The following is a 144179-nucleotide window of genomic DNA, read 5'->3' as shown; positions in this document are numbered from 1 at the left end:
TGCACATGCCTAACTTCACATGCTACCAGACAGTCTCACTGGATTCAGCAGGGCCATCTACAGTAAGCTAAAAGCAAGCAAGCTTTTAAGGCTTGGTGCTGTAAAGACCTACATATTCTCTAAGATGATGCAAATGAAAAGAAAAAAACCCAACCAAACAAACAAGGTGAATAGTGTTAATTCTTTCATTAGAATATTAATTTCTCTCCTAACCTATGTCTAACCCTTTCTTCACCAAGACTATTCTGCCAAATCTGTCAAGAAACTTAGACAATGAATATTTTAAAATGAAATTATCTGAAAATCTCTGCATAATTGTTCCATACAGTGGAGGAAAAGTTTCTGATGGCAGTGCCTTACCAGAAACTAAGAACAGGCTGGGCTTGTTCAGTGACTGTGTGCTGTTTTCTGGAACAAGCACTTGGATCCTGTGTTTCACTTCTGATCCATCCCCCTGAACGGGACTCTTATTCTTGACCTTTTCACTGTAAAGTTCCCAATAAGTTATATGTGGTGGGTAGGCAGGAAAGAAGAGCCCTTAGAGTAAGATTAATTTTAAACATATTAAAAAAAAAAACAAAACAAACAACCAAAGGAGACGACAAATGCACTTTGCTGAGCACCGACCTCATGTTTTTCCTCTCACATAGTCATGTCCTGCATCATACTTTTGCATGCTGCTTCTGCTTCTGAGACACCATCATACCCAGCCCTTGGCAAAATGATGTGTTGCAGTGGTCTATATTTTTACCTCAGCAAGGTCCTCAATTATAAAATTACAGGCTAACCAAAGATAATAAAAACAAGATGTAATGTGTGTCCTGGGGTAGAGAGAAGTTGGGTAGAATACCATTGTAATATTCAATTTAAAAAAATCTACTTTTTACTAAAGTTCTTTTCAAATCTCAACTTACATATAAATGAACTTTGGTTCTGTTAGAAGTTGGTTGGCAAAATTCTCTATGTCTATACTGCTCTTGTCTGTTTCATAATTTCTACAATTCAGCCTATTCTAGATTTTTTCAATAAATTTACTCTCTGCATTGACAAACTAACTGCTGTGTACTACTCTTGGGTACCTGGAACTGTGAGTACCATTGACTTTCAGAAAATACATTGTCATTCTTCAGCCCCTGCCATAGTGACATTTTTTTTGTCTGCCTTTTTTTTACTGTAAACAGGTGTTTCACTTTCTTTTTTTTTTCAAACTGCCAAAAATAATAACGAAAATTTTATCATAAACCTCTGGTTACTAGTAAGTCTTAAAACAGAAGGGGTAAAAAGTATTTTTTGCTCTCATTATCCTTTTAAATAGCAATGTATTGGGGGGGAGGGGAGGGCCAGAAAGATAATGGGAATAACACAGGAATGCTTGGCATTCAGGTTGCTTGTTTTTCTAAAATTGTTTACTTAATGCTACTTCTTCACCCCTTGGGTATAGTTCTTGCCAAGACATATACATTTATATTCACTCTATTTTCCAGTGGAACTTTTACAAAGCTAACACATACAGTATGCACTGAGAGCCACTTCTAAGCTTCAGGCAGAATAAAACAAATCCAAAAAGTAAATGTACCTTTGCAGAAAATTGTTGAGTAGATTTAAGTTACAGCAATAAACAATAAATAATAAAGTCTTTCTGAAAGCTAGAGAAGCACATGTGTCCTCTTCATTGATTTTATCACTTCATCACACACAACAAATCTGTGTCAACATGAGTGGCAAGTCTCTGAGGTAAAAATGTACAAGTCAAGGCCATAAAAGCAGATGACATGCTTAGGAATTTGTCTATTGTAACCATAATGAGGTGGCCTGCTGTCTCTAAGGAGACAATTCATGATCCAGCATATGCCCAGAGAGAAGTGAAAGAGTATTTTATGAATCCGATACAGTCAGCTGTAAGTCAATGAAGATTCAACTTCTTAAAGAGACAGAGAGAGGAAAAAAGAATTCATATGAAAAGTTGAGTCATGAATAACCTGTTTATATGTAACTAGATATTGCCATGCAACAAGACTACAACCTACTGGAATCAGCACAGCTACTCGTGTAAGTGAAGATTAATCATGTAGTTCTTCAAGAGGAGGCCTTTGATGCACAACATGATCTACCCTATTTACATAAATAGCATTTTTCAGCACTCTATTAATCCTAGCAGTACTTCAGAGAGGTTGCCAGTATTAAAACCCATTTTCTGGAACATACTGAGGGATAAAAATGCAAAGCAATTTCTTCATGTTTATACTGTGCCTTACTATTCTCCCACAATACAAAACTCACCTTGGGTCACCAAGCTATGCTATGACCACTGTATAAGGCATGTAGCATTAAGCTACAAAACAAAGATGCAGCCTAATACCAACTGAAAATTAGGGTAACTGTGACTGTCACCAAAAGTATTATTTATAGAAGTCTGCTTAGAGAGGTGTAAACTCTCCTATTTCACCACAATAATTGCTAATAATAAAGAAAAAAAAACTTTATGTAGAATTGTCAATAATCTGAAATGACATATTGTGGGTTTAACAGAGCTGGAAGGGGACAGAGAACTGAATGTAGTGTTTTAACAGACCTTTTATTTTGGACACAAAAAAACGGGAAGGGAAGAAGAGCTGATTCAAAAGAACTGCAGGATAAAAAACAAAAAGTGTGAGGTGTTTGAATGTCTTATGGAAAGGGAACATATAGTAGAAATTAACATAGTTTGTTACTATCTACAACAGACAAAAGGGACTCTTTTTTTAAAGGAAAGACAATACTGAAAGGGGTTTTTAATCATTGTTTTCCCTACCGGAAGTTAAGCAATAATGAAGAATTTTGTACACACATTTGGAGATTTTATTTCAAATCCTGTGAATAGAGTTCATGGGCATAACAGACTCACAGAAGTTTACATGAAGTATCCAATGTTTTTAGCTAGCCCCCTACTTTCCTTTTCCTCCCTGTTAGTAGAGTGTTACATGGAACATTTTAGACTCTTCAGTAGTCATTCATACATTTAGTATAAAGGTTATTTTCAAATGCTTTCTTTCACACAGGCAGCTGAGAGAAGCAATACCAATATCAACAGAGTAGTTGATCATGAATTTATGGCCTATAAATGTGAGGACATATGGTGAGACTCTAAAATGAATATCAAATGTTCACACAGCCTCACACAGATCATGAAGTGAAGTGTAAAATAGGACACAAGTGACTTAGATATAGTCATTTAGCATCTGCTCCAGCTGCATTAATTCAGGTTGGACATTATACAGTAGCATGATACAGACACAGACAAGCAACTGCACAGATAAGACAGCTTGATTATGTCCTAGCCAAAAATGAACTCTCATGCAGCAGACCTGGGTTACCAGACAGACATTCCCTCTCCATTACGCCAGTATTAGGAGGAACAAAAAATGGGGCTTTTAGTTCTATCACTCCTGACTGTTAACCATAGTCCTCTATCTTTCCTTCCTTACAAGTAGGAGAAGAGTTGTTTTCTAGGCATCACACCTGGTGCCATGTATGTATCAACAGTAATTCAATGTACTTCCTGTTGAGAGATACAGTCGATCGCAAAATGCAAATCAAAGCAAAGCCAAGAGGAGGTACCTTAAGCCCCTGAAATTTTAGTCCCTTCACCTAGACACTAAAACTGTGTCTTTGAAAAGCGCAATCGCTTTCTTCGAAAAAGACACATTGACAGGAAATCCAATTTGAAGATCTAGAGCCTTCACATCAGAAAAAATCATCACTCAAAATATACTGAGAAGGACAGGAGATGCTATTTTCTGATGTGGTTTTACCTTAGGGCTCATTACAAAGAAACTAGAAGCAAAGGAAGAATTGATTTCATGGTGCAAAGTATCAGTACTGGTCTTGACAGAGAGTAGACAGTAATCATTAACATAATTTACATGAACTGTCTGGGGGTCTGTCTTTCCACAGCTTACAAAACTGGATGGCACACAATAATGCTAAATAGAAGTGCTGGTTCTTAAGGGGACCATTTTAGTATGCTGCATGTTTGTTCACATTAGTCTCTGTAGTCCGAGCAGATGGATGTCAGTCTGTCTCTCTCTCACACACACACCCCACCACATTAGCAAGAAAGAAAAAAAAGAATATTTTAATTTAGAGCTGAAAAATTACTCTTGCCACCATTACCAATTAAAATTGATTGTTGTCATATCACAGGTAGTTAATAAGTTTGTTGCTTTGGATCTAGTCTCTCAAATCATCTAAACTTGGGGACTGAGTAATTTGTCAAGTCAAAATGAGTATCAATAAAAAAGAATTCATGGAACTCCAAAATGCAGGACCAGTACTGCTAGGCTTGACTAAAGAAATCTTCCTTGCCTTGAGACAACCAGCTTCTTGTGTTTCTTCTCTTTTCATCTCCTGTTCTTTTGTTTCACTCTTTTCCAATTTTCTCCTTATTGGTTCTATTCTTTTAGTTTTTGAATAGTTTTGTAGTTCCCACTTCTGTTTCTTCATCCAGCACAAGTTAAATGGTTCCATTTTTCAGCACTATTTGAGCTGATACAAAGTCAGCTCAGGGTGTTGTCACAATTGAAGGGATTAGTAACAAAACAAACAAGAGGAAATCGGCCACAGGTGCTGCTGCCTAGCCCTGTGGATATATGGCAGTCCCTTGTGAAAATCACAGTCAGCTTTAAAACCCAAAGAACCACTATTAATCTGAATCACAAGAATACACTTTTACTGCTGAAAAAAGTGCTGTCTTCTTCACCTACTTTTGTCCATCTGCTCTCCGTGCTCTTATATTGGCCAGGTTGCAGATACAGAAAACACCATCTTCTGCACATTCCAGATACAATGTAACTGATCCATAATTCTTGGTTATGACAAAATATATAGAACTCAATCCTCAGCTATCTCCAGCATTTAACAAAGGCTTTCATAGAGTCAGTATAACAAGATAACTGAAATGTAGGTGTCAGGGACCAATCCAAACAGTTTCATTGAATATTAATGAAAATAGTGAAATACTTGGCAATATCAGTAAATTTTCTAGTATCTTAAAGGTTGGGTTTGAATATTTGATGGATATTAATGGAAAACTTCGAATTGGAAAAGTTTCATTATTCTTATTGTGAATTAAATTTTATTTTATTTTATTAAATAATATAATTTTTTACTTGTTAAACTGAAACATTTCAAACTAGTCCATTACAGATATCACCATGACTTCAATCAACAATCATGCAATATGAGAGCATAAGGCTCAAATGAACAATTTACAAAAAACTGAAATTTATTCAGTCATTTTTTGTTAATCTGTTTGTTAATTTATTTATTGCATACTTTTAGAATAGTTATATAAACTTAATCATCTTCTTTAATAATAACATTTAATAATAACATTTAATTATATAAAGCAATTTTTCTCTACATACAGAAATTTTATTAAAAAAGGTAGTAGAGTTGGAGTGCCATGGATTTTACATTACAAAATTATGAAGAAGTTGGAAGCTTCAATGTTGTTTGCTTAGCAGTGCATCTTCATTATAGCCAATATTGTTAAAAGCAAGTTCTGCTCTCTAATTAAGTTCCATCCTTGGCTGTCCCATTGCTTTTGCTCATGGCTACATACCAATTTGTATATTATAAAGAATCTCCTATTGATTCTACAAAGTTGACAATTTGCCTAATGGAGGGCAGGAATAATTTGCGACCGACTTCCCTTCCTTTCCAAAGTGTGCCTCTACAGAATTTGCAGATGACGTACGATCAGTGCACATTAAGTTCAGAATGAAAACATTTGTCAGCCAGATATCTAATGGCCCATTTCGTAGTGAATAGATGATGTTCAGAATATGCCAATTTTCACGGGTCTTTTAATTACAGCTTTGATGGGTATGGTTTAGTTTACCTCATATATTTACCTAACAGGTACAAAAGACCTGAAATCTTCTTTACTCTCAAATTCACCTTAAAAAGCTCAAATTTGTGGAACCTAATCAAATGTATTTCCTTTCCAATGAGACTGAGAACTAAAGTCAGAACTTCAATACCTAAAATTAGACTGAATTGAATACCTAAAAAAACAAAGGACTGGATTAAATGCAGAGAAAAGACAAATTTTCTTTCACCTGTTTAGAAAGGCAGACTCACTCCTCAGTAACATGATACAAGTGTAAGCCTGCATCCATTTAGTTTTCAGCACTACTGAGTACCATATTAAAAACCCCACACCTCTAATTCTAGTTACTTTTTTGCACACATTTTTATCCATAAAGAGGATTTTATATGAATTCAACAGTACTGTAGAATTTCCTGTTTTGGATGCTATTTATTCATTTCTGAAAACAACATGATGAAAAAAAGTTCTTTTTAGAGAGATGAGAAGGGAATTGACAGCCCTCGCCCAATCTTTTAATTGAGAACAATTAATCTGCTTGTTTCTTAAGCAAATTTAAAATCTCGGCAATTAATTTGTTCCATTATCTATGAAGTATCTTCACAAAGATTCAACCATTTGTGTTTCTCTGTCTTACAAAAAACATTTCAAAAATGGAAACACAGAGGCAGAGATTTCATGTTGTGTTAGATGCTGTCAAAGAGGTCTCTTTTTCTCTCCCTTTCTCTGTTGTTTCCAGCCATCCTTCTCTCCATTCTCCTTTGTTTGCTAAAGTAGCTTACTGACTGTAATAAAGGGAGCCCAAGTGTCACCTTGAGACTGCCATGAAAACTAACATTCACATAAACCATTTTTTCCACTTTTGTTAAGCTTCTTATCAAAAGAACTCTCCATCTCTCTCGCTCTCTTTTACTCTCTCTCGTCTTCTGTCCTTTTTAGGATATCTTTCTAATTTTATTGAGACTTCTCTGTTAAGGTACAGCACTATAGTTCAGTAACTATAGGAAAGTGAACCCAAAAGAGCCAGCTTGAGACTACCACAAACCATTTTCACTTCTTATGTTAACATTTCATCTCAAAGGACTCTTTTCTCTCTCTGTCAGTTGCAAGGCATCTCTTTGTCTCTATTGTGCTTACTGCGCTAAGGTGCCTCATTGACTGGAGTGAAGTGAACTCAAGCGTGCCAACTTGAGGCTGGCACACATTTTTTAATTTGGTTGAAGTTGACACCCTAAAGGACTCCGTTTCTGAGCAGCAATGTTCCTCTTCCCCCTACCCCAAGCCCACTCCACTGAGGTAACTCCAAGATATATTTGCTATCTTACTGTTTTCTATGTTATGTATTTAATTTGACAGAATTTAATCGATCGTAACTCTGAAGATCGTTCAAAGACACTTCTTTTTTTTTTCCTCAGACCTTGCAGAGAACCTGGGATACTGAAACAAAGTGAATACCAAATTGCCAAACACACACGGTTCCATACCTGCCAAAAAGCTTAGAAAAACTTAACCGTAAGGCCTGCTTTTGAAAGAAATACCTCTGAAAATTAGAGACTGGGAAAAAGAAAAAACCCCCAACTATCCAACCCCCCCACCTCAGCTAGCAAATTTTCCTGCCAACTGAAAAAAGTCAGTATACATTTCTAAGCTAAGTCCTAATCACTTTGGTTTGACCTTTTTATAATATTTCTCATTCCCTGGAGAATTTACTTTTGGTGACAATCTAATGATTAAATATAAAACAACTATGATTAAATGAATTATGGCAACCAAACTCTTATCCCTGAGTGGAAATATGCAAGTTGAAAGACAAGGATCAAAACTGATTAGACTGCAAATTCCCAGGACAGAGTCAGTTGCTGTTGACACTTAGAACTAGCAATCCTTCGGTACCAAAATGTTTCACTGGAATGAAAACACACAAGAAAGAATCCAATATGCAGTATTTTCCATCTTGTTTTTTGTTTGTTTTCAGTGATATCCTTCACCTACTTTCTATGTTTTTCACAATTCCCGACAATATTCAGTTAGCTCAATTCAACATTTTTCTCTCTCTTCTGTACTGCTTAAATCAGTCATACAATTCTGAACTGGAAAACAAAGAAAGATATTTTGGATAACACTGAATATATCCTTCAGTTTGTCATAGCTAGAGTCCTACACTTTGCAACAAGGAAGATCTATGTGTCTTAATTTCAAAATACAGTCAAAAGAAGCCTGTTTATTTTTGCATAAATCTGAGATTAGCTATGAAGTTTCCCTATGACAAAACTGACCTGCAAAATTAAAACTCAATAATATTACTCAAAAATATGCAGTACTCATTTTCATTTTTTCTTTTTTGAACATTTGTGGATCCCACTAGAATTTCAGGAACATGCCTAATGTTGTCAAATACCACCACAAGCAAAAAGTGATCTTAAAAACATGCCAGTTAATTGTGAACACAGCAGAAATTTTACATAGATGTTTTACAAGCTTTGATATACAGTTAGTCTCTGATAAAACAACAACAAAACAAAAAAGCCACCTCTCTAAAATACCCTTGACTCCTGGAGAAAATATGAAAATGTTGTGTTTCAGTACACACAAAATTTAATACTACATCTTGTCCATTATACCCAAATGCAGCACTGAGTTATTTCCTTTCTAACATTGCCAGTAAAAGCCTTAATCTTGGTTGCTATACTCGGGGCCCTTCCTGTTCCTGAATGTACTACTGTGCAATAGTGCCAGATTCACTGAACAACATCCCAAGAGAGCACCATTCTAAAAGGTAAGTTCTTCCATATCAAAAGGGCTTTGTTTTTCCATTTGGGATTCATTCTATTTGTCTTCTCGCTTCTGAAACTTTAGAGTTCAGTCAAGTCTACATTTTTTAGGTTTTATGTTGCCACAGCTAAGAAATGGAAAACATGTAAGTTACCCTAAAGGAAAAGAATCAGGAGAAAGGTGTAAGTTTACAGTACAGAATCTAAAAATTAATAAAGGAGAAGAGAGTAAATATGGCTTGTAAACTTTCAGAAAGCTTGATTTTCACACCATGCTCTAATTGCAAACACTCTTTGACACATCAGTGCTTATTAATGAAACCAAATATCACAATTTACTGAATAGTCAAGGTCAGGGACACACAAAAAAGCAAACAAAACCCCAGAAAACCCACACCCAGCCATGACCAAGCAATGAATAACAACAGAGGTGATGATGATTTTCTAGAAAACCAACCTAACATGATCCAGGTCCATAAAAAATATGTTTTAGTGCAGAATTTCAAGAATGTAGCTAATGTTGCCAACAACCAGTCAAAATTAGTAAATGAACTGTAATAAACCCATATCACCTGACTGTAAACAGAATAGTCATTTTGTATTGATACTTCATGAATTTTAATAATTAAGTCTTCATTTCTTATATGACTACCAAAATACCCAAAGTCACTAGTCTTCAGTCAATTCTTAAGAAGAAAAATAATAAATAAACAGCACAATTACCGTTAGGTCCATGGGCATTCTGCCATTGTGGTTGGTAGAATTACCTTCTCATTAGAGCTTTGGGAGACTCCTAGAAACAGAGACAGGTGTTTCCTGACTTTGGAGTAAAGGAATGTTTACTTCACATTGCACCAGCAGAAAAGCCAAGTTTCACAAGCTGTGACCAAGTAAATTAACTATGGACATTCCTTGTGACAAAGCAAATCAGTCTCCTGGGTGAAATGATTGGATGTGCTGTAAGCAACATCTTGTGCAGATTCATAGAACACAGGAAGTTTTCTGAGAACTTTCCAAGCCCCTTTTCTTCTTAAAATCAGTTAATAATCAATAACTACTTGCCAGCAGGAAACTAAATAAAATGTCAAAATGCTCTGAGCTTACAAACCTGTCTCTGGCAAACAGTAAAATAAATACAACTGACAAATTTCAACCAGATTTCTTTGGCACTTTGCCAAAGATGTGAAGAAGCGTGACATGAGTACTCTGCCAGGCCTCATGTGTCTGTGAATATTCTGTAAACAAAAGCACTTCAGTGCATCCCCAATCAAAGTCATACCAGCTGTTGTTCTTCCTGCACTTATTCTCCGTCGTGGAAAGGAAGAAAAAAAAAATCACACTGCCTGGACAAGAAAGAAAAAAAAAAACCAGGCAAAACAACACACACCAGGAAAAAGGGATATTAATGGCTGTTTCAAGAAGAAAAATTTTCTTTTCAGCAGGCATTTTGATACCCTCATAAAGAAGGGCCATGATGATTATGATGCCATAAAAAATAAAACTGTATCAAGGGAGGAATTTCATTTCCTTTTGACTCACACAATTTTACCAGATTTCTGTAAAGTTCACAGTGCTTCAAGAAACAACAGAAAGACACATTAACTCTGCAGTAGTTCATAGAAACTTTCTATGAGATAGAAAATGTATTCATGTTGAAAATATTGAGTCACTAAGCCCTCAGACTGCATTCCAAAAGTCTACCAGAAACATTTCAATCAAGAAGTGAGTATGTGACAGCCAGGCCATTTGGGCTAAAAAGCACTGTGCAGAATTATGTTGGGTGAATCTAGTGCCCTCTAAATGACCTCATATTATGGCCATGGTATTAAGTCATGAAGAAACCTGCAAGTAAGATGAATAATTTTTCTTCCCTTAAAAAATAAAATTAAAAAAAAAAAAAGGCAAAGGGAAAACTCTCAAGTTCCCAGCAAGAATGTTAAATTACCTCCTCTCCCAATGGAATGCTTCACTTTCATTTCCAAGTAGCAGTAAGCCTATTGACCCCCATGGTGTTATCCCTTTCACTGCTCTTACAGTACTTTCTTTAATCTCTTGGATCAAAGATTGGTCAATAAAAATCATCTCTGCTTTTGTGGGGAGCAAACAAACTGCACCGAGTCCTATGATAATTTTAAATCTTCACTAAAGTACCTGAGAAACAAAACAAAAAAAAAATAGGAAAAAAAAACCCAGCAACAACAACAACAACAAAATGCTTATATTTTGAATGATTTTATTTTGAATCAATGTAAGTAAAATGATGTTATTGTTTTATACTCTTTCACACATATTGAATTAACTAGTTTTAGGCCTTGAAAAACTAAAGCTAATCTATATTTAAACACCCTTATACAATATTTCCAATCATCTGGCTTAAGTTCTAATTGTAGAAAAATCTCTGGGTCCTCCACAAAGGTTTAAAGATTGGACAATATTTTCACAATAGAAATATTTGTTGAGACACTTTTTAACAAACAGCCTCCAGACTATAAGCATCCAAGGGCTCTGTGTTACACCTTAGGTAATAAACCTAATGAGAATTTGAGCCAGAAAAAAAAAATAGAATTTTTTGCTGGGAAATAAGAAAAAACAATATACAGAGGTATTATCTTTATGCTAATTTATCTTATAATCTAACTAATTTTTTAATTCCTTTTCAACTTTAACCTATGTCTTCTATGTACAGCATCAATATTCTGATCTCACTATTCCAGAGTATATTTCTAACATCCATCAGCTTCCCTGTCATCTAAACTAAAAGAAAGTGATTTCTACTTTGCTGAAACTCCTTAAAGTTACTCAGAATCACTGATCACTGCATCTTCATCTACTCTGAACTCTCTGATGAATGTTGAGCATTTCCCTCTTCCTGAGTCTCAGGAAAAACACAGACTGTGGATGGTCCTTGTGATCTGGCTGTGACACAGGTACCACTTTGAATGTGTCCCCCAAGACACAGTGCCTGAAGGTCTTACAGTATGCCTTGTAGACAATCTCTTGTTATCACATTTTTATTGTCACCCCCAAACTGTCCTCTTACTTCATTTATGAGCTGTTCAAACCCACATTGCTACAAAGAAGTCTCCCCATTTCACCCACTGTATTTGCCTGGCCCTCAAAACAGGTTGTCTGCAAAGCTGCTGAGATTCTTTGTCAAGCACTCTTCACACATTCACTAGTAACTCTAATTAAAAACAACACATGTATGTGCCCAGAACATTTTAGTAATAATAAACAAGAATTTCTGTCATGCTGGGCTACATCTTTTCAAAGCAGAGATCCCAGACTCGGACTATGGTTTCAGCAGACTTGAACCAAGTCTTAACGGTGCTATAAATGTCCTTGTTTAGTAACAATTTCCTACTTTATTTTAGAGCTCTATGCCATTTTTCAGGTCACATTGAAAATGGATCTGAAGATTGAAAGGTGAAGGGGAATGTGTTCTTATTTGTTCAGTGTGGTGCCTTGTATGCACTGGAGAGTGATGTAAGACAACACATCAGGTTAAACACCACCCATAATTACCGAACTATAATCATTTTCTCACACATTTGTTGCAAGGTCAAGAGTTATTCTACTAGTGCTTTAATCTGAAATAACAGAACCTCATTTCCAAATCCACATGCCTCAACTCAAGATGCCAAAGCTGAGAGAACAGTTTGTGTCCACACAACCTAACCCTGTGTTAGAGATTATGGAGTTGCACTCTGCATATCAGGTTTGGCCCTTCAAGTCCCTGGGAGAGTCAAAGATGTTCAGAAGACAGATAGAACTTAGGTGAATCCACATTAGCATAAAACATAAAGGGAAATCTTGCATTTGCTGCATGAACAAATTCCCCATGATTTTATTTAAAGCTTTGAGCATACAAGCAAAATACACTCCAAACTCTGAAGAGTTGTGTGTATGTGCCCCCACCACACCTCCCACCACCCCCCATCAGGGAACATTTTGTCATTTAGAAAATAGATGAAAAAAGTAATTTTTAAGAAACTTAGGAATTAACAGGTTGTTATCGAAGAAACAATCTTTTGTTCTATGTCGTAGAAAGGGATCCTGCTGCATACTTCCACAGAGGTATCAGTGATATTAGTGCACAGAGAGGCTAACAAAAGGAAGCCATGCTGTCTGCTGCAGCACTAAAAAATGGAGCAAAATACAGTAAGGTGAGGGAGGGGAAAAAAGCTTAACAAGCTAATTTCAAGATCAATTTTAACAGCAGATTTAGAAATACGAAAGTAGAATTTGATACTTTTATGACAGGTTAACCTCACATTGATTCAATTACTTTGTTATACTAACCCCAGAAAAACACGCCTTTGTTTAGAGGTACTTCATCATGATTCAAAAAATATAATACATATACATAATTGATAGTTTTTCCTAAATCTCAGTGCAACTGACACATACATCACATGCAGCAAAAAAGATAAAACACACATCTGTCAATACATTCTTACTGTTACACCACTTATAAGATTTCCCATACATGATAAAAGTAACTCACTTTAAATATCATGGTTTGATTTTGTTTTTTAAATAAAGCACTCTCATACTAAAAATACTTCATATAGAAAATAGGTTGCTATTCTCTAAAATTGACTCTAATGTTAGCTGAATATTAATAAAATCCATAAACCATTAGTACATTATAGCTGCTTTGTTCTGAATTACATAGACCTTTTATGTTTATTCCTCAGTGAAAATGCATAAAAAAAATTGAAATCCTTTCTAATTGTGCTCTCTGAAGATAGCTAGTAAAATCATTTCTAGCAGCAATAAATCAATTGTAGTATTAAAATGACCTGCCAGGTGCATCTTCTGGGTATCAGACTAATTAAGGGAATGTATTAATTGCAACTATTCATCAACACCACCAATGTTTGGTAACCCTTACAATGAATCTTTTTACCATATTATACAGCAATGAAACTGCAGTTTGACAAAATACAGGGGGATTGAGCAACAAAAAAAATGAAAGCTTAAAAAAATACCAAAAAACAGTGCACAGCTTTGCTTATCACTTTGTTCCCAATTCTTTGCTGGTAAATAAACCAAACAGAAGATATATGTACATATGTAATTTATACTTATACATACCTCTATCTCAGGAGAGAGTTTTATAAGGTTTCAGATACTGATGTGTGTTTTTCCCCTCCCCTAAAATCTAATTCAAATATAAAATCATATGCATTTTCTGTAGCTATGACCCAAATTTGGATCATCAGGCCTTCACTGCAAATGACCATTTACTTCTGAAAGTAGGTTTAGTAGCATCTTCATTATTTTTCCACCAGCACTTATTTATCACTTTATGCATTCTTATAAATGCAGATAACATAATTCCAGTCTATAGTTTTTATGGTTTGCTGATTCCCCAAGTGTTATTTTCCTTCTAAAAATAAAAAAGCTCTTCTTCAAAACTTCTGATGTGTTTTATCATCACCTTCTACAAACAAAAATTCTGGATTGCACAATAACTTCAGATATTTCAGGCAAAACACAAAGTTACAGGATGAAGTAAAACTACAATACCAATTTCTCTGCAAGCTTTTTAGTACAGAAGATTAGGAAAGGGTTATGATTATAAACTGACAGAGGGGGGAAAACATACACATCTAAGTTCAATTAGCAAAAGACACAAAGAATAGTAAATACACAGACTAAATCCAAAAGACATGAGGACAAAATTTGGCCCACCGTTTCAAAGTTCACCTTATTCCCCCTCAGTGTGCTGTAAACACTCCTATCTGAGAGACAGGTTCTTTTTGACTCACTATCTACATGTTGTATGTATTTCTAAGCAACCCTAAGCACTAAAAATAGTTAGATATTACTATGGCTTTTCCATTGCCACCCCTCATGACTATAACCATTATTCTCTGTCCTAGGCGAACCAGAGAGTAAGTGGCACCCGTATATCCACAGAGACATGCTCATGCCTGGACAAAATTTACCTTCTCTTCTGGTTGTTTATCCAGAGGTGGGCAGTAAGATACAAAAACAGGTCATACTTATGAACCAGTGCATGCACAGTTATATATTATAGCACGTATCTCTTGGTTTTATTCAAAAGAAGAGGAGCCGGGGGAAACTTCACAATCCTGTGGCTCCTGCTTATGCTTTTGAAAAATGACTTTAAGTCTCCTTTCTGCAGACAACACAGAGAACTATGCACTTTGTCCCAAAGGCCACAGTACTAGACACCGGCAATCAAAGCTAGCATGTGAGACTTGGACGTCAGCATTACAATGCAGATGCACTGGTAGCAGCCTCCCAGATGACTTTAACCGAAGTATCCAGTGCCAGGCAGAGAGTATTCCAGGCTCTGGGGCTCATGGCAGGCAGCCTGTTCAGCACCCATGGCCCCTCACACCACAGTCAGCTTGCTTCTCCTTCACACACAGTTCTGCAAACACACTGCAGTCCTGACCTCCAACACCGCTTATAGTGGGTTAGAATGTTTCTTGAACACCTACTGCCAGGAATTGTCAAAATGAATAAAATTGAAAAGAACAGTCCCACAGTGAAAAACACTTGATTCATTTTTATTTATGACTGACAAGAAGAATATACACCTTCCTACTTTTAAAGACTGTCAAATATAGAAATTTTATAACTATATATACAATTCAAAATTGGCAATGAATTTTAAAGCCAGTCACCTGTCTCCAGCTTGTGTCAATATGACTGAAGAAATGCTCTCGATCGCCTTTGGTATTCAAAGAGTTAGAAATAGAAGTTCACAAGTAAGATATTGTTCCTGTCTCTCCCTTCACTACCCAGACTGCTTTCTGATCTTCCTTTTGTCCTCAATCCTTTCCTTATCCCTTTCACCTCTCTTTCTCACTCTCACTCCGTCCCCTTGATCCATCAGACACAGCCAAGCTATCTGACACCAATGCCTTAAAGTAATTTTGGACAGAAGCAAAATGCCCTAGAATCCTTAGTAATCCTCCTCAGATCCATGTACTGAGCCCCGGTTCGGCTCTTTTATAGCCACAAACAGTCTTTCAGCTAGGTAGCCTGGAAACTGAAAGCTGTTTCAGTAACAGAGGAAGGACAACAAGTTCTGAAAGAAAATGAGCCTGCTCAGGAAGGAGGGGGGGAAAAATCCACGTTCTTTTTCAGTGTTAACATTAATATAAGCTAGAATGAACAAATTGATCAATAAACAAAGGAGCTCTCTAACTGTAGTAAGTAAATGGGGAGACAGTCAGTTATGGGGGAAGGATCTGTCCTTGTTGCAGTTGTGTACACTCAGCATCCTGATACAAGACAATGTTTTATAAACACCAGTGGTTTTGTGAATTATTGAAACAGCTACAGTGTTCTGTAGGCCCTGAGAAAAATGTCTTTCACCCCTTATCATTCCCTATTGAGTCAAAGTGTAGTTTTTGACATGCCAGAGTGGGATTTTTCTTTGTCCTTTTCCAGTACAACTAAATCGAAAGCCATATGGAATTCAGAGAAGTAAATAAAAAATAAAACACAAAAATCAATAGACTGCTGCCAAAACCCTGTGGATCGTACTAAAGTCAGTGTTAAGTTACCTTTCATGACTAAGCAAGAATCTAGAAAAACTGAAAAGACTGCTTGTACCACACTGAGTTATAGAGCTGCTTTCCCCCAGGCTTGGTGTGTACCAGCACTCACACTCCTTCGGTACAAAAGGTAGATAGCAGTGACAGACTGTGGGTCCTAAAGCTATCTCACCTTTGAGAGGAAAAAGTATTTGACAAAATTATACTTCTCAGTGTGGCAACGTAATAGTGCCTACTCTTTGCAGCCTAATATAAGCCCTTGTCATTCCACTATTTTCTAATCTTTTCATAGAATAATAGAATCACTTAGGTTGGAATATACAGAGCTGACATGAGTCAACACTTCCCAGAAAAAAACAAAACAAAACAAAAACAAAACCAACAAAAGCCAAAAACAGTTTAATACATCCAGGGGAAAGTAATATCTGGTCAAAAGCAATTAAGGACTACCTTTAACCTGTGAGTAGTTGTACTGAAAGAATGTAGAGATTTTTGAAAGGAAAGATGAAGGAGGAAAGAGAAGGAAGACGAAGAAACTCAGGAGTCAGAAGGTGCTTCTTTCTACCAAGGCTCATCAGATTTTGGCAAGTAGCAGGACATGGAGCCAGATACCAAGCACTTGTTAGCTCAGGGTAAGGGCTTAATTCTTCCTCAGCTCTGCCTTGTTGTTCCCATAGTAAATCCCCAGGGACAATGGATATCAGAAGACTTACATTAGACTTACTCCAGCATAATGAGGAGCAGAACCTGCAAATGCATGCAGGTGAACTTACACATCTCCCTGCCAATGATGTTAGATTAGATTTTTGCAAGTTAAGAAAACAAAAGTTCACCCACTCTCTGCAATTAAAGTTATCAGCCATTTCTAATTCTACTAATTGGTATTTCTCTGGAAAAAAAAAAAAAAGAGATACTGTATGAGACTTCTTTTTAAGAAAAGAAAAGAGACAAATCATCACTGAAGGAAGTAGAATATACCTGTTAGTAAGAGCTACAATACAGAATTGGCCAGCCCATCTCCTTCTCCCAAAGAAGCAATTTACAACAGTGAGAGAACGTAAGTCAGGGGATCAAACACAAGAGAAGTTTAAAAGCAGTTTTTGGCTGCAGTACTGATGCAACCTAATGGGGGCAAGAACAACTTAATGCCACACAAATCCATTTTTCTGGTAGGGCCATAAGGCTTTGAGACAACCTGACAGCTGATTCCACCTCTCTGGGATGTCAGTAGGCACTGCTCTTTAGAAAAGCACAGCCCAGACTTAAGAAGCTTTACTCACTCTTACTTCCTTATGATGAATTACAGTATGTGCCACATCAAGAAGCAAAGACTTTCAGCATTGCCATGTCCAGTGCTCCTAGCATTAAGCTCTTATAACAGACTGGAGTTTTTTTATAAAAATTGTGCTTCTAAACTCCATTTTTGCTTACAAAAAAAACCCCCAAAAACAGTGTAATATAAGCTTAACAAATTAAGTAAATTTAAATAAAAACACACTACCACAAAAGCCATGCGATTAGACAAGTTCATGATTTTGGAAATAGCTGATTTTTGACTGCTTTAGTCTGGTAATGACAGCTATTTGAGAACCTATCATGAGGGAGATCATTTTCTATTCATATCTGTATGCCTCCTCATAATTAATGGGAAAAACAAATCAGGAAGAAGAGTGTATGAGCTTCAATTTTGCTTTGTTTTGCCAAAACAGGCATTGTCAAGCAGAAACTTGACCCTAACTTTTGTGGATGACTGATTTCGAAAAACATTTGCTTATTCTGCTTTAACAACAGTCATTAGCTTCTTTCTCCATTACTATAGTATTGAGGCAAAATTCTAGTCCCAACCACTCCAGACATCTGCCTGTTTTAGCTCTTGACTACAGTCTATTCTACATATGAAGACATATCTATAATCTTTAGCATGCACTCAGATATTCTATACCCTGTTTTCTTATAAAGGCATTTGGCCTCATAGACTTTGTCTACAACAGCTGCAGGCCCTCTACAAAGTAATATCAAAATCCATATATCCAAATAAAAATAAAAAAACATAAATGAGTTTACTAGCTTCTTCATCTTTCTCTACCTTTGCTAGGAAAGAAAAAAACATTCCTCTAAACCCTAACTATGAATTCTAAAAATATCTGCTCCTTACCATGTTTGTTCCAATAGATTGTTGTTCTCATTACTCCACTGTTCTTCTCCAATACAGTTATTCTTTCAAGGGAGTAGTTGCTTTCCTCTCAGTTTTATATGCAGTTTTAACTTTTACTTATGGCAGTGCTTCATCCTTAATATAGCTGTAAAATCTACCACATTTTGCCCTATTTTCATTTTGCAGTTGCTCTTTTTTTCTGAAAAGTGTCAACCTTCATGGCAATTCTTTAAACAAATGCACAAAGTCTTACAAAGTTTAAATTCATTAAAAATGCAATGGTCAGATCTTATATACAAATATAAGACAACTGTCAATCTGGAAAAAAAAATTCTGTTCTTAATAATGAACCATTATTTAATGCTATTACATTGCTGAAAAATTCTAAACAAACATTTTATTTAAGCATATTTAAGATGGTTGGACCAGTTTTGCAAAACAGCTATCTGTCTTCCACTGCACTGTAGCTATGAAAAACAATTCTTCAGGACTTCAGTGGCCTTGCCTAGTGCACAAGTCAAGCTGATTTTTGCTGAATCAGGGTCTTAGTTCTAAATTATACCAATTTTTCTTTTTGCACTTCAGATTTCCTCTTAAAAAAAAAAAAGGAAGGAGGGGTGATAGTGGTGATAAGGCAGTTTGTTTATCTGTTCAGAAACACCAGAATAGTAGAACCTCTGTCATTTAATAAAAAATAACAAAATTAAAAATAAATTAAAAAATATGAGATCTACTTTTATCAGAAATTTTCAATAGAGTTGCTCTGGTTAAGAGTCATTAGTCTTAAAAATAAGATGTAAACACATAATTTCCATGATGAAGAATAATAAGTCAAGTATTAGATTAACAGTGTAGTTACTTCCATATGCTAGAAAATATTTACAGCATCATCCTGTGCTGTTAGTTTTCACTGCTACGATAACAGAACATTATCTGCCAAGGGGCACACTACAAATCCATTCCTATTGCTTTTCACTTTAATCATGCCAGACAACTAAGAGTTTCTATAATGACAAACATAACTTTGAAATATTCTGGGCCAAAGGTGCCCAGACAATTTTGAATAGTCTATATTTTCTTACTAAAACTAAAGAACTGTTGGTGTTTGTGTTTCCCAGTTCCTATAAAAATTTATGAAAATTTTATTTTGAAAATTATTATGAAAAATTAATATTTTGCTGAAGGAAATACTTATTATTATAAGAAGCTAAACTTTACCCAGTATATCCTATTAATAAAGGATTATATTGCCACTGAAGTAAAGTATTACTCTCTCAGTACTTTTTAGTTGACATGACACTGTCACTAGCAATGTAGCTTCCACATTAATGTATCACTAGAGATACAGGTATCTCTTAGTTTGTATGTACACATATATCCATACATTTCATTCAAACTACAATTAACCATCAATAGATCTGTATTCCTGCCTTTCATCCTTTTCTTCCTCATTTTCCTCAGTAGACCAAACAATTGAGAATTGCATATTTCATCTATTGCCAGTGCCTCAATAATTATGATGGACCTATAAAGGAAATTATACACTCTGCAGATGATTAAATCAGCCTAAACATTCTACTCTCATGATTCATTGTGGCATGAATGAAGAGACCATATTCTTAGCCTTATATGTCCTGCTAATTTTCCTTAGCTTCACTATTTTTTTTGCCTGATACCTTTGATCCTTCTTTTGTTCCCCCCCCCGTGCCCCCCCCATCATCTGTCTCTCTCCTTTTTTCTTCTAATTAGGCCACTTCATTTTTATTTTTTTTCTGTCCTTCTTGGCCCAGGTATACTTATCTCCCTGCTCTCACCTCTTTTCCACATTCTCTCTTTCTAAGTACAATACCAACGCCACATTTTTTTCCCTTTCTGATTTGTGAAACTCTTTCTTTCCTCTGTCCCTGCCTAGGCTTCCTACCCCCTGCCTATGCTTTTCCTTTCTCCTCTATTATGAGGTATGGTCTCTCTTGTATTTCTAGCTCTTAAGTTAACCGAGCTTTTGGGAAAAGAAAACCACAGCTGTGGTGAAACAACATAGGTTTGTCCAAAACTACTGCTGGCAACTTGATTCAGTTAGAAGCTTTGTTTGTTTTGAAGTAATAGTATAATTAGCCTAAATCCCAGGAAATTAGAAATCAAATAAAATAAAAACAGTAAAAAAAAAAAATCTCTTTGAGAAATGCACTTAGAGAAATCCATTTGCCAGGAGTTTCATAGACTGCATATGCTATAGGTGGTTGCTTTTTATAGAATTATAGCACCATACAGCTCAACAGAAATTGCTAGACTTAAGTGATGTAGACTGAAGTATCTCTACTAACAACAAAACTGCACTAACATAATTCAAGGGAAGAGCTAGTTCTTCAGGTATTTAGTTGTGTGGTTATAAGCCTCATATGTAACATCATACACCCTCTACATCTACTCAGTTCAGCTTTCTGACACCTAACGTTTCAAATCAAGGAGAATTTTATTATAATATTTGTTCATAGTACTACATAAAGTGTAGGAAGACTAAGGAAAGTGATGATCAGCTGGTTGTCATTTGTCAAGACCTTAGATAAAAGCACACTGAGGAAGAAATGCCATAACTGTATATTGAGTTTCCTACTTGGTCTGTCTTGAAATATGCTGTATCAAGGCTCTTGTAACATTATCAGTACTTATATTCTTTTGTAAACCAAAATTACACACCTGCACAATGTACCTTACTAAATACCTTCCTTTTCAAGGCAACTCTTGAAATTAAATGTAGTCACTTCTATAAATCTTTCCTGATTTGGGTTGTACATTTTAATTTTCTTGTAGCCTTCTCATTTAATCTTTATAAAGACATTCCTATTTCTATTCCCATATTAAGCATATTATCTTCTCTCCACACATCTTTTCTGCAGAACACCCATTGTTACAAAACCCTCTACTGTCTTATATCTTGCTACAAAAGACAAAAAGAAAAAAAAAAAGACAGGAAGATTTCTCTGGAAAATTAAGCAATCATAAATTATTATTAGATTAATGAATTCTTTCAAATGTTGCCTTTAGCTTTCTTTTTGTTTTGCCTAAGGGAAGAAGTCAAAAATAGGCCTTGGCAAAATAATCTGCAAAGTCAAACAGAGTTTTGTAGGATTAATAGCTCCACAATTTAATATATTTTCCTTCTTCTGACGATGAAAAATATACTAGTGAGCAATATTTCCAAAGTTAGGTATTCAAACATTCAAACAGAAGCATTGAGTTCTCAGAACAGTTAAACACCTTAAAGAAATCATAACGATCACACTGAGTACATTGAAAAGAGGCTAGCAGTTCCTAAGGCATAAAAGGTTTATTTGGGCATCTAATTTTTTGGCACCCAGTATTAGGAGTTTTGAGGTGTAGAAATTATGGTAAACTTCACAGAGAAGATATACTTGTGCAGCAGTATATTAATGACCTCACAGAAACCATTGCAGTCAATTGATGGTTTGCCATATCTCCATATTCAGTAGAAATGTACCTGAAAGCAATTCAAAACTGCAAAACGTGAAAAAGAATGAAGACTATTCTTTGCTAAAAAATAGCATAAGTCAGCACTGCATGAATCAAGAAACAACATTTCACACACAAGTTCTAGAAGGGCTTTTTTAAAGATCAAGAATCAAATACATAGAATGTTTGACTGCATCTGAATCCTATACAGCGGATGAAGTTTTGCAGTTACCTGTAAATTAGAAGCAGAATTTGAAATCTCATATCACAGTAATCTACAGTCTTCTTTAGAAAAACTCTTTAGGAAGTACAAGCTCTACAATAAAATTATATTCCATTCACTGCCCCTATATATTTTAGAGTCACTTTAAGATAAATAGTGCTTTGATAAGAGGAAACACATTAACAGTAGCATTTCAGCAAAACTATTTTATTCTGAGAAGTTCTGCAGAAATTCCACTATGCCAGTTATATTTAATTGTAACATAAAAATTAAACACCATTTACTTGATGTAAAATTGAGATAGTATGTAAATTAAGTAAGTTTCAACTCATGTCTTCTTACTCACATCTGTTGGCAGTTTAAATAGTTTTAGTGTCATTAATTGTTATAAAAGTGCAAGATTTGCTGTATGCTTGCCACTTAGGACCAAAGGCACAAAAGTCTAATTGAACTAAGTAATTAGTAATTTGTCATTTCCTATTGTCAGCAATTACTTTCCATTAGAAATCCTCACTGAAAATTCTAATTTGAAGTGAGGTTTGCATTTTATTGCTGTCCATCCAAATTAGTTTAAAATTGACAGCTACATTTTCATTTAAAAAATTAAAGATATTAAATATGCTTGAAGACACCAAGGCATATTCTATCCCATGTGTAGTTGTGATAACATATCTGGACTCATAGGAAGGAGAAGGAAAATCCAAAATACTTCTTTCTTTTCTTTAGTTATGAACTGTGTACCAGCACTACATAGCAGGCCACATCAAACTTTTGCTCATGCGGATAGGGCCCTTAATTGGCAATTTAAATGGGTAACAAAAACAGAGTATGCCACACAAAATTCTATAAGGATTCACTGGATTTCTTACTCACTTTTACAAAAGGAACCAGAAACATGTATTGAAAATCCACATATAACAGGAATGGAAGTGCGTATTGCTTTGTCCTAGGGGCTTTTCCTTGTCGTTTTACTGGAAAAGCAATTTTTCTTTCCCTACTTTTCAGACTTGTTAAAGCAATCAGCAGTGTTCAGTTGCAAATGCTCATTGTGCAGCATGAGGCAGGAATGCTGCAGGTTCCTCAGAAATGCACAGGACCGATTAGCCATGAGAAGGTAGAGAGGTGTCAAATGGATATGTACCATCATTTCAGGGCTCATAACATGGAACTGCCTAGCAAGCAGCAACTTCATGCCTGGTGAAATGCTTCTGCTGCCCAACACAACCAGTCCTGAAACTAGGGGACAACTAGATGTGCCAAGAGTCAAACTGGCTCAACTTTCTTGGCAGAAAGTCAAAAGTAATAATAGTATAAATTCATCACTGTCCTGGAGATCTTGTGTAAGCAAGTTACAGACCTGAACACAAGGAGTATGGGGGTTTATTTTTTTTAGCATAAAAAATGTTCAAACCCTGAAATAAGATCATGCTTAGTTCCAGCTGACAAGCATTTCAACATAAAGCTAACAGTGTAGCAGAGGTTCATACTAACCATGATCAAAAGATACCAGCTGGATATCAGTTGCTATCCACTTGTAAGTAAGCCTCTCATAAAGTCACATACAGAACATAAAATTATATGATAATTTTTCACCATAAAATGGAGGCAGAAATTTGATGCTGAAGAAGCTGGCCAAGTGTGTAGTGATATTTTAATGTATGAATTTACATATTTTGAAAACTATTAGGACCAGGGGACAACAGAATTGCACAATTGCGTGTCTAACGGAACAGTTATTAGAGGTAGTATCAAGCACATTTGCACTTCAAATGCAGTACTAAGGTATATTGCCATCTTTCTTTTCTTAATTTATATGATATGATAATTAACCTTTAAATGTTGCAATGGTGATGAATTTCCCTTAAATAGTTGTTCTACATTCATATTTCCTGAAAGCACACATCTTTCACTGAAACTCTCTCTGATAACTAGTTAATACACATCATGGATAACTAGCACTCTAGATTAAGTGCACATTATTACTGTTAATTTGGAACATAATTCCCTATGAAGAAATATATCCACATGCTTACAAAAAGCTCATCAAAATTAATGCTATGAGAGACAAAAGTGAATATTCTTAGTGATTCATCAGTAATAAATAACAGGCATTGTTCACAATACTTTCATAGCTGAAGTAGACTGTACCAGGGAATCTCGCAGATAGTATCGTAGGCCTCTTTTCCTACACTGATTTAAGGATTCACTAGGAATAGATTTGTTGCTATCTCTTCAGGGAAGAAAAATAAAAAAAAAAAAAAGGAGGTTACAAAAGAAAACAGAAGGGGAAAATGCCATCTGGACCCTCAACACAAGTCCACTGGACTGGCAGAAACCTTAGTCCAACCCCCACACACACCTTTCACTGCAATCAGTTTTATTTCATACTGTATTGGTAGAAGCTGAGTATAATTAGATATTTGATATGTATTAAAGAAAAACTGATCTCCAAATCTGTTTCCTAATTACGTGATTCCTAATTCCATGGGATGTTCAAAGCTAGGGTTTGGAGGTATTTTCAGAATAATAAAGATAGTGGTTATATTGCAAACCATTATTCTGCCTTTTCTACAGCTGTGTTTAATTGTCAATAAGGCACTGGACAAAACAGAGAATTAAATTAAAAGTTCAATAAACACTGATCAATATTCTTGTAAATACCAAGTCTATAAAATGATCTCTTTAAATGTAGTTATACTACAGGTACCATGTAGATAATCTGCATTTGAATTTTATGTGCTGCTTGAAAAATCTAGTTAAATTTCTTCCCAGTAAAAACATTTTTACCTAGGAATGCTGTTAAAAAAAAAAAATATTATAAACCTGCCTCTATTCTTAAACTATTGCTGTCTTCTGATTTCACATTAGCTCACAATCAGCTGAATAAAGAAGTCATCTTCTGTCTAACATGTAAATAAATCATCAGCTTCAGTTACTTTACCACTAGCTGTTTGTCATTCAGAAAAATAATGGTTAATCAATGACTAATCAATGAAGATGTGTAACGTATTAGTTTGCAGTCCTTCATCATCCTATTTTCCTCAATTGCCTGGGGGTTTGTGTTCAGTACTTACAGAATCGATTACAATTGTGAGTGATCATTCAGCTCATGTTGAGAGCTGTCAGCTGTGCTTTCTGCTAGGAGTTTTTACCATCCTGTTTAATACAAGATGCTAATATTTAGCTGCATCTGACAAGCCGGATACCGTAGTAGAAAATTTTATAAGAAGTGCTTAAGTAACTAATTGCAACACTACATGTCACTTGATGAAACTAAACTTTTCCTGACTTCACAATAATCATAAGCATTACTGACTTGCTGTGGAAAATTAAAGGAAAATAGCTGTCTGCTTGAGTCTGATCATGCCTGCAGGGAAGGCCTAAGAAAGGCAACTGACAATGATGCCTTTGTGCATAACTGCAGGGGGAAAACAGATAATTCTTCAATTTTCATATAAACTGACATTCTTCACCATATGACATTCATGTGTGCACTCAATTTCCTACCAGAGACACTAGAAAAGTTGGACCCACAGACTTTTGATACATAACAACATAAATTAATAACAAAGGTTTCTATAACAAAAGTCATGTTTCACTGCTTGACAAGACTATTTGTTTTGAAGCAGATTTAAGCTTGTCACCAACATAAGGAGAAAAGATTGGCTGTTGTTCCCACACACACACCAAATATATTATTGCCAATGTATAGGTTTATTCACGTTAATTATTGTTTTCATACTTCTCTTAGAAAATGCATGTCAGTGGTAGTCATAGGGTGTGATGGTGGAAACTAATAATTGTTAATATATTTCATTAAATATTTAGAACTGAACGGTATCAATTAAAACGGCAATGCGTAAGTGAGCATTTCTAGTGGTTTTAGCTCCAACAGCTCCCTCTTGTGATTGAAATGTTAAAGCTCCCCTGCTAAAACTACACAACGTTTGGGTGGCAGGCTAAGATTACCGGCACTCTTTCCAAAGACAATATTAAAAAAAGGAGAGAAAGAGAAGTTGCCTTAGCAGCAAGTCACGATAAGATATCTTTCTAACGTAACATATAGCAATGTAATTCAATAATCAAGTTTATTATACGAATTTAATCTAGGAAAGTAAAGAGCAATTTCTCCATTAATTTAGGGAATATAACTCACCTAAGAATTCTTTTAATATTGTAGGATTTTCATCAGTTATCTTATTTTTGGCTAATTCAATAGGCAGGGAAGATAGCAATAGCTTTCAGGAAAGAAGCACTTTCCTACCACACAGACTAAAAGCTGCACTAATACCCATAGTACCAAAAATAATCAGTGTCTGATTTTAACATAGTGCATAGAAACAGTCCAAATACATCCTCTAATTCAAAACAGTCAGTGACCCATTAAAAATAGCTGCAAAGCAACATTACCTTGCTACAGAAAAGAACATTTGCAGTATTAAATGTTATTTTATTTCTGTGTTTTGGTCCCTCATCTGTACTGGAAATAAAATTACCTTTTGTAAAATAATACATATACCATAACTTTTTTTGGTTTATACACTGACAGATTGATATAAACCACCAATTTCTAGCATGATCAAAGATATCACTGGTGTATTGCTTATTACTGCATGCAGCAAAAATAAACCGAATTAGCTATTAATTACAAGACTAATACTAAATGATTAAAAAATATAAGGCCTACAAAGTACATGAAGCAATGATATCCCTATAATTAACTAACAAGTAAATACTGTAAAGGAGTAAATTAAATAGTTGTAAAAACATGACAACAATCATTATATTTAGTTGACATTCAGAAGAAATTGTGTTTAATTTAAGATCACTTGGCTAAGCTGTCTCCCAAGTATCTGAATAAAATAAAATACTGGTAGCTTGGTTGTTTTCCCCCTGAAGTTTCCTATAAGTATACAGAAATATTTAGATATGGTCAATTCATCTTAGCAACATCTTTAACACCCACCCCAGCTCCCAGCCCTTCAGAATGACAACACAAGTAATTGCTCTAAAACCAAAAAATAAAGGAAACAACACTTTAAATCATGAATAGCGTTGTTAGTGCACACCCCTATTGTTTCACATTTCTGAAGTTCCTGCCAAAGACTTAGCAAATAGGCAAAAGAGAATAATTTTCTCTTAGCTATTTGATGTCTACAGAATTGCCACATTTGTTTCAACCATTCAAGATAAGAACAAAAATACTCATCTGCTTATATCAAGTTCATACTCTGAATTACCTTGCTTTGTGAGCTGACACTTTTTCCTTTGGTCTGGAAGCCCCCAGCTCATGCCAATACTATTGTCAATAACAGACAGAGTATGGTGGCTATGTGGGAATAAGTCTTCTTATTTATGACTTTGCAAGCCAAACCGTGTTCTGATATTTTATTAAAATGCATTTCTAACAAACTTTTCTTAAGTGACATTGCTAATCTTTGTATTTAAAATGAAACCTTTACACCAAAACATCTAAGTAATCATATTACATAAGAGGACAAACACTAATTTTATCCAAAAAATTGATAAGCCTTATGAACTATGATATGATTCCTGATGCACAGAACATTTTTCTTTTTTTTTTCTTAAGATATAATCATCAAAACAATGACAAATGAAAGACTCAGAAAAGGTTATGACTTGACAAAGTAACATTTTTAAAACTTGGACACCAATCAAATTGATACAAGCATCAGTGATGCAACACTTTCTGACACTAAAGTCTTTACCACTGTCTAAAATATATAGAATAGCCTATTGTGATTGCTTAATGTCAACTTTTGTTCATAAACTCTTTCATAAAAGTGAAACAGGGAAAAATGATTTAAAGCAGTTCAATTTGTCTATTTACCTTAATCTTTAACTATTCCCATATGTCTTAGATACATGATGTATGACTCGCCATAAACCAATTTTTCAAAGATATACAAGATAGAAAAAAGTCAGTCTTCTAACATTTTATGCACTGAACTTTCAAAGACAGCTGGCAAAACAAAACACTTTTAGGCTTCAGAAAAAGCTTCAGAAAGGTTTTATGAAACATTTGCATCTCTTGAATAAGATAAATATTTCTCCAAACAAACAACCTCAAGGGAGGAAGGTCTTCTTAAAAATTTGAATTAAACCATAAACTTGAGGACTGATATTTTAATAGAACAATTAGACTTCCATTTGGGAAGCGAGTGCTTGAGCTGTGCATTCAATTCTGAAAGCCAGCCTGTGACACTGTACATTAAAAATCACAAGTGGTGTAATCTCACTTTTATGGTCATATGCATAACTCAAGGTACTAAGTGCAATGACTTTTTCTGAGTATTTAGTAGCAATGCTCACTTTAGTATGCATCAGTCTGAAGCACAGGGTAAGGCAACACACATTTGCTTTAGTTTAGCAAGACTTTCACTGGCAATTTAGAAAACAAGAAACACACTGCACAACAAAAGTGTCTGACTTACCTCAAATGGTCAGTAGACTGGAGGAAGGTGACGTGTCAATTAGCAGGAAGTTTTTGTTCCATCCAAGAAGTTGCAGCATAGGATCCATTTGGACATAGGGTCCCAGGTCGATGCAGGTTCCCAGGTAGGATTACTAAGAAAATTATTACTCTCACTTGAAAAAAAAAAAAGTATAGAATAAAAATTTGTATAGGTGGGAACAAGTTTAGCTTTCTTTTATACAATAAAAATGATTTTTAATTCTGTACAAGAAACATAATCTTCCATTTATATTTTTAAAATTTCATTCACATTTTTTGTTTCAATTTGAAATATTTAAATAAACTTCTACATTAAAAGACAGAATTGTGATTTTGATTACCCAAGACAGTTTCTCATATCATCAGGAGCTAAAGCTTTTCAGTTAGTCTAGCAACCTACATTTTTCTGTAATTTGGTATCATTATGCATTTTGAAAACATTTGGTATCAGTTAGAGATATCTGAAAATGGAGAGGGGGGAGTGTGCATAATTTTTCCAAGACTGTAGTTTCAGAAATTTCACTGTAATAAAATGTGTTTGTGCTGAAACAAAACAAGGTCATATATGGAGGGGGGGGAACAAACACAAACACCTCAAACTTACAGCTTTAGAGAAAGAAAAATAGTTTTAATTCAGTATATATATTTATACATTCATTTTTAATCCTAGAATTAAAATGGCTGTTTTTTAGACTTCAAGTAAGATTGAGAAACTGACTGCAGATCATGTATACAATGTAGGGTCAATGCTGTATTGAATTTCTAGACCATTTTCAGACTACCTTCTGGCAATGGAAGCATTTTGACCACTGACACTCCCTATGGGTATATCTGACTATCCTGGTACAATGCACCATTCCCCATTATTGAATCTACAACAAACTGCTGTAGGTTATTCATTGATTGAGTGTTTAAGTGTATTCTTTGGGAGCAAATGGAGAACGAAATCTGTAAACAATCACACACACAAAATCAGCAGAATTCTTCACTTGGACGTGGTTTTCAGTTTCAGCACTTAATTATCTGTACTATTTGATAAAAACTCTGTCACTTTAAATAAAGATGCACGGGAATTTTGCATTTAAAAGTTATAGCAAGTTACAAAGGGGAGCTGCACATTTTATCTCAAAGAAAAATTAAGCCATCATTGGCCAATATGACTACATAGGGACATAAGGTTTAAGCACATCTGCCATACTTTATGCTAACATCTTTATCCAGATCAATTACAATATGCACTATCACTGTTAAATAACCAATATAGATGCAGACCACAGCTCTATAATATTCCTAATGGAGGTTAGAACAGATATTAAGAGCTACATTTTCATAAGCTCAGGCAATAATTTTGTGTGCTGGTACGCCTGTGCATATCTTCAATCAAGCTGTATTTTGACATCACAGGAAAATGTTCCTTTTTCTATTTTAACCTGTGCAAAACACTCTTTTTCTCATATATATATATATATAGCTCTGAGTTCATTTGTACAGTTTGTCTGCCACTATGTGTTTATAGCTATTGCCCAAATGAGCTGTTCATACAGTACTATGGAGCTAAAAACACAAGAAAGACATTTGAAGCTTACTTCATCACAATGTCCACCTTTGATTTAACAAAAAAAAAAAAAAAAAAAAAAAAAAACAAGAAAAGCAGTCATCTTGAGAATGAAATCATATGTCATATGATTTCAGCTTGAGAAACATTTGTATATGTCACTGCGGTACAAAAGTACAAAAGAAAATTTACATTTCTTACCATTAAATCTTTAATTTTACCGTAAATCTACAAAGCAGCTTTATTACTCCCTCCCATTCTCACTGAAAAACTGCAACTAAAATAATACTTTTTATTTCAAAATTACACCCAAACACCAGGAACACAGGAATCTTTCTCATGTAAGGTCCTTTCCATACGCATAGCAAAGATTTGACTGTCCAAAGAGCGCAGAGCTGAGTAGTCTGGAGGAAAACACATAGCATGTTGAAAATAACTTTTTTTGTTCTATGAACAGAACTTCAAACTGCACTATTATTTTGTTACACTGAAGTATTGAAGAAAGATGAGAACCTGCACCTCCGTGCACAAAGATATTGTAATGTGAGTATAACCATGTTTAAAAAAAAAGTCTGATCTGTCTGTAAATCACCTAGGTATGCATGTTCATAGACAAGAATATGTTGGAGTTAAACACAGCAGGACTGCACAGGTATCATAATTCAAGTGTTTTAACTGCTCACCTACTGCAAGTCACAGAATCACAGAATATTCTGAGATGGAAGGGATCCACAAGGATCATTGAGTCCAACTCTGAAGTGAATGGCCCATATAGGGATCAAACCTGTGCCCTTGGTGTTACTGGCACCATAGTGTAACCAACTGAGCTCATTTCAGTCCATCCACGCTCTCCTTTTCCTACTAGAACCCAGATGCATGTGTGTCTGTATTCAGATTGCAGGTTGGAACAAGGTCTTCAGCGGAGTTCCATTGGAGAGAACCTTAAGTTTACTGTAAATCCAGAAGGATTCCATTTAGGCAATCAGGGAGTAAAACTGCAAGTTGTACCATGGAGAGCATCTGCTCTGAAACTCAGAGACTCCCAACAGGAGCTTTTGAGTGGACATTCAAGTGTGTTATTAAATTGTGGCAAGGTATCAATTTCCTCTGCTGTCTGACAAGGTTCAAATTCATACCTCCTACCTCCCCAGGGGACACCTCAACCATCTGCCAGTAATTCCAGCCTATCCTTTCCCTTCCATTTCATTGGAATTGTGCACACATACTTGATGGGTTGGTGTGGGACAGGACAGATTCATGTTTGGAAATCCAACAGTACCAGTCTCTAGATGCTTCCTTAATTCCATAGATGTCCAAAGCTCACCCAGGAATGGGATTCCGTTGCAACCCATTACACGTATTTCTGTAGGAATCCTAGAATATTGTATCTGATCTCCAGCTGCCACTTCAGAAACATGGAGATTTCCCATAGTACATCTTTTGGCCAAATGCAGGTATGTTGAATGCTCCAAGACACTGAAACAGCACAAAGTATCTACACTTTGACACAGCCTACACTTAAGCCAGCAATAGCCCATAAGGTTCCCAGGGCATCTCAGATACTAGAAGCAATCTAACCACATTAGCTTTCTTGAGATGAGATGATTAGTACAGCCAGAGTAGCCACAGCTATTGTGGTTTCATCTTTTTAGCCTGCAGTTCGGGTATCTCCTTACAACACTCACCGGACTATGGGGATTTACACACTTGTTCTGCTTCTAAATATGCCCAGAAGCATCTTATTACTGAGCACTGGACAACCATGAATTCGTATAGCCCACTGGAAAGCTGCTGTATGAATGAGATTTCATGTACTTTGTATGAAGCAGTTAACAAGTAAAACAAGCAGTCCTTGGAACAAGAAGCAGAGCACAGATTCCCCATTCCTAGCAGAATGCCCCAGTCAGGAGTCCTGCTTTTTCCCTTCAGGCTAACACTTTTTTTTTTTTCTGCAAAGAAGGGGAGGAACAACCTAGATCTAGTATGACAGTGAGGCCTCTCACTAAACAAAAAAAAGAAGACATGGGTTTGAATCTGATATAGGTTCAAGTGTCTGCCAGTCAGACTTATGCTCCTTCTGCTGAACACCTCAAACCAGTGGACAGAAATTTCTTTCAAAGGAATATCGTGTTTTGCTTTTTTTGTAAAGAAACAGCTCCCAGTATCAAACATTCAAGAGAAAATTAAGGTTATAAATATCACACAGAGGTATATGTTCAAGGTCTGAAAAATTAATGCAGTGCTTCAATACTGCTTGTAATCATGATTTCTTATTGACTCATTTATATAGTTCCCTTATAGGTGTCTTTGCATAAAAGAAATCAGTAAATATTATGGTTTATGCTATCAGTAAATATCAGTCAGGCACGACAAAGTAGAGGTTTCATGCCACAAATGAGACACCTAAATATCAGGTATTTCTATATCCAGCATCATAACAGCCGTAGTGTGCCCTTTAAGGGCATGTATACCTGCAGGTCCAAACACACAGTTGCGTGGGCTATATAGAGGATTTGGAAGCACTTTAAACCTCACCTTGAATCCGTTGTGGTTGACTAACTTGATATTAATTCTGTTATGCTACAGGGCTTCCTTTGGAAGCCTTTGGAAATGAGAGTTCATGTCATCATGCAAATTTTAATAATATTTCAAAGTAAGGCAATCACAAAAACAGTTATAACAACAAGAAAAGTAAAAGTTGTTGGGTTTCTTTGTTCCTTTTTTTTTAATATGTAATCAATAAAGTTCTATAGCACTGGTAACTATGATTTCTTTGTAAGCTCATCTGGTAACCTAATAACAGAAGTATATTTTAAAAAATATCACTCTAGAGCTTTGTATTCTTGTATTTTAGCTGGTAGGTGAACAAAATTAGTTTCTTCCTCTGCATACTAAACACATACAACAAAGCAAACAATATTCATAAAGAATTTTTTCCTTTGGGACAGTTGTCTGCACATCCCTATCTTCCGAATTATATTAACGTGATGACCCAGGGTATTCAGCACCTTTCTTCACAAAAATCTGTTATGTTCTATTTCCCATCCTGAGGAAGACACCAAGGCAGAATGTAATCACCTTGTCACTGTTCCAGTTAAGGTGTGGTCAAAACTTGTGCTGTAAACTTTCAGAATGGGGCTTAGTCATTTAACATTTCATTCCCCAAGTCAAGTTTGTTGATGTCTTTAATGAAATTGGCTCTGCTGCAACATTAATTTCAAAGTTGCTTTGTTCTAAAAGTAGGGATTGCCTTATATGAGATAACATCAAAAGAGCCACAGGAAAGATGTCTGAGCCTATTTGGGTAAGTTGGAAACTGGAAGGGATGAGGTACTTGCCATTATGGTTGTGCTAGAAAGAGCTCACAATCAGGAAGTGGAAAGGCTTGAGACTGCACACGCTACATTAGCTCTGCTCCCTGGTGCATATGTATTACAATACAGCTTTGAAATATGGTCACTTCCTTTCCCAGTCATAATATGTACTTTCTACAGGCAAACACGTAGCATCCTATGTTACATATTTCAGCAGAGAAAGTCTTCTAGAATGTCCATTATCTACATGTACAATAAGAAATGTCATTTTAGAAAACTGATAACCAAGTGCAAACAACTGTTGTTTTGTGCTTTCATTCTACCAAATGCCTCGCTACCTGCTCTCACCTTTTTTTTGTGCCTAGGGGAGCCCTCACTGACAGCTGAAAAGAAATTTGTAGCATGGTTGCTACTTACATCCATAAGCTGGTCGGGGCAGAAAAAGACTTACATCTTCAGGGAATACCACTGCCAAAAATATGTTACTAGGATCATCCCAGGCTTTATCAAGTATGTGTTAGTAGGCACTGTGTTAGGAACTATGGGGTAAAGGAAAAGTTTAATTTTCAGAAATAGTCATAATCAAGAGAAAGACCAGTTATTTCACTTCTGTTTTTTGGGCTGAGAAGAATGCATGAAACACATGAAACTCTTCAAGGACTATTTTGGTTCAGTGCAACTCCATAGCACCTGGAAGCTATTAACCACCACTTTCTTAGCAAGGAAATCTTCTTCAGTTCCAATTATCATGGCTAGGAATTTTGTCCATCCAATAAAATTCTGTAGTAAGGAAGACTGAAGGAACAAATTTTTTTATTAACACTCTGCTACTGCTTCTACTGAGCAATTGAAGGGGGAATGGCAGAAGCTGGCAGGACTTGCTGGAATCCTGGTGAATTACAGACTCATTCAGGTGGCTAGGGATCTAGATGATTTTTAGGGTCTCTTCCAAACCAAGTCATTCTATAATTTAGTTTGGAAAAATCCCCACAGACCATAGAGTTCAACTGTTAACCTAGCACTGTCAAGTCCACCACTAAAAACGATGATATATCTATAGTCTAGTTCTCTCTGAACAACTGCTAAAATCTTTTATGTGCGAGACAAGACCTGAGAATTAAGTAAAAATAAGAATAACCTTAGAGTCCTATACCAGGAAAACTAAAGAGAAAAACCCCTCAGAAACAGCCTTTAGAAAGGACTGAGCTCTGATTCACCCCAAGCTCAATCAGAACAATCTCCTCATCCAGAAACTATTTGAAGAGAAAAACTGACAGTTAAAAGGAAAGATTTCTATATTTTTGAAACTTTATTACTTTCAATTAGTAGATTGTTCTGGGTACAAGACAGTCCCTTATTAATTTAAGAATCTTTTCCATGTTAAAGGTTTGTTGATCTTGCACTGTGACAGATTCAAAAGGCCCAAAACAGAATAAATGTAAGCATATACATCTAAGTGGCACTAACGGAGAAAAGTAATTTCAGAAGCTAGACTATGACCCTGAATGCAATTAAGTGACTTCCAAAGATGTTACATTTCTTTTGTATATAGTATAAATTAGGTGAGTGCATTTTTTTTTACATCACAGCTCAGAAAGTAACTTGATCTAGAACAGCTGGAAAAAACTAGTTATTGACACATCAGTTTAGAAAAGCCTTAATACAGAAGGACAAGGAAAAGGTTGCATGTTTAACATTAGCATAACAGAGTGACACTTATTGCAAACTTAATTACCTAATATGCATATTTGAAAGTTGTCAGAAAATTATCACTGATGACTTATGGTAGTTACTGAAAAATTAACAGCTCCAACTGCTAAGGATGCCAGAGGCTGGCAGAGACAGTGCTTCCTGCTATCAGAACAAAGGAAGAAGTTGGTAGGAACACAGGCATATTTTGGCAAACTAAGGCAGTATTTTTGTTAGGGTACCTGGGGCAAATGGTGGGTAAATAGTTCTGATGGCAGATAACAGCTACAAATAGTAGCTGGTAGACTCTGAAGAACTTTCTCTTCCTTCTTCTAATAATTCTGTAACTCCCAAGTTAGAAAGAAAAAGCCAAGTATGTCTAATGTGGTGGGCAATTCAGGAAATAAATACAAAACCACCTATTTGTTGCTTACAAAACTGACCCTTTACCAACCTATGAGAAACTAGTAAAAATAAATAGACTTTGCCTGTAGCCAGCTAAATGCATGAGATAGGCAGGGATGCCTGTGATTGATAAAAGATACAATACTTGGAAGCCTTGGAGCAAAGAGACTAATCCATGAAATACAAACCAAAAGAAGAAAAAAGGCCTCCCAGACCAGACTGCAAGCTCCTCCCAGGATAGGAGCTGTATAAACTTTATCCCATGCTTTTTTATAAGAAACAACTCTGATCATGGCACATCTATATTATTGTCACAGAGGAACCTGCCACATAAGCACCATCAGCTGGCAAATTAGCTTAGTCAAGACTAAAAGGCAACGTAAGACTCTGCAAGAGCTATTTTATTCTCCCCCCAAAATATTCAACTGCTTCTGCACTGATGTCAGCTAAAAATTACTGAAAATTAAACATAAACATAAAATTATATACATGCTACTAAGCAACAGAAGTCAAATATAATTATGCTTGGCTTCTCAGTTCAAATATTGCTTCCAGACATCAGATAAAACAATTCAGAAATTAGAAAGTTCAGACTGAATAGTTGCAAATATTTCACCAGAACTATTTACGTGGAAATGCAACTGTGGTCCCAATAATCCATTCTTACCTATTGATTTCATTATCTAGATAATCTCCAAATACCAAGGCATGACACCCAGAGTCATACAATAGAGTTGTCTTGCCCTCCATTCCATTGTCTAGGATACGAAATTATCCAAATTAGGACTACAGAAATAAACAAGGGTTCTATTACACAATCTTTCCTTGCCTTATTTATCTTCAACTGTAGCATAAACGAGGTCATCTTCTCTGTAACACAAAGACTAGACATGGAGAAGAGCCCATTTCAGAGTTTTCCTTAATTCAGGAAACTAAATTAGGGTCCTTTCTATTCCACCACTCTCCAGCAAAAGGGAGCCCCTAAGGCATAAATAATGAATTTGCAAATCAGAATAAAACAGTGTTTGATTTCTTTGGGATCTGAGCTAGCCACTTGCACTTAGAAGAAAAGAAAATTTCTTCTGAGTGATCTACTGCACAGCAGGACTTTGGTTGTGGTTACTTGCAACCTGCTCCCTGACAGCTAGTCATCCATTCTGTGCTCAGTGAGTCTCAAAGCAGAAGGAAACACTCTCCTGAGTACTTGCTGTTAAAATTAAACTGTTCTTTAACAAAACGAGGGGACATCAAGCATTCAGCCCAATTAAAACATACAGGAGAGTCACTTTAAATGCTGCTTAAAGTACACTGAATTTCTGATCAACAGAAGATCATTTTCCTTCACACAGGAGCAACTGCAAAGGGAGCATTTGAAATTGATCCCCCCCCCAGTGCAAGTCTTAATGTGTTGTTAAACTTGGCCATTTAAACCAGAACCAGTGAAATAAAACTCTGATGACTCCTAAAGATTTTAAGATTAATGCAGGAGGAAATTACCTTGCCTAGTCATGCCTACTTTTATTAGTACCCTGCAGTTGTGTTTCATTTTGGATTTGGCAAAAGTATGATTTGAAAGTCAAGAAGGCAACTCCTTGCATTTTGTATTTAATTATTGAAACACAGAACAATGCTAAAGCTGCATTTCCAAAGTTTGTGGTATTGTGATTTGCAAGTTTTCCTTAACAAAACTGCAATCTGGCATTATGTCTTATCATGATGATACTGAAAAATTACATGTGTATTTTTAATTGCATATGTCCAATAATCATTATATCAGCATTGTAGAATTTGAAAATTTACTTTCTATTATTTTTTAAATTGCATTTATTTTTAATACAGTCAAACAGATGCAGTGTTCAAACATTTCAGTAGGCTCCACTGATTACACACATGGGGTAAAAACTTTGGCATTATTCCTGATGTAATACATTCAATTTTTATTGTAGTATGTAGTTTTAAAGAGATAGCTAGTTCCAGCTTATAGTGAAGTTGGTTTTATTTATAAAGCTACAGTGTACAGGGAATTCATTAGCAAAACGGCAAAACAAACTAGACCAACTGGGTTAGAGAAATTCTAAAACATTTATCAGGTTCTTCAGATGAACTGTACTCCCCTTGGCACATCCCAGCACACCATGCAGACTTCTCCCTCACTCTCTGCTCATGAGTGCTACACAGCTACACTCTTGCACAAGTGTTCCAGTGCCCTATCATTAGCTACATAGCTCAAAAGATATTCAGCATACAAATTTAATTTTAAATTAAATATAATCTGCTGTTTATGTAGGTCTGCCTTTAAATGCAAAGCTGTATTGAAGGAAGCAATTTTATCACCTCCGTTATACTTTTATCCTTTTCCCACCCACAGAAGGAAGCCTCCAGAAAGTGTCTTATCAAAACACAGGTATACTAAATAGCAACAGGCTGGTGGAAGGCAGTACACTGGTGAGAAACACTGAGCAACAATTTTTGTTTTAGCACTGGTGAATAGAAGGATCATACAAGAATGGCATTTGGTCCTCCATGATTACATTTTAATGGTTGTTCACATGAACAAGAATTGGAGAAAACAGACAAAGAAGCAGTAGAAAATACCTAAATATTTCCTGAGCACTTTTTTCTTCCTTTTCTGGCTACAAAGAAAAAAAACTACAGAGAAGACAGTGAACATTTTTTTTAAAAGTACTTTGACCTCTTCATAAAGAAACACAAGACAATTAGCAAAAATCCTCTAAGGTATGAAATGCTTTCATCATGAAAGAAGTTAATACATACTGAGAATCAAACTTCAACTATGAATTATGGAGAACTCCTTTTAGTTATTTGTGTGTGTGCACGCACTTAGCACAAGGTGGGCAGCTCTAGAGAGAGGTAAGTAAATAGTGACTGCCTGAGTCTGTGCTTAAACCTCTCCAGCCCATGTTGAAAGTTTTAGTAGTCACCAAGCCGTAATTTTGGGAAGAATATAACGTGTAGATTTTCCATTTGTAAACAGTAAAGATATTTTTGGGAAGAGAGAATATAATTACTGAAGCTGGAATTTGGCCGGGGCATTGGCCTTAACTTTCTTCCTCTTGCAAAGAGTGTTATGCAAGTATGCATGAAAAAAGAAAGTCTTGAGCTGTCAAAGGGGTATTTCTTCTAGTTAAATTTAAATGTCAAGACAGACTTACAAAAAGTTTAACACAATCTAATCCCTGGACTCAAACTCAGTGAGCACTTTTCATTAAGTCACTAAAAAAAATAAACAAAAACCATTTCAGATGTTTTAATTTTACGTTACAGAAATTTTACACACCTTCTCTACAGATTAGACCTTCATCTGAATAAAGGAAGCAAGAATACCAGCAATGTATTAAATCCAGAATTTTGGGGTGGGGAAAGAAACACATGGAACTAGAGAGAGATACAGAACATGCCGCAACACTTGAGCGGCCACTAGGAGGGCCAAAGAAGAAGGCAGTTGATCATAATGAGAAAAATTTATTTTTATATTCAGAGCCCTTCACTTGGAGACAGGGGAGAGAAAAGCTGTGGGATTTTTCAGTTGCTTTATTCAATAAATCACATTCATTGAGCAGAACACACCAGCACAATGCCCAGTCAAGCTCTAAATGATAAACTAATTCAGCCTGCTGACCAATGGACACTTGCTCCGGGGTAAGGAAAGGGGACTCTTGTTCTAACTAAGGGAGAGGACTGAATATACACTGGAGTCTTCACTTCAAGAAGCAGCTGTCAAGCAATTCCTGATCCCAAACTCTAGCCGTGGCAGGGACAAGAGAGTTTTCTACTCACCAGCTCCCTTTGGGATCAACCCTTCCTCTCCCTGTAATAAGAAACAACACTGTGCATCTTCTAAGCAGTACAGAAAGGTGCCAGAGCTCATGTTTACGAAGATAATGTAGGAGTGGAGGTAAGCAGGTGCCTGATGCAAAATTAATACACACTCTGAGAAAATGGTGAGGGATAGATACATTTGGACATCCTGAGAAGATGTTGTTTCTGTTCCCACAACGAACAGCATCCATCTCAGAATGTCTAAATCAGCCCTTCCCCACTCTCCTATTCCTCAAATCCTGTCCCTACAATCACCAAAATTATTTAAATCCTGCTTAAACCACTAAGAAGTCTTCTGTCAGCTGAACATCTAGTAGCATCAGTCTTAAAAACTGCGTATAAATATTCATGCAACTTTGCTTATTGTGGAATGCTTTCACGAACACTTGCTGCAATTCTCCAATTTTATAATTTCAACCTTTTGCTAATATTGAAGATTCCACTTCCTTCTTGTTTTTATTCCCTTGCCATGTCTAAAATTTCATTGTGTGTGACTACAGTATGATTGTGACTACAATACAGATTATTTTTTTAACTCATCTTCAAAAGTCAGTTCCTCCCACATATATATTCCCAATGAGATTTCTTTTCTCAGATAAAGTCCTCTCTGTTACTGTAAGTAGGACTGGATGACAAGAATGGCTAGACTTCAGTAATGCTTTGGTCTGAGTTATTAGGTTCTTGAAAATAAATTTACTTCTCTTTCTAAGGGCTTCTGGTCATATGAAGCCATCAAGCTTATTACACAACACATAATCCCATCTCTTTGACCAAAACAGAAGGAAATCGGGAAAAGAAAGTTTATATCTTCATAGTGGAAGACTTCCTAGTCACACCTAAACAAATAAACCTAAAAAAAATTGTCCCTATTTAGCTGATAGAAACAGGCTATGTTGTTGGATCTGTAGGTTTGGAGTTTTCACACTACTGAATATAGCTGCAACTAAACTGAGTTTGCACTGCTTACCTATGGCACAAGAAAACCTCTTACACCACAGTTCATGTGCAGTCCTGGACAGCAACTGATTTACTTGGTCAACAGTTCCATTTCCATTCACACATTATTAAACAATTATTTAATCACTCTCTCCTGCAGCCTGGCACAAGGCATCTTGTACAACCAGTAGCTCAGGGGAGATGATGTGGTTGCACTGCCAGTGATTGGGCAACACTTACTGATGTAAAACTGTGATAAACTATTTCCAGGGTTCCTGCCATTGCAACATGCAAGCCTACACTTCAAAGTTTCTCTGTACTCCAAAAATTGTGTTCACTCTACTACAAGAAGGAAACAGACAAAAGCACTGAGAGCACAGTACAACAGGGTTGGGGTCATCAAAAGAAGAAGCAGTTGTACCACCAGCCAGGTTAGCAGAGCCAAGAGGGAAGTGGTATAGAAGATAGAGGACATTAGATGTAATGAATTTCAGATTTTGAAAAGTGCAGATAGAAAAAGGACAGATGGAGCAAAAACTAAAAAACAAAAGAAAAGAAAAAAAAATGAAAACCACTGCCAAATATGCCAGAGAGGTAAGACAAGTATTTCAGATGCAGAAAATAAGAAGCATTAAACAGTGAGGCAGCAAGGGTTGGAGGGGCAGAGGGAGGCGGAACCAAAAAAAAAAAACCAAAACAAAAACAAACAAACAACAGCAACAAAACTAAATAAAAAAATAACCAAAAAAAAAAAAAAAAACCCCAAACAAACAAAAAAACAAACAAACAAAAAAACAAAAACAAACAAACAAAAAACCAAACCAAACCAAAACAAAAAAAAACACACCAAAACAGCACCCAGCAATTCTTCAGGCACACTAACAGTATGACAGTTAAAGTCAGGATGTCCAGAAGCAAAATTTCCCTGAACTTATGCACAAGACCAAACACTCAGAAAATCAGAGTGTCCAAATATATTTGTACAACTCTGCTCACTACCAGTGATGCTTCTGTACTCATGATGTTCCACAATTGTAAGTAGAAGAGATGACCCTTCTTGAAAACTTAACTTTAATCAAACTACATGGAATTAGATTTTTAACAAAGGTTAGAAGATAGAAGTTTCCAAGCACAAAGTCCTTCTTCAGGTGTTTTACTTGTTTCTAAGTTGAGAGTTATCACTAAATTTCATTTGATTAATTTGGAAGAGATGATCTGATCCCTCTAACAGCTTCTGAAAGAATAGCATCAAAAGGTCAGTCTACCCGAGCTGCAAAAAAACGCTAAAAGAAACCCTGCAGACCTACTCCACAAAAGCCCCAGGCCTTCAAACACAACAGAAATTGCCAGAGCACAAAGAGGCTCTCACACACTGCCTCACTTACTCTCAGAACACCTTGTTGGACCCAAGGACATGTCGCAGATACTCTTTGCTCACAGACTTCTGGGACTTTCTTAACTCTTCTAGGAGATATGTGACTTCTTTAAAAATGTGCTAAGCACATACTGAAGACTAAATTGTCATCTGCCAGCTTTTCTGAAAGCTCATTAAGATATTCAGAAGAAGTTCACTCACAGTGGAAGATCCTGCTTTTAAAGCAAAACACATCACTGGAACCAAGTATCCCACAAACCATCTTTTACCTAATGGAAGCAGGTAATCCCCAAGCAGTCAAGACAGAAGATGGCCATTAATTGCCATAACTACACCATGCTAAAATTATATATGCCTCTAACAAAGCTATCTAACTCTTTCCTAACAACCACTGTGAACAGAGAATTGATAAAAGGGACAGAAACACTACTAATTACTGCAGAATATTTTTTTCACAAAAGAACCTTGCGATATGTAACTTCTAAGACATGAATTTAGGAAGAGCTGAAGAAAGAAGTAAGAGAAAAGATCAGAACTAACATTCATAGCTCTACAGTGACAACTGTAGTGACAAAAAAAAAAGTAATAATGTGTTTTGGGAATATTAGTTTATTCACTAACAGTATACCCCCAAATATTGCCTTAATGTTCCAAAAATGATAATTATCTGTCTCTTTCTCTGTGCCATGAAGGTTAGTGACCTTGTCGCTCCTCTCCTTGTTAATACTTCCCCTTTGCTCCACAGGTCCAATCACATTTTCTTTCAAATTGCCTAGTTGATGAACATAACAAAGTTAAGCTCAGAGCAATTGTTCTCCACCTATATTTAATTTTGAAGGTTTTTTGCTTCTATTTCAGACACTAAGACTGGCTTTGTCTTCAAAACCTTGTTTGTGCCTCCCCTCCAAGCCTGCCTCTGTATCGGTTGTTTTCTTAACAGCCTTATCAAAGAGAATAAAATTTGCTCAAACTAACTAAAAAGCTGAACATCATGCCATTATTATGGCATTATTATTATACTTCAGCCTTCAAATATGTGGAAGCTTTAAGTAAAGAGTCAATTTATAGCTGTAATCTGAAGTGCTGGAAGAAGAAATAGGAGACCCCAAATGCTTTTCTGTAGGTAGATCAAGCTAAGAATAATGCAATGATAACAGCCCTAAGTCTGATACAGAGTTCTACATTAAGAAAGTTCCCTCCTCCTCAATCCTTAAACCAAATTTACCGTGGCTGCAGCAGCAGGCTTTATGACAAGCAAAACAAAGTTTTTCAAGTGTTGATGGTACACAGCTGTGGGTTAAAAAAAATCCAAAACAAAACAAAACCAAAACCAACCAAACAAAAAAAAAAACCTTAAACCTTCTTCCACTTTACTTCCAAGAAAACTTGGGCTTCTAAGGTATCTTAGATCCTTTGAAAAGATTGATAAAGTTTCTGCTGATATTATCAGATTCTGATTTAAGCCAAGCCATCAGAGATTCAGACCTTGCCTTCCAAGTACAGGGTACTGACTTCAGCTAACCTTAAGAGCCTCTCAAATGCATATTGCTCCAGTGTTGGGCCATCAGGCACATTGAGGCAGGATAATTCAGTGGTGGGGTTCAAGCATTCAGGTTGAATCTTTTAAGTTCTAATACACACTAGTGTCTTCTGGAAAGATGTGTACTCTGTAATATCAGTGTCTGACTGAGTAGCTGGAGACTAAGTATAATTTTGAAGTTAATCATTGTATCAGCTTTTCATTTCATAGCTTTATTTTTCCTTCAAACTGGTACAGATGTTTCAGGTCCTTTCCCCACACAAATTAACTCAAGTTATACATTCATCATGTTTTACTATTATATACTAAATCACAGTATGTTTTAATATCTAGTCCAATATTATCAATAAACCACTCCAAATCACTTCTGCAGGTCTCAATTTTAAATACTTTGGAAAGAAAAATAGCTATTTTTCAGATAAGGCAAGACTAACCTATTGCTTTCCTCGCCCTCAATACTTTGGGCTTATTTTATTTCTGCTGGAAGCAACTATTGATTTGTGTTTGCCAACTTGCTTGCCACTGGATAGGCATCCTCACAGAAGCACGCCAAGCTGTCTGAGAGCTGTAGTATCCCTCCTTTCCAAGTCTCAACACGCTTATAATTGAAGCTGCCAATAGTACTGAATATTATGATTTTAGATAGCAGCTTTACCAGCAGCAAAAGAGAAATCACCAAACTCTGTTCAACACCTGCAATACCAATAAGATCTGAACTCAGGTCTCCTGAGGTAAAAGAAGAGTGTACCAAGCCCACCGTGCCACCCAGCCCTCAGTGTATTAAGATATTAATTAGTCACTTTACTTATTAGTCAGTCAAAATATGCTGGATTGAAACAAATTAGATTTTTAGCACATATTTCATACATTGGCTCAAGTCTTGCAAGGATTTTCTTTCATTATTTATAAGATCATGTGCTGTCTTCCTCCTGAAAATGAGATGGCCTGCATGAGGAAAAAGGTAAAAGAAAAGCAGAGAAATGAAAATCAGATATTCCCTAATGATATTTAAAAATAGAAATTTTGCTACTGTTACATACAGCATGTTCCATCTTTTGAGATTTAATGGCTCTCTTGTGGTTTAATGGAGAATTACTTTCAGTAATTGATTATTAAAATTTAAAATTGCTAACCATCTTCATTATTAGATGAGCGAACATGTTATCCTTGTAATTAAAAAAGGTTGAGATTCACTTTCATCCTGTTGACAGAATGGGCAGATAGGCTCAGCACTCCAGTGCAACAGTTTCAGGGTTCTTGTTTGACAAAAATAGCCAGCAAGCTATTTGATGATGAAAATACAGAACATCCACAAAGACTGAGCAAAATAAAAGGAACAGAGATAAAATAACAAAAAGCCCTACAAACTAAAGTTTTCAGTCTGAACTATCACAGGCAGAATGCAAAGAGTATTTTCCAAAGAATTTCAGTGGAGTTTAGGAAAAAAATATGTATATTGTTTGTCCTACAAATAGATATGATACATTAGAATTTTTTTTCCTAGGGCTATTTTCACATTTTAGAATTCAATGCTGGACTTGCTACCTGCAATAATACAGAAACATGTCTGGGGTGAGTGTGAAGACTACCATCTTCCTCCTTAAGAAAGCCTTACTGTTGAATGAAGGAAAGTAGATGGATCTGGTACCTTCAGTCTTCCCAGACTGCAAGGAAGGAGAACCAATTTTAAAATAAACTCTTAAGAACAACCCAAAGTGCTGAGAGTATGCACAAGAAAAGTAATTCTTTGGCCTTTCTGTTGAGACTAATAACATTTTAGATCATAATTTTAATGCCATAGACAGCTAACTTTAATACCATAGGCAAAACACAAGAAAAAAATAATTATATTTATCACAAAGTTTTAAAGTTAATAAGGATATTACCGTTCCGGGAGCATTTGCATATGCTGCCAGTTCCCACGCTTCGCAAAATGATACAAGACCACCCAAAGCTCAAGACTGTTGCACAGTAGCAGAACTTTAAATAACTGAAATTAATCGTTTCATCCTGTCTGTTTAATAGTAGTCTCTTTGCCAGAGATGTCACTTGCATGAATCTATTGCTGTATTTTTTCTAGTTTCTCCAGCAAGAGAAATTTACTGCCTACGTTACTTCTCCTAAAAAGCACAAAGACATTTCCAAAATATATTGTAAAGATGTTGTCCTGTTGTAATTAGGGTAGATCTTTTTATGAGCATATTCCACAAGCCAAACAGTATTTACAAAAAAAATCTCCTGGATATTCCAGCTTCCATTTTCTTCCATTCAGTTCTTCCTCAAGACTGTTCCTTTCAAATCAACATGCAGGAATGCTACTCACTGTATGCATATGTCAGCATAGGTTGCACCATCTCAGCACAAGGCAAGGGTAGAATCAGAACGATTAACAGGAGGCATTAACACATCTCCAGTAACACCTCGGGTCACAACATCAACAATACTTTCAAAATATGCCATAGAGAGAAATCTCATATCCTTAGTAGGGTATGCTCCAGTACATGATGCATAAAGTAATAGCAGTTTTCCTCCATATAGTTACCAGTAAATGAAGAACAGCAAGTATATTAACTGTAAAATATTAACTGAAAAATATGTATTTTATTTTCAGTGTTAAAAGTAAGTGCATTTCTGTATCCTGAGCAGCTCGCACAGAAGTGCTATTGCTGCCTTTTCATTAGTGCTTGAAGGTGTATTGTACCACATCCCTCATCTAATGCTATAAGAATTATGCATGAGGGGCATTGAACCATAGTTTGAATCACAGAGTAGAACCAAATAAACTCAGCTTTCTAGCTTCAGTGCATCCACAACACTCTACTAGCTAAAGTTTATTACTAAAATACAAAACGCAGAACTGTCTTCATCGGGTACTAGAGAGCTCCTTTCTGATACTATATCCATAGGACAAGAGAAGTGTTCTTTAAGGATCCATTCTTATATATATATTATTCTCATGAGACAGTAGACTTTAAAGGAATTTTCTATTAGAAAGGAAAAAATTAGTACTGTTTTCCTGTCTAGTAGGTTGCAAGCTGATCAAAAAGCCCATGGTTTGTTTTTAAACACAGACAAGCTGGAGCCTAAAGTTTTGGGTTATTATTTCATGAGGCCTGTTACATGTATAGCTCTACAAATTACCTACATTTTATATACATAGACCCAAGATTCTTTTCCTCCTCCAAACAGCAAAAAGTACTGTCACTATAAATGATAGAATCAAAGAACAAATTAGAATAGATTGCAAAGAAGGATGAGTTCACTATTTCAAATTTTCTTTTGTGAACCATTTTGCATTTTTATGCATCCCTCCTTTGAATACTAGACACCTTGAGACTTCCTGGCAGATAACAAAGTTCCAAAGTTAAATTATTTCTGAGTGAGCACTGTCAGGTTAGGACCAGGGAATTATAAATTGAAATATCAATAGGATTATTTACAGGGGTAGAACCAGAAGAACTGTGTCTTTAATTATAAAAATCAAGTTCTCCCTGTGATTTCAAAAAATTTGTAAGCTCTTTGCCTGTGATATTCCACAGCATCAACAACCCTGCTCTGCATTTTACTTCATTGTGCCTGCACTTCATACCTTAGCATTTAATACCTTAGCAGTGCAAAGATGAGGACCGGCTTTCACTCCCTTTGGTCACAGGCAAATTCATGTCAGAGAGGTATTCTAATGATAAGGACATGAATGGGGGCGGGAACACTAAACAAAAAATTCTGAATAGCTCAGTTTTCAGTTTCATCCTATTACTCATTGAACACACAGGATACTGCCAGATATCTGCAAGGTCTTAAGAGATATACCTACTTTACTGCACTCAAAACATCAGCAGATTACCTGTTAGTCTCTGATTTCAGATGAGATTGAAGTTTAAACAGAAGGATGTGAAAAATTAGATTTGTTGATTCATTTGAGCAGGCTATTATGGATAGCAGGAAGTATTTTGTAGCTGTCCAATGGATTATGCTTCCTTTTAGTCTTGTTCTCTTCAGTTATGTAGGCTGGGAGAGATGGTATTGAATGGAGTGCATTTGGTAATCTCCAAATAGTCCCACAACAAGTACTTCAGGGGGTAGGGTTGAAGGGAAGCAGGAAAGGGCCAGGTGGACACAAGCCTCAGAAGCTTTATATAAATACTGATCCCAGTGTGGGTCATAGAGCCTAAAAGCTGAGTCAGAGAAGATTGGGGGAAAGGGGAAAAGACAATTTACGTTTGCCATAATCTGTCTTTTCCTTTAAGGACATTAATTCCTGGTTAGCAAGCTCTACCACAAGCAGTGCCAGCATGAAGTATCTCCTCAGATGTATAGATGTAAATACTATAACTCTCAGGTTTGCTTGGGAGAAGATGGGCGGGGGGGGGGGGAAATAAGGTAGTGAGTGAACACTCCAAAAGGGAACAGATACATGCTGGACCAAAGAGCCTCAAAACCAAACAAACTATCCATGATTTGCATTCACACAAAGCTAGTGCAAATACCCATACAATCACATGACTGTGTAAAGCACATGTGAAAATCGAAACCTTGTGCATGCTTGTGCTTTTTTTTTTTCCTTACGTAACTCATCACATTCTCCTGTTTGAAAACACTAAGTCCCTTGAACTTCACTAAAGGATCTATTTCCATAAAACACTTATTAAAATTACAAACTGTTCTAATGCAGTATGTCATTAACTAATGTTGTTGTGGCTGGATTACAAACTCATTGTCACCTCTACATGTGATACACTGGGTATCAGTTGGATGTTTGGCTCTGTGCCTGGCTACAGCATGGGAGACCCAAACCTTCAAAGCTGGCCTTGTGTACTTCTTCCCTCCTGAGAGGGTTTCTCCTTGTCCTTACATGTCTCTGCTGTGCTCTTATTATAGGAACAGAATACCTAAAACCTTGTGCAAAGACAAATCTCTACCAGCAGAGAGAGTAGAAAGGAACTAAGCAGGCAACATATTTTTTCCAAAAATCCATTAAACTCACATTTTCCTTCACTTAAATTCTGTAATGTACATGCTTTGCTTATGCATGCAGGAAATCCTTTTTGCTCTTCTTGTTTTGCTAACTGCATGCTTAGTTTTGATTCCAACACACATCACCCTGCCCAAGCTGATTTCCATTCCACTAATATTCTAAATTACTAGCTTATAGCAAGCAACTTCTTGGATTTTATAGTTTTACATATAATGAAGCAAAGAAAAATAATTGTTTTCCTTTTCAACTGAATCAGCTGAAATTATGTGTAATTGAACATGGATGTTTCTTTAATCAAGATGCAGAGAAAAAAATTGGGTCTTAAACTTTCTCAGATGCAGTATCACCAGTCTGCTACTACTTACCACGAAAAGCTGGGTTTATAGTTAAAGAAACATGTTCAAAAATACAGAAGCATTTACAATAGAAAATTCTACATTAAGTTTCCCGGAAAAAAAAAAAATGAAAGCAAGGAAATTACTTTCAGTCACAATTACAACCTCAAAGATGAGAGAGAACACCCAAGAAAACCCCACTACTCCTAAAACTCCATTCATCCTCTTTTTTCACTTCTGAATGGGGATGAAATCTTACCCTAGTGACACTTGCACTATTATTATATATTGTTAATCATCATAATTCTTCATTCATATCTACATCAATTCAGGCAATGAAAGAATCCAACACATGGCAATTAATGCTTCATTTACGAAAGGATGCATAAGTGCTTTGGTAATGCATCTGGAAGGGGTGATTTAAGACATTGGTATGTTTTTTAATAGCTGACTACCAAGATGTACCAAATTCACACATTACAGACAAAATTCCAGCCTGAATATTGTCCCAAAATGATAAAGGGGAATGGTGAAGTACCCTGAAGACTTTTTTCCAGATAGTGCCAGTGACAGAGACAGATACAATACAACCTTATCCTACTGACACCGTTCAAATAAGCCTGAAAAATAGTACTCCACTTAAATTCAGTTTCTTTAAAAAATAACATCATCTAATAGTTATAACAGGCCACAAGAGAACATTTTTCTCCCTATCATGCTATAGTCTATATGTGCTCTAGATTTAGAGGTCTATGCCACAACTTGTGCAAATACAGTAAAGCAGAGCATCACCAACTGAAAATAAGATTTCATCAAAAGAGACTTGGTTTATTTTATAATAAACTATTAAGTGATTAAAATTTTACAGTTATCTTTATGCAGAAGGTTTCTGATAAGATTTTCCTTTCTGTTGTTGTAACCATGACAATTCATAACTATAATATAGCTATCCATTTAAAAATATCTTCATTAACATAAACAGTGTCAACTTCAGTCAGTTTTGATCTTGCTGCAGGGAGTACAACCTTCAAAAGATAGATAACTCTGTCAGCTAACTATATTTTCATACCATAGTAAACCAAACAATTGGTTTACTGATGCATTCAGCAAACACGATTTATGAAGTTCTCCCAGTCAAGTTTTTCCATTGCTTTAAATCTATATCTGCTCAACTTGCAGGATCTGCTTTAGCTTGCTAAAGTCCTGCAAATCCAGTTCTATTACAGTGCCAGAAGGATTTATACGTAGTTTTACTTTCATAAACCACAGACTGAAGACAAGCAATATTTGACACCTCTGAGAAAGAGGCCCAGCCTGGCACATCAGTGACCATGAATCAGGGCTGGGTAGGTTTACTGACAGACATGAAGAGCCTTCTCAGGGTACACGATGCTCAAGTTAGTCACCTGTCCCACCAACTCCAGGGAACTCAAAGCTCCACACATTCATATGCCTTAGGACAGGGGACAAAGACAAAAAGCAGCTCGGGAAGGTCCTGACTTCCATCAGTTCTCCAGCTTCCCACTGTCACTGCACAAAGAGCTTGACTCAACCCCACCAAGGACAACTATCAGGATATCAGGTCCCTCTCCAAATCATTACTAAACTATAAAAAGGAGTCTCTTGGGTCTTAGATTAAAATACCATGAAAATCCTCTATCCTATATGCTCCCATTCCTCTGCTTTTGTTCCCCTTTTCCAGGAAAAAAGCCAAAGGCCCCCAGGTGACAGCTCCCATTTTACTAAGTTGTTCATGAGCAAGAGACATAAGCTACTAGCAACACATGGACTTTGTGATGGTACCAAGCACCAGTGAAGTAAGACATCTCCAAACAGCCAATTTTACTTCAATTGTTTTAGCAGAAGAGGTGGAAATAAGTAAATAGAACAAATTAAATGTACACAGGTAAGTCCAAAACAAAGAACACCAAAGTACACATACCAATGCTTTGTTAATTAAGCAATAAATCCACCAACTGTACAGTGTATATATATATATGTTATAATTATAACATCTAGCCCAGAAGATTTAAACAAGTTTTCTCACCTTAAACAGAAAACGCAATGTATGCACACACAAACAATATATTCTTAGCTCTTTATAGAAATCACAGAATGTAATATCAGAAAGTGTGCAAACTGAGGACCAAGTTCTTGCCTGATAGCACCCCCAAAGCATAGCCTTTGCACCCATGGAAAGAGGTGATGGGCACACAGTTTGTGCAGAAGCTGACAAAAACGTGTTGGTATCAGATGTTATTTCACAGGAGGCACAGTGAATGCAACCATTTTTATTTGCTCTCTCTGCTGAAAATACTTTTTCCTCTCTACAATACTTTATGGACCCTGTCATTATTTCTTTCTGCAAAGAATCAACGAATGAGTTTTGTTTGCATTTATTTTGTTTTGTGTATGGGGGTTGAGAGGGGTTTGTTGGTTTGTTGTTTTCTCCACTTTAATTCAGGGGAGACACACACACAGTCACGTACACCCCTAGTCACTACCTTGGGAGCTACACACCCTTTATTATAAAATGTTCTTGCACCAACAGGAGAACTGCATGGCTGCCCTCATGTAGAGCTAGAGGAAAGAGTAGTTAAACTGCAATTAACTAACAGTTAACTACGGTTAACTGTTAATTAACAACACTTAATTAACAACACAATGCCTTGAAAATTACTCATTTTCCATTGTTCATACCTTTTTCCATTCCATACATCTTTGCATGGACTGTGACTGCAACACTGTACAATTTTGACCATTTACCACAAACAACCAAACTGTTACATACTGTTTAGCACTCAAAGCTTATAATTTAAGGAGCATGACCATTCCTAAATATACAGAGAATACTGAGAATATCAACTATCACTTCAAAAATCAGTACAATTATTATAAAAGTATTCTGACCTCTGAACTTGTGGCTAATGCTTAGTTTACAAGCATTTTGCTGTAGCTTTATAATAAACCAAATACTTTAGATTACAGATGTTTGGTTCTTCAGTCCTACCCTCTGCAAGAGTCCTGAAAGCCTGCATCCAGTCTCAGACTGCAGCAGAGTATGTTACAGTTCCCTGCTGTGCTCAACACACTGACATGAGAAGTGCAAGAGAACAAGGACAAAGCTTTGCGTCTCCAGCTCTAACAGTGCTGGAGTGCCCCATACAACAGCCAAGACATCAAGGCTTTTATTTAGCTAGACCAACCTAGAACCTAGAGTACCAACTGTCCAAGAAAAGGACAGAGTCTCACCTTAACTAAGAAAATTGAACTACCATGTTTTATCCAGAGCCAAAGCAGTGTAGAAAAGCATTTCTTCCTGGCAGTCACTGAACTAAGTACTGCTTCCAAAATTGATTAGGTGCAGAATTGCAATTTAACAGTTGTCTTGGCTTTCGGAGAGGGTTGGAGGAACAACAGACTGAAAGACAGTTTAGCACTGTAAATATGTGCCTTTTTGCACACACACACTAAAAGCTTCCAGCTCAAATGAGGTGTTTTTCCATTTTTGAAGAATTTTAAAGGAGACATCATTTTGATTAAAACCCAGAGGAATCCAGAAGTCATAAGAGCAGAGAGAACAGCTCCTACTCAGAACAGTGAAAAACAAAGATCCTGTTGTTCATAACTGCTCTGATCCCAGGTCATGTTAGCTTTTTGTGGCATTAAGCAACAGCTGTTTAAGAACTGTCTTTCTGCAGCCCAGGGGGACAAAAACACAGCAGTGTAGATCATTACTTTTCTCATAACACTAAAAAACCTAGGGTACAGTTGAGCTGCTAATAAAGCCTGCAAAAGCCATTCTCTAACACCCCACATACTCTTCCGGTGTGTCTTCAAGGCACAGTTACTCCTTTTAAATCATATATTACCTGTGAGCAGCTCTTAGTCAAAAGATTCCCAGTCTCTCTTCCTTTGCTGTATAGGAGGTAGCTAAAAGACTGGGTGATAGCTTTCTCCCTCAATTCTTGCAGAAAAATCTCAGCCTCCAATCCCCAAGTCACAAGTGTTCCTCTCTGCTCAGGGACCATCACCACCTATTTTCTCTTGTCTGGTTGCCCAGCATATTTGATTCTTTCTCTCCTGAGTTAGAGCTGAATGCAGTCTTTCACACCTGCCTCCTTAGGGCTTCAGATGCACTACTCAGCCAACCAGAAAGGTTCCCAGGCTTCTCTTCTACTTGGTGAAAAGAAAGTTGTTCCATAACACCTGCTTAAGTAAGTATTACTAAAGCTTATGATTTTTTTGGATCTGCACACCACTTTTACAGATTTTCATCAGTAAACCAAGTACAGACTCATGACCTCCTTCCAGTCTCTCCCTCACTGGAATTTCAAGTGCAATAATTGCCACATTTTGTTTCAATAGGATTTTTACTGCTATTAAATTTAAACTAAGTATGAGTTGTAAATTGCTTCTAGCCTAGGGCAGACACATCTTACTCCAGGGCTTAATACTTTATCTGACCCTAGTTTGACTTCATATCAGGATCTACAAGACTAATCAGACGGGTAGCTTCAAAGAAGCATCAGGCATTAGCTTTTTAGGCCTTTTTCTTAGAAATTTTTTTTCTAAGAACAAGCACAACCTGAACAGTACTTAGTTTAAGAACAATAAAGACTGCTTCCACAAGCTTTTCCTTTTCTTCCAAATAGGAATTTGATTCAAGAACCTGCAAGCCCTCTATATACAGCAGTGACCTTATCTAAGAAATGTTACACATAAGGCAGTAACACAGGTACTATGAGGTAGAATACCAACGTGCACAAGGAGCTTCGTATGTGCAATAGTCTATTTATCCTCTTCAGGAATTCTAACCTCCAACAAGCAAAGTCAAGAACAAACAGGAACTGCACCTATAATAAATATGCCTATAAGCAGCAATAGTCATATTTTGCATTTACAGTAAACTCACTAATGGATGTGGATGCACAGCCCTTAAAAGATCTGAAAGCTTGGGATCTTCTCATTCAGTTCACTGCTTAGCATCTGGAAGGGTTATAGGAAATCTTTCCCCTACACATTTTTGACCTTTTTTCCAAAATTCATACACTTAGTATCTTATATACTGTGACAGATGAAGCTCTTTTTCACCTCTTTTTGCCTGTCATCCCTAGAACTCATGACATTATTAACCTCTGTTTTTCAGCATCTAATAGATGTCACTAGAAAAACAGTTTTAATAAATGCATCCTGGAACATTCAGTTTGGATTTAAGGTACCATATGTGAAAAGGAAAAATAATGATAAGTGATAAATGGCATAAAGATTTTAGGGAAATTTTATTGTATTTAATTAATCTACCATTTTTACTAAGTTGCTTTCAAGTGAAATGGCTTTTTACCAACTCTGTTTGAAAAGGTTAGAAGGGTATTCCCTGAGCTACAATCATTAGCATATAGATGTCTCTAAGTGTTAATTTCTGTTTTCACTGAATGAATGTAATTTAAAATGAGGCCCTTTCAAATCAGTTAACTTTGGCCATTTGAGAAAGATAAGAAAAACGGACTCAAGCATGAACCCCAGTAAAACCTGCTTCTTAAGGATAAATATATGTGACTGTTTAAAAGTCTCCATTGCCACATGCTGCAAATGATAGATTTCAGGAAAATTACGAGAAAGGGTGGGGGATGGGATTAAAGTCCTACCACTAGGTGATAGAATCCATTAATAGGGATAACAAAAAAGAAGGGTTATTTTTATAGTTCATTTTTTAAAAGAGTTGAAAAACCAGTCTAGGAATTAGAGTGGTGGCAATTAGTTTTATACCTACAGCAAAACTCATTGAATTTCTTCTCTTTCAGTTTTATGCAACAAAGGAGGAATAATTTAGGAGCTGATCCATCTCCTAAATTAATGAATCATATACCAACTGTCATCTTCAGCTGGATCAAGCTCAGGAGTGTTTTGAAGTTTTCAAAACAGTATGATGTACCATGAACCCCTGACACAGCTGTCCAGCCGGGCATACCACCTGTCCTAAGAAAAGAGGGTTTGTCTTCAGCAGGTTTCTGGCATATACACACCATATCATATATTTAAAACAGGACACAGAATATTTGTAGTTAAACATCTCATTCTCCACAAAATCATCATCATCAGAACACAACTTTCCTGAGATTAGACTTTTCTCCAGTGATCCTTTCTCGCTTCAATGTTTTTAATTCATGGGAGAAAAATAAAGAAACAACCAATCAACCTCACTGTTGGAGAACATGTTTTCTTGCAATAAATGTGAAATTTGGGAAAGTGAGTTGTCCTTCCTACACAGAAATTCCACCTGTTCTGGTAAAGCTACAGGGCTTTTGATTATATTTAATTTACACATACTGAAATGATCATTGCCATATTTTGGCAAAGCCCTCAGAAAACATGTTTACTCTGAACATACCAGGATCTGGAAAAGTCAAACCCAAGCCATACCATTTCCTTGGCAGCAGGAAATCCCTCAGGTGTGGCAGGTACTACAAAGGAAACCAGAAAGACCATTCTTTATTTTTACCCATACAAGATATCATTATATTAGGGAAGGAAACAGTGCAATGATCAGAAAGTAAAAAACAGGAGTCAGTAAGAGGAGAGTAGTGCCTTGTGAGCCCTCTTTTCAGAAAGAGTGAGCAGCAGCAGCCAGAACACTGAGTCTGACAGATAAAATTGAAAGCCAGACCATGCATATATCAAAAATACAATTCAAAAAAAATCCCCCGAACTCTCGTTGTACATTCTTGCTCATCAACAGATATTAATGGTAATGTCCTTCTAAGTTATTTCTTTTTGCCACTGCTACAAGTTGCTCCATTAAGTCAACTGAAGATTTATATTGTAGGCTATACCTGATGGATTAGCCAAGAGAGAAGTCAATATTTTTCCTTACATACAATTTTTATCTTGTTCCCTACTTTATCATCAAACTCAACTAATTATATTGAAATAGAATTTAGGTTGCAAAGCCACAGAATATCCTGAGTTGGAAGGGACTCACAAGGACCATCAAGCCTAGCTTCCAGTTCTGCACAGGACATTGTCAAGAATCACACTATGTACCCAAGAGCATTGTCCAAACACTTGAATTCTGTCAGGCTTGGTGCCATGACCACTTCCCTAGGGAGCCTGTTGCAGTGCCTAATCACCCTCTGGGTAAAGAACCTCTTTCTAATACCTGACCTAAACCTTCATTGACACAACTTCAGGACATTCCCTTGGGTCCTGTCTCTGGTCACCAGGGAAAGATCACTCCCTGCACTTACCCTCCTGAAGAAGCTGTAGACTGCAACCAAGTCTCCCATGCCCAGGCTAAACAGACCAAGTGACCTCAGCTGCTCCTCACATGGCTTCTCCTACAGATCCTTCACCATCCTCATAGCCCTCCTTTGGACACTCTCTAATAGACTGATATCTTTCGTACATTATGGCACCCAAAACTGCACACAGGACTTGAGGTGAGGCCACACTAGCACAGAGTCACCTCCCTTGACCAGCTGCCAACACCGTGCTTGATGCACCCCAGGACATGGTTGGCCCTTTGCTAACTCATATTCCAGTTGCTGTTGACCAGGACCCCCAGAACACATTTCATGGGGCTGCTCTCCAGCCTCTCATTCCCCAGTCTGTAATGTACATCCAGGGTTGCCCCATCCCAGGTGCAGAGTTCAGCACTTGCCCTTGTTAAACTTCATACAGTTGGTGATTACCCTCTCATTTGACAAGATCTCTGACTTCAAGGGAATCAACAGTTCCTCCCAATTTAGTGTCATCAGCAAATTTAATGTACCTTTGAGTCATGCACCAAAGTCAACATTAAGCAGGGGAGGAAATACTGCATCAAACAAGCACTGACAATTACACATGGGTGTAAAGTACTGTTTTGAGTTCAAATGAGGTTTTCTTCCTAAGAAAGGTAATGTTAGCGCACATTTTCCCCTCTAAATACTCTAGACAATGTGTCGAGATCAGTCCTCTTGCCTCAGCCTTCCCTCTCCTCTACCAACAGCCAAAAGACAGGCCAGATGATGTCAGCTGTAGTATGGATACAAGACTATTTGGACTTGGATTAAGACCAGCAACATGGTATAGGAAATAAACTGAACAGATGGTAAGAACATTCAGCTTTGATATTCTTTTTTACCCCAGTCACTCTTCTGCATCAGATTTGCTTGAGATATGCTGATTATGCAAACTCTGAAAATGAGCTTTATCCTCTTCAGATAAATATACATACATTATGCAATCTAATATTGCAACAGCAAATATATAAGCAGGCCAACCCCCAGTTGGTATTACTACGAATTGTTGCTAATAAATCCAGCTTGTTTGAATAACTCATGCAGTGGCACTGCAGGTACTCCAGTCTCTGGTGCTGGATATGAATTGGCCATAGAGGAAGGATTTCCCACCCACAGTATTCTTCATAAGATTTCCCAAATTTACACTATGCATGAACACTATCTACACTGCATATTGGCTTCAACAGCCCTGCTCTACAAATAAGAAGCATTTACATGTAAAAGGCCAAGTGGAAGTTATGAAAGCACCTTTCACAGTCACAAGCCTATCTACACCATCCATTGTCCAGTGGTTTGAGTGAATTCTAAATTAAGGCTTCTATTTTTGTTTCTAATCTGAAAGATATTCAGGAAAAGCACAATATACTTTTTACTCTCATTTACATCCCTGAAATTCTATTTTGCTTCATAAGCTTTCCTACATATAGTTTCCCATACAGTTTCAAAAAGTTCAATACTTAAATTTCTTCACATCATCTCTTCCACAGCAAAAAATGTAACTGTGTTTTTAGTAGAGCTGTAAATAAAAAAATGCCATCATATTCTGTATTTTTTGCAAGGCTCTTCATGTAAGTAGAATCCTTGTGCTCTGTTCTTACTGTGTACAAAATGTGCACAGTCTTTAGAAATGCAGATAATCAAAAAAAGAGCCACTAGGGAAACAAAGTAATAACATTAGCTAATGCCACACAGTAATGTTTATTTAACAAATCTGTGTTGCATGCCTGACATTTCCCCTGGCATCAATTTATTTTGTTTTGCTTTTCTCTGATAGTAGCACAAATGCATTTAAAATGTAAACTTATTTTACACCTACCAAAGTGTATACACAATATAATAAAAACATATACATCTTTTTTAATATCTTATGGGAATACATACTGGAGATGCGCAGAAAGCCCAGCCGCCCAAGTAAACTATCTAGATTATGGAAAATGTTCATTTTTAGCTTTTCCAATAGCTACTAAAACTGCAATTGTCAGTGCACTGTACATCACTGCATTATGTTATTTATAAAGTGCCACAATGTGACAAAATGATGCTAGCCATCAGGATCCAATCTTAACTGAAAGTGGCAGGGGAAGTGGAGTGGATGGAAAGATATCTTCGCAGACCATTCAAACTGGCAGTTTGGTATAGTTACAACTGGCAATTTTTCAGAAGTTTAATTTACTGGTCATTTGTAAAAGTGTACACAAATGATTCTATGAACCAAATTAGAAACAAAAAAAGTTTCTACTTTCAAACTTCTCTGTAATCAAGCTATCTCTTGCTCCACTTTCCTTCCAGTCGAAGTTCATACTGTTTCATTCATGCCACTCCTGCTTTCTTCATTAGAGTCCTAGATTTATCAGCCCTTCTTTTCAGGATCAGTACCTTTCTTGACTTAGAAAGCCAGACCAGCTAGTTGTCTCCAATAAATCCTCTTTAATTTCCCTTTTCCTTGTTGTGCAACAGTGTCTTATCTTTGCTCTCTCACTGGACTTTTTCAGAACACTGAAATCCCCAGTTCTGTGTCTTCTAAAATATTCAAGACAACACCAAGGATAACATTGGACAACACACCAAGCAGAATGACATCATTTATCTTGTGTATACCAACATGCTACTTCTGCAGTAATTAATTTTTTTTTAAAATGGAGAAAATAAGAAGTGTCATTAAATTCAAAGTAATGGGAAAGAATAACCCTGAGGCATGCATATTCAGTGATTGGTCTGAATGTAGATACTACCACTACGAAAACATCAGTTCAATGCTCAGAGGGCAGAAAAAAATTAGCAAATTATTAAAAATTGAAGAAGAAAAGAAAAGGGGGGAAAAAACCCACAAAAAAAAATCAGAACATTACACAGCTTTGTAAATCAAAATATGCACAGACATTTCACTTTAAATGCAGCTGATAACCTCAGTAAAGAGCCAAGAGGAATATAGAAAACATTCAAAAGGGAGACAGTTCAACTCTTCAACTAGTCTCTTTCCCAGCAAAGGAGAGTTTCACCCATGTCTATAAAGTAATGATTGCTGATGTAAAGGTGATGATGCATCACCTGCTGACTACTTGTTGCCTATAAACACCTGGGAAACATATCAAGTAGCATGTTTAAAAAGCCACAAAGAACTTCATCCACACAATGAGAAGTGCTACTCTTTGCCTGAGACAAGGTGGATGTCAAGAATATAAGTGGAACCAAACAGCTACCAACAGTTCATGGTCCAGTAGTAACTAATTAAGGACAAGATGCAGCCCACTGTAAGAAGGTCTCTACTGACAGACTGGTTGCAAAAGAAGGCACAAAAAGGAAGGTTCTTCCTTACAGTTCTTATATCCTATTCCTTCTAACAGCATTTAAAATTGACCACTAGTAGGAAGAGAACATTGAGTCCATTTGACTTAATTTAATTTGGAGACATTACCAAAAATCACAATGAGCATTTCCCTATCCTACCCAGACTTTTGGGATGAGGGGAGGAGAAACCCTTACTCTCAAAGTAGACGTTCCTAGAGGCAAAGGGTACTTCTCCTTTCAAATAGTTTAATGTCATTTCTTCAGTGCTCCATTGTGTTTTCTCCATCTCTCACACCGATCCAATCAGCTTCAATTTCCACCTCTGACAAACATTAGCAGTTTTCCAGGTGCAGAAGCTTGGGGCAGAAGGTTTCACAGGAGAGCGGATACATCAAAATTATTCCTTGATCCAAAGGAAATAATAGCCTTCAACTAATTCGCATGGGCCCCTACCTCTAGTTATAAGATAAAATATTGAGGAATTGAAAAATGAAAGCAAGCTGACTGGAAAAGGAGGTTTAACAAGGAACTGTACACATCTAGGTAGTTTTGACTAGAATATGAAATTAATACTACAAGGTTTATGTTTTGTTAAACTATCCTTAAGAAAATGGGCCTAGATATAGAAGCTATTTTATAACATAGAAGTCTTACTGCTATTATTGCCTCAGCAGAATCTGGAAGGATATGCTAAGATATGCTGCCATATGGTCATATTTGCTCAGTTGCCCAGCTCCATCTACTATCTTCTCCAATACAAGAGCAGCTTGTTTTGCACAAAAAAACTCCCAAAACCTCCAAACCATTAAGTGAAAAGGTATTAGTCCAGGCATCACTTAAAATTCTGTTAGCCCATATAAAAATATCACTGCTCACTTAATTGACTGATAATTCCTGCACCTGGCACAAAAGAAGAATGTGAACTCTTACTCAAAGACATAACATGTTTTGCATTACAAAAAAAGTCTGTACACAATAATAGTCACATCTGGATGCCATTAAATGTACTAATATTTCATCAATACATTTGGTGCACTGCTATGCTCTGTTAATATGTACACAGTGCATAGGTTACACATCAGAATATTTCCTGCCAGGTACCAGTAGTCTAATTCTTGAACAAGTTCATGGAATTATTTTTGAGTCCGCCATCTTAAAAACAGCTTAATGCTAATGTTTGGTAAAAAGCAAATAACTGAAAGCACACTTCCTTCTCTGACCTCAGAGTACCACACCAGCATGATTCTTTCCCACCTATCACCAGAATCAACAGTGGGTGAATTGGCAGATATCTCAATTTTGAAGTGGAAGATACCTGCAGTGTCAGGCACCTAGTTCTTTGACACTCTTTTCCACCGTTTCATGTACTCTTGCTTTCTATTATCTCTGTAGAAAACTCTAATCTTACTCAGTCAAGAGAGGAAAACTAAAAATCTTACACAAATAAAAAATTTTAGTCGCTATATTTAGTCCACATTCATCAGCATGACATGATGAACCTTTATTCTTCTTCCTTGTAAAGATGTTTTTTCCAGCACAAACACCAGGCAACGTAGAGGTGTTTATGTCAGACTAATGTGTTACTGGCTGTAGGCTACATTGCTTTATTTCTCATCTTCAGTGACAGTGCTGTTTTTGGAAGCCCATGGTGTAGTCATTCTATGATTTTTGAAGTGCTAGCTGTAGACAATGTGCAAAAGCCAAATGAGCTTTTTGAAGCCTCACTTTTGCTTGGGTTTCTACTACACAGAACATCTCCTATGCATCTCCTAAAATCATAGAATATGCTGAATTGGAAGGGCCCATCAGGATCATTGAGTCCAACTCCTGACCCTGCACAGGAGATCCCAAGAATCACACCATGTGCCTGAGAGCACTGTCCGAATGCTTCTTGAACTCTGTCAGGCTTCGTGCTGTGACCACTGGGGAGCCTGTTCCAGTGCTCAACCACCCTCGATGAGAAAAACTTTTTTCTGATATCCAACCTAAACCTTCCCCAGCTCAGCTGCAGGCCACTTCCTGGAGTTGTATTACTGGTCACTGGAGTGAACAGATCAGTTCCTGCCCCTCCTCTTCCCCTCATGTGGAAGCTGAAGACCACTCAGTCTCCTCTTCTCCAGGCTGAACAAACCAAGTGTCCTCAGCCACTCCTCATACAGCTTCCCCTCCAGACCCTTCACCATCCTTGTGGCCCTCCTTTGGATGCATCAAGGTTTGGGTTTGGTTTTTTTATTATTGAATACCGTAAAAAAAAAATAATTCTTTATGTACACTAATACTGGGGGTTGTTTCTGTGCCCTGTTTAAATCAAAGATACCAGAATGTGTTACAAATCATAAAATTGAGGCAGAAGTCTAATTCAATACACAGGAAAGCAGTAATACCCAGAGACTGACTGAGAATTGCTGCTGACACACTTGATTTAGATAATCAATTTGCTCTTATTTCTCTTCCCACTACATATAGTATAATGAGAGATGAAAATCTGTTAGAGACTAATCAGAGAGAAAGAAGTACTTTGCACAAACAGAGTCTCTTTTACCAGATGGTTTCCACTAATATTCACTAATAAAAAGCCTGTTTGAGGAAACTTACATTTACTTAGACTGGAAGAGGCAAGAAACAGCACTATGTCAGCAATTAATTTCATTGGAAAGATTCTGTGTCAGTACTATCCAGGAACTCTGTAGTTTTTACAACTATCTTTACTCTGTGCAGATTTATTTTCTGCAGTGCAAAACACTTGCCAACCTTTCTGTAGCAAAATTGTATTTTTTAGCTGTTCAGACAAAGTCTTAAGTGGAGTCCTACCAACATATGAACATGCATGTATTAATGTGAATCCTTGAGGATTCAAGTCATAGTTCTACCTCAGTCTTTCATTTATCATCAAAGTAAACATACTATGTACCTATCAAAAGTTTCAAACCACTATACTGACAGAGATGAGTCAACATATCAAAATCTCTCATAAATACTATTTATATTGGCAAGGTACTGATTTATCTCAAGTGTCATCAAATTATTTTTGGCATCAGTTCTTTGTCTTTCCTGTTCCTTGTTACATCACTACCCCAACAAAGTCAGAGGAATATACTTTCTGTGAAAAGTATTTTAATTTGAGTAGTAGAGAAAACAACAAAGTGCAGGCCATTTGTCAGATCTAAGGTAACAGACATTTAAGCATGAACTGCACTCCCTTCCCAAGCAAACAAATTATCGTCATGTAAAACCTGGAAGCCATTTGCTAAATACAACAAAATACAAGTAATTACATTGTACACACACATTTTGGATACAGACAGTAACCATAAAAATACCTACCTACTCAAAAAAACCCAACAAACAAACAAAACAAACAACAAAAAAAACCCCAACAAAAAACAAACAAACCAACCAGGACCATCCCTCTAAAAAAAAAAAAAAAAAAAAATCACACTACGTTTCTAAATGCCCAAGATCCATTTCAACCCACAGTCTTCTTCCTCCTTTCCAGTGAGAAAACAAACCTGAGGTCAGGACTGATTATTTCTTTTGCCTCAGTCTGCATCCAGAGGCAGAATACTCAAGTCTCTCTCCGAACCAATTACACTCATCCAAGCTTCATTAATATGAACTCTGTACTTCACTGAAACCAACTTAAATATGTACCTTGAATGTTCTCTGACAGAAGGGTACTGAAAGAAGAGCCTGTTTGACATGATCTTGCGCTGTCTGTGAAGACTTTGTTATATGTCTAGGTGGAGTACAAACAGAACAAGAAAACTTCACCAAATCTAGTGCTAGAGCCAAGAGACTTAAACTTGCATCATGACTCTCAGGAACTCCTGAAATTCCTTGCAAGGATAACATACAGAGATGCAATTTATGGACAGGTGACTTTGTTTAAAATGAAAAAGAATGGAATTACTGATCTTATTTGAAACTTTGAGCCTTTATGTGTGCATTTTTAAAAATAATCATTGTCATTATGAAGTTTGTGACATCATGAAAGACTCTATACAGTACTTTTTAAACTGTCCCAGTTATATATGAAAAGAAACTATAAAAATCAGAATGAATGAACAATTCTTAAATTAGTACAAGGGCAGAGTAACAGCTTTTTTCAAAAATGGCTTTTATGCTGAACATGTTTGCAGTTTTCAAATTTATGGGTGTAGCTGTCAACATGTATATTCACTTTTAGAATATCGTCCTGGCTTAATGAGGACTCCTGGAATGATTTCCCTTAATAAAAAGTTAACATGCTTACATATGTGGTTTCCACCTTTCTGCCTTTTTTTTTTTTTATAAATATCTACACTACTTTTCAGTAGAGATATCACAGCAAAGTTTACTTTTAAACTTCACAGCACATTCAACTAATTCAACACTTCAAAGTCAGCTTCCCATGAAACTTTCAAGTAACAAGTAACAATTGCCAAAGCTAAGTCTTAAAGTGTAGATTCATGTCTTCAGCATAGGAAACCTAAATCAGAAAAGTCACAAGACACTACATTTGAATTATAACTACGTGCCATCAGCAAATGATGTCATAATACTAAATAGAAATAAGACTTCTAACCAGTCTCTCCACCTTTGCTCAAGCCTCATAATTGCAGCCCATACAATGTGTATATCTCATTTCTTTGTCTTACCATCTTTCCACCTGCCTCCAGTCTATGCTGTTTCTGTTTACGTTGTTTCTGTTAGGCAGAGCATAAAAAGTTTAGATTCAGGTAACAAACACACCTCCCTCGGAAAAAAAACTCCCCTACAACATTAGGCTGCTGAGTATTATCCAGTAAAAATACCAGTAATTCACTAGCTCAGAATTGCTCCATGACACTCCAAAGGTGATTAACAGAGTTGATGAGAATTTTCAAATTCGTGCACATCCCTGCAAAAAGGCTTCACAATTATGGGTCAGACAGACTCCTCCCCTGCCCCAAGCTGCTGAAGTAGCTGTCCTTTTCTAATGCATTCTGTTTCATCTTGTCATTTACTTTTCCACTTTTTAGGGGCTTTTCAGGGTTCAAACTGCCACAAATCACTTGGCTAAACTGCCATAGTTCTCCAGCTTTTACTTGGAGCTCATTTCCTCCAGATTCTTCATCATCACCATTCTCTTCTTCAGGAGATCTCTTTTTTTTTTTTTTTTTTCTCTCGAGCTGTCCACAACCAGTCTCATATGCTATAAAGGCAAACCACTACAAAGATGGTCAGTTACCTTGAACTTGACTTTTTTGGTCTATATAATCTAATACAGCAGAATTCCTCCAACACCACATTTATTTGTGATAAGCCTGTATAACATCAAATACATCTTTCTCCTACTGTTACAACTTTAAAAGCATCCTGAACAATACATGTGCATGAATCCAATAAGTATCATGCTTTCAGCACCAGATTCAGCAACTGTAGTTACAGAACCAATGTTGCTTCCAGATTACATTAAAAACTTGTTCAAAGAACTGCAAAACTCTGTTCTATAGAATAATTTCTAGTAAAATAAATAACTGACAAAAATACTTGAGATTAATTTCTGCAAGTAATAAAGATATAATCTAGAAAGAATTATATACAGAGGGAAACAAAAGTTGAAAGCCTAGAAGAATATCAATAGTTAACAGTCTTGCAACTCCTTGGATAAACAAGATGGTAAAAGCATATTCATTCTTCCCTGTGTTTCTAAATCCATGCTGAGTTACATGGCCTTATTTCAAGTCGAAGTAGGAGCAGAAGTGGAACACACATTCCTGCAGACAAATAAGTGTTTCACTTCATTACAGAACAACCTAGAATTCATTTGCTGCAAACTTCCATTATCTTGAGCAAAGGGGTAATACAATTCAGCTGTACTTCTTTGCCATGGGGAGGCTCTTATGAGCACCACCTGTACTGCTGGTACTCTGAATTAGCACGTCAGTTTTATTGCTAGCAAAGAAACAGAAACAGATCATTCCCTAATCTACAGTGGTGAGGAATAAGGAAAATTTTCTTCAAAAGAATCATACATCTTACACTTTCACAAGGCCAAGGCCACTTCAAATATAGATTCCTACTGCAAACCTTTCTTTAAGGAAGGCTTGGTGCTGGCGCAGGAGAGGTTTGGTTGGCATTTTTTGTGTGTTTTTTTTTTTGTTATACACACAATACAGGATAATAAGTATAAATAGCAGTATCAATGTACAAGAGAAAAACATTCTTAATTCTTAGTTCAACTTCATATACTGCTCTTCATTTACCTCAAAAATAGAGATGGATATTGTTCAGTCACAGTGAACCCAGTGACCACAGTCCATCATTAAATATAATATCAGCTACAATTTCCACTTCAGCACCAATTGAAGTATCACCTTATTACACTTTGTGAATTTCCACAAGCCCTCCAAGTTATTTTTGACATCTTTGACTCTGATTCTGCCAACACTTACACACATTATCTTAAGCATACTGAAATCCATACCATTATGTACAGCACACAAAAAAGTACATGCATAATTTCAGAAATGAGGACTTGATTAATTGTTCAGTACAGAAGCAAAGCCCTTCAGACGTGATGTGTATAGGTTGGGGGGGTGTCACTCCAATACCATAAGTATTGTTGTTCCAAGTGTTAGCCTCTTTTAAAATTTTCTCCATACCCTTCCACCCTCCTACACATATCACCTCCTTTACATTCTCCTTAAATGCCTAAAAATAACTAGCTATGCATATGGTCTGAGCACCACAGCCCTATACCATGTAACTGGGGAGAAAGTATTTTAGTTTGCATAGTTGACCTCACATCCATCATCAGAAGATATTTTTCCATGAGTTATTTTCCAGAACTTAAACATTTAGCATAGGCTGTAGATTTGGCAATTGCAGAGTTCTGCAGAATTCAGAAAAAAAAAACAACTTTTTGTTTGTTAAAAACCCCACAAACTACAAATAAACAAAACAAACAACAAACAATCCAACTTGTGAAAGCTTCATATGTTTTTTCTCCCTCCTGCACAGTAAAGGCATTTGAAATTATATATTTCAATTTCCCTCACTTGAAGGATTTTTCTTCATTTTAGAAAGTTTTCACTGACATTAAAACCCAGTCTAAACTTATGATCCCACTTAGCAGCATGTCATACTACACCATATTCAGGAATGCAAGACTAAGGACTTCTTTGTTCAGCTTCAGTCACAATGAGAAAAGCAACAAACACCTCAGTCAATGTACTCTCAGTTTTTTCCGACCAACAAGCTTACCCTAGTTAATGCTCTTTCCTCTGCTCCTTCCCGTTCCCTAAGTAGATATGTGGTATTGTAGAAGGGGAAGCTGAAATATCTTTATCAAAAGTGGTGTTTTGACTTATCTCAGAGCAAGAAAAAAAGCAAGGAAAGTTGTACATCTCAGTCAATATATGTCCAAGAGTACTAGAGAAATGCTTCCAGAGACTCTTCTTTCTGCTAAGGAAGTTCCTAGGTCACAGTCTCAAATTTTCACCATCAAAGAGGCACACCTTCTATTTTACCTAAAGAACAACCATTTTTATTTAGATTTACCCTCCCCATGACCTCCCAGCCATATAAGATCAGTGGTGATTGCAATACAAACACCATGGTTGGGTCTCACTCTTGTAAGAGCTGTGCTGTAGTTCTGTTGCCAACTACAGCCAAGGCTAGAAACACATACTGCACTTCATGGAACTGAAGCCTAAATACTGCTACTACAGAGCTTAGTGCTTTATTAAAAATAAACACACTCTAATTTATAAAGAGTTTTAAAAAAGGGCAACACAATATGTCCATGACAACCTCCACTCATTGGTTCCCCCTCCCCACCTCGAAGCCCCAGTCTCAAAAAAAATAAATAAATTTTACTCACTATTCATGCCAACCTCAAGTCACAACACACCTCCTCACAGTACACTCCTACAAGTCAAATAAGAACCACCCTCATTTATTAAGTGAAACTCATTAACTCTGGCAGTTTCCAGCTGGTGGGGCTCATCAGCCTCACCTGAGGGGCAACTCTTTCCTTTCCAGGAGGCAAAGGGCACCACAGCGTCTCCTGGGCTGCTGATGCCCCTCTTGTCCAGGGCCCCCAGGAGAAGCTGGGCTAAGTCCTCACCTTTCTTCCAGCCTCATCCACAGCAACCCACTCCCATGGGGTGCCTGGAGCCATCAGCCATGGTCTTTGGTTGCACTGCACCAGGCAGAGCTGGAAGGAGATGGGGAGAACAGTGAGCTCTGGCTCTCCCCACTGCAGTGCCTGAGGAATGCTGCCTGCCCCATCCCGCAGGGCACGGTACAGAGGGATTACAGCCACAGCTCACCCCTGCACCTCCCTCACGCATCTGGCCTGCTTCAGCTCCCAGAGTGTGGCCAGGTCACGTCACCTCCCAAGTCTTCTCACAGAGGTGATACAAACCATCTCATACACCACAGCACACACCAGCACATGCCAAGAGCTGTGCCATGCCAGCACTGTTGGCTGGCGCCAGCCACTCGCACTGCCCATGGCCACAGCTGATGCCACCACCTTGGCTCTCCACACTGCCATGAGAGCTCTCTTCTCTCAGGAACATGGAAAGCAAGAAGCCAGGCCCCAGGACCGACTTTCCACTCCACCTACTCCCTTAAGGGGCAATAAAGGAATTTGTTTTCTTTCCCCCATGGGAAGGAGGACAGGCCCATCTCCTCCTGAGCCAGTCCTGCAGGTTCAACAGCCCCAGGCTGCTCCTAATCAGTCCAGGCTCTGGAGCATCTCAGCTCCCCCACTGTGACAGTGAAGACCCTGCTCACCACCCAACACACCATCTCAAAAAAACAGTGTGGGGGACAACCCCTCTTTTACAAACTTCACCTGGCACTGGCCACATTGCCCCACAGTTCCATGTAGCATTAATGCACCTGTACCTTCCTTGCCATGGAAGCCCTGGGGCTCCTCACATGCCTAATACCCATCATGATCTCAAATGTTGTATAAACTGCATCTTGATATGGTTTTAACTGTAAAGTTTAGAGGAACCATCTGTATTATCAGCGTTAATCACATCAAGTTCTATTTTGAAAATACAACTCACTAGTTGATAAGAGTTCTCCCAAATTGCTTAGAAGATTAATAAAATAATCAACTTAGCAGAGGGGAAGAAAAACCACAAACTATTCCTGTAAGGAAATAATTTTATTGCCTATACATGTGAATGAGCTGTTTTAATGCTCAGGTTCACTGCCTCTTCTGCATTTAATCTCTCCCCTTTTATGTCCTACTCTGATTTTTTTTAAAAGACTTTCAGGCTTTTATAAAATTAATTATACAAATCATTAGTATTAAAAAGGTAATATAATGGTTTCAAGAACAAGCTTCACAGACTATCTGCATATTTAATCATCTCTGCTAATAAATTTTTAATCACTCATTGAGTTCAGGTTCTTGTCTTGAAGCTTAACTTGATAACAAACCTAGCAACTAGTAGAACTAATTGGTACAGAGTAAGTGAATAATTTATAAGAGGAAAAAGCACTGGGTGTTCTGGAGGTGTGCAGAGACCACAAGTCACAGATATTTCTGGGAGGAAGCATGAAAACAGCGGCTGATTACAGGAATTTCGTGATACACTGCTGACATCCAGAGGCCAACAGTCAATACTGTTCACATATGTGAGCCAGGCTGTAAAGCCAGATTCATTAAGTTTTAAATATTCATGCATTTCATTAAAGTTAACATTAATTGCACTACCATACACATTGATTATGCATAGACCATAAGTGTTTAACCTCTGAAAGCTTACAAGTATATTCAACTAATGGGGTATGTCCCATCTTCGATGATTTCAGGGAAAGCTGAAATTAGAAATGGAATGCATTACAGTGTGAGTATTAGAATAGTAGTTTGAAATATCAGGACAATAATAAAAATAATTATTTTTCTAACTAAACAGAAATGCTGTAAATTGCTTTATATTTTTCTAAACTAAATTAATAAAGGTAACAAAAGGTACATATCAGATTTCTTAGAGACAAGTGCTAGACTGATTTGCAAGTTACATCTAATAAACAGGTTAAAACAGCTAAAATTAATTGGTGATTGTGTGGATTCTGTTTAGATTAAGATGAGTAGCTTTTACCAATGTAACAACAAAAAAAGACCATTTTCTTGAAATAAGCTGATTCTAACTTAAAATGAGACACCTCAAGACTACTGACACTACATACTCATTCTACCCCCAAGGGAAGCACAAAATGCTATAATTCTTAAACCAGGATGTAACAGACATTTGACACTAATTCAATTATCTTTGAAAGATACCACTTGTAGTTAGTTACATACATAATCCCCTTTTATTTAATGGGTTAAAGCTCTCTTTCAAAACATTTAGTTGGATGACTTGAAGACTTACTACATTTCAAAAAATTTATTAAATGACTTAATAAGATTGTTAAGTAAAAACACTCAGAAGTTTAAAAACGTCATTTAATGCTGTCCATGTAACCTTAATTCCAGCCATGTATGTATATGCGTTATGAAAGCAGTGAATTAACTTTTAATCTCCTTTGAGCCAAGAAGATTTTAAGATTTGAAACCAAGGCACAAAGGCCATGCCAACAAATACAATGCTGAGCTTTAGCGCAATCTCTGAACTAGCTCACATCTCGCAGCGCATACCCCTGCAGGGCTAATTACCCCAGATAGCAAGCTGGACTCCAGCAGTTATGCTGCTTCTAGTACCTCTGCATGGCAAGCTCAGTTCTCTCTTCCTGGCAGTGCACTACACAGACACACTCCCAGAACGTAAAATTTGAATTCTGAAGAAAGCACGAAAACTTTTTCAAATACCGTGCTTCAAACTAGGTGTTCTGATTTTCCATCAAGTAAAGGTAAAAACATATCACTTCTGAAAGTATTAAAAAAAAAAACCTTCTGCACATAATACCAGTTTCTATGGTCTTTCTTGAAAAAATAAAATCTCTCCTTAACACTCCATGAGATAGATATAACATTGTCCATATTTTGTAGAGGAGCAGATGTTGGAGACAGATAGACTGGCTTGCCCAAAATAGTACTGATTACTCCCTGAGCTGTTAACAACTCCTGATTAGCCAATTCTCTTTGTGAAGGTGAAAACCGAAGTGTAGTATTCCTAATCAGAAGCACCAGTTAACACACTGAAATTCTGTTTAAACAGCACTGCCTACACCCTGAAAGAACTTTGTGGTCAGACATATCTCACAAAAATTCCTTGCTGTTTTTCCTGAAAAGAAAATATTCTTTGCTAGCAAGTATCTTTCAAGTCACATATCAACCACTTGTACCATTTAAGACATTTGGAAGTAGTCTGGGATATCACAATATTGGGGCTTTTGAGGGGTGGTATTTGGGTGGGTTTTTTTACACATTAAGACTACCTCCTTCATGCTTCTTTCTTCAGTAACATTTAAACAAGGAGGTAGCCTAGATTTTATTAGTTTTACTTGTTTGTTTTTTTCTGGCATAGTCACAAATAATCACAGAGTTCAGGAAAGGTATGCACATTCATATAAAAGAGATAATGTATTCTCAACAACTTTTCTGTTTAGATTTTAATTAAGAGAACTGTCAAAATGCAGGAAGAAATGCTTTGCAGTGTAAGAAATTTCAACAGTTAAAAACTTTCAAATGTCCATATCCGACACTCATTAAGTAATTACTTGGGTTTGGGGGGTTTTATTTATTTCAGTTTACTTCTGGTGTGGTTTTTTTTTCAATTTCACTTGTGAAACAAAAACTGGAAAAGCAGGCAAAGCTTCGATGGTTGATGTCTCTCCACCGTGTGACAAATGTGACATAATACTTACACTCCCTTTTCTTTTCTGATAGGTCCAAAGGTGACAGGTACTCACTCACTGAGCAGTTAGATTCTCTACCAAGTATGCATACTTAAATACAAATAGAAAGCTTTCACATGTCCAAGGAGAAATGGATTACAGTAGACAATTCATTTGGCCATGATGGTAAAAAAACCCCAGGGATGCAGAGAAAGTTTCTCCTTATTCTACATCAATACCCAAAATAAGAGTACCTGAGAAGTAATCCCATTATTGAAGTGAATCTGAAGAGGCTTTAATTAAAATGGTATTTTTCTGTTAAGTACAATCTGAAATTTTGTTTGAGGTTTAAGAGTTAAATTTATTAGACTGCAAAGAGTTTTACAAGGCATTCCTAATGTAATGAGCTTAGGCACCACATATGTTGCATCTTTGGTACACATTAGGAAAAGCAGCTTTTTTAATGAGCTTTAAAGACTGCATATGCATACCAGAGGAAAAGGTCAGTGATGTGTGGATCAAGTCAGTAAATTAAGTATCACAGTATTATGTTATTATGCCTCCCTTCCACAATAACAAAACCATAGGCTATAGTTACCATATTATTCTAATGCTTCCATCTACATGGCCCTGTCAGCTTACACACACTGGCACTGCTGTGCCTCAGGTCCAACTCACTCCATCCCTTGCCCAGAAACTCCTGCAGCAGCGCAGATGGTTCTCTGATAGTCAGAGAACCCAAGTAAGCACAGGAAGGGGGGCTGGATTCAGTGTGATGGTCCATCTTCAAATACCACCTTTTACCACACAGAGATACCCAGGACAATGTCCTGAACCCTCATAACAAGATCAAATCTCTTGGACAGCAAAGCATCAGGACATCCAGGGATGCCTCACTCAGTTCAGGCCCCATTGCACTCGAGTTTTTGTTCAAGGATGCAGCAGTTTCATCTCCCCTTCAAAACACAGATATTAAAAGTATTTCTAATGCTATGGTCCCAAATTTGACTTGGTCTACCATCTCAGTTCCAAGTATCTAACATTCCAACTAAAAGGTAATCTGCAAAGACTGGTTGACCAATAGCAATATTGACATTTTTATTTTGTGATAAATAATAAGCTAGGAACTGACTGCACATACACTTTCACAAGATTTTCAGCAGAGTCAAGCTCACTGAATTTATTTTTACTTGCAAGTATTGTAAATATTGTTAATTTGCAAATATTAAGACATTACCTTTATTTTTAAAGAGTAACTGAAGTTGATTCCCTTCTTAACTGTGCAACAATCCACAAAATTTAAGAGGTCTCTCTCTCCCTCTCTCTGTGTCAAAGACTATAGTATGCACTAAACCATGTTATGCACTACATAATAATTTATGCATGTTTATACATTCCACAGCCAAGAAACTGAAACTCCACCTCTGTACAAAGATATAGATTTAGTCACTAGAGAAAAAAAATCCTTTAAAATATTACAACAATAATAGCACAACTCAATACAACTGAGCAGTTATAAGTGGTTTTAATGATTTTTTCACTTTTTGGATATGATAATCCTCAAAGTAGCATTCAAAAATATAGTGCAAAATATTTATTCATTTTATTTACAAATAAAATGTGCAGTTCAGCTTCTTAACCTCACCACAGTAAATGTTATTCTTTCATGTGATGAACAGAAATTATGAGAAACATTTATGGAGACAAAAAGTTAATTTTAAAGCTAAGAACAAAGATCTTCCTTCAGTTATATTTTTGTAGGAGATAGACAATATTTTTCAAAACTGTTTTCAGTTGAAAAAACCCCCAAAGTACATGACAACACTAAAGAATTACATAGGAAAGAACGGTTTTTTAAAACCATAAAGTTAATTTTGCTGTGACAATCACAAAGCAAAGTTCTTATCTATATAGAATATAAATTTTTTTTGCAGCTTAAACATAGAATCTTTACAATGTAATGCTTTTTGCCCCCTTTTTGCTATACAAATTGCCTCTAGGGGAAAGGTATTCTAGTATCTTCCTTTCCCTCTGATGAAACAACAGATGCTTTGGTTAAAGAGCAATTCGTGCGCAATAGTGTTTTAACTTGCAAGGCAGAACTCCTTTATTAAGTTGGTAGAATTCCACTAGCTGGATGAGATCAGTAAATCTGGTATGACCATCATCAAGGGTATAGAATAGCTTCCCATCATCTTCCAACTGTAAAAATGGAAAAACAAGATTCAATAAAATCCTCTTTTGCTATGGTATTTCTTCCTGATTGGAATACTTGTTTGAGAAGTGTTCTTAGAGACCAATATATTCACAATATCATGGCTACTGAAAGAAGGAAAAATACAGTGATCATTCACACCAACATCAAAAATAAACAACAGAAAAATAATGCATTTTTTAACACACCTAAAAGGAAAGAACAGTTAAATAAATATAGGAATATTCTTTCTGCACTAACAATGCTACTTTATGCTTTGGAATGATAGCTGGAGTTAATATGAACTCTGAGTTTTTACACAGCGACACAAAACAACCAAGTTTCAAGTTACTCATAGATTCCAACCTTTGCTCCATTTATATTCCATGTGATTTTCTATCACTTAATTTGTAAGGTGTGATGAGGCTACACACTAGTGCACTGGGGTGTGCTGGATGGTATCAGCTGCACAAGACACTGCCCATCACAAAAGTAACATGCTTGATTTAGTAGGATGTTTTTTGTTGTAGGAGAAAAAATTGCTGCAGTTTCAAATGCGTGTATTAGCACAGATACAGGAGAGAAAGAAGAAACTGCAAAAGATTCCTTTTGACTTGTAGATGCTTAAAAATTTACAATCAGTATTTCCCTATTCTAAGTTACTGAATGTTAGCTCTTGCACAATTAGGACTGTGCTACTGACTATATAATTTCTTGATTTATTTCCTCTACTGCTAACATGTCTAATATCAAGAAGCTTTAGTGGAAAAGCGACTAATTAATATTCTTGTAAATAGAGGGTAAAAAACTTCTTAAACTATTTTTAAAAAGAAAAGGGAAAAAAGATACAAGATTGACAGAGTAGTGAACAGAAGATGTTGAAGTAGGGCTAGCATAGAGTAGCAGATGGTGTGCTAGGGAAAGATGCAACTACCCTACTTGAGTACAGGGGAAGGGAGAAGATATAATTAGCTCTGCTACCTGTAGTTATGATTTCTTATCTGCAAGCAGCTGCTGAACTGCTTATGATGCCTGGTTATTCTACTCCTTTCTACCATGTCTGGAAGTAGTTTGTAATTTCTTTATTCTCAGACTTTGGTCAGACCAGGTCAAACACTGCTAGTTAAGGAATTACCAATGTGTGTATGTGTAAATTCCTGTGCTCCAGCCAAGAACCTGAAAATGGATTATCATTCATTGGACTTTCCTTATGCATGCAATTTTCCTGCCAACTGACAGCAGACAAGGAAGAGTTAACAATTCAAATGTCTAGTTTCCTCCTCCAAGTTAGTTCCAAACCTTGAAATGAATACCAGACAGACTGCTAATTCTAAAGCTATCAATATTTTGCAAAGTAAAAACTCATATCAAAGTTATGCTGTCCAGGAACCTAACACCTTCTGCAAGCTAAGAAGGCTCTTATGAGAGAACATTTATTGGAAAAAGACAGTCCCAGAACTGTGTATCAATTCTCCTTTTTTCATATGTACTACAGAAGAGCTAATTTAGGGATAGACTACACTGAAGTTAACTTGTATAAGCTCAGAGTATAAAGGCTGAAAAACACACTAAAGGATCCCGAACATATCCCAAAGGTTTTCTTTTGAACTTTTTACAAACAGGTACCTGTTAACATGGGTGAAGCTTGAACTAGGCAGGCTGCATGCCCTACCTAAAAGGAGACATTTTTTAAATGCAGTATAATCTGAAGCAACCTAAAATACAAGAGAAAAATAATGCCATTTGTTTATTTACATTTAGTAGGAAAGTTTGTCTTCTCAATGACTGGAAACAGGCAAGATTTTAGAAGAACAGTGGAATTTGAAATTCAAAGAGGTAATCCTGATCTCCAACTAATAAGCTATGAATTTATTGCAGTAATACAAAATGCCTTGTTTCTTAGAAAATAATCACTTCATTTAGATTAGCAGCAACTGGAACCAAAACCTTTCCCTCCTCAAGGAATAATTTTCTGAACTCCTTAAAAGGCACTGTTCTAGCAAAAACAGAGCATGTGTAAGTCAGGCTATGGACAATGGCATGAGGGTACTGAATGCAACTGGAAATTAAGTGACAGAAAGGAACTGGAATATGCCTATGTTTGGGGGACAAACAGCTTCCATACTCACATACTCTCCCTGGATTAAGCTGTTCTCACTATAGATTTATTTTTTTTCTGGTTACTAGCAAAGGAGAAATTGCTTTACTTAAAAACCAATTAAAAAAAATTTCCATCAAGTAGGACAGGTTCTGCAATGAAGTGGTATAGGTCTTCTCAACCAACAGTATGGTGAAATGTGACCCAAGTGTATAGACAAAGAATATATCAAAACAAAGATTTCCTGGTTCCTCCAAAGATCCCACAACACAACAAGAGCAAGGTTTTAGCATAATTTTTTGAAGGGAAAAAGAGAATCATTCATTTCAGAGAAAACTGAAGGTAACTGCAGCTTCCTGCTACATCTAATCCTAGAAAAGAGAGGGTCTGTTTCCTGATAGGGAAAGAAAAAGTGGTCTCGAATTTGAGAGTTAAATGACATCCTAACAAAGCAGAATCATACACTATTTCTATGGAGTTCAGGACGTTTTCTAAATCTAACAACAGTTATCCCAAAGTAAATACTAGAAGTTACTACAGTCAATAGAATCATAGAGATCTTACACCTGGGATTCTTATCAAAGACCATATATTGATGCTTACATGGGATCCAAGGCATAGTCATCACTTTTGGATTAAGGACTCCTCCATTGTCTTTATCTAAACATAACAAAATCCTGGACAGCTCTTTTAACTAAACTGATTTGCTTCTTTTTGCTTCCAAATAATGCTTCAGTTTTTTATTCTACAGGAACTTTTTTTAAGGGAGGATATCAGCTACAAGCCCTAGGTAAGGCATACAGAAATGTGGTGAATGATCACAGGGGATCAACAGATCAGAAACAAAAAAAATGTGCCACTACACAAATTTCTACTGAGAAACAGCAGAATCTCATAGAAACTTCAGCAGGAAGAAACATGGACGCTAGAGTATTAAGTGGTCTGGAAGAAAGGTTCTTGTGAAGAGAGATGAAAAAGCTATGGGTCTGCTCAGTTATGTCAAGCATCTGTGGCCAAAACACGTAATGCTTAAGTGTTTCTCATCTCAACAGAAGCAGCATGTAAAGAAACCTGCACAAACCACCTCGTGAGAGAGTGGAAGCAATGGAGAAGGCTGGCTATTCTGGCAGAACTGGACAGTATGTTTGATGCAAACTGATAGAAATATGATTCCAGTTTAGGAAATTTCAGCTTACCTACAAAGTAGATGGATTAAATAAGGATATCAGTTTTTTTGGGTTTTTTTTACAAAATTGTCCCACTGAAGAAGACCTGGACATGAATACATCATAATAACATGAATCAAGAACAGAGGTCAACAAAATATGTTTGACTACAAATATTGAAACTATCCTGAACAGATGAGTCAGTGAGATATAGACACACATTGTAGACAGCGCAAAACAGATGACTAAGAAATTGTGCACATACTGAAAAATGAAAAGGTAACATGACCTCTATTAATACATGATTTTCATGACATCAGGGTTGCTTCTATTCCTGTTGAAATAGATTCGTCTGTTTTTTCAAGAAACTTTTTTGGATTTCATACTACTAGTCAAGCTTTAGAACATATCAAAAGCAAAGCTCAAAAATGTTCAAGTCTGCTAGAGAATACTAATTATATTTAGTGATACAGGTTTACATCTTCCATAGAACAGCAAAAGAAAAAAAAGAAATCCATCGATACTCTATCACAGTTATTCAATTGTTTGATTTTACAACTGCACACATAAACTGAAAAAATTTACTTACTGGTACAATTTGAAAATGTTTTATTTTTAATCCATGACTCAATGACAATACATATGTTTTGGGGTTACTTTGGCTATCACGTACCAGGAATACCCTAAAAGAGATTGAAAATTTTCACAGTAAGATCACTTGAAATCCTTTTGTAAATATCCAGTTAAAACTGTTTGAAATTCATTACAGTAAGTATTAGTGAAAAGCAAAAATAATATCAATTATGCAAGTTAGGCTTTTAATCAGTATTTCTTTGCAAAAGAAATGTGTCACAGGGAATACTTTCTCTTAAATTCTTCACCTTGTCTATTATGTGAAAAACATGCATTCTCAGAATAAATGACACTGTAGGCGTTAGTTTTTACACTGCATAGAATTACAATGCATCTCTTCAGACAGAAAAGCACCCTCAAAGTTTGTGCTTTGAACGAAAATTTTTTTTTGGACTCTGACAGTTATCAAAATTGCAAGCATTATAGGGAAAATTCAAAGGTAGTTAAACAGGAATTTTACAGAAAAGGTAATGAGAGACATACCAGAATGTTTTCCACATCTGGCCAATACTCATAAATGCACATTCACTTCTGCACAGCACCAAAATTCCCACCAAGACATAGTTACATCCTGCTTGCTTTATAGAATCATTATTCAAATCACAACACTCTCAATGGCCAACAGTACCACCGCAACTAGCTCACTGATAACTTATTCCAACCAGGACATGACAAAAACACAATTTTGCTGTAATAGTGATAGAATAATCTGGTACAGGAAAGGATGATTATCAGTATGAGACAGTTTTCATCAAATCCCCTGGTTTGGAATATCAGCAGAGAACAGTCTGGTGGACAGAGGGAAGTACCTGACAGATAGCTTTGTAATGGAGAGAGTATGAACTGCTTGCACTGTGCAGGTCTGGAACTGTTGTAGCTAACCAATGCACCAAAGAAGGGAAATAGAGAGGCAGCCACTGGCAAGCATGCTCCTCTTTCAGGACACAAAAGAAATGGGCAAGATGGACTTGCAGGTATCAATTAAGTGAGCATTAATGAACACCTACTTTTACCCCAGCACACACCAGAAATGAGAGCCCAGCTACTATATATGAAAATAAAGAATGTCAGGCAAAGAAAGCCGTCAAAGGTTTACAGTGGATTTTCACTGACTATTGGCATGGTTTTAAAGTACCAATTTCATTCTCAAAGTTTGTTAAGAGTCCTACTTTTCCAAAGTAAGAAAATAGTTGGAATTAAGAAATTTGGAGTCCATAATCATTACCATTTCTACCAAAATCCTTATCCAGACTAATTTGGAGCTCTGATAGTAATTCAGTTATTCCAGAGGGATAACTGCAAACTCAGCATACGGCAGTGCAAGCCAGACGTCTCCACAGCCGCGGGCTTTGCGAGCTGGCTCGCTCTCCCCACCTAGTGGCCTCTCAGCCTCTCCGGGACACGAAGGAAATTGTTCAGAACACAGTTACGACAGATTCTTTGCATTAAATGACACACAAAATAAACACATTGATTAGGATTTATGTTCCCAATCATCAGTTCTTTTAAAGTATATTTTCTTACTTTTTCCCCTAACAGCAAAGATAAGCAACATTTCCTTCAGATAAAAAAATCTTTACTCTTTTCTATCCTTATCACAATAGACCTTCTTTAGTTGTCAAAGAACCTTTAAAAACTTTATTATGAAGAAAGGGTTGCAGTTCACAGAATCTTAGAAATGTTGGCTGGCAGGAGGTTTTTAGACATGCTGGATGACTCCAGTCAACTGCTCCCCAATAAAGTTCTCTGAATGACCAGTTGCATTTTCTCATGGGCCTTTTGGTAATTCTCTTATCCCATTCATCAACCAGATGCTGATCAGTTCGCAATCCTGTTAATCATTTATCACTGAAAAGTCTTCAAACATCCTTTAGAGGGTAAAGTACAAAATCTACAATACTGCTATGCAAGCTTCTTTAAGAAAGTTGTTTTTACACCAGAACAGAACTTTATTCCTTCATAGGGTCGGTTGCTGTCCTTAATTCTGTTGTTGAGTTATCCAAATACTGAGACTACTGTAGATCCTTTATATAATAGTCCCCTTATCTTCTGTAAACTATCACAAACAACATATTTGTTGGTACATACGGTATTACATAGGCCCTACTACCTCTGTCATATCTGCACAAGAACACTTTGCTTGTGATCACCTTAAAAGGCTCAAGAGGGATTATTCTCCCTGACTCCCCTCCCAGAACATAAAGTCTTATTATTCCCATCAGAAATGGCTGTATTTCTGGTTATAATTCATTCTTTCAGACCATCAAAAACCACAGCATTAGTCACATGATGTCATGTATTCATTACCTCATTGTAACTCCTGAATATGCATCTGACAGCATATGAGAGCTCATACTACCAGTGTTCTAATCAATTCTAGACAGTCCTCACAAGAGTATCATCCTTCCCAAGAAGCACAGTGCATAACTATGAATAGAGCCAAGAATATCATGTAAACAACACTGTACTAAACTAATGCTAGGTATTCACTTGCTTGTTTCAAACACCATTGCTCTTTACTCGCCAAATCTCCTGGGTTTCATCTACTGTGTAAGAAATACACTGGAAGATTAGCAGGCCTGGAATGACATCCTGCTCAGAAATACATGGGGGATGCAACCCCATGTCCTGTCCCTCCCATGCAAAAAATGCAAAAATAAATGCAGAGTACAGAATCACTTTCAGGATGATTAGCCAGGCCTAAAAACAGGACCCTTGAAATTAAATAATAAACAAAAATACAAAAGCAGAATATCAATTAACAATCCTTGCACTGAGGATGACTGGGTTTTTCCCCCTTTCCTTCCCTTCACATTTTTTTCCCTGGAGCCCTTTCTGTAGATGTAGAAAATAGTATTACAACATACTTAATCTAAAACTGAAGGAATTTAACAAGCAATCTGATGTTCCAGGTACTTAACTGAAAACAGACTCAAAGAAACAGAGTTTTACGGAATTACTCACTGAATGAAGGAGGTCCAAGTTTACATTTAATACAGGAGTAAGGATAAAAATACAGGAACGAAAACCAGGAGGATTTGAACATAGAATACCTGCTTACTCTGTAATTTTTTTTTAATTAATACTTAAATGACAGAAAAATAAAAGCCTTTATCCTATTGTTTATTGTTTACTATTAAAGAAGGATACAATTTTTAGTCAATTCACAAGAAAAAGCATACTTTTTTTTCAACATCTGTCCCAGCACAGTTCACCTCAGAATAAATCTTTTCAGGCTTGCTTTCATTCTTTCATCACTAAGAGATACAAAAGACACTAGTGCCAAAGTTGACAGTTCCCAGAGAATATTGTGCAAATACAGAGCTCAAGTGCTTGGCTCTGAGCGGACATAAGTAATCGGTCAGTGACAGAATCGAAGTCTTAGATCACCACTTTACTGCTTCCAAATGATATAAAATAGAAAGCAACAGATCCCCAGACAGCCCTATATAAAAGAATTTTTATTCCTATTAGGTTAGTGCAAACTTTTCCTTCTTCCAACTCCTCTCCAATAAAAAGAAGGAATTGTTCACTAGGAACATGTCTCAAAAAAGCCATGTAAATAATTAACTTACCCATCTACAAGTCCATGCTGCAAAATAAGTCTCTGAGCCTCTTCTCTAGAGATTTTATGATGAAACCACGACTGAGATCTGTGTATAGCTATAGAAATAAAGATCTGTGAAAAACATTCTCCTTTTACTGAAAGAACCAGTTATTGCATTTCTCTAGCAATAAATTAACTCACACATACCCATGTTAGACATGGCAATAGGACTACCATGTGAGTTGAGTCGGAGACACCCTCTCCTCTGTATAAGAGAGAAGTAAAAACATGATTTCAAAGCTTTTCTGTTAAAAAAAAAAGCAAATCAGAAAATACTATTCTGATAAAGCAAAGGTGTTTATACCCGCCATGCTAATCCTTCTTCAACTGCAACTGAAAGGGCTTCCGTTGGATTTTCTATAATTCTGCTTCTGTGTCCTGAGAAATCCATTGCTACTAAAGAATTTTCTGAAATGCTTCTCTGCAACAAAGAAAAATAAATTTAGTTTGCTCATTTTTTACAAGATCCATCATTAAAAGCGAGCTTCTGAGAAAACACTATGTTTTGTAAGTGATGTTTCAAGTATCAGCAGTGTTTCCCATTAGAGCCAAACTCATTTTACCCCAGGGAGCATTTGTAATTCCAGTATGCTTGCTGCAAAGCTCAATTTTACAATGTGGTAGGACAGATCATCTTTTTGCATTACTGCAATGGATGATAAATACATCGCTTTACCATAAACTCTATTTATATTTTTAACTGTAACTAGCCCTCTGCACATCAAAGCAAGTCAGGAAACTGTAATTCAGATGTCCAAGTAACAGAAAAAGAAGAAAAAATATAAAATTCTTATACATAATTCTTATACAAATTTTAAAAGATTCAAAATATTTCATTATAAATATGTATAAAATTCTTATACATAATTCTTATACATATTTAAAAAGATTCAAAATATTTCATTATAAATGTCATAAATTTATATATTTGATATATAAACTTCCACTCAGATTTTACCAGATTTAAGCATTGAAACCAGCAATTTTTATTGAGTATAACTTCTATTTTAATACATCCCTTCTAATTCCTATCACAGACTCAATAACTGCAGCATCAGTTATGAAAAAAAACTTGTGTTTTTCTTCCTCTCAGTGACAACAGAATAAAACCACTGAAGTTTGACAAAACAGTCCTAAAAATCACCAAAATGTTTCTCAGAAACCAAAGTTTCTGAGAAAATCAAGTTTCATATGGATTGTAACAGTTCAAATGTTGGCAGGCACTGGAATATCTAATAACTAAAAGAACATTCTAGCACTCTACAAGCTAAAGTAACATCTGTACACAAGAGGCACAGATTTCTATGGGGTTAGCAAAACTTCCCAGTCCCAAACCAAAGCAGCTCTGTTTTGTTCTTGCTTGGTTACAAGCATGAATACAACTAGAAATGGAAGAGCAATTCTGTAGCTCAGGGTAATTCCTGATACTCTAACTAAGGTCTCTCTGAGTAACTGTAATCTGTAAAGAACTTTGCAAAACTTCAAAAAAACAAGGATAAAATATGAGAAAATGTTTGCCTCCAGCAAAGTGGAGGGAACCCTTCGTAGCTGATGTGGTTGAGAGTTATTGAGAAATGCAAAACATGGAAGTGGCTCCCTTCTGAAGTATGTTCATTTAGCGTGTGCACTTAATCCCCAAGTTTATTCAGTATGCTGTTTAATTTGTGAATTATACACAAGTAGAAAAGCAGTGCCATTGTTAACAGTGCTTACAGATTTTGCCTGTGTTAGAAGCTATGGGAGCTAAATGCACACAACAGTGTAAGAAGAGAGAATCAGTAATGGCTCCCAGATCCACTGTAAGAGCACAGCTGCCAACTGCAACAGCTTCACAGAACAGAAAGACACAGCATATTAAGCACAATTCTGAAGCCATGCTTATTAGCAATACTACTGAAAACTATTTTTGTGAATGTCTGTAATAGCAAATGAGGGTTTTATGCATTTTACCAGCAAGAACTATAATAAAAACTAAAAAAAAATCCACCACAATCCACCATTGTCACAGGTCCCTGCAACAAGCAATTTTTATCCAGTTTAGCCAAAAAAAAAGAACCAAAAGGGATATAAATCATCCATGAAAAAGTCTGAAATCAAATGACTCCTAAAGAACTAGGATAACATAAGATATTAAAGAAAAGGACAATTCCAACTATCTGACTGAGGAGATGGACACACGGGCTGTTTTTTCTCTATAACCCAGTCCTGCCAAATTATGATCTTACTCTGAAGTCCAATCAGTATTACACCACCTGAAATTCATCTCAAGTACTTAATATTTTATATTTTAAAAAAAATTTGAATACGAAGTATGCTGAAGAGAATTTTTTACAAGTTGTTTATTCATCATTTACAGCATGTGTAACCTTAAACTCTTTACTTCTCTTTTAATGCATTTATAGTTCTGCTGCTTTGTTTTCAAAATCCTCTTTCCATTCTTTTTGACAGCAGGAGATTTGACAAAGGGGAAAAGCCTTTTAATTGCTCTGAACTACCCAATTTCTATTAAGTAAGTAAATTAATTAATTAGCTCTCTAGTCAACCCTGACAGCCCTAAAGATTTCAGCAAGCATTCGCACATGCAAGACTTTGAAGGACCAGGTCAGTAGCATAACTGGCACAAGTTACTTAAAAACAGCATGACTGCAGAAATATGTATTTATTCATGGAGCTACTGTGGGACATACCATAGGTGTTAAATTCAAAGGGCTGCAGCCACTTCTACCTTGATATGGTTGCATGTAATTCTGATACAGCTGCATCCCATACTAAAACCAGAAAATAACATGGTTAGCATTTTAAATTATAAACTTAAGCCAATTAAGCTTTTTTTTTTCAGATGTAAAAGATAACACATTTTTTTCTTCACCGTTAGAAACCAGGGACAAATGCTGCTAGGATAAGGAAGTGTACATCCTCATTGTTGCTCCTGCCTTTATAAATGTACATTCTGCATTAAATACTACCCATTTAATATGCCGACTTACCTATTCCTATTTTGTCACAAACACAGACACATTTTTAAAACACTAAAGTTCTCTTCTTTTGTATTCTTGTCCCTTTGTTCAATATTACTCAACAATCTCACTGAATCCAACATAGTTACACAGAAGCATATGCTTAATGTTAAATATTTCCGCATCATTTCATCCCCTACAATCCCCCCAGCAATTTGGTCTCTCTGTTCCTTGGGATAAATAAAAATAAGCTTTCAGAGTACAAAACTTATATTGTTATTGCATGGAAACCTAAAATTATATTACTTTTCTACTGCACATCATCAAAATATCACACACAAAACTTCAGCAAGTTAACTCACACAGAAAAATTACCTTAAGCAACCTAATTGCTGTCATCCAGCAGGTCCTACTTTGTTCATCATCTGCACAGAGCTGTTTCAGGTCTCTGGTTCCTCCTGATTTGTTAGGCTAGAAGGCCACAGCACATTTTTTTAGCATTAATGCATATCTTGAAGATAATACCTGTTGAAATAAAAGCCACTAATTCTCCTATTTTATAAAAGACAGCTGAATATTGTTTTCAAAAACCTTAAAGAAATTTAAGCTTACCTAAAAACTGTGGCTTGCTTTAATATGTATCAGAATAATAAGTTTGTACCTTAAAGCAGAATCCATAGTTTGTTGGTGCTCCAGAAATCTTTTTGCCTGTTAAAGACATGTACATATCACTATTGCTGAATTCACAGAAAAACTGCAGATGCCTTGGCTCCTGAAAAGAAAAGCAATGTAATACAGTTAGACTACTCTTAGCCAGTCTCTCTAGACAAGAAACTCGGAAGAGTAAGTAGTTATTCTGTTCCAAAATACAGTCTTACATACTGCAGTTTTAACTGTGACATCATGAAATCTAGAAAGAGGCAACTCAATATTAATTTTATCATGCAGAGAAAAAAAAACAAACAAACTACTTAAAGAGTTTATTCTTCTAGAGAGGGAAAAAAACCGAACTACAAATTATATAATTTTGGGGAAAACTTCCACTAAATTCAAGGCATAATAATATTAGATTAGGAGTCAAATTTTGAGAGTAATATGCATTTCAAAAATCAAAATAAAATATGCTTTCGCAATCTGAAAAACAACATGCTGTAGTAACTATTGCCCAGTACTATTCCTAAACATTATCTCCACCAGCTAAGGCTAATTATCTTAAGGAAGCAAACAAAAGACATTTGCTGAAGGATACAAAAACAGCTCAATGAATACTCTGGCAGTCAATTACAGTAAATTCAGAACAAGAAAAAGCATTGCTTTAAGCAGTTCAGCTACTTAAAAAAGGTGTCTCAACTCCAGTGTTTAATATGATAAGGTTTAAAGTACCACCATCAAAAATTTGAAATAGTAGAATAAAAAACTGTCCAGTGACAAATTCTTAGCAATCCCAAAGTCATCCTATAAAATTTCTAAATTTAGGTAATGAAGTACTATATCTACTTTTCAGAGCATCTACTTGTACTTCAGAATTTTAACTGGTATTTGAAAATTAATTTTAAAAGGGTACTCAACTGATTGGAAGAATATTAACCAGAATGAAGCAAACTTGTCAGGCAAAAAGAAAGTACAGTTTCTAAGACAACACTTTCCCAATTTTATATCTCAATATCTCTCTAGATTTTATCCATAATAAACAGATTTATTTTTTTCTCTTTTTTTTAGTTACTGTAAGTTATTTGGTTATAAATTTTTTTATTCTTACAACAAATGATAAACCTCATAGTTCTCACTCTCTCTTTTTTCTTCCTCCCTTACCTTAGAAGTACCTTTAGTGGAAAAATAAAGGCCAGATCTTCTTAAAAGAAAATACAATTTTTTCCATGATTTTTTCCCCTGCTCCTTTGCATGCAAATAACCATGAATCTCAGGATATGTGCTGGAGCTTAGGAACATCTGAAAGAAAATATCAGACATCCATTTTTCTTTTCATCTGAAAACAGCTTTCTGTTTCATTAACATACTCACACAGGACTAAGGGGAATAACCCCCTAAATACACTATCACACCACAGTAATTCAGTTATGATTGCATCTAATCCCATTAGCAGTACCTCTGATTTAAAGCATGTAGAATGTTACACAACTCCAAGGTATGCTAAGCAAGTTACATATTTATATGGAACATATGGTTTGAAATGAGAGCATTACTTCTGCAATATGTTAACTTCAGCAACAAAACCAGTGTAAGAAGTACTGATCCCATGCCTCAGACCCTATTTATATAAAACTGCTAATCAATGCTACCAACAGAAGAAAAAAAATACATCCCTCCCCCAGCCCCATGTTACAAATCAGAGAAGAGAACTTATCTTGAGTTAAAATTATTCAACAAGCAAACCACAAACTCTGAATCACAAATCCATGCAGGTCAGGCAGATATTAGCATTTTCAAAAGGAGAGAGTAAAGGGCTCAATACCTGACGTGGTACTTAAGTTAGTGCTGTAGCTGAACCAAAACCGGAGAGACTGGGCCAGTCCCCAAGACAGGTCCTGCCTCTACTCAAGATACTCAGTGGCTTCTCTTCAGCCATTTCAACCAGAGTGCAACACAGCTGTTATCTTGCAACCAAGTTAACTTTATTCTAATTCCTTATAATGCATTCATTTTTATCACTCTTCTTCCAATAAAACTACTCAGAAATATGATTCTAAACATATTAACCCAGCATTCTTCAGTTTCCATATATATGCAAAGCAATCTGTGTTACTACCAAGGTCTTCAAAGAATCCTGCCCCAGGCTGGCCTGTGGTATCACAAATACTATCTAGGCTTACATAGAGGTAGGGATCAAAGGGGTTTCTGTTCGATATCTGCAGCTTTCAGGGCTGAATTTTCTTCCTATCCACTGCCATTTCCAGAAAATCTGATCTGAGGAATGAAGCAACAGATTACAAGGCAAGAGACAGACTGGCCAGTACCGGACTGCAGCAGAATGAAAAAGTGAACATGATTTTGGAAGTACATCAAGTTCTCTGGCCACTAAATAATGCAGTCCAACCAAGCTACATAAGGTTTCTTTGACGTTTATTGTTTTCCTACCTCGCAGTGAAATGCATGACTGTACCACCTGCAGACCAACCTGAGCTGGTGTCAATGCAGTACCGCGGGCAGGCTCCACCGGCCAGGGGAGTGCCCTAGTCCACAACCAGGAATGTGCTATGAGCAGCTCCACTGCTACTCACCCAAATAGTTAAATTACAGCAAAAATAGGTACATCTATCTACATGTACTGCTGGCACACAGCTGTCTGCAAATGTAGTTTAAGCTATTTTAGCCACATTGAAGCAGACGGGTAGGTCTTGGTAGGCGTTCCAGCCTGTTAATCTTCCCATTTGCCACATATTAACAGGTTCACTGGTGGGGAATATAAAGGCTGAATCGAAAAAGTATAAAATCCACAAACAAAGTCAAATGGAAGCTTTAGGATAATCTGAACGAGTCAATGTATGCAAAAAACAAAAGAGCATCTTTTTAGGCTTTAATATCTCTGCTGAAGCTGAAAGGAGTGGTTGGCTTCCTGCCTGCACAAGTGTCTTCCCCAGGATTCCTGCCATAAGAGCTTCAAATCAGAAATTCTGTCATGAAAAACACTTTTCTTACTCAGCAGACCAAAGTCGAGGAGCAATACAATGCTAAGCTTCAACAGTCACTGTTGTACCCAAGCTATCAATTAAAATAAAGTAGCAATAATGCTAGGAAAAAGGCAATCCTAAATCCATCTTTTCCTTTCCGAGACATCTGAGGACTGTGTGAGAAAATAGAATATGAACAAGATGTAGTCAAAACCATTAACTGTCAGAAAGATGAGCAGTAAAAACACTTCAGAGTGAGAACTGAATGTCTGTAATAAATGCCAAAAATGAACGATAGTAGAAAAGATACCTTCCTTGAGGTTCTTTTGTTGCAGGTTGGTTTTGGTCAGGTTTTTTGTGGCTGTTTTGGTTTGTTGTTTTGGGTTTTTAGTGAAGGTACATGCAAGTTTACAACAGAAGGGAACGGATCCCTGCTTATGCAGATAAAAGGTAATCAGAATAGGACAAAAACAAGAAAAGTCTCCAATACTTGCACTCTCTTCCTCACACACTGAAATATATAACACGATATGTAGAGTGGTGTCAAATGCCACCATATCTTTCAGATACTAATATATGACAGCATCAAGGACTTGATTACCATTTGATTAGCTGTAAAACCAACTAATTTAAAACGAATCTGAACACAAAACAAAGCAAATGTCTTTTTTTTTTTTGCAAAAAACCCCCCAAACAAATAAAATATCGAATCAATCAGAAAGTGAAAAAAACAACAGAACAGATAAAACATTGCAGTGTGTCAGACGAATATAATAATATAAACAGCAGAAATCACACATCACTGAATGCAATAAAGATTGAGAGCTGCACTCCTAACTATACAACTTATTTGTCTGCATCTTGAATGTTTTCAAGGAGAGAATGGTTGCGGCAACAGAAACAGGAACATTTGCTAAGGTGGATGCTTCTTGAGCATTTACAAAGTATTTTAAAGAGTTAAAGAAGCCATCATTATCCTAAGACTTTGTGACTCAAGCTGAATTTGATGACTGATTTCTTCACAGATGTGAGACAGCTGACCACAATCCAGACCCATGCTATTGGGAATGAGCTGGATTTTACCCTGAACCTGCTGAGAAATTTTGGGAGCACCAAGTAATTCTAGTGAAGAACTGATTCTGATTTCACTATTGTCTCCTAGAGACCTCAGTCAACCTGAGGAGTTTAAACCAGGAGAAAGGCCAACAAAACCTACAGTGGAAGATAGAGAAAGGCAACAGGCAGATTAAAACAACATCCAGGAGACTGATAAGGGACTGAAATTCAGAGCACAGCTATTTCGGCCTAAAGATTGGAATGGTGGAGTCAGGTGAGAAACTAGCCAGGGAAAGAGAGACTTTATATGGCAGAGTGATTAAAGACATTAAAGCTTGGCTCTTAATAATAATCTTAAAATCTTCATACTATATTCATTTTTTGACATATTTTAAAGCACCCAATTTGCAAAAATAACCTGAAGCAAGTTCCAAATGATCCATATTGCCTAGCACTAGACATGTGCAGAGTGTTGTGTCTCAGAGCAGCTATACTGTAATCAATACAGCGACACACTTCTTTCTTAGGCTAAAGATCTTCACAGCAGCGATTAAACCTCTCTCTTCGGGATACAGAGACATTCAGTATATCCCAGACCTAGTATTTTTACTTAGCACATGCTAAATGGATAAGAGGCAGGTGAATTTCTGTTTGGTTTTGTGGCTCTGTTCTACAAAGATGCCCTGATTTAAAGTCATCAGCCAAAATACTCACTCTTTCACTTCCAGTGAAAGTCAAGAAAAACATACTGAAAAAACATTTTACTTGCTTACTGCTCAATCCACAAAAAGCTGTAATAGTATCAGAAGTGATTTTTTAATCACTTGTAAGCATTGAGTTGTTAAAACTAATGTCTCTCTTGATACTTGACTAAGCACATCGCAAATAATAATGCAAGCCCATTAACTTGTCTTAATGAGAGTTTCCAAGGAAATAGTGACTCACTGTAAACAATTTACCCAACAGCTTCTGCTGAAACGTGCACAAAGGCTGCACAATTCACCAAGGTATTCTCTACTTTGTGCCTACTAAGTTTTATTTGATGAAATACAATTAAACATACAATACAACATCAAAGAGCAACAGAGGAGAGTTTGCAACATATTTTTCAAGCTATCAAAATGGCAAGTAACTAGATATATTTAGAATGATTCATAATCTTACCCACAAGCTCTGCACATGTTCTGTGCAAGAGTATACGGCAAACAGTTCCCTTACAAAAGTCTTTATTATTTTTTCCAAACTACCAAATTATATTTGAGAGCAAAAAATATAAAGTTCTATTAACAGAGGGGACAAGATTTTCTAAATGAAATGTTTATGCTAGACTGTAAAATCTATTTGTTGTTTAGGTAGCAAAAGTGGACCAATTTTCAGTAGATATGCAGCACTTTTGAAATTACAAAGATTTTACTTAGGTTTGCAAAAATGACTTTCAGATTCTAGTGTGTGTCAAATTTAATTTGCAACATTTTTTACTACATTTGGGATAATCTTAACCTCTTGATTAACATTCACTTTTATATGGATACAACTATTTAATACAGAGAAATTCTTTGAGAATTAGTTCTCTAAGATGTTTTTCATTTACTGGTGGATGCTAAGGTAGACTTTACTATACTGATTTTTAAAAAAATGTAATTTCTGTTTCTTTTACTTCTACCTTAAATATCCTGTGTTACTATGTTGCCTTTCCAGTCATTCTTGATCCCCAAAACTCATACATAGTGCTGTTGTCTTAAGATCAGTGGAAGTTCTTCTTCTATTATTTAATTTTTCTAGTGACAAGCAAACAAGAGTGATGTGTATGTTTCCACCTTTATTACTCATTTTCCCCCTTTGAAAGTAAAACGATGATCCCTGATATGGTCATGCTGTATTATCATTTCATTATTCTCACTGTAAATTAGAATCTTGTGTCTGCTTAAAAGATGACTAACACTGAGTGACCTACCATAATTTTTTTTGAAGGCTACAGTAGCCTTCAAGCTAACAAATCATACTAGTCAGTCTAAATTTTCTACTCATTAGGTTTAACCATTTAGCTCTTTTTTATATCCATTTGTATCACATTACCAGTTCTTCAGTATTCTACCATAGCCTTCTGCAAAGTATGTGCTGAGTACTGCAATACTTTTTAAGGAAAAAGGGTCTTTCACCTAAAATACCCAATAAAGGTATTTAACGTTTTCACTACATTTTATCTGTTTTGGTGCTTTTTGATTCTGAAAGAATGTGAAAGTTTGCAAGTGTGGACATATAATAGCTGCCTGGAAGGGACACAGCATTTCATATCTCGTAAGGAAAAAAGTTATTAACCATGTTTTGAGTTATTCAAAACACAGCAACAGATCCAACAGCAATAAAGAACTATGCTCATACAACACAGACAATGGGAAATTCTGAGCTATGCTGGCTCATCTTCATTGAAGGGTTACATACCTGTAATATCCCGGAGTGGCTTAGAGCAGCATTTGTCTCACTTGGAAAAGATATCATATGATCTGGAAAAAAGTTCTATAACAACAAAAATGTGTATGAAAGTTCTGTAAAAATAAATATAAAACTTTCTATCTCTTTCAGATGTCCAATTTAAGTTCTCAATGTGGTGCAAGGCACTGCAGATTCCCTGATCCAATAATTTAAGCTTACCTTGATGTCATCCCAAAATTTGTGACATCCTATGTATTATATGCTGAAAAACTTAGAATTTTGAGAAAATATCAGTGGTCTCTGGAAGAGAATTTCAGACAGCAGTGCAAATCATATTGCAATATTTGGGTCTCACATTGCAATATTTGGGCCTTAGTGTTGTTTTTTTGGTAGCAATTTCTTGCCTGGGGATTCAATATGCTACAAAGTAGGGAGGATATACACCAATGTGCTGAAAAGTATATCGTTTTCTATTGTTTCCATTACACTAGAAATAAAATAAACCAGTAAAATATTTTGGAATAACTTCCATTAATACAGAATAAGTCTTTGTGGTTTTTAATTTTCCACTTTGTATAATATGAATTAACATAAAAATCTGACTACATCAACATGATGGGATTAAAAAGTCCACATTTAAAATGACAATTTCATTATGAAGGAAAGCTCAAGACCTGCAGCTGAGGAGTTCAATATAGTCATGCAGATATGAACTAGACAAGGGTTTGACCATCAAAAATAATGTTTTCTCAAGGCCTGGAGAAGTTTGAAGCTAATATTCCCTTGGCCACCCAATGTCCACCAATTTCCATTTTTAATAACACTGAACTCCTGGTAGGGTAATTAATATAAATTCATTCTGATAAAGCATTCTTGCTACACCTGGGACCACAGAAGAATCACTCAGCAGGAACAGCAAGAACTCTAATGAGCTACAGCTGCTGACTCTAGTTATAGCTGCATGCCTGCCACACTCCACAGCTGGTTCCACTCACTGGTTAACCAATACATCAACTCAGTCTTTGGAGGCAACAGGCAGAAACCGATGCACAGGAAGTCCCAGCTGAATATGAGGAAGATCATCTTTATAGTGAGGGTGACCATGTACTGGAACAGACTGCCCAGAGAGGTTGTGGAGTCTCCCTACTGGAGATATGCAAGAACTGTCTGAATCCTGTGCCGTGTGCTCTAGGATGACCCTGCTTGAGCAGAGAGGTTGGACCAGATGACCCTGGTCCCTTCCAACTTTACCCACTTTGTGATTCTGTGAAAGCTTCTTTACTAACTCTAGACCATCTCAAGCTAAGAAATTTTTTACTGGTATACTGACATCTCCATATGTGGGGAGTACATGATTTGTCCAGAGACACACAGGTGAATCAAACATAAAACCTCTCAAATCTCTTATATTTTTTGGTATCCCTATATTTACCTTTTTATCCTTTTCACAGGTAGATAATTTGAGTTCCCTTCCACTTGTTACCTTTTCAGCCCTCATACATTTCTGCTGTTTCTCCCTTTGACATCTGAAATGAGCTGGCTTTATAAAAGACAGCATTAGAAGTGGTCCAAATACATCATGCACTTGAGCAACCAGATGGTTTCTCCTGCTGAGCCAGGACTGCTTCCATGGCCTTTGCCATCAGCCAAAGTCTGAATCAGCAGCATTAACCTTTGGCTACATCCCTGTGTTACAAGTCGTCTCTTCTCTCCTTCCATTCCTTATGCACACTAACTTTCACTTTCCCCTAATAGGCTATGGCTGCTCATGGTCTTTTGTGTCAGTTGTCATTTAGCTGCAGCTGGGAGAAGCTTCCACTGGGCAGCACTGGGCCATAATATTCAATCTGCATTTCAACAATAAAATCATCTTTGCTACAGGTGCCCCTCCTCACACTGCTATTTTGTGGTCACTTGACAGAAAGTTCACTCAATTGCAAAAAATTTATTTTGTCGCAGGTCCGTGTGCAATGAAGTTAAACCCACTGCTGACCCCATGACCCCCAAACAACAAAATATTGAACATGGATGTTTTACAATTGCAACAAAGGGACTGGCCAACAGTTATATGCACTACAATATATTCCCATATTTCATATATTCCCTCTCAATAATTCCTTTTGACTTGTTACGCTAACAACTTTACACTCTGCCTATCTGTGTGTAACAGAAAAGACTATTTTGTCTTTGCTCTACTTCACAGATACAATGTTAGAACTTACCAGGGGATTTTTAAAAAACTCATACTTGGCATAATTTTTTCTAAAATACAGTTTGGTTTCCTCTTCCATTACCCAATTTGATTGAACTTCCATCACTAATTCATGGTCTTCTATAGCTCTTCCTGTAATAAAACCACAAGCAAATTAACAAACAAACAAACAAACAAAACCCACAAAACAAACAAACAAACAGAAGCAAATATCGAGCTCATGAGTAGCAGAAGACCAAGAACTCTCATGATCCACAGATCAAGTGGAGCAAAGTTAAACTTCCATTGAATTTAACTAATACTTGAGTCCATAAAGACAGAGATTAAGGATGCTATATGAAAATCACATTTTGTAATCATATTAAATGAAGTAAATAAAATCATAAAGCAATTCAGAAAACAAAAGATACCCAAAAAATACCAAAAGAAATGTAAGCATTTTAAAATCTTGTGCAGGCTTCTGTACTCCAAAACACATTCTGTAGATGCAAGGGCAAAGAGACACTAAAGAACTGATTCTCTTACTTTTTTTTTTCTTCCAGTTTTATAGAGAGGAAGTGCTCCTCTAGGGTGACATTTAAAACTCTTAAATGGCATTGTGACATTTAAGAAAACACCATTTTCTCAAGACTTACTTCTTGGTAGAAAAATAAGACATTCTGCATCACTCCAATGGATGGGTAAGGATGCTGGTATTTCTTTATTTTTAAGGTGCCACATCAGAGAATATTTTACAAGTGAGTCAACTCACTTTCTTGAAGGAACTGAAACACTGAGTTAGTGCCCTCCAAAACACAGCCCTGTAACCAAATCCCTAAATGCTGACATGCAAAAGCTGTACTTCAGTTTAGGCAGATCATTTTTCTCTTCTAGACTGGAGAGTTTCTACCATCCTTTCTGTGGTCTTTATTATTACTATCTCTAACATGAGAAGCACTTGTTACAATTGAAAACAGTCTCCTTAACTATGGAAAGTAACTAATGCACATAAAAGATTTAATATTGAAGTGCATGACAGAACACCTTCTAGGTAGCCTCCTCTCTGGCCACCCAGCAAGGAAAAAAGTTTAAACTAAATAAAACCCAGAAAGCCATTGCTCAGTATTATCGCACAGGTAGTGCTTTACAAGCTTTCCCAAAGGCTACCTAAGAGAATACAGAGAGTGAAGTCAAAATGAGAGATTGAAAGACACCGATGATGTGCCTGGCCAAGGCACTATCACCTACTCAAAGAGGAGCCCTAGAACATGTGTTCAGCCGCAGAAGCAAAGAGAAAACCATTTACAGTCAGCACAAAAACTTCTGAGTAGAAAATTCAGGATGAAGACAGTACTTCTCTTGAAAAGGAGAACAGTTATAGCAAACCACTCTGTTTTCAGAGCCTGCCTCGCACAAGGGAATTGCACTCAAAGTATGGGACTCCCAGCACCAAGGTACCTGGCATCATCCAAATCTAGGCATGTTTCAGCTGCCTTCAATAATTTTAGACAAGGTGAAAAACATTCAAAAATTTATTTGAATTCAATATTTTAAGACATAGAGGACACATACCAAAAACATACAGTTCTGAAATATATTGTCATTTATAAGGTTCAGATATTTGAAATAGAGCCTAGGCTACTGCAAAACTTTGGAGGTGGGGAGGAAGTTTGAGCATCTCGGGTGACAAGGCAGTGGGCTGGGTGCAGTGTGGGTGCTCCATGGCAGGCAGATGGGGTGCACCAGCCAGTGCCCCAGGAAGCAGGACCACCTCACCTGCCCACTTGCCCTGAGCCAACTCCACCTGGTCAGCACCTGCCAGGCAATACAGCGAGGACACGACCATGCTTAATGTTCAACAATATAGCTCCACACCAAAGGGCATATATGTTTGTGAAAACTAAAATATAGAGACTATGGGTTTATGTTTTGGTTTAGGTGGCAGTTTTGTTGGGGTTTTTCCCTTTTTAAACCTTCACAGCAGATGCTTCCACACAGAAATAAAGGCACAATCCAGTGATGTAATTAATGTCTGTCTTGATTAAAAGTAGAACGCTGTGCTCAACTCACTAAGATTCATGCAATTATATCTAATTCAGGAGTATTCAGACAGCTGTTAGATGTTAAAGAAAATGTTCACTAATTGACGGATGAATTATTAATCCACATCATACTGGAATTTACACAGACACACACACTCGCTCACAGCTTTCATTAGACTCACTCCTTTCATTACCAATTCACTTAACTTGTGAGATGAAAATGACTGTCCAAATTTACGAGTAAAACATGCAATAATAAACAGCAAACAATCCAAAACTAACTCATCATTTGAAAAATGTTTGTTCAAGCCACTCATCCAGTGCTTAAGAATATACTTAATGCAATTCAGGATCAATATGTTAAACCTTTCAAACAAAATCAGATCTAACAGTATCGTAAAGATAATTCCATTATCGTTCAGTACTATTAAAAAAAATATAGAGGATATCTCAGGTTGTTCCTTTCCTTGGCTAGCAATGTTGAATTCCAACATCATCATCTAGGAAATAATTTTACTTTTAAAATGAACCTTTTTCTAGAACTATGTTGAAAGCAGCTGGAGCAGTCAGAAGACTGCATGGTGAATGTAGGTCTCCAGCAATTTTGAAAATATCAGAATCTTAGGAAAAGCAACTTCACCAACTATTTGATATTGAAATCCTCCAAGAAGACCTTCAGATTGAAGAAAACAGATTATTTGGCAAAAAGTGTACTGTGCAAATAAATAAACTTGGATAGACAGTGCCACTATTGTTCTGGCATGGTTTGTCAAAGGTGTCTTCTCCAATAGTTACTCTGCTATTTAAACACCAGCTACACTATAAAACACAGAAAACACTTTTGCTATTTATGTAGAAGTGTTTTCTAAAGCCATTTTGCTACCTCCTCTTCTATAGCAGTCCTTTACAGCCTCGACCCAGATTTAACTCTGACCTTACTCTTGAGTTGGAAGCATCTTACAGCTGATACATTCAGTGCAAAAGGTTACAAATATCTTTGAAATGTTACAAAGCAAGAAAAGAAATTTGAAAAACGTTTGTGGCTGCCTTCATAGCATAAAGGAGCATTAAAGGGCAGAAACCAGTTTTAGCTCTTGTAGTTCATCCTTAAAATACAGCTGTTGAACATAATTGAGTCAGAGATGCACAGTCAAGTTTATTTTCTACAAATGCACAAGGCCGCACTCCCTAGATACATACAGAGAAAGGGACCTTAAAAACAGCTTTTAGACATATTTAAATATCCATGGTTGGGGAGAAGTGGGGGGGGGGGGGAGCATTTGGTTTTTTGTTTGTGATGTGTACTCTTTTTTTTTTAAATCAACAGTACTGGAGTTACCAGGTATCAGTGCAGTCTCTTCTGAGAATTAAGAATTCCAAGGAGTTTCCTACATATTTTAGAATGCAGGAAGGCCTCTAGAACATCCTCTTTTTCAAGCCACACTTTGCACTAGCAGCTGGAACTGCCCTTGAATTTGCAGAAGTACTATGTTTTGTAACTCCAATCCAGTGCCAAAGTTCAAGAATAATACACAAACTTTGGGTGACGTGAAATTAAAGCCAGATTTTTTACAGCATTTGTCTCTAGTAGATTTTTTTTTAATATACTTTCCTATCAAAACCATACACAATACAGTACAGAAACATAGTGCTATAAAAGGAGTTAAGACTGTCTGACTAGAGTTTCAGTTCAATACTACATCCCAGCAGTGCACTTCTAAACTCATCTCTTGCTGAGTGAAGTCTTTCCTGACTGCTGCATTTTTTACATCTCTGAAAACATCCCATTCCTCACTATAATTAATTTGCCTTTTTGTTTTTATACTGCAAAAGTACATCTATACACTTCAAAAAGGAACAGAAAGCAGGAGTTCAACTTATAGTTATGTTCTGAAACCACAGGTTACACCATTTAAACTGTATAACAGAAAGAGTTTTACTACACTAGAGGAACACTGATGATGTGAAAGGAGTTCAGAACATTTTGTTTCCAGCAACTTAAAATACATGGAGTCACTTCAACAGAGTTCATTGGTCCATATCTGGAGGTTTAGAAGAATGGGTTTGGTCTGCTTTTTAAGTAGCCCTGTCCCAGAGTTCACCATAAATCCAGCCAAACTGATTGTATTGCAGGAAAATACTGACAGCCCACTCTGATGTTGTTTCTGAAGACTGAGTACTATTGTCCAGGTAGAATAGCACTGTGTAACTGCTTTCTGTCCCTGATGTCAGAGATTTCACTCAGGTGTCTTGGGAACAAACAAGATTTTATCGGCAATGAAAATAACCCAAGTCTTTCTAGAGATACCAGTAAGAGAGGAAGGACTGCCAAAGAAAATCAAGGAAGAGTAAGGAAGAATTTGCAGTGAGAATCTTAACTGTCAGTGTCTTCCAAATCACTCTAACAGATGCAGATCAAGCAATGTGAGGCAAATGCACCATTAAAAAATCCACTTTATAGCTCTGCTTTCAAAAAAAGAGAATCAGAAGCAACAATCCCCCAAAAGAAAAAATTCACGCAAGACTTCCCATCATTTTCCTTTCAAGTCATTCTATTGAAATTGTACTTCTATGTGAAAATGAAAACCAAACACCTTATTTACCACCATACTATTATATAGTATTGGTCTTACCTAAACCTGCGTGGGTAAGTTGTTCAAAGAGAGTCCAGCTGTGGTCATCAATATAGTGGTTCTTCAATATCAAGAGCTGACATACATCCCTGGCTGTTATATCACTGGGTACTTCCAAAGCTCTGCTAGTATCATCTTCACTATACACTTTGATTACCTGCAATAAACAAAAACTCTAAAATATCCATAAGTTTAATCTTTGCTTCAGTTACTCCAAATATGTTCCTCTCTCAGCTTCATGACTGAGACAAGAACCCATACACATTGAAACCAATATGAAAGACAGCCATTCCTCTCCAGTGCAATGGCATAATTGAGAACAAAACAGCCGAGCAAAGCACATTCCACTTCTAAATTTGGCTACTGGACATCCCTTGCCACAGGACACTGGACAGACTGATGCATTCCCTTTAAAAAAATGTTAATGAAGGGGTAAATAAATGTGGTGAAACTATACATTCTTAAGTAAGCTGAAAAAGAAACCACAGAGCATAAACAGTGAAACTCAAGAACTCTGACTGAAGAACTGTAGATATATTTGATAAAGGAGTTAGTTCAGAGAACAGCAATCAGATTCGAGATGCTCATAATTCTACAGACAATAAAAACAGGAGATGCTACCAAGTGGCTTCAAATTTTGACAAGCACCAACAACCTCAATACAAAGGGCGTTCAAGATGCTTTTAATTTGTTTCAAAAATACTCCTCTCAGTTTATTCATGAGAATGCAGGACACATCTCACCTGGACTTCATGCACAAAACCTAAATAACCATTGTAAACCCTTCATTAAACAGCTAGACAGAAGTTCTTACTTTAAAGACAAACAAGCATGTTATCGACTCAGTCGGTCTTTAATTGTTGCCTTACTGAACACATGCTCATTTCAAGCATCTAATCAACAACCAGCAATGCATTGTTGCCCTAACTTGTTACGGCAGCTGCTTCTCTAGTTTGTGCTGAAGTTGGTAGGAAGGTGAGGAAGGAACTGCAACTGTATCTCCTGCCAACCGCTTCTCTCCCACTAATGGCAAAAATCCAAAAATAATTTAAAAAAAATCAGGTCAGCTCACTCATGTTTTCCAAACTTCAGATCAAGGAAAAACAACTCCACTTGAAAACCACACAGAGATTTTAATGCACACTGATGGCCTAACTCCTCACCAAACACCTGTTTTTTTCAGTGGAACTACATATACAGCAGTTTCGTTACAAACCAAATAAGTATGAAGTCCATGAAGATTTGCTTTAATATTACAGCTATTAAATGATGGCAGCTCAAGAGTTCCACACGATATTAAGCCACCCTTGTCACAACACCAATCTTCAGGATATGGGAAACATTAAACTCAAGCTCCTAAAACATTGAAAAATCTCTTTGTATTCATGAATCAACAGCCTCAAATCTGAGTCTTCCAGGGGAAAGAGGCAGACCTTGGAAAAAGTAGATTCAAGGTTTCCATGGGCTTAAGCTGCAGCCCATTACTTACACTTAATACAAAAGGCAAAAAGACCACATCACTATTGATTTCAATACTGCCAAAACACCCATGGTTGATGCCTACAGCTGATTTTATAAGATGTCTATCCTTCGGCAGCATTCCAACTGCTAAGCAAGAGAGATCAGCAGCAATGCAGCCTGTTTGCAGCAGAGTCTGATTCCACACACACAACTTAGAAGTCCTACTCCAGTCACATAGAAACTATGTTCAGCCATTCGGGATAAACTGGCATGAAATATTTAAATCCCTGCAGTATTTACAAGGATTCAAAAATGAAATTAAAAGAGGTGTCTGGTAGGGTGCACTGTGAATGGCACAGAGGGCTGTAGAGGTGAGTAGACAAAACAGCATCCCACCATCTTAAAATAGGTACTACTCGGGCAGCATTGAAGGTCAGGGACAGTTTCATTAGTCTCTCCAGCAAGCCTGTTTCAGTCCGAACCTAAAGGATTTTACAAGCTGAAGTGCCAGAGAGAGACAGTATAGAAAGGGAAAGCAAAGGAGAGAATTAAAGCACCTTTCCAAGTATTGATGATCATTTTTTAAGTCACTTCCAACTGAAATATTCTATTCTATTTCTCAATATTCTCACAATACAGCCACGGTGGGAGTCCACGTGAGTACCCTGGCTAGGGACCCTATGGCAGGTACCAGCAACCACAGTTTTCTCCATGCACTCATCAAGTTTGGTGATATGCTTGTTTTACAGCAGGAGCACGTACAGCCCATGCTGAGGCTCTTGACGGATGATTTTAACAGAAATTCCTCTTAAAAGGGTTAAGAGTCGCAGTGCAGATGACTACACTCTTATTGCTGAAGAAATAGAAAAAGACTTTTTAAAATGCTGAAGACAGCAACACAAGTCATGATAATGAGCTGCCTGTGGCCATTCAGCTCAGGGAGCAGGAAGCCTTGGAGGTGGCCTTGGACTACAGCAGCACAGCCAAAGCAAAACAAAACAACACAACAAAAAGCAATGAGGAAAAAAAAATCAGTTTATATTCTCTGTGAGTATTCTCACTCAGCTTTCCAGTACAGGGAAATAAATCCTGTGCAAGCCTAGGACAACAGACCACCCCAGCTCACAGCTATGACATCTGCTACCTTATAAAACACAAATGCTGTGTGCTTTTTCTCTTCCTTGCAAGGGATTCAAATGCAGCAGGAGACAATAGACAGTCACCTAATAGACGATCATCAACTTCTGTCACAGTTTTTGCCTAATGAATTAAACGTGATGGTGCAAAACTCATCAGTTAGAGGGATTTTTGAGGGTTTTTTCCAATTGGAAGTTGCTCAGTCTGCACTTTCTGTTGTGTTTGAAGCAAAGCCTCTTGCAGGATTTGCCAGCAATGTAGTTTAAGGGGAGTGGATCAGATGAAAAAGGATAAATTTGAAATCCCATTTTTCCTTGGAATTACGTTCCTATACTTCTCTTCCTAGAAACAGAGGATGCTTTAAGAATTAAAGGGTGGAAGGACTATGCTAAAGATGCAGCTGTGCTGACCTCCCATAGAGATGACGAATCTTGAGTGACCACTTTATTTTTATTAGTGGTTATCATGATGCATTAGGCTGGCCAGTCATCTTCACTCTGTTCCATTTTTCTCCCTGAAAAATTTGTCTCAGAAGCAGCAGACAAGAAAAGAGGCACTAATTGAGAACAAGCTCTCATTACAGTTTTCATTACCATACACTCTCAAACTTTGTTCTAAACCAAGCTGTTTCACTTTCTTTGACTATACCTATTAGTAGACAGAAAAAATTACCTCGGTAGCACTTAAATCTTCTTCTTTCCTCTCTAGTTTATAAATACAAGGAAATTTCAGTTCTTCCCAAGGCCAGAAAAAGGAACACCTCAATAGCTTCTATTTCAGTCACTGGAAGTATGAAATAAGCAGGTCCAAGATCTTCCTATTAGAGGAAAGCACCAGGCTCAGCATGACAAGCATTAATCATTTTCATTGCCTATGGGAGCAGTCAAGGAGGTTCAGCATTCCTACATATCCCCTTTCCATTTTTCAATATACTAAAAATCAGCCAAGATCCCAGAAGTATGTGCAACACATCTTTATCCCTCAAAAAAATTATTCTTATAAAAAATGTTGCTTCAAAATAAAATATATTACTGTTTATATTTCACTAATCAAATTAACTCAGAATGTAAAATAGATGTTGACAAATATAACCTAGTATTTAATACAGAAAAAGAAAAGGTAGACCCTAGCTCTTATACTAAAAAATAACCAGAAGGAGAAAAAAAGCCAGAAAGTGTTTAAAAGAATAAGTAAAAGAGCACATAAGGTAATCAGTGTGGGAGGAGGGAGGAGCAAGAGAAGCAAGGTTGGACTCTACTCCCTCAAGTCTTCTTCCACACTCAACTGTCATCTCCACTACAATAATTAAATAATGTGTTCGTAGACTTTTAAGAGAGGGTGTCCAAGTCTGATTCTTCAGAATCTTCATGCCATCTGTTTCGGAAGTTCCAATCTGCAGAAACAGCACAAACATATGCCCTGCAGTGAGGAATTTCAAATTTCAAACTGAAGTCCTAACGTGTGAAAAAAGCCAGGTAGAACCAACAGAAAAAGAACCACTCAGCACATGGATTCCATACTTAGGTGCCTACACCAATATGACCTGACATTTATATAATTCTTAATGCTCCTGAATAGTCATTAACACAGTGCATAGTCATCACCTTTTAAAAAAAAAAACAAGCCACATTTATTTATAAAGATAAAAGTACCGAACTTGAGCTTGTGTTTCCTAAAATTATTTCCCCCATGAATAAAATACTGCACATTTCTGTAGCTATATTATAATTCCAGTCACATTTATGTTAAATGCAGAGTTACTGTGTGCAAAAGCAGGCCTTAAAAAGTCTCACACTACAGGGTGCCATACTTTCCCTAAAATGCTGCCTGATACTATGCTAACCCCTGTCTTTAGTGTTAACTATCAGGCTATTTGCCTGAAGCATTTGTTCAACTCCCAACCCTGCCCCCTGCTAGACAAAGTTTTTTGCTTATTGATATTGGCAGAGGGTAGGGGAAATTGGAGTGTTTTTTAACTACAGTGGAAGCACTCAGAAATTTCTAGCATTTTGACCTGTTTTATGACTTCTACCAATAGTCTGTCTTGATTTTAGTGAGAATCGGCAAAATTCTGCATTCATAAAAATATTTAAGAGGTTAACTCACAATTGGCTGAAAACAAATAGCATGTTAGTAAAGTTTACTGTCTTTATCAGTTGTGAATGCAAGACTTTCCCTTTAAATATCTTGGTCTACAATTAAAATGCCGGTTTCCAATATTTCCTCCAAAGGGAAGATTTCCAGGCCAAAAGGATTCACACAGTTTTTAGAAAGCTACATCTGTCATTAAAACAAAGTGCACACAATGTTTAACTGCAGCAGTCCTGACTTCTTTTTTGGAACACAGTATAGCTTCAAGAGTCAGAAGGACCACTGCTCCCATAAAGAAAAATATTCAGTACCTTAGGTGGCATGAGCATTAGACTTAACATCTCCATCATGCACAGATTCCTTGTCAAGGTATTTTTCTAGAATACCTTGCTTTCTTCTCAAGGTACAAATCAGAAAATTTATTAAAAACCAGCCCAAACAGGAAGATTAGACACCTTAGAAGTGACCTGATATGAAACAAAGCTGTCGTCTTCTTCAATAGGACCACCAAGACTATTAAGGAAAAGTTAAGCACCTCTACGATTTGTGAAGACATACATTGAAGACTCAGGAGACTAATTTAAAGAAAGCGAGGGTAAGCCAAGGCACTGAATAAAAGGACAGCAAAGAAGGAAGGAGTTGCCCAAAGGAGGAGGAGCTGATCTTCCAAGTGACCAAAAGTGAAGTTTGTATACACATATCTATTATTGATAGATTAAGACTACAAGCACTAAAAGATATAAAAACACTAATAATCAATTATGTCTGTCTTGCAACGAAACCAAAGTGCCAAAAAGGAAGAGCAAAATCTAGGAAAATTGTCCACATTTCCTACCACAACCTAGAAAAGTCTTATACTTTTTCCATAATCGAACCATTTTTAAAATGACATTTCAAAGAGCAAAAAAAAAGTTAATTTCCAGCCTTTATTTCAATATAAAACCACAGACCAGGTCAGTTTCTCCAGTGATGAATGAATTTGTTGCCTTAAAACACAATGAATCTTTTTAGACCTAAATATTCTTTTAGAAGGTATTGAAAAACTTGGTTAATTGCACAGAAACAGTATGCACATATTACCAGTTAAAACAACTTCTACTTATTTTCTATAATAGTCTTCTGATATTTTACTAAGGTACTATGGCAACTGTCCATATTATGCAGCCCATAGAGTCATTCCCCTCTCTCAGACTCCTGATAGAAATTCTATGCCCTACCTAATCCGACCATCCATGACCATCCCATGCATGAAAAAACCACACCAAAAACAGGAACTGAATAGCAATTTGGTGAAGAATTAACAAAAAATACTTTATATTACCTATAGGCAAAAACATCCAATTCTTAGTTTTAAAATATGTACTTCCCATCTGAATTTGGGCAAGTCAGTATTAGTCCCTCAGTTTCCTCTTTGCAAAATGGGGCAGGGGAGGTGAAATCTGTTTCCATACAAGAAGGTAACAATTGAACTCATTAAGATTTGTAAAGCACTTAGGCTCCCTCATATGACTACTGCTTTAGATGTGTAAATACGTTGTATTATAAAAAGGGAGGTTGAATTATGCAGATTTCCAAATTATAACAAGCTATGTGTAAAAATACACAACAAAAGTTCTTTCAAACGAAGGTTATGACAATCACATTATGCTACCGGAGCAAATGGCAGAATGAGGACAATGCTGACATGCAATCATGTCAAAGACAACATCAGTAAAACTGAAGAGAAACAAGGTTTGAAAGACAACAGGAAAGTCAAAATAGCATTATTTAATCCTGAATTTGATACATTCAGTTTTACAATAATGGTCAACAGAAACAAAATATAGCTACAAACATAGCTATATTTATAGTAATAAAATAGTTATAGAAGATTTCATTTCCCTGTATAAAACTGAACAAAAGGCAAAGTCTAGAGAAAGCAACTACCACACTTTGGACAATTACATCATAGTACATCTACTTTTAGAGCAAAAAGTGAGATTATTGTAAACTATACAATAACTATACGACACTTGGCTCAAAAATTTACTGTCATTGAAGAATTAAATAACAACAGCTACATTTTGAAGTTCAACATACTGTAAATAAGAATGGAAGTAATCAACGGATTAAAAGCGAAAGACTTATCAAAAGCCATTACCACCAAGGACCAGATAAAGGGTGAGAAATACAAAGGGATTTATAGAAGTAAAACTTACAATAAACTCCTTAAAAAGAATGTAAATTATTTACAGGAAAGGTGGAGGTGGATGGGACAATTTATTTAACTAGAGAGTCTCAAATTATTCTGCCTTACCAAAAATTTTTTCAGAGCATGGAAATTCTAAACAAAAGAAACTAAAGAGGTATTTCAAGTATAACCGTTATGATGTCCGTAAATAACTAGAAAGTTGTGAGGAAGTTTAAACATTATCAGCAAAAATTTCAAATAATACAATTCCATGGAACAGCAGAAATGAAAGAAAATTAGCAGACTTGCCAAATGATTAAGCTGTCAAAGGAGCACTTATACAAGATAAACACACCGCAGAGCAGCTAAATCATTTATTTGCATTAATTATTCACAACGGATATGGAAGAACAGGTTCCCAGATCTAGTCTTTAGAGGTGAAATAAAATTGTCAGTTTAAATACAGGGGCTCTGATAATGAAAAGGCAAGTAGTTAATAGGAGGTTATACAGTCTAACATTTAAAGAAACTTAAATGGCAAACCTCAGCGTATCCTGACACCAAGAGAAATGGAGGCTTAGGCTCCACCTATCACTTCATCTGATATGCACAGAGTATAAACTTCTATTCAGTCCTGAGAAAGAGGAAAAGCCCAAGGGCTATTGCAGCATATTAATTTTGGCGTATTGCTTTGTGAATCTGTGAGTCACCAGTGCCTATCATCTGGCAGACAGGTAAGAATCTGTTAACATTATCTGAATCTGTCTCTTCCTAGAAGAAAATCTAGTCTTAAATTTCTGAAAACTTTTCCCCATCTTGTTCATAGCAGTTCCTAGAGTGGTTTTGAGTAATCACCATAATTCTGAAAAATGTCAGTGGGGTAATGCAGTTCACACTGATTGGTATCAATAACTTTTCCCAAGTCCTTTGAACAAAGAGCTATTATGAAGATTAAACAGTTATGGAGCAAGAGACTGCAAAATAAAGATGAACTTGGAATGAACAATTCATTTTTAGAACAGCTGTCTATCGCCAAGTAATTTCAAACTCTTACTCATACTAGCCCTTAAATCAGAGTGGAGGACCCATGTCTTACAAGCAATGACAAAAATAAGTCTTACTTATTTTTCATTACATTACTGAATAATGCTACCTGTGTACATTAACATCTGACACAAGGCTATTTGCAAAGCCTCTTCGCCCTAGGAAAGGTAAAAGGTTCTCTATTCCTGTCTTCTCTGTATCACTTAGAGAGAGCTAATCCAACGTAGGTAACTGCTCAACTCCAGTGCACAGTACACATGGCTTTCCAGTTAATCTAAACCCAGTACACAGACTATTACAAAGTCAAGAGAGTTTTTTACACCTTCCCAGCCATTAAGAATAAATAAATAAATGACAACATCCCAGTGAAACTTCACTAAAATTCTTTAACCAAGGGAAAGTAATTTTAAAACTCAGTTGAGACCATGGCATAATCCAACTTCCAAATAACTGTATTTGTACACAAAGCTATTCTCCCTTTTAGCCAGGCATCACCACTTCTTAGTGTCAGAATCATCACACTCTTTCATACAGTTCAGCTCATATAGTCCAGCCAATACAGCTCAGTTGTCTAGGTTAAATGTACATGCTTTATGACCCATTATCTTCACTCAGAGCTACTTTATTATTTCTCATGAAACACACAGCAAATTGCTAAAATAACTAGCAAGGTACGAAAATCATCTTGGTAGTGGATAAGAGTTTCATATTTTGACCCCAAACCAAGCCTTTTCTGAAAAAACTTCAAAAACCTTATTGTTTGATTTCAAGAAATCAGTATTGAGATCAAACTTGATTGTTCAGGTTAAAAAAGTTTACTTTCACATGAACTTTTCTTCATGAAAACCTAATTTAGTGGAGGAGATCAGCTTATTAGCCCTATTAGTAAATTTATGGTATTTAGTATCTTCAGTCCTTCACTTCCACACTGCCAGTTAAGTCTTAACTTTAAATAGCTTTTATATATTAAATAGTAATACACAGTTTTACCTTTTACTACACACAAGAGCAATATTTAGAATGTACTTACCATATACTGATGGGAAAAGATCCACTTAGACTAACTGGACCTAAAAAGAGGGAGGGGATGGAAAAATCATAGCAGAGTCGTCAAAGAGTCTGACTTAAGAAGGAATTTCAGTATTTCATTATTTTATTTAAAAAGTTAGTGAAATAGAAAATTAATGGAAAACGAAAAAAGTTGCCAGTGTACCAGTGGTTTCAACTCCAAATCTAGAAATATGGTAGAAATTATCCACATACTACTCTACTTTCTAAAGAAGTCATGTATGAAGACAGAGGGAGAAAGAAATGTAAATACAAAGCCACTAAAATACACTTCTGTTTTTTGTTTTCTGTGTACAACAAAGTTAAGGGCAAAATGTTATCAGCTTCATGTTTGAATAGCTTGTCCCTATTTATGTCACATTATTTAAATGAGGCTTTCTGTATTTAATAGTGCAGTTTGTCCAACATATCCTTCGCTTGTCAGAGATAAATAGAATGCTGTGTTCCAGCACAAGAGAAAGCAAATCTGTTACTGCCACGTTCTGGCTGCAGTCTATGTTTCTGAAGAGATACCAGCTATAAAAAGAAGTACACCTATTGTTTCTACCAGGTTTTTCACACTATGTTGCTGGTTTCTCAGCAGAGCAGATCTCTTGCTGAAGGTGAGAAAGACCAAGTCTCTGAATAACACTGTTAAGAGACCAATTATTTTCTCATTTCCTTTGCAGCAGTCCTGAAATAGATTTTTTAAAGAAGGGGGGAAAAAAAAAGGAAAACGGATTTTTTTCTTAAAACTCTTTCACTTTGGTAATTTTATACAGAAGTTTAGGCTTGAACTGCAACACAGCTTCAAAGAGAATAACGTCTTTGTCATCAGCTATATCAGCTATGTATCGTCATGAAGGTTACAAGAGGAGAAGAGAACGTAGACTCTAAGACAAAGAAAAGTTTATACTATCAGTTAAAGAAGACATAGTTTGGAAATTTTCTCTGAATTTCTGGAGTGGTAGAAGGAATGTCCAGAGCAAATATGACAAAGGCCATGTAGGTTAACACACTATAATAAATGCTCATTTTAGAATGCTGAAATACTTTGTCATTTGGTGTAAGACAAAAACCTTGCTTTGCTGGGTCAGACTATAACCCTTCCAGTCCAGTACCGTCATGTCTGGGTATCTGTTTCTAGTCACCAGCGGAATATAACAGCAAGGTTTAACTGTTGTAGGATAACTATTCTGACAGAATACTTTATCCCTCAGCACTTCTGAACTTCTATTTTATTCACATAGCATTGTTCCCTCTGGCTAAAGCATAAACTCCAAATAAAGCGTAAATCCTGAAATAAAGCTAGTAAGTCTACTCGAACCACGTAAAACCTTCAGCTATACCCTGTTGTGTTATTACAGTTTTGTCAGCAATTTTTGCCAACAAATCCAGACTCCTAAAGAAACAGAAAAAAAGACAAGGGAAGCCTGGGAATGGAAATCAGACCCTGTAAGTGTTGGCAAAAATGTAATAATCACCTGATGCAGGACACTAAAACAAGTGAACAAAGTGAAATAGGAAGATAATGATAAGTAGTTGATGCAGTAAAAGGGGACACTACTAATTTCAAAAATTCATTCTATTTTGACAATGTTTACCTCTAATCATTTGTTCTAAAAGGAAAATAAGGTATGCAGACTGCACAGTCTTCAGTCATACAGGAAAACTGAGAAGGCAGTAGCACATTTCCCATCTCTACACATGCTGTGATACCCCACATTCAGAGGTCTTCTGGGTTGTCTGGCTGCTGCTTCTCTTTCCCACACACAAGTCATGTTCATATTACCATAAATGTATTTATGCATTTTATTTGTGTTATGATCATCCTAAAAGTCTTGTCAAACAGGATACCCAAAAAGATGGTGACAGACACCAATCCAACAAGTTACAATCAAAAGAACCAAAGGAAAAATCATAACACTGAGGGCTTGCATATGCAGCTGGTGGATAATATGATGAGCTACTGAAGTCTGGCTGTCAAGCTAATACAACACAAGCAGAGGGCTCCAGCTGCTATTCAGTCTAGATACTATTTAATTGCTAACCTCTTGGAGAGGGGACTTAACTAGTTCAGAAAAGCAGTCTAAGTGGTCTAAGAAAAAAGCACAGTGTTATGTTAGGGCAAAGGTTGTCAGTAGAAATGATACAATATGCAACAAGAGTGATGAAAAAGACTGCAAAGAAATTGGAGTACATTAAAGAATAGTGAAAAAAAAGAGAATTCTAGTAGGAAATAAAGGAAAAGCATTACGGGTGTCAACTGAACACTTCCTCCCAGGTCTCAGTCCTTCATAAGAATTTTAGTAGTGTCAAACAGAAAAGGTATCAGCAAAAACACAAATTTCAAGAAGTTGTAACCACAGTGACGTACAAGGCATGGGAAAGAAAGGAATGAAAGATGCCTCTCCTAGTTAATATTTTTTATGCCTAAGCATGAGTATTGGTAAAGATAATGGTCAGCAGTCAAAGACAGCCATATATGAGAACTATGATGAAATATGAGAAATATGCTGAAAGCCTATCAACTCTGGGTCAAGAAACTGGATGTGTATTCTTGGAAAGTGTAACTTAAAGTTTGACTCGCCTTGCTTTGTACTGTTCCCAAGGCACCCATTATAAACTGTACTGCAGCAGAATAAATCTATTCTTATATAACTATTTTAAACTATGAAAAACTAGTTGCTTTGAAATAATGCAAACATAAATAAAGGGTTGAAAGCAACTGAATAAGGACAACTTCAAACCAGAAACTTTAGGAAGTCACTATCAGTGTAAGAGACTCAAGATGAACTGGAATCAGGCTAAAATTTCCAATGTTACAACATAATTATATTGGTTCAGGAGTTTTGATCTGTTGTGAGTTGACCTTGTCTAGACACCAGGTGCCCACTCTATCACTTCCCTCCTCAGCTGGATAGAGGAGAGAAAAGCCTATGGGTTAAGATAACGGCAGGGAAAGATCACTTCACTGATTACCATCACGGGCAAAACAGACTCAACCTGAGGAAATTAGTTTTACTACCAATCAAATCAGAGAAAGGTAATGACAAATAAAACCAAATCTTAAAACACCTTGCCCCACCCCTCCCTGGTTCCAAAGCTCAACTTCACTCCCAATTTTCTCTACCTCCTCCCCACCAGCAGCACAGGGGGACAGGGAACACAGGTCACAGTCAGTATCTCATACGTTGTCTCTGCTGCTCCTTCCTCCTCAGAGGAAGGACTCCTCACACTCTGCTCCTGCTCCACATGGGCTCCTCTCCCCAAAGGTCCACAGGTCCTGCCAGGAGCCTTCTCCAGCGTGAGCTTTCCACAGGGGTCACAGCCCTCTTCAGGCATCCACTTGCTCTGGTGTGGAGGCCTCCAAGGGCCTGCAGGGGGATCTTTGCACTCCTGTTGGATCTCCATGTGCTGCAGGGGCACAGCTGCCTCACCATGGTCTGCACCATGGGCTGCAGGGGAATCTCTGCTCCAGTGTCTGGACCACCTCCTTCCCTACTGACCTTGGTGTCTACAGGGCTGTTCCTCTCACGTATTCTCTCTCCAGATGCAGCTGCACAGCAAACTTTTTTCCCTTCTTAAATATGTCACTCTAGAGGCACTTCCACTGTCACTGAAGGGCTCAGCCTTGGCCACTGAAGGGTCTGTCTTGGAGGTAGCTGACATTGGCTCTGTTGGACATGGAGGGAACTTTCCAGCGGTTTCTCACAGAAGCCACCTGTGTAAAGCCCCTTTCCCCCTGCTACCAAAAACCTGCCATGCAAACCCACTACATGATCAGTCATAAGTCCTTCTTTAGGTCCTTAAGGTAGCTGGTTTTTTTGGGGGCTGGTCTTGCCTCTGTTCCTGACCCACAGGCAAATAAACAAGGAGTGGTGAAGTATGGGGCATGGGCAGTACCCATAGCAACAGCATTAAAATGAGGAAGAAAGCAAGTTTAAATATGAATAATTCCTTGGTTCAATGTGACGAATTTTCTTTGTATTCACTGATGTAGCTTCAGTTTATCAAAAGTAAAGAAAATCTAATTTTTCAGGTACTTGCTTATGTGTTATAGCATGTTCAAAGTAAAACACGGAAGACATATAAGTCAGGGAAATGTGATTTTTCACATAAGACTGATGCCAACACCTTGTGTGCCATTTGCTGAGTTTCTCCCTTCATATAGAGCAATGCAGCATAATCAGTAGAGGGTTTACTTTAGCAGAAATAACTATTCAGCAATAGCTCTTGATATACTTCAAGGCTAGATAACACAGTCTGAAGGTCAAGTTCTGACTTCTTGAAGCCTAATTTATTCAAGAGGCAACTAAAGTACTAGAGCTAGGAAATGGCCAAGCACTTTCTTCAATTGATGAAAAAGCTGGGTTTTTTTCCAAAGGATTTCTGCCCACAGAAAAGGATTATGAGCAGAGTAGGGCACTAAACACTGCCAATTTCCTTGGTTACTGTATGAAGAATGTTAGATGTTCAAAGAAGGCAAGAAGAAACTGAAAAACATATCAAAGATCTGTTCAAGAACTGAAGACAGAGAGGAGACAGAGTGCAACATTAATTGTGCCACTAAACCTTGTCAAACTATACAAAGGACAAGTAATGACCAAGTGTATTAAACCACTGAGATTTTAAAAGACTTCTTAAAAAGCTCTGTGTGCTTACTACTCAGCCTCTCATACACGCACACACACATACATCCCTACCTACCTTTCACGACAGCTATGCAGCATGGTGCTACAGATTTTAAATTCCAAGACCACTGATAATTTTATGTACAAAATATCCTGTAAAATTTGATTGTTTGTAGACACTGGAATGTCACAGGACAGGAAAAAACCTCCCTCTCCCCACCCACACCTGAACCATAGGGACTGCTAAAGTTAGTCCCATTTTGATTTCTTTTATACATGTGGGATCATTTTTATACACAATAAAAACAGTAGGAAGCTTTACTGGTTTTATGCTAGTCAAAGCAGGAAATACGACAGGTCAACTGGTATATGACTGCTACATCAGAATCCATTTTTAGGTGCCTGTTTGAGTATAAAGAGCACATATTTGATGCAAAAATTGGTCTAGAACCCTTCACAACTACAGTATCAGATCTAGATTTATTTGGCCAACATCATAAGGGAGGGGAAAAGTGCTGCAACACCTTCCCTTGAGGAGCCCTGTCTGTAGCTCTCTCCTAAACAGTCCCTGGACCTAACCAGAGCTCTTCCATGCTGACAGAAAATGCTTGTCTGCCACCCTCCTTCTTCCCTATCATCCATAAACTGAATCTCTAGCAGCATGCCATCCTCTATCACAAGTAGGTACCTTAGTATCTGCAAGTATTGTACGACAGAAGACTGTTTTAGGCAGTTCATTAATCTTTACATAGTTAACATGAAAGTTGTATGCTCCCTCAGATAAGTTATGAGATAGATATTTGTAAAGCTACTTTCACAAAGTTTTTCAGTGTTGTAGTGGTTTGGATCTTGTTTCCCACCCAGAGGCTAAGAAAAGTGGTAACCCCCAAGGGGTGGAAACCCCTGGAAGTTTTGAAGTTCTGTCCAATGGGCGCTCCTGCAAAAAATGTAAACATAACACAAGCACCGGAAGAGACAAGTTGTAGTTTTGGTTGTTAGAAGAAGTAGCCACGTTGTAGAGCCACAAGGAAGGGGCTCTGAGCCCCTCGGGGCCTCTGGGTCCTCCCAGACCCTGGCTGGGGGGGACTGCAAAGACTTGGAACAGTGTTAGACTGGACTAAGTGTCTGTAGTTAAGCCAGGAGATGTTTTCTCCAAACTGGGCAGCGGAGACAGAGCAGAAAGCAGAGACGCAGCGTCCAGAGACCAGCAGAGAGCCAGGATAGATAAGACCTGAACCGGAGGAGCAGCAGGAACAACGTGCAGCACCACAGAGAAGACTCCTGGAAGGAGAGCCGAGGAAAAGAGAGCCAGCAGCTGAGAGACAGAGTTCTGGGGGTAAGAACTGATACCAGACCCCCCCAAACTCCTTTGAGCCCTCTGAGAAAAAGAGGGAGATGGACTCCTATTTTGGAGAAGAGTTTTGGACATGCAGCACTGGAGAGAGAGAGGAGCTGAGAAGCTCAAAAGACGTCCCGGAGCTGGACCAGGACGGCCAGATGGAATGTGGGGGGAGTTGACCTTGGCCCCCCTCGCTGCTGCTGACAAGCCTAGCAGCCTGAGACAGAGCACAGGAGCTCTGGTAGAACTCTTGAGGCAAAGGCTTGCAACTGAATGCTGCCCAAGATGTTCTGACTCAGGGGTGAATCCCCTGAGGAAGGGACTTTCACGAAGATGCCCCTGCATTTCGTGATATACCTGTGGTGACAGGAGTCTTGTCCCTGCTGGCAGTCCACAGGTGAGGCCTTTGCTTGGACCGAAGGAGAGTCGAGGGGCTTGGAGACCCCCCTTGTGCGTATTGAAAAGAGATCCAGCTACAGCAATCCAGTTACTGTTGCATGGAAGACAGAAGAGGAGCTGCTGCCCTAAATGTGGAAGGGATCTGTCCTTCTTTCCCTCCTGGACTTTTATTTGGAGGGGAGAAGAGATCTGATCCATTGTAAATACTATATGCCATGGTAGAGATAGTTGTGATCGTGTGTATAATGTGTTATAGTATTTATTTGTATAGTCATTGTAATATATTCCCTTTCCCCCATTCTGAGTCTGGTTGTGTTTTGTCTGGAAAAACCCATCTCACATTGGTTTGAGATGTGGGAGGGGGAATGGAGCTAGGGAATTGGATTTTGGGGCTATCTCAAACCATGACAAGTATTAAGAGTAAGCAGGAATTTCAGATATCCCCAAACAAAATGCAGCTATATTAGCACATGTTAGATGTGCTAAGCTGGCAAGACCTTTCTGTGAGCCTACATACTAGCTTGGCCTTCTGGCAATTTTAAATATAAACTTCTTTCAAAAAACACACTAACCTTCTCCTGAATTCAGTTTGGGTCTCTGCCCATTCCCATGTATATTCATCCTTCTCAACCTTCATCAACTCTTGTCCTGGCTCAAAATCTTCTGTTCATATCAAACTCTGTAGATACAGTAGTAGCATATACTGATGTTTTATCCTAGTAATTTATCTCTAAAACCTAATCCTATACTGAATTTCCAGTGAGGCCAATCCTACTGCTTTATCATGGTTATCCCCTTTACTTCTTTCAGACCCCACAAAAATTCATTTAAAAAAATATTCCATTTTGAATAAAAACTTCGAATATTTCACCTCAATTACCACAGGTTTGCTGACCACTGCTCTTTAGGCCTTTAAAGCCCACTCTCTCCATCTCCTCTCATCTGTCTTCAAAACTTCAAGGATGTACTGTATTATAGAAACATTTTATTACTGCACTATAGACTCACAGAATGGCTTGGGTTGGAAGGGACCTTAAAGATGATCTAGTTCCAACACCCCTGCCATGGGCAGGGACACCTTCCACAGACCACAGACCACATTGCTCAAAGCCCCATCCAACCTAGTCTTGAATTATTTTATTTATTATTGTATTTCTTTTATTTCTATTACTGTAGAAAAGACAAAAGGGGCACTGGTGTTGTTTATGCATCTTTAAATTACTATTTTTCAAACTGTCCTTACAAAGAGATCTTTCACACATGAATGCTTGGTCTGCCTCCAGTTATTTTATAAAAGGTATTCATTTAATGACCCCATTATCATGTCACTTAAAGTGCCTTATGTAAAATTCCTGGATCAGCACATTGGCCTTTCATCTCAGGGAATCCAAATGCAAAACTGAAAAATTACTTTCATGCTCTTCATCTTGCAGACAGACATTACTAATTCTCGATACAATTTGGCTTAAGTGACCATTTTTCCTTGGGAGAGGGGTAAGTGTTGATTAAAGCACGTGATTTCGGGCCAGAAAAATAGATGGAATAAAGATGCAAGAGAATCTTGAAATTTGCATGCTTACAGCAGCCCTAGATTTGAGCAATCTAAATCATATCCTCATTTTCTAATCAATATTTCTTCTATTTAAAAGACACTACACAATCCCTTCAAGAATCACTGGAAATTATTCAGCTGCAATACATGCTACCTATGTACACAATGCTGCTTAACAGCACCCAACCTAGTGTGCTACGAAGTTCCCAGCTGTTGTGGAAAAAATCTACAAGTCTCTCTGTTTCTACACCTTGCATCCAACACCATGTGCCCAAGACTTCTATTTATTATATAACAAGTCTAGTAGACTCGTGTTTATATTGAATAAATGATTGGTCTTTGACTGTAAAACAGTGTCTTGAATTCATTATGACCTTTCAAATCTAATTTCTTAAAAACACTTTTAGAGGAGTACGGAGTTATTCATACAGAAAATAAAGACATTTACTCTGAATTGGATTAATTACATGTCTAATCTATAAATGCTATAAATCTGGTTGCGATAGTACTCAATATACATAATTCTCCATGCTTATCAAGTATGTAATTTTCCTATCTGTGCTAAAAGACCCCTTGGAATCTAAACAAGGTCTGGCAGCTTTAGTTAAAAATATATTATTTAAGAATGAAACACGTCAACTGTGATGAGCACTTCAGATTTTAAAACAGAAAGTATGAAATAACTTTGAACAAAGCACATTAGACATTTGGAATGAAAATGAGAAAAACCCATGTGTTCAAGAAATTGGCAGAACAATCAGATTAGCACATTGACAATGCAAAATTTTACATTTTGTGTGAGAGAAATAAGGGGACAAAAATACTTGCAATTTTTGCAGTGCTATAATTAAACTAGACTTCTTACATAATTATCCGCTCTGTGAATTTAAGAAATAATGATTGGGGATGGTCAATACTCTAAAGTAATACTTCATGAGCTAAAGTTTATCTTGACCATGCAGAGCTAACGTAACATTTCTACTTTTCTAGGTCATTCTTGTGCTACAAGAAATAGAAAGTGCACTACTTTAAGTCACAGCTTATGTCTAAGGTTCTAATGTCCACAAGAAACAAGAACAAATTTACACATGCACATGTGCTACCCCTTACAAGCATGGCTCGTCTGCCTTCCTGCCTTCCCTTCCTGCAGTATTTCAGTTCTAGAAATTAGAATATTGCTACAGAAATAACACAAGCACTTTCTAAACAGAAAGAAGAGATAATTTCAGGAGGAATTCTACATGAACAGATAAAACCACCACAAGCATAAACAAGTCTAATAAATTCGGCATAGAGTGAGCCCTCAGTGAGGACATATGCCTTCAAGAATTTTTTGCAACAGTAACTCAATAGCTACCTACCTAAGGCAACATCCTGTGCTGCTTCCTCCTACTACTTCCATTAATTTTATTCTGGGCTTACAAAGTGCATAGATAAAGAGAAGTAAAGCCAGTAACTGTTGACAGCTAACTTGATAGTAGCATGAAAAGTAAAAATGAGAGAGGATGCACAGAAATTTATCTTACTTTGAATTTATCAAAAAAGAAAAACTCTTACATTTCCTCGGAGAATTATTCTTACCTCTCAACACCAAAAAAAAGAAAAGCAACCCATTGAAATATACAGTACAGTTAAAACTGAGTTTCCTAGCCTTCTGAATGCTAGATTGAGCAAAGTTAGACCTCTCCCCTCCCACACAGCACCAAGTACTGCTGTGTGCATACCAGAGGAGTCTAACACAACTACATGCTGCAAGAACAGACACCTTCCTCTCCTAACATGCAAACAACAAAAACCAGACAAAAATAATAACTATGACAACTGAAGATTTGAGATCTGAAGGGGTGTTGGGGGGAGGAAGAGAAGAAGAGGAAGGAACCGCAGGATTGAGAGGATGAGAGCTGAAAAGTTAAACCACAATTTTTAAAGGAATGTTTTTGAGAAGTGTAACAGAGATATAGCAAATTGTTAGATAACACTGTGTAAGAGTACATCTTGCATATATCTAAATCTGAAAGTTACTATACCAGAAAAGTGGTATGTTATCGTGCTATTAAGACAGTAGTATAATCTAATCTGTACCAATCAATCCCAATAAAACTGTATGTTCACAGGCTTCCCCTCCAACTCAATGAAATAATCTAAAGAATATCATATATCCCAAATCAATGAAAGCTCTACGTGTTCATATACTACTTTAGACCCACTGGACTTATGCCATAAGTATATACTGTGTTCTGTGTAAATTGCTCATGAGAACCATTTAATACTGTAGTAATATTTCAATGAACTTTCATTTTTCATAACGCTGGTACATTAAAAGCCTTTGAGTAACAGAAGAGTCTATTAAAAGTGAGTCAGGTATATTATGCAGCAATCAGGTTTTGAAAAATATCTACACATTTACAAAATAAATCGAACTAATTAATAACTTACAGCTTGTTTGAACTAATTTCTTATAAGTTAATATATCTGGCTCAGCAGAGAGTCATATTTCCGTACTTCATTTCCACGTGTATTTTTAACTTCATAGACACCCCCATGCACAGAGTTACCCTAAGCAATCCTAAGTGCACATGGATGTAACGATTTTGCATTGCTTCCACTTTTTACTGACACAACAAAAAAAAAGGCAAGTACAGTGTCTATGGAGAAACACTGTACAGGGTCACTCTAATTCCCAAAATACCTGATGGGCCATCCACTAATAAGGTGTTAGCCAGAAAAGGTAGGAAAAAGTATGTTGTGTTTAAAGGTGGTGCAAAACCTGTGGAAGCAGACTCCAGTAATCCTCCATTAGGAACAGTAGCATACCCTTCTACAGAGGCATACTTTAATGTAATCATGACACTTTATATTTTAAAACTACATTAATCTCTAAGAAAAATCATTTCTTGTACAAAGTACAAAACTATAGTAACAGAGAAAATAAGCACCCGTAAAAAAATTCAGTTATGTACACATAATATTTATGTATATTATGCAAACATATTTCACATAGAGAAATAAAAAAAATCTACATTTATCAGAAAAGAAACATTCTTATTACATAAGAGAAATGAAATAAAAAGTGAAAAAATAAATATAGCCACGTTTAAATGTTGTTACCAAACCATACTAATGTCAGAATTACAAGACTGATTTAAATGCCATACCCTTTTCTGCAGAGTTATTGGCATAACTGCAGGCAATGTTACTCTTCTGGAAGACAAACTCATGCCTGCTTTTCACAGAACTCGCCAACCTTCATCCAGATGATAACACAAAGCAGAAAAAGTAGTTAGCAATATTCCTTGAAGCCTAATTTCTCATAGCCTAAATATTGGAGAGTCAGCACAAAGGAAAGACTAAGGCTCTAGTAAATGTCACTCCATTTATGTGAATTCAGTCCTACTCAAAGCCAATGACAGGAGACACTGGGGTAGGACAAACTAGAAATCAACCAACCAAAGAGCTTGAAAACTTGTCTTCTGTCCTTGGAAAGGCCCACACTGATTATCTCTGGCTATAAAAATAAGCAGAACAACATGCATTTCTATCACTCAGAACTTTGTCTTCACTGTCAAAACAAAAACCAAATCGTTAAAGATTGCATTCTAGCACTTCACACTGAGTGGTTACAGTCTCAGGGTTTTTTTCCTGGCTTTTTCCAGCAAACAAAACATACTTCAGTACTCCTGATCTTAAGGTTTCAGGAAAGTAACTGAGCATAAGAATAGATGCAGTGAATCCATGGAATTCAGCAAAACACCCCTTTAAGTAATGCAATTTCTACTTTTGCAATGCAACCAAGGCCTGAAAATATGGCACATAAAATGTTACAAGTGAGTGAAATGAAGGCTGTTTTATGAACTCAAGTTTTTGATCACCTCACTCACATAATTATGTATCAAATATCTGCATAACAAATCTGTTTACATCACATGGTTTGACTAAGGAAGTCAGGGTTTTTTCTTTTCTTCTTGGTCAAAGAGGGTAACATTTTGCATTGCTTACATGATAAGTCAAGTTATAATCTTTTTTTAAAGGTCTCATAATGTGCTTAATAGCAGAAAAACAGTTTTCTGCTTTTATGCAGCATGACAAAGCAGTAATCCTGTTGTAAAACAAATTATTAAACAGATGTTAGAACTGTAATATTGGATATTTCTTTTATAACTCTTGAACAAGCAGTTCTCATCAGAAACAGTGTTCCCTGTACCTGAATACTGCAGACATTCTGAAAACATTATTTGTACTAAGTATTCATAGCATCTCAAACAATAACATATCACATGTGCAGGCTACTGTAGCTTCATAGGCAGTCACTGCAAGTATATTACTGAGCACATATCTGATGTATATGTCCTATAATTATTCAGAACTGACTTGGTAGTCCATGCTAATTCACTAGATCATATTTATAATATTTTTCCCTCAGTAACTGGAAATCAGCACACACTTTAGTAACCCCAAAATATCTAGAAACGAATCTCATCTCCAAGACATAAGAAACTACATACTGGCAAATTAAAAATAAACAATTTGATTGCATCTAATTTCCTGGTTTGTAAGTCTTCTAAATGGCCAAAACATAACAAGTCACTAGCATCAACAAGATACTTCAGAATCTATGGATTCGAAGCATCTAAATCACCTTCCTGAAATCCTAAAATCAGCAGGGCTTAGGTAAGTTCTGTCGATGAACAAGAGGAGCGAACACCATAACCTGCACTGCACTGGCATTTTACCAGCAGCTCTCAAATAGTAATAAAATACTGCCAAGCAATAGGAAGTAAAGACAAATATTTTCCTAAACTTTCAAAACCTGTTCTTGATTGAGACACACAATATGGAAAAAAACTGATAAGAAACCGATGCCAAGTCACAAAGAGAATTTCTTTGGAGACAGACATTTGATCCTTGTTCAGTTAGCTTTAAAACAAGAGTTTTTAATAAAGCTATGAAAAAAAGGTAAAATACAGCAGATACTACCCATTTCCTTGCTTCAATAATAAAAGTCCAGTTTTAACTTTGACTCATTTTACATTCAGTCTATAGCAGTAACAGATCCATAGCAACTAACCTTCTAGGTTTAAGGTATTTATTGACTTTTATTTTTCTCTCTTAAACTCCAGTCCAAAATTCTTATGACTCTTTTGAGAATATAAAAAGTATTCCTGAGATCAAGTTTAAAGTGTTAATTCTGTAACATTTGGAATTAACAACCTTTTCTACTATAGCTATGATAAATGTTAAGTATTTGCAATTAGGTTTTTTACCTTTCAGGCACACAGTTTTTATTTCCTATGGGAGCACGTTTTCAAAATTCTATAATATAGCTCCAAAATTTTGCTGTAAGATTTAGAAAATAACTTGTGGTATCAGAGCCTGATCCTGTAGGCATTTTACTCACAGGAATATTAAACATGCATATGTTTGCAGCAACAGGAAAAAAACCTCCCTCTACAATCTTTTTTCCTTGGATCTTATGAAAAAACATTTGGGAAATAGTAGCTGCAAAACTTGGAGCACCGTATTACTGACTTTATTGGGAAAGAAACAAAAATAACCCAAGCCATTTTTCCTTATCCCTGGGTACTAAAGGCTCTTGAAATAAAATTGACCTATTTGTCTGCAAGGTGAAGCAAAGGTTTATTTTCCTCAGAGAAATTATCTGTATTTTATCTTTTCCAATCAGATCTAAAGACCAGACCTATTCAGAAAGTAAGCAAAAACTTAAGTGTTGTATTTGACTTGGTAATAGAAGTCCAGTATTCAAAAAATTATTAGATTTTAAATAAAAATATTACAGTAATTTATCTATGCTAATGAAAGTAAACATCAGTTGCACCTAATAGCACTAAAAATAACATTAAGGAATACTTTCTTTTCTTAAATTTCACAAACACCCATTTAATAAAATAAATTTAATAAAATACATCTCAATTTCTAAGCACAAGCCTTGCAGAACCACTTCACCGTGTGAAAGTCAAGAGGAGTTTTGTTGATAAATGTGAGATACAGAAAGGCTTTGAAAGCCAATTATGCCTTCAGGGAAACATATATAACCACTTTTTTTTTTTTCCCCTACAGATAAAAGATTTGACTTGTCCATGGCAGGTTTGCAAAGAATTTTGTTGGTGCTGGTGGACAGGAAGGAAATCAGATCCAGCTCACTTGCTTGAGAGCTCTGTAAAATGACTATGTTTATGCAGCTATTCACTCCTATTTTTGTCACTAAGCTACCAGATACAGTTGTGAAAACATTGTGCAGATACTTTTCAGATACTTCAAAATATAAACCACTTCTACTTCTTGCCACTTAAGAAAGCAAGACTAAATGAAGTGAGCAAGAATTGAAATGTCCTTATTAAATTAGTAGCTCCAAGTAAGGGTTTTATAACAACATATGGAATAGAGATACCCTGTCAGTAGAGGAAGGTCAGTGATGTCCTTAAGGCACTGTCTATGGAGTCACAAGAGCTGATCTATTCCTAGCTCTGCCGGATATAATGCAGGAATGTGAGCATTTATAAGTAACAAGAGCAAATCAGACTCAGCTTTTGCTGATGAAAAAACCAAATTCTAGATAATATAATTCCATTAAGGTCTATAAAAACTTTGATGCCATTTTTTGTATTTATTTTTTCTTTAAGCTGAGGCATAAGTTTATTACAAGACCAATATCAATCAGGTAAGTTACTTGTGGTGTTACCTGCACTTCCTTGAGAGAGTGCTCCTGTCTGCCTGGCACAGACAACAGTCTCTTTGTCTCTTTGTTAGAAGAGTCAGTTATTGTGTGACCATAGAAACACGTACAGGGTATTTTTACATAGGTACATTTCCATGTGCTTGACAAATAACCAGTTTCTTTAAAGTCACTCTACAAAAGAGAGGTTTCAAAGTCGTTGTCTTTCTACTCCTTTAGTCCCTTACACAAAGAAATGTAGCAAGATCTTAGTCTTCAAACAGAACACACAGCACACCCTCTTAGAGGGTCAAGATATGCAGATACGGTTGCACAGACTGTATTACCTGTAAAGCAACACAGATATAAGGTACCCAGGAACTTCGCAAAGAAGTTTGAGCCATTGTGATCTCTCCTGTCTATTCATACAATTATCCACCTATTAAATGCTTCTAATTTAAGAGACTGCTGCACCACAAAAAAAAGAACAAGCACAATTCATAGTTTTAGCTCTCCCTCTTCTAGCCTTTGCACACGCACCATGAAGGAGCAGTTTAAGGGCAAAGCAAGATAACTCTGGATCTCAAACCCTGCACTGAAAAGCCATCCTGAAATATGCCATTTTTTAGTTCTCAGCAGATCACTGTCCTCTTGCTGGCCAAGAAACATGTACCACATGAACTATGAACTCCTTAATTTTAATGCAATCTTTCAAGTACTAACCCATGTGTCAGCTTTCTTCTTCCCCCTGGTTATAGCTATGGATATAACTGAGGGAAACGGATCCTTAAACATACTTAAAATAAGATTTTTGGATAAAAATTGTCAGTGACTGTATTTTCTGGCAGTCAAGATCACAGGCTGGTTGTATTGGAAAATAATTCATCAAGGGTCAGTTTTTCACAGGAAAATGTGTTTAGCAACACATATAGAACCAAAGCAAAGAGAAACAGAGGTTGCAGAAAGACACTGAAGAGACAAAGACACATAAAACAGATTATCAGTGCCACAGCTGAATCACTGGCTTCAGTTTTACTGTCTCCATATGTTTGTCTTCTGAAAGAACTAGTTTTATTTGAGAAAGAGAAGCCTTTCTCATGTTCATATTTCTGTTACACAGAAATCACCCAACAGCACTCAGTCAAGCAAGTACAGAACACCACAAACCATTTACTTTCCTCATTGCACATTGTGACTGCTTGGACTGACTTGGTAATAATGCATTTTCTATCCTGGAGTCACAAAGCATGTATTCTCTTATATCTTATTTAGAGGAGTATTTATGCATTCTTTCTCAGGTCATGATTTTCAAGTATAATCCCTACTTCAAAATTGTAATGCTGCTGGAATAGTTTAGGAAAACACTAAGAGATTCATATAAGGTTTTATATGAATGTATAAGCCCCCAATACAATGACTGAGAGTATTTTTTTCATCACTTCTCCACAATAACTGTATAGAAGAAGTCTAGACCTACTCAGTCCTTTCCTCTCCACTAAGTTACACATTGCTTCCTTGCAGTTATCCTACAAATTCCACTCCTTTGGGCTTGAAAAGATGAGTAGTTTGTTTAATAAACTCATTTAGGATTTGAGAAGTCTCCACCCCAGAAGAAAAATAACATCTAACCATGACGACTTCATCATTCAGCTGTTCCAATGACCCATACTTTGAGAAATTTTCAAAGAAGATAATAACTTTAAAATACAACTTAATGAGAACAAATAGAGATAAGTATTATGTGCTAAAATACAGTACAGGAGCTAAGTTAAAGTACGAAAATCAAGATATGGACACTTGTCCTTTCGCCCTAATGAGAAATTATTTTATTAGGCAGAAATTGGACAGATCCTGTCTGCTTACCAAAATGAAAGGGTTCACACTGCAAGAACAATGGCAAAAATCTGAACATTGCTCTTTAACGCAGCTCTAAATTTTGCAGATCAAAGAACAGAATGCAGTTTTTCCATCCTCACCAGTTCTCCTCACAAACTTGTGGAATCTTAAAACATTGTTACACGTGCTCCTTGTAAAGCTTTTCAGCTGCCTATTTTTGCAATCAATAGGTTCAAGCCCAATAGAAAAGCACACTGATAAAGTTCTGTCAGCCTAGTTATATAAGAAAACTCTTCTATTACATGGACTTCCCTCTCACTACATAGCACTAAATTCTAGTGATTATGAGAATAAATTCTTGCAAACTTCCAGCATGTTTCTCAACAGCTGATACCATTTCTGTGCCATTATCAAGAGCTTGCAGCTGTTCATAAACGCCAAGTCTTAATGTAATCAGTAACAGGAGTTATCATAACATAACTAATATAAAAAAAGCTATTTATAGCCTAAGAATGCAGTAATTGAAAAATCCCATTCTGATCACAAGGCAATCTAGTGTATCTTGTTTTCCTGTGGATATAATATCAAATTAAGAAGCAAAAAGACAGACATACCAGTATGCAGTACATGCATACATATCAGAAATAGGCAGGAACAATTCATCGGTACCCTAATTAGAAGCACAGGCACACCTCTAAGATAACCGATATACATTTCTCTCTTGAGACTTAAGTATTAAATATCATGTACACTATTGGGCTAAAATATGAGCTGATTAGCTGCAAATGAATGTTCTGTGACTGAAACGGGAGAAAAGAAAGTTCACGTTGTTACTAGAGCAGAGGTCTAATTTCTTCTCCCTCTTAATTCCTCCTCCCACAGCTGCCCTTCTTGAAAAAATTTCTGTGGCCTGATTAGCTTTTTTTTTTAAATCTTCCCATTTGAGGTGACTCTCATCAGGACTCTATCATGAGAGACACGATTAAGTACACTGTCTTGAAGGTTTCCCTTTATTCATAAATTAAAGGCAGTCATAAAAGTGTGAGTGCCCTCAGAAATAGCAACTTTAAGTGTGTGGAAGACAGGGAGAATATGGCCATTGGGCAACTGTTATCTCCCACTTATCATTGCAGCATTTCACCACTTGCTAAAGATATATGCCGCCTTATTAACAGGAATAATCAACTGCGAGAAAAGTCTGGAAACCCCAAGCTCTAAAATCCTCAACTGGAAGATATATCAGTTCCTGCCTCTGTAGACACGCAAAAAGAATGAACATCAATTGTCCATAACAGGATGCCCTTCCACTGCCTGGCCATCGCAGTTCCTGCCATACAAGCACCAAACTGAAAACTATTATCCTGAAGATACTCATCTAAGTGGTCTGCAGATGTTAAGACACAGATACCCATTGTCCTCTATTACACAGTGTGGTAAGAAAGGTGAGAGATCTGAGGTTTATTGTCAGTTTCTATACTTTTTCTTACAAAAGAGAAACAATGATATATGCATTTCGTCCAGTTTTGATCACAACTCTAGCTTGATCTCTGAATTACATTGGCACAGCATAAAGATTACCACTACAAAGAGTTAAAAAGATCATGAAGCAAAAATTCTGGGGGAACAACAATACTGTCCTACTGGTTCTGGAATTTCATGTGAAAGAACAAGGAAGTCCTCAGTTATCTATTGTAAATAGATACAAGAAAATACACATGTATAAAGAATATAAAATTGTTTTATCGATCAGAAACATGCAATACTATTCTATATGCATGATCAAGTTAATTCCACCTGGTGGACACCAACCAGGTTTAACTGTGACGTTTATATGGACATATGTTTTGTTTATGTAAAATCCAAATTACACTTACTGTGGTAACATTTACACACAGAAGTAGGATGGGAATATTCCTCTGCTTGGTTCTACAGCTCTCAAATTGTTCTTTGAATAGATAACGCTCAGAACATCAGAAATGCAGCAATGCAAGGATATGCTAAAAACTGTACCAAAACTCTTTGCAAAAACTCATCTGACTTTGAGCTCCATTCTTCAGTTAATACCCCAACACCAGAATTACAAAGTCTTAATAAAATCATAAAAATGCTATCATCTTACATGAGTTTAAGCACTGTAAATGTACAGTAAACTACTTTGCATTTTCTCCTTCTTTTGCAAAGCTTTTAATTCAAAGGCGGTTGTAAACCTTCAATAACAAACACCTAAGTTGTCAATTTTACCAAATTTGTTGCCTTTAAGGTAATGTAACTATTAATCACTGACTACCCTCTTTCACTTAATAGTACAAAACTATGAAACTATTTATGTTATACATACAGCTGTACCTGATAAAAAGCAGGTGTCTACAATACTGGGCAATAAGATGACAAAAGTAGACCAGAACAGGACTACAGAGGTTTTATAAGACCAGAGAAGAATGCTGACGAAAAACAAAACGGAAAAAAAAAACCAAAACCAAACTTAAGGCTGGGTCTCATTTTATGAATGTTACTAAACACCACTCTGATTAATCTAGACCGTGTGCCCTGGGAAGTGAGATGGGAACATGTATCTGTTCTGATCAAAAGACCATTCAGACAATGGTGTGTTAGAGGAAGATGCCAGCAGTGTTCTGTTCTTACAATCTTACTGACCCCCCTTGCATCCCTCCCTTACCACAGTATCACTTACTGACTGTGCCACCAACGGGAAGCCACCTCGAGAAAGACCTGCCAGTAAAATACTTATTTAATCATGGATCTGTCTACGGCAGGTATGGAGCTGCTACAAAACGACCTGAACTTCCCAGTCTAACCCTAAATAAAAGCACCCACCTCTGGGAACAATTATGAGTAAGAACAGTGTTAATATCTATCATATCTCATTCCCTTCTGAAAATTATGATGATTCAAGCTCCATTCATGAGAGTTTAATCTTTTAATATCAAATTCAATGAAACTGAGTTATCAAAAGTGACTCAGCAGCATTAGAGAAATTCCCTGCAGTTTCACCTGGCTTTAATGGTCAAGTCAAAGAAATGGGCACTGTTTGTACCATAACCTGCCCTCGCCACCCTGTAATTACACAGTACTTTAAAGATATCACAAAATCAAAATACCAGGTAGTCAACTCAGAGTTCAAGAGATGAATATTAAAGAATCACTTTTTGAAAAAATCAGGGTTTCCAAATTTTCAGAGAAGGTTTTCTAGACAAGGTATTAGATCTACTGCAACAGATGTTTCTTATTCAAAATACAGCACAGAAAAGCCAGTTTCCTGTACTTAGAAAACAGTCCTAAAAAAAAAGAAACTTCAGGTTTGACTGAGGCTGATGAAGCCCAAAACAATCAAAATCCAAAGGATTATTAAAATCATTTCAGTCTGACAAACAATGGGAAAATGTCTACCAGAATCTTTGACAGTACTGATGATTTTTTTATATTAGTACAAATTGCAAAAATTTAAGCCTAACATTTTCCTGATATAAGCAGATTAAAAAACAAGCTTGCAGAGACAACATCTTAGTAACTACAAAAGTTAGAATGACCTTGTTTTCTTGCTCATAAGAAAAGAAAAAAAAAAAAGACATACTACTTTTGTGAAGTTACAATGTTTACAGTCTTTGCTTGGGTTCTTTCTGGACAGTAACATATATATGTATGAAATATATTTAATTATATTCATTTAATAGATGAAAATATTGAAAGTTCATAGTTTGACAGAAAGCAAATAATTTCTCATCTCTAAAAGAAAGATATACTAACAAATGAACCAATGTAAAGAAGATAAAGTAAAATACAAAAAGAAAAGAAAACAAACAAACAAATGATTATTCTGAAGTTTCCTCAGGCTGATGTATCAGATAGATTGTGCTAAGGCACATCCCGTATAAACCAGGCAATATTCCTGATTGCTAAAATGAGAAATTGTTCAACCTTGCCTTCTGATTTTTACCTGTACAGACAAGTGACTTTCTGTCACAGTGTTAAGATGACTGGTCAAAGTACAAAGGTACATTCATTAAGATAGCAAGTTTTAATGGGGCTCTAAATAATTTTAATCTACTGTAATATCAATAAATCTTTCCTTGGTGGGGAGGTACAACCACGTAAATGAAGACCAGAACACAGAGACTGGAGCAGACCGCCAGATGAGACACCACTAAAGGGAATCCAACTGAATCCTTTTTGCAATCCATATACTGGAGACTTCAAGTAAAAACCTTGAGCTCTTTGAGTTGGTTCTGTACAGAATGGTTCTACTGCTAATCTGTAAACCAGTTGGAAAGACTTTTTCCCTTCCCTTCTGACTTTCAAACTCTTTTTTATGCAATTTAAGGGGAAGACATAGGAAAAACTGATATATGTTTAGAGGCTGAAAAGCAAAAAGACTTGAGAACTGATAAAGGAGGCTATGTGCAATGCTCTCCAACTTGGAAGGAAATCTGGTAAGAAACAGACAGATTGGAATTAAAGAATAAATTTAAGTAATGCATCTTTTGGTTGGAAAAGACGTCTCAACTCTCAGAAATTACTTGGAAATTCATGCATTACTACATTTCAATAAAAACCCCTTTTGTTTTCACATTGTTTAAAAGTCGAGAAAACAAATACATCAGCCAAAAAATCCATCATGAAAAGGTCTAAGAACCAAAGGCTTAGACATTTATGTCTGCTAATAGAATTATATGCAAAGTTTTGAAGAATGAGGGTTCAAGCAGGTTCATTAAAAGACCCTGAATTATAGGTGCAAAAAACCTAATGATACTCCAATTACAACAGTCAATGCTCAATATTACTCATAAACTTAGAATAGCACACATTCAAATAAACATCTCTTTGACATAAAAATCCTTTTAGCTCTTCTTTGTCAAAAAGCTTTACATGAAAATCTTTGTTAATACAAAAAGCAAAGTGATATTCCACTACAGTCATGTGTATTTGAGGTCCCTATACAACTGATTTCCTGGAAAGAACATTGTGGGAGTATATTTGGATTCGACATGATAAAAATATCTACCTGTTTAGAACATCGAAAAAGACAAAGGCGGCAAGGTAAAATTTCAAAGATTTGAGTGTTCTTCACCTTGAGATTTACTTGAGTTTTATTTTTGCACTTCTAATTTAATTTAAAGAAACAAGGCACTAATTACCTTGAACTACTTTTGTCATGAAACACTTTTTGGCTTATCCTTGAGCAGGGCAAGAACTGTCACTGCAGTCCAAATGATTCAGGTTTTGTTTTCAGAAAGCCTTAAAAACTAAGCTTTCATAAAACTACAGTAATCTCTTAGTTCATTTGACCAAAGACAACCAAAAGCATACTAAAGAACAGAACAAGTTTTCTTACAGTTAATATTTTTCCCTACTAATATCTATTTTTATCATAATTAGGGACAAAAGTACAAAGTGCTTTATATTTTCAGTTCCTTGCCACTTCTTAGAGAACATAGGCTCTGAGACACAATTAGATTTTTCATACAAGTTCACAAACTCCACCTAATAACAGCAAATGCTTGATTCCCCAAAGGAAGGCAACATTTCCCACCATCCACCAAGCTGACCATACTGTGTTGGACACGGAAAAGCTGCGGGTTTGGCCTGTTCAGATAAGTCTTCCACCCTGAAACATAAAATTCAGCTTATTTGAACACGCTTCATAGAATTATAGAATTATCAAGGTTGAAAGAGATCATCAAGTCCAACCATCAACCCAGCACTACCACTGTGACCCCTAAACCACTAAACTGTATAACGCAGATCCAAATGCAGAAGCCTTTTAATCACCTCCAGGGATGGTGACTCCACCACCTCCTTGGGCAACCTATTTCAATGCCAGATCACCCTAACAGCGAAAAAGTTTTTTCTAATATCTAATCTGAATCTCCCCTGTCTCAGCTTAAGGTCATTTCCTCTAGTCTTCTCACTGCAGGCACACTAAAAGAGCCCTACCCACATCTCACTACAGCCTCCTTTCCTGAGGTGCCTCCTGAGCCTCCTCTTCTCTAGACTAAACAAACGTGGCTTCCTCAGCTGGTCCTCACATGACATGTTTTCTACACCTTTCACAAGTCTTGTTGTCCTTCACTGGATACCCTTCAATATCTCCAGGTCGTTTTAATGTGAGGGGCCCAGAACCGGACACAGGACTCAAGGTGTGGCCTCCCCAGTGCCGAGTACAGGGGGGTATGATCACTTCCCTGGTCTTGCTGGCTACACTATTCTTGATACAAGCCAGGATGCCTTTAGCTTTCTTGGCCACCTGGGCACAGGTTGGCTCACGTTCAGCTGCTGTCAACCAGGACCCCCAGATCCTTTTCCACTGAGCCACTTTCCAGACATTCTTTCCCCCTGCCTGTAAGTACTGTATGGGGTTAATGTGACCAAAGTGTAGGACTTGGCACTTGGTCATGTTGAACCTCATGCTGTTGGTCTCAGCCCATCGATCCAGCCTGTCTCAGGTCCCTCTGCAGGGCCTTCTTACAGGTCAACACACCAACCTAACTTGGTGTTGTTGCAAATTTGCTAATGGTACACTCAATCCCCTCATTCAGATCATCAGTAAAGATATTAAACAGGACTGGGCCCAACACTGATCCCTGGGGGACACCACTAGTGACCAGATGCCACCTGAATGCAGCACCATTCACCACTACACTCTGGGCCAGGCCATCTAGCCAGTTCTTAACCCAGGGAAGAGCACACCTGTCCAAGCCATGGGCTACCAGCTTTTCCAAACTTCTTCAATGAAAGGGTGGTTAAGCACTGGAACAGGCTGCCCAGGAAGGTGGTGGAGTCACCACCCCGGCACTGTTCAAGAAGCAGCTAGATGTGGCACTTAGTGCTGTGGTTTAGTTCGGCGTGGTGGTGTTCAGTCGAAGGTTGAACTCAATGATCTTGGAGGTCTTTTCAAACCTTAATGACTCCATGATTCTTTGATTCTAAGATGTAATACTCTTCCAAAGTGCAAGAGGGAAAGAGATGGGCAGCTGTGTTGATGAGGCAGACCAAACACTGCTCAGAGACACAGACGTCCTACTTCCCAAGCACAGAGGCAACTCACTATTCTGCTAAGTGGTTTTTACCTATATGTTTTTATAAACTTATTTTCAGTGAGTCAACCCAACAAACATGCTGTTCAAGCAGCATGTTCAACATTTTGAGAGGCTTATGATAAAAGATCATCAGAAGACAGTAAGCATTTCAGCTTAGAAAAACAAAAATTCAAAATAACGTTAATAGTCTACTTAGAAGTAGAAAGATTTCAGATGTAACAGGTACTATGAATAAGAGAGCAGATATTAGTGACAACTTCTTTCTTCTCTAGAAGTAGAAATTTTTTTCTGGAGAGAAAAGCAAGACAGAAGAGGCTTTTTTTTTTTCTTTTAGAAACACCCAATTTGAGAATAGCTACCTTCAAGACATAAGTAGAAATTCACTCTGCAATTTATCTACCATGCTTGAAATTAAAAGCACACCAGAAAAAGAAACAATAAAAAAAATCAAGCAATCTAAAAGAAGAATCACTGAAAACATATGTAGATCATCAGAGAGGCAACAGAAAAAATTCTGGCAGCTTTCAACACTACACACACAAAAAAAAATGCTTAAGAGTAGCTGGTTTCTCTTAAGAGTTAGGAAACTATCAAACAGTAACAGTAATATTCATGACCTTAGAGGCTGTATTCTATGAAATTTTTGTATATGGATAATGTAGTTGCACATAGCGCTCCTACAAAGTTGACAAAATAAGAATACAAGGTGGAAAACAACATTTTCAAGTACAGTCTCCACAGTCACTTGTGGGAAGTCGAAATCACAGCCAGTTCACTTCTCTTTACACACCTTCTTAGCGTTCTCTTTCTTTTTTAAACCTGAGTAATTTCATTAGCCTATTAGAAGACTTCAACCTGAATTTCAAAGGTAAAAGTTTAATCTGACGGTTGCTATTTGGCCTTAACCTTTTATAACTTGAGATGAAGAACATAGGAACAGTCATGCTGAGTGTGACAAATTGTCTCCTTAGCCAAGTACCATTTCTCCTGCAGTAGCCATAAACAGACACCCAGGTGAAAGGCTTTTTGACAGAAACCATGGTCTTGTTAAAATGCCTTCAGAAAAATAACAGGAAGACTTCTCTCCATTTTTCTGGTAGCTGAAAAATGGGTCAGGGCCTCCACAGACACCAGCATTATGTTAGCTCACTTCCATCAGGAAACCAGTTGTTCTTGATCCTGCTTTTACCAGAGAAAACACTACATTCCTAAATGAAAAACCAGGAGAAATGGAAGGATCGTGAGCAGGAGTCATCACAAAAAAGTATGACAAGAACCTTTATGAAGAAGCAGAAGTACAGTTAGTGAACCTATGAACTTCAGCTTCTGAGAGACTGAAGCTAACACTTAGACGGCTTAACTGATCAAGCCAGTCAGTAATGTTAAACATGACTGGCCACAAAAGCAGATAGTTGACCTTTGTGTGTTAAATCTTGCTTAGAAAATCTACCTCCTATTTCAAGTACAAAGATTACCACAATGACTGCAATTTAAGCCTGCAACATGACTAATTTAAACTATTTTTTTTAAATGTGACTTCTAGTCCTTTTGTTCTGAAAAATAATGTTACCAATTCAGTGTTTTTCCTGTCTCTGCAAGACAGTCAATGCTTCCACCTTGCCCTAGCATGAAACTAGCACAATTTTACCCCACTGCCTTAGCAATGTTCACATTCACACTGACCAGAAATGCTTCAGATTAGTATTTCTATTGTAGGAAAAGAACTAAAAGCAATAAAAGTAGTCCAGAAAGACACCATAGCTGTTTTTAGAGAAGATACAAAAAATGGCAAGATAGAATTACGGCAGTTTAGCAGACACATCTATGTTTTTCACTGGAGCACGGGGAAGAAAGCTCCTCCTTAAGGTGCCACAACTTCACTAGCAAAGTTGTCCAGCACGTGCACAGAAACAGCCATGACTTGTCAACTTCAGAAAAGTTAATACAACTACGAGAAACTTCAACTTCCAGAAAATTTCTTCATGTAAATCTAAAACCTGAATAACCAGCAGCAGTATAAGTTCTTAGACCTCCAGTATCATCCCTAAAACTGTTAAGATAGCAGTTTAAGATTGCAGACCACCAAAAAAAGAGAATGTGGAGGTAGTACTCTTAATCCCACAGACGTTCCTTGCCAGAACTATTTCCAGATGAGAAAAGAGAAATAAGACAAGCAAGTTTTCAAAGAGTGAAACAGATCTTCAACATCAATAATTTCCATTAACTGGAAATTCTTCCTCCTCTACCCCTGCTCAGGATAACAAATATACTGTGTGTGAACACTATTGCCAGAGCACTGCCAGGTCTGTCTACCCACTCAGATCTTCCCTTGGCATTCAGTTTAAGGTATTTATGGAAATGTAGTAACATCAGACATACACAGATAGATGTAGATGATACAAAAAAATACCCAGGTACACAGCATTTGCTCCTTCCCCATCAATTCAGGTTTTATTCCATTATCCTAGCAAAATTAGACCATCAGACAAGCTGTTCAGCGACTGTTAAAACCCTCTGTTCTATAACACTGATGACAGTAATTGGAGGTGGAGAGGAAGGGAAGAAAGAAATTAACTCCCCATTTAAGGATATAAAGTACTGCCTGCCTGCCCCTGGTTCCACTTTAACTGAAAAATCTGCAGAGTCACACATAGACTCTCTGAAAGAACAGTCATGTCTTAAGTCACAGATTCCAAAACCTTACTTTCTACAATCATCAATGACCTACTGAGAAAATTTCACCAAATTAACAGAAATATGAAACACCTCTAATAGAAAAATAACTTAATAGGCAACCGAGCTTTTCTTCAAACTTTCACTAAAACACTTTACAAATTGTCAAATAATAATGTATACATCTTACCTGCTTTTTTCTTGAAGTTGCCTTGGGCAACAGACTGGCTGACAAAACTGATGCAAACGGCGAGCAACACAGCTCAGGAAAAGGATTTGGAATTGATGGGATCTCCAAAATACTGTCATCTTTCTTTTTTCTCCTATTGCAACAGAATACATAATATCAAGCGATAATTCTAACAACTGCTGTTAAAATGGCAATGTCCAACCACAATACATGAAACACTAAGATACTAATACCATCATTCTTCCTGGTTGCAGCAATTAGCTTTTTTTTGTGCAGTTATTTTACTTAATCAGTAGGCTGAATATATTAACATACAGTGCCTAGCACTACTTGAAAGCAATCCAAGCATTCAACTCTGAATATAAAGTTGTCTGAATATGCCTAAGTCTTTGCAGAGTAAGAACACAGATATATTTATATTGGCTTCTAAGGACATTAGTAAATATTTTGTTGTCCCTGTGTTTATGCCAATGCCTGTGTACACATATTACAACAGTGGATGCATGTAACTTCTCAGTAAAACTTCCCAAATACATCAGAACAGTATTTTAAACAAATGGAAACTTTTTTTCACCAGAATCAGGAGTCAAAGCGACTGACAAGACAAAATAGGGCAAAGCAATACATTCATTTCTGTTTTCAGTTACTTTTGTACCTGAATCTCCACAGCTCCATCATAAAATAAATATCTCAATTGTTGCTGGTTAGGATTGTGTCAGAAGTATCACCAAGAAGCATTTGCAAGAGTAGTGAAGATAATCACTACTGTACTTGCTGAAGAGCTCAGTTATGCACTGGTTTAAAGTATCACATTAATAACGTGGTTGTTTAGACTGCTGTGTACATTACAGTGCACTGTTTTCTTACATAAAATATTGAACAGCACTTTGTCTACTTGATTTCATTTGGAGAGGAGCACCCAAAGCACTTGAAGTATTTGCATCTGCCAACATGTGAGTTGATGGTTCCAAGCTTAACATTTTACTTTACTGCCTTCTTTATTATCATTCCAGATTTCATATACTAATTGGTACAAAGTACAGAAAACCATCAGAGTAGGGTAATGATACAGAATGAAGATGCTTCCAGTGATATTTAGCTTTAGAAGGAGCAAAAAATCCTGTATGCAGTTTTAAGATTTTGTAAACTTCAGTCTACCAAAACTCATCAGATGTTTCACGAAAAACCCTAGCTCCCACCTTCTTTTACGAAGAATAGAGACCAATGCCTTTAAAAACAGCCTGAGAGGTAACGAGCAGGGTGCACACCGCTGACAGCAATTACAGCGGCATCCCTCAACGGTGAAGCGGTTTTATCTCACGAATATTCTGAGAAAGGCACTGCAAGGATAAAGTAGCGGCTGGCTCAGCCTGACAAGGCAGGCTCGGCACCGCCGGCTCCTTTCACCTCAAACTGGGAAACCTCAAAAGAAAAAAAAAAAAAAAAAGGCGGTGGGGGGACACACACGCATCCGCAGCGGAGGAAAGTGTCTGCAGGGCCGGGAAACAACTTTTGTGCACCAGGGAGGCGCGGGCCGATCTCTGGCCAGGCCGCCCCCTCCTGCGCTTCGCCCCCTCCCCGAGCCGCCGCTCCCCGGCCCCCCCAGCCCCGCGTCCCGCCCGCGGGGCGCTGCCCAACCCCGACGGCACGGGCGGCCCTGGGGGGAGCGGGGGGTGGCGACGGCGCCCGCCCGGGCTCCGGCCTTACCTGTCGGGGGGCAAGGGCGGCGGGTCGCCCCCGGGGGGCCGAGGCGGCGGGCGGGGGGAGCCGCGGGGGCCGCCGCCAGCGGGCTCCGCCGCCCGCCCAGCGCCGGGCACACCGGGCACACCGGGCAGCGGGGCGGCCATCGGCGGCGGCGACGTCCTGGCGGGGCGGCACGGCCGGCGAGCGGCCCCGGCGCTGCCGGGCGCGCCGGGCGGAGGCTGCTCTCGCTCCCGCTGCGGAGGAGGGGGAGGCGACGGGGAGCGGGGGGGAAGCGCCGCCCGGGCGGCACCGAGCGCCTTCCCCGGCACACGTGCGCGGGCGGCGGCGGGGGCGGGCGGCCGCCGGCTCTGCGCTGCGACGGGGAGGCAGCGCATGGGGCGGGCGGGGGCTGAGCCGTGTCCTTCGGCCGCCCCGCAGGCCCAGCGGAGGAGCCAGGCGGGCCCGGCAGGTGCGCGGCTCCGGGGCCCGAGGCCGCGGTGTGACCCCATAAGGCCGGGGCGCCGAGGGCAGCGGGAGCCTCGCCGAGCGCGCCCTGTCCGCCTGTGCCGCAGCCCCTGCCCCCCTGTGCCGAGCGGGGGTCCCGCAGGCGGCGCTGCCCTCGGCCTGACCCGCGACCTCCTGCCCCGGGCGGTGCAGCGGCTCCGGCCGCACTCTGCCGGACGGGCCTGCCATTCGGCTCAACGCCTGACAAATCATTAACTAGGCTGCCCCATCCCTCTGTTCATCGGGAATTTATGGTTATGCCTTGGAGAAATAAGGAATGACCGAGGCGGGGGAACAGACCCATTGCCTTGTGCCAGAAAAGCGGCTCGTGGGCTCCCGGCTGGGCCCAGGACCCACGTCCAGCCAGAGCTCCGAGGACAGCCGAAAGGGAAGACGTTTTCCCTTCACTGCAGCCTGCACCTGGCCTGCTTTATGTACACAAAAACCTTTTTGGTAATTCCGTGGCCATCCTTATCAGCATTTACCCTGTTTCAAAATACAAAATGCCACTTGGCTGTACGAAGAACAGTTTGATGGCACCAAGCAGAGTAGGTAAAATTGTGTAAGTCAGTCAGTTTGATAGTCAAAAAAGGAAAAAGCCAGCCCCTGGTAAAGACAGCTGGATGTAAAAACCTTCTGACTGTCCTTGGCATACTCAGGGGCAGTAACTGAGATGTCAGACTGGTGAAAATACAGAATGTTTTGAGGCAAGTGCTTTGCTGTTTTCCTGAACCCACTGAAGAAATGATCATACACAAGCCAAAATTTCAATTCTGGAGAAAGATTTTTCTGTCATAGAAGCAATACTTATGGTTTTCATTTTGGCTGAGTCACAGATGATTTTGCAGGACATTTATTTTCAATGAAACGAAGAATTCCTTGTCCCCTGAACGGCTCATTCTCTTATGCTGGCAGCAGAAGTGTAAGTCTGAGTTGATTAACAGTTCTTGTGTACATAGTCTGGCAAATATATTAGGAATTTTACAGGGTCAGATAATTGACTGTATTTGCTCGCTGCTCAAGAACAGCTATCTTTTTACACAACTGCACAGACTAGATCACTGTGGGTTTTTTTACAGGCATAAATGTGGCATGTTAAACATCATTGTCTTCAAAACAATGGAAGGAAGGACAACTGGTATAGGTTCTCTACGTAGAAAGTTGAGGTCTGGAAGAGATGAAAACCTGCAGGTGGCAATTGTATGCTGATATTCATCAGCATTTAAAAAGTTCAGCCACAAAAAGAAAATATGTTTTGACTTTGCACCTAGTCTGTGCAGCTTATTACATAGCTGCAACCTGACATACATGGCACGTTTTTGTGTCTTTGGCTTAGTCACGTAATTGTTTTAAAATGCCAGGCAAATAAAAAAACACAATTAGAAGGAATAATAGCAAATAAATTAAATACCTCTATTATTCCAAATAATTTAGCTAAGAATCTAATTAGTCATGAGAGCAACAATACCACTTGTAGGAAAGGTCAACAAAAAAATGAAATGCTATTGTAATTTCACTTGCATGTAGTAAGAAATAAATTAAATTTTTTTCTATATATCATAGCCTGTTCTGATACTTGCTGCTGTGAGTGTTTTCTGTGGGAATAGCATTGTATGAGGAAAATACAGTCAGTGGAATACAGAGGCACAGAAGGACCTACGTGATTGTTCCACTGTAGCATTGGAAAAGTTGCATAGGTGAAAATGTGAAACTAAAGGTTCTCCTGACTTACTGTTTCTCTTTGCAAATAACTCTAAGAATAAAAAAGGCTTCCTGAGCTTGGATAAAGATATCTGAGAGCATCTGACCAAGAATCTGTTCAGGCGTAACCTTTTGTAACCCTTTGTTTGAATAAGTACAAACCCAATAATCTCTGAACAATTAATAGAGTTGATATTAAAAGGCTGGCAGATTCCTGCTAAGTCCTGACACCAAAACTTTTGTTGAGCTGTGTGACTTGATTTCCTTTTCATCATAAATACACCTAAGCTGCCCAGTGTGATTTTTGATACTTGCTATGCTTGTGCAGCACAGTGGTTCTTGTTCTAAGACTTACAATTCCCCTAAAACTAAATTTCTGGGCATTCTTCAATACTCAACTCAGCAGGTTTTGGGTTTTTTCTCTTTTAATTTAATCTTTGTTAGTCCTGATCAGATCCAGATGTTTACCAAGTAAAATTAAAATGTATGTTGAGAAAAATCTCAATGGATTCAAGCTATTCAGTATGCACCCCACTTCCAGAAAATCAAGCTCTTCAGTTCTCAAAAGCCTGTGTGCTATTTAGAATCACAACACTTGATTAATGTGACAAAATTATGCCTTTAATTAGAGTAAACTTTCACAGTTATTCTGACAGAGTGAAGGTTTAAAAAATCCAAACCACCTGTGATTATCTTTGAAAACTGTAGAGGGTTTTGTTGGATTTTTTGTGTTACCTCTCCACACATTCCCCCTTGCTTTTATCGAAGTACTCACAATGTGGTTTTGTATGTATAATGGCTTTACCATTAAAAGCTTCACTACAATTTTTTAAAGATGGTTACACTAAGAAAACTAATGTCATACCTTTACACCATCTTTTGTCTTAGCTGCAGTAGTAGACAAAAGAATTAACTCTACTGAAGTACTAGACTGAAGCCAACAGAACTAGCTACTTTTTCTAGTGCAAGGCTGTAATCAGTCCCTAGTCTTGTCTCCCCCTTCAGTGTTTTCTCTAAAAGCCCCCCAAAATAAATTCATCAGAAGTAATGATACAGAGGATCACCTTAAGAAAAAAGTGATTTGTTCAGTAAAAAAGGCACGCCCCAATTTAAGTGTATTTATTATCTTGAGGGACCTAGAATACGTTGAACACATATTATGATCCTGGTACAACAAGCTGTGTGTTCTTGTTCTTGAGCATTTCAAAAGCCCATTTTTAACTTTTTAAATGGGGCCAAATACTTCATGGGAGCCAAATTTATCCATTGAGCATGAGTAGAGATACCAGTAGCTAACTTCTTGCCAGTAGTGGAAAAGTCTTTGAAAAGTATCTGTGGTTGAACGTTTTGTGAGGAGTTTTTCCTACTACAGCTCACGTTGAATGTTCAGTTTAGAATTATTATTGAAATGTGTATCTTTTATTTCGGATAAGGAAAAGATTCCAATGGATTACATCAGTACCACCAATCTCAGTCATTCCCACAAGCTGCTTTTCAACCTAATCTGAAACTCACTGTGTGTACAGTAACCCAAACTGCAGCACAGTAACATTCTAGTATTCCCTCTGACTAAATGCTCTTCTTCAGTACTTACTATCAAGAAGCAGATTTGTACTTGTGTTTTCTGTTGTTGTTTGGCTTGGGCTTGGGATTTTTTTATCTATTGAAAAGCATGAATACTTTAGTGTACTTGTAAGAAACCTGAGTAGAGGGATGGATTTTATTGCTAGCTTTGACAACAGTGTTTGCTGATTCAATAGCAAGTTCTGTGATTCCCTGTGACAGCTTTGTCCTCAGACAGAACATCCCCCTGATGGAATTTCGCCTTGAACTGTAACATAGGACCAGAATTAAATCCTGTGTTGAGTTCTGAGAATAGGAATGATACCCTTCAAATCAATCAAATCAAATCAAATCAAATCAAGGGCTTATGATTTCTGAAAGGTCGTTGTAGCTAAGAACAAATAATTAGGTTCAGTGTAGGGTTGACTGGGGTGGCATGTAGGGCTTGTGAGGCGCAGGTCAGACAATGTGACTTACTGGCTTCTGCTCTCTGCAATGAGGCTGCATCAAATCAGTCACTCAGCAGTGTCTGTAATAAACGATGCATTTGCACTGGCCAACCTTGAACTTCTCTAAGGCATAAAGTTCTCTCCTAGAGAGAACTGTAATAGTCCAGGGTGAATATTACATATGTATGGGTTACAGTGGCTAGGTCTGCATCTAATGGTAGTTGAAGGTTGTCAATTCACTTCCAGAAATAACTGCAGCAGTATATTATGTGGTTCATTTGTCCATAACTATCCGGAAGATTACATCTAGTCCAGTAGATGTTGTGGTACTAAGGGTACTTCTGGAAGTGAATTGACATTGGACATAAATTATAAACTATTTAGCTAAATTAAACAGACAATGTTCCACAACAGCAAAGAACTGCTGATACTTTTTACAACTCTATTTCTGGAACTCCACCTTACACAAAGAACATAATTTCTGATCTTGCATGCCTTCCGAATCCTGCAGAAAACCACAAAATTATTATGGAGGGAAGGTTTCAGGTGACTATATTATCTATGGTACTCCTTGTGTTTATCCAGCACATAAAAGTTCAGTTTCCATAATGTGAGTTGTTGGGAAATCAAATTCAAGATCCTTAATGATAGTCATTTTGTAGAATGAGAAATAAAATACAAGCATTAACCCTCCACAGAAAAACCAACCAACCAAAAAACCCAAAACCCAACAAACCCAAACCAAAACCCAACCAGAAACACCAAACAAACACAAACCAACCCCCAAAAATCCAAGAAGAAACATAGAGCTAAAATGACTTTTCACAAACAGCCATACAGTCTCAGCCATTTCTGAGCTGCTGCCAAGGACACTGAAACAGTAGAATCAGACAGAGCACAGTAAGACTCTCCAGATACATGCAAAGAGGAAGACAAGTGTCAAGTTCTTCTGGGCTAAAAGAAACAACATACCTGGTCAGACTCAAGGCAGGCAGCATTTCACTTCTGTTATCAGAGTACAGGGATGTTTTATGAAATTTAAAGACAAAATGAATTCTGTATTCTGAAAAATCGATGTACAGAGATTCGTTTGACTAAATGCAGACATCTAATACCAATTTAGGTACCTATTCTACCATGCCACAAAAAGGCATGGATTTCCTGTTTATCCTATGTTACGTGTGACACGTGTCACAGTGTGGATGTTTCAGATATCATTAGGCATTAAATATGGCAACAGACACTTGTATTTAGGTGCCTGGATTTCACTCGTTTCTTTTCTGCTTCTATAACATACAGCTCACAATAGACTATCCACGACTTTAAAAAACAAAGTGAAAGTCCAGTAACATTGGACATATTGCAGTGTAAAGATGGAATTTGGAAACTTTTGTCAGATCTTCTAAGGAGATTTTTCCTAATTCTAGGAACAGTAAGAAATTTAAAATGTGTGCATATGCATATCTGCATGAATGTGACGGGAGAAGGAATTCTGCTCTTCCAAAATCACTACAAGAATTTAGCCCATTTGCACCCCCAAATTTGCCCTGGTTGAGCAAAGCAATTTCCAAATCAATCTACCTGTGCATGTGCAATTTAGAATACCTTAAAAATGGGCTCTGAAATGGAAAGCTCTGCTGAACCCTGATGATAGAGTCATTATGTTCCTGCCAAATGACAGAAACCAAACAAATGCTTATCAGTCCAGCTGGAATTCCTAAGGTAGTGCCACTGTATGATAACATACCTGCCACCATTTTAATACATCACCTGGTAGGACGTTTAGTACTCTTTGGAATTAATTAATCACACAGAGAAGGCCATTTGCTCTGTCTCAAGAGTTTTTCCAAGAAATCTATATTCAGGAAATGAGGTATTCAATAACCCTTTGAAAAATCAGACTACTGTTCATATTTTAAAAGTGTTGTGCTGACTACTTGGAAGTTATTATATTAAAAGGTTATTAATGCAAATCTCTGTAATTCAGGAACCCTATCTAACAATGACAATCTCAGCACTTATTAAGGACCTAATTATCACAACATCAGTGCACCTAACATTTTAATGTATTTATTCCCTTCATACGGATGAGTAAATGTTTGCATCTTTATGTGCCTGAACACATTTAAAAATTAACCCTAAGTGGGTATTCAGAGTACCTGACTTTAGACATGATACCAAGTTAGGCAGGCCATCACCGAGAAGAAAAACAGAAGACTCCAGAGGTCAACTAAAAAACCTAAAGGGTTTAGTGCTGACAACCATCCCAGGATAATGTTTTGTTTCCTCTGAATACATGGATAACCTAAGGAGAACTGTCTTCTGACTTGTGCATCTCATTTTGCTGTCAAAAGTTAGACAATGCTAAGTGATTTTCTTAAAATCTAATGGAATTTGTGGCTGAGCAAGGAATGCAAACTCTGAGTCCAAAATTAGTACTCTAACAATCAGGCCATCCTTCTTTCTATAATGAAGGTTTCTTGTTTCTAAAAACATAAAAAGGTAAAATGCATTAATACTTTGGTAGTCCAAACAATAAATCAGCTTTAGATCTGGTCCAAAAGGCAATTTTCCTTTGAGCTGGAGAAAAAAGTACCTTTTCCTTTGATTTCATGTTTATTGAAGCTGTGCTCTGGAGTTGTTTAGTAGCTACTCTATTTCATTTAAAAAGTGTTTTTTTTCTAATAGTCCTAATTTTACCATGACAGATAGAACGGTTTCATAACACTAAATCTAAGCAACCTTCTAGTTCATTTTTGTGTGTTTATAAGGGAGATATTACACAATACATGAATAATAACATACAAGATAATTCCAAACAAATGTGTTACACATAATGGCCCTATAAAATCTATTTAACCATCAAAAAGTCTTACGAAATTTCCCTTGAGATATTGGGGGGCGATTGAGAAAAATACTGGCTATGGAACAAGTTCATAAGTAATTTTCACCTGACTTTGAAGAAATTTAATATTTGATGTATCAGAAGCATTTGGGAAGGATCACAAACTGAGATCATATCTAAAATTAAGAAAATTGTTGTAGCCACTCAGCCCTTTTAAATTCAACCTTCAGTGTTCTCGTTCAGTTCCATAAACTTTTCCCAATCCATTATACTTGTCTGAAAATTCAAATATGAGAAAGCAAAATGGTTTTTGGTTTTTTTACATTATTTGAACTTATTTTATAAAACAGTGACAGTGCAGTTTTTAAAACCCCCTTGAGCTTTCATCCTATCATTCAAGAAGAACTACCAGTCTAATACATCCCCTTATCATAATGTCCAGGTCTTTATACATCCACACTAGACATAAATTTGTTATACTTTCTTATGACTGGATTTCTGTGCTACTGGATCATTCCAGATGACATACCCATTCCACAGATGGACGAAGTGCGCAGTCGTATTTCTGTCAAATTCACCACAGCACATGATAAAGAATCCATAGTAGCTTTATGCTTTTGTGTTGTCATTACGGGCTGTGGGAGGACAGACAATAACTAATCTGGCAAAAAGCCTACTGGTGAAAGTTCAACCCATTGAAAACCTCTTAAGAAATGTGAACTAACAAAGTGAGTTTGAAGATTCTTCTTTCTGTGGCAGCTCTTCAAGGCCTCAAGCCCATTTTGACATGTTGTCAAGCCATGGCCACAGAGCCAATAACACATATTATTCATATTAAACCAGGATGTATCACTGAGGGTGATACATGAAACTTACTGACATATTGTATTGTGTGCAAGTTCCTTAACTAAACTCTAATTGATATTCCCCAGCCTGCATGGTTTTAGTTGGAGAAGTTACTTTGCAGTGTAGCTGGAGGTAGCCCATTAAATATTGCATTTGATCCAATGTAATTTTAGTTCAGCAACAGGTGAAGAGAGTTAATTCTTGCCCGGGCTAAGTTTTGTTTCATTGCAACTTGGATTCAGACAAAAGCTGGTTTGAGTTTCCATGGGGAGTAAGAAGCCACCATGTAATACAAGACTTCCAAACACTTTACTTTTAAAGTGTCTTTAAAAGAAAGGTGTATTCTAATACATTTTACTATAACAGTCCCTTTGGAACATTTCTCCTTTTGTTTATTTAAAGGGAAAATCTACCATTAAGTGATTTATTAAGATATTAAAACCCCATTCCATTTTCTACAGTTTGGCTGACTCTCAAGCAAGAACGTAGGCTTCTATTGTAACATATTGGGAGCTTTCAGAACCAAAGCAATTCGTAATAAATTTATTCAAATTGACACATTTCTGGTTACAATGTCCTCATTATTTCTTCAGAGTTATGAAACATGAATTATACCACTGTAACCACAGTACTAGTCAAGGAAATCTAATTTTCTGTGAAGTCTGTTTGTACAGTCATCATGTAGCTCAAGGCATACATTTGATTATTTTCTTGTACTGTTTCTTATATTGGTGTTATGCCAAAGGCTATGGTGATATTATTACCTCATTACATCTAATTCTAAAAAATATTCTTGCACAGCAGGTTCTAAAAATATATAGCTACATAACAAATTAGAAATAATTACATCACTAAAATCTCTTAGGCATACTTTGAAGAGAAGTGTATTTCACATTATTTTATATATTTCAAACACTTTTCTCTTTAAGCAGTACATGCTTTTTATCATCATAGCCAGCAAGCTAGCCAATATTTTATTCAATTCAAATTAAAGCCGAATTAAATTAACACAGAATAGAATTCCTGAATCGTGAGAACACAATCATTAAAATGATCAACATAAACCAAAAAAGAACTTTTTAAAGCAAAATCAAAAGGTTCTCCATAAGTATATTTTCTCTCATACTTTATTTATTAAATTCTTCTAACAAGAATGAAGTGAATTATAATTAAAAAAAAAAGTTGATAGCCTCTTTTACAGCTTCTTCGGATGGAAAGATTTTTTTTCTCTCTCACTTTGCTGTCAGAAATGAAAGCCTGAGCTGTAATTATTAAAGGTCTGAATTTGCATTTTTCAGCAATCCAGAGAAATTAGAGCAGCTACTGTTACAAGCATTACCATTATAAAGTTCTTTGTATAAGTATCTTCTAAGTTGTTGGTCAGCTGTTTGTTAGATGCCTTGCCAGTTATCAGGTAATCTTATAGTAGATCAAAAAGAACAGCAAAATAAAATTATAGTTTTGTATACTCATAGCTGGTAAATCCTCTGTAAACTAATGCAACTGGATGCAGTACCCAGTGCTAGAAGCTAATGCAGGAAGCTTGCGGAAGTTAAAAGATATATTATTGGATTTGTTTGTAAATAGCTATTGGGATCTTTGTCTCCAAACACCGTTCTCTTTTCCACCAGTTCTTCTTGTTAAGACAGCTGGACTGGACAACCTCACAGAGCTAAAAACTCCTCTAGGCCAAGATCTCTCAAGCTTAATGTATTTTGAACAGCTATTTGAGGATGAACACTGAAGTCAAAAAGAGCCCTGATAAGACCTTGTTGGCCTGAACTACCAGTGAGCAGGATTGAGAGAACAGAGAGTGCAAGATCCCTTCTGGAGTAGTGG

At 37.1% G+C, this 144179-nt stretch overlaps 1 protein-coding gene and 2 long non-coding RNA genes across 5 annotated transcripts; 1 reads left to right on the top strand and 2 right to left on the bottom strand.

The window, feature by feature from the left end:
• Positions 1 to 28533: 28533 nt before the first annotated feature.
• Positions 28534 to 31585, bottom strand: LOC116789411. Its single transcript, XR_004358021.1, has 3 exons — positions 31388 to 31585; positions 30353 to 30467; positions 28534 to 28642 (listed from the first exon to the last, which is right to left on the bottom strand). It is a non-coding gene; the product is annotated as an uncharacterized LOC116789411 (long non-coding RNA).
• Positions 31586 to 71896: 40311 nt separating this feature from the next.
• Positions 71897 to 134596, bottom strand: GRB14 (growth factor receptor bound protein 14). 3 transcript variants are annotated; one of them, XM_032693213.1, is made up of 14 exons: positions 134457 to 134596; positions 132750 to 132882; positions 97452 to 97608; positions 92808 to 92929; positions 90595 to 90669; positions 85280 to 85417; positions 84129 to 84239; positions 83843 to 83938; positions 83198 to 83278; positions 80815 to 80931; positions 80658 to 80715; positions 80479 to 80566; positions 76860 to 76953; positions 71902 to 73014 (listed from the first exon to the last, which is right to left on the bottom strand). In XM_032693213.1, exons 1-14 carry the CDS (start codon positions 134594 to 134596, stop codon positions 72868 to 72870), a joined length of 1557 nt encoding a protein of 518 aa, XP_032549104.1. In that variant the 3' UTR covers positions 71902 to 72867. The 3 variants fall into 3 exon arrangements, with proteins under 3 accessions (XP_032549106.1, XP_032549104.1, XP_032549105.1); XM_032693214.1 differs by lacking the exons at positions 132750 to 132882; positions 134457 to 134596 and adding an exon at positions 117481 to 117683 and having other exon boundaries at positions 71905 to 73014; XM_032693215.1 differs by lacking the exons at positions 83198 to 83278; positions 132750 to 132882; positions 134457 to 134596 and adding an exon at positions 117481 to 117685 and having other exon boundaries at positions 71897 to 73014.
• On the top strand, positions 112428 to 129536 carry LOC116789410. The gene is made up of 3 exons (XR_004358020.1): positions 112428 to 112548; positions 121213 to 121214; positions 129525 to 129536. It is a non-coding gene; the product is annotated as an uncharacterized LOC116789410 (long non-coding RNA).
• Positions 134597 to 144179: the final 9583 nt, after the last annotated feature.

Source organism: Chiroxiphia lanceolata, chromosome 7 (assembly GCF_009829145.1).
Source record: "Chiroxiphia lanceolata isolate bChiLan1 chromosome 7, bChiLan1.pri, whole genome shotgun sequence".
Classification (NCBI taxonomy): Eukaryota; Metazoa; Chordata; class Aves; order Passeriformes; family Pipridae; genus Chiroxiphia; species Chiroxiphia lanceolata.
The sequence above is the reverse complement of the archived record's forward strand: the minus strand, read 5'-3'. Positions and strand labels throughout refer to the sequence as shown.

Excerpts from the sequence above, each read along its gene's own strand:
- GRB14 (XM_032693213.1), bottom strand. The coding sequence starts at position 134,596 with ATGGCCGCCCCGCTGCCCGGTGTGCCCGGTGTGCCCGGCGCTGGGCGG. Across the intron at positions 90,670-92,807 it reads AGTTTTTTAAAAATCCCCTG|AACTTTTTTCCAGATCATAT; the intron begins GTAAGTTCTAAC and ends TTGTTGTTATAG. Across the intron at positions 84,240-85,279 it reads CCACTAAAGGTACTTCTAAG|GAGCCAAGGCATCTGCAGTT; the intron begins GTAAGGGAGGAA and ends TTTTCTTTTCAG.